At 50.0% G+C, this 106,871-nt stretch overlaps 2 protein-coding genes across 4 annotated transcripts; both read left to right on the plus strand.

The window, feature by feature from the left end:
* Positions 1-23,077: 23,077 nt before the first annotated feature.
* LOC140389543 (membrane-spanning 4-domains subfamily A member 4A-like) lies at positions 23,078-74,337 on the plus strand. Of its 2 annotated transcripts, none has more exons than XM_072473744.1 (7): positions 23,078-23,275; positions 35,808-36,017; positions 45,404-45,532; positions 58,693-58,749; positions 66,675-66,800; positions 66,897-67,013; positions 68,580-74,337. In XM_072473744.1, the coding sequence occupies exons 2-7, from the start codon at positions 35,823-35,825 to the stop codon at positions 68,691-68,693; spliced, it is 738 nt and encodes a 245-aa protein (XP_072329845.1). In that variant the 5' UTR covers positions 23,078-23,275; positions 35,808-35,822; the 3' UTR covers positions 68,694-74,337. The 2 variants fall into 2 exon arrangements, with proteins under 2 accessions (XP_072329845.1, XP_072329846.1); XM_072473745.1 differs by lacking the exon at positions 23,078-23,275 and adding an exon at positions 23,460-23,606.
* Positions 74,338-75,630: 1,293 nt separating this feature from the next.
* Positions 75,631-103,079, plus strand: LOC140389544 (membrane-spanning 4-domains subfamily A member 8-like). Of its 2 annotated transcripts, none has more exons than XM_072473746.1 (7): positions 75,631-75,800; positions 79,100-79,309; positions 80,785-80,910; positions 88,110-88,166; positions 98,996-99,115; positions 100,406-100,522; positions 101,926-103,079. In XM_072473746.1, the coding sequence occupies exons 2-7, from the start codon at positions 79,115-79,117 to the stop codon at positions 102,037-102,039; spliced, it is 729 nt and encodes a 242-aa protein (XP_072329847.1). In that variant the 5' UTR covers positions 75,631-75,800; positions 79,100-79,114; the 3' UTR covers positions 102,040-103,079. The 2 variants fall into 2 exon arrangements, with proteins under 2 accessions (XP_072329847.1, XP_072329848.1); XM_072473747.1 differs by lacking the exon at positions 75,631-75,800 and adding an exon at positions 76,231-76,580.
* Positions 103,080-106,871: the final 3,792 nt, after the last annotated feature.

Raw genomic sequence — 106,871 nt, forward strand, 5'->3', positions numbered from 1 at the left:
ATAGAGCCTTAGAGTTCCTGATTCTGGGTCTTCCAGATGGGATAATTACTGATTCTAACAAAAAGAGGCTGTGCAATATCTTGACCGTTGCCACTCCTAAGAATATCCTCTTTACCTGGATTAATGACCAATATCCTTCTATTCAAAACTGGCATAGGCTAATTGTGGAATTCATCCCTATGGAATTCCTACCCTCTGTGAACTGTTCTAAGTCTGATGCATTCAATCAGGTAAGGGACTACTATCTTAAATTCATAGGTTCCACCTAAACTGATTTTCTCCTGTTGGGATTTCTATGACCTATGTAGTTCATTTCAGTATGTGGCCTTGATATCGCAATGCATAAAGGCATGCTTCCTGAATTGAGCTGTTCTTCCTTTCCCTCGCTCAATTTGTTAATCTATTGGTGAATTAACTCGTAACATAACCTAGAGCCGCTGGTTCTTTGTACATACTGTTCGGAATTTATCTTGTCCTGCTTGTTCCTCTGTCTGCTCTAACTTGTTCTCTTCTGTACCTATTTTGCACACTGACATCTTTTTGTTACTTTTTTGCGTTGATTGTAAAAAATATGAAAATCGAATAAAAATATATGTTAAACCAAAGAGGTGCCTGACTCAAGTCTGCACCGGCCCTTGGAAAGAGCACCCTACCCAAGCTCGCACCTCCACCCTATCACCGTAACCCCGTAACACAGTAACCCCACCTAACCCTTTTGACCACTAAGGGCAATTTATCAAGGCCAATCCACCTCACCTGCACATCTTTGGGCTGTGGGAGGAAACCGGAGCACCCGGAGGAAACCCACGCACACACGGGGAGAACGTGCAGACTCCGCACAGACAGTGACCCAAGCTGGGAATCGAACCTGGGACCCTGGAGCTGTGAAGCAATTGTGCTAACCTCTGGGCTACCGTGCTTCCCCCACTAATGGTCCAAATGACCATTTTGCATTCACTTAGCAGGTTGGGCACCAGAATCTCCGGGCCTCCCTAATTCCCCAGTCCTATGGTCCGGGAATCGCATGGGCGGGGATTACTACAAGAATTACCAAATGTGAACCTGACGTGATGGAGCTCGTGGTGGGCGAAGGGGATAACTCATTAAGGGAGTTGCCCTCAAAGTCCATTCAAGGGCCACCCCCCACTCCCTCCCCCCCCCCCCCCCCACACAATGCATGACATGCCCACCCCTCCCATTAATAGACCCATCCTGCACTGTCACCCCTCCCAGAGACTCCCTAAAACAGGAAGCTCCTCCAGGGACCCCCTGAGAAAGGAAATCCCCCGCCCCCCCCCCAGGGACCCGCTAACCTATGGGACCACCCCAGACCCCCGAACTAAAGGGAACCCCCACAGGAACCCTCAAGTTACAGGGACCCCGCCCCCCACAGGGACCACTTAACTAAGGGGCCCCAACAGAGACCCCCAAAATAGGATGACCCCCACAAGGACGTCCGGGCAAAGCTAGAGAGCAGTCCAGACAGGGACAGTGAAAAAAGATTACAGTTATAGCACTCACCTGGAAGTACCAAATGCCCATTCCTGGAAAGACAACAGCTGTGACCAGTGTTTAAACCCCTCAGATCCTTTAGCTGCAAGCCATTCATTAATTTCTCTTAGTGGGCTGTGATTGACAGCTTCCACAAACCAGCTGCGAGCCTTGCTTCATTCACCTTCTTCATGAATGAGTAAGTCAAAGTTCTGGAATCACAATGTTAAGTTCTGTCAATTTCCAGCTCAGCATTTCAAACTTACTCAAGCTTGAAGGGGGCAGTTAGAATGCACTTAACTCTCTTTGATGTGGTTGATGTTAACGGCAATGTTGTGGTTACAGCACATAGAGGGATGAATTCTCCGCCAGTAGAAGAAACTAGAACCTGAGGGCACAGCCTCAGACTGAAAGGATGATCCTTTAAAACTGCGATGAGGAGGAATTTCTTCACGGTGGTGAATCTGTGGAACCCTTTGCTGCAGAAGGCCAAGGCACTGAGTGTCTTTAAGATAGAGACAGATAGGTTCTTGATTAATAAGGGGATCAGGGGTTATGGGGAGGAGGCAGTTACATGGTCTCTGGGGAGTCCATTTAGTTAAGGGGACTTGGAATGGGGTCCCTTCAGTTCGGGGGTGTCTCCCTATTTAGGGATCCGAGTGGGGGTCCATATTTAGGGAGTCCCTTGGTGGGGTCTACCCATGTGGTCCCTGGGGGAAGGTAGGGGTGGGGTCTTGTATGGGTGGGTTGGGCAGGTTGTGCATTGCGGGGGCAGAGGGTGGCCCTCATATGAATTTTGGGGGCAACTCCTTAAAGGAGTTACCCCTCGGTCCACCGCCAGGTCCACTACATGAAGTATACATTTAATAATACTTGCTGTGAATCCAGCCCACATAATTCCCGGCCCAGGAATCACGTGGAGTCAGACACTCTGGTGCCGGTAATGGGTCATTAGGACCCATTTGCATCCATTAGTGTCCACCCACTGGGCACGGGCGCGATAGCGGTCGATTTGGTGCCCAGCGTGGACCTCGATTTAGGCCAAGCGCTCAATTCTCCGCCCGATCGTGATTTGTTATTCCGACGTCGTGGGCGGAGGATCCCGGCCGCTGTATTTTACTTCCCTTGCTGGGCTGGATGGTCCGCCTTGCGCTGCCGGCAGCAGAGTCCTGATGTGGCGGAGAATCCAGCTTGGGGATAAACAGGATCAGCGCTCATTCCCGATGTTCCGAACCCAGCTGGTGTCGGGATCGAGGTTGGCGCCCCCGTCAGCGGCAGGATGCCAATGGGTCATTCACACCTATTTGCTTCCACTTGCTGGGCATCATATTCTCCGGTCGTCTGGGCCTGGAATCACCTGGGCAAGAATTGGTGCGGGTCTTGACAAAGGGTTCCCTGATGTGGTGGACCTTGCGGTGCGCCGAGTGGTAACTTTTTACCGGAGTTGCCCCCAAGGTCCATCAGAGTGCCACCCTCCCCCTCTCCTACAATGCAAGAACTGCCCACCCCACCCCCACCAGACAGCCCCACCATCCTCCCCTTTAGAGACCTCCTAATTAAAGAGACTCCCCCAGAGGCCCCCTAATTAAACAGACCACACCAGAGACCCCCTCGTTAAAGAGATCCCCCAAAGACCCCTAAATAAAAGGACTCCCACAGAGACCCCCAAATAAAGAGACCACCAGCAACCCCCTAAATAAATACACTCCCCACAGACACCTCCTAAATAAAGAGACATCCCACGGAGACCTACTAATTAAAGAGACCCCTCCCACCCAGAAGGGATACCCCTGTGTGGAAGCTAGAGAGCACAGAGGCAGTGAATATAGAGCACTGTTTTAAAACTCACCTGGGAAGTACACATGTTTGCTCAGACACAGGAAGCAACACCTGTCAATTTCTGGAAAGAGAAAACCAGTCGGCTGGGTTTAAAACCCCTCAGATATTTGATCTGCAAGACATTCATCCATTTCTCTTTGATATTGATTTTACTAGGCTGCGATTGACAGCTTCCACACACCCCCGGCTGTCAGCATTGTTCCATTCATCTCCCTTCACGGTTGAGTAACTTTGAAGTGGTCAACTGTGAAGCTAACTGCAGTGTTTATAAACATCAAGCATGAATTGACAGTTCCTGGACCACTTCAAACAGAGTTATGTGCTTCCTGTTAGTTTCACAGCTGACCATTTCAATGTCACTTAACCATGAAGGGAGATGAATGGAAAGTACTGAACTCTGTTAAGAGAGCAGGCCCCTGTTCACCGATGCCAACAGGATGTTAGATGCAGTGGACAAGAGGCGGGACACCCTCTTCCCCACAGTCCGGCGATGTCAACCAGACCTGGGTGGAGGTGGCAGAGGCGGTGAGTGCTGTCGGCTTCAATACTCAGACTGGCATGCAGTGCCGAAGAAAAATGAACAGCCTCCTTAGGTCAGTCTGGGTAAATGACCACCTCTGTGCCCCTGGTATCACACCAACCCCTCACACCTCCCCCTCCCCCTTCCTCACAGGCCAATCAAGCCAATCAAAACGCATCTGCCTGCAACCCCCTTACATCCCACCCTGCACCAAACCCCAACATCTGTATTGTCCTCTTTGACCAGGTGCCTTGCACACACAGGCCACCAGCTACAGACCCCCCCCCCCCCCCCCCCCCACCGTGTAACTCATATCCAAGCGTCTCACCATGTCCTTTATGTGACTCTGAGGAAAAGACAGCCCATAACCGCTGGGAGTGGGAGAAGACCGGAGGGGGACTGCCAGACTTAAGGGTTCTCACTGCCGCAGAGTAGAATGTGATGGAGCTAGTCAGGGGTGTTAGAAGAGAGGGCGCTCTCCCAGGCGGAGATCAGCATAGGACAGTCAATTGAGCCCCAAAAGCATAGTGATGTCCCTGCAGCAAGTGAGTCCACCCTCTCCCCCAGACTCCTTCCCGAGATCTCACCATGTGTCTTGTCTTTTGTCTTGCTGGACCACCAGCCGACTAGATGGGCTGAATAGCCTCCTTCTGCACTGTAAATTCTAAGATTCTATGATGAAGCGGGCTCGTCCCCAACCACAATCCCAGCGCATCCCAGAGGCCAGTCTGGGATGACTCCAACCTTTCAGCACTGCACTCACCTGCGACCCAGAGACTCTCACGTCAGTAGGTTATATTAGTGAAGAGGCTCCAGGGTCACCATCTGATGCGCCCATCACACACGTTGCAGCACGTCAGCTGGGGCTAGGAACTCCCAAGGGAGCGGCCAGTCGGAGGGCTGCCCAATCCCAAAATCAGACAGGTATTGACCTTCTGTAAAGAATGATCCCATCACTGGTGGAGATACAGACGCAGAACCATAGTCTACAGGAGGGGTTTCAGCAACCTTCCATTGTCTGCAGGTGCAGCTGGAGGAATTCAAACGCCTTCAGGCGCAGGAGACGGTGCCGACAATGCGTGGTACCCAGGCTAATATTGAACAGGTGGCGTCCGCAGTGGAATCCTTGGGTGAAAAAGTCACAGCGATGGGCCAAGTATTCAAGGCTTTGGCACACTGTGTGGTCAATGGCTGAGGCTCAGGACAGGGGAAGTCAGTCACAGGCAGACATGCACTGGGCCCACGTGGTCATTGCTGCCGTGATCCACAACCTGATTCAGTCACAAAGGGTCATGTTTCAGGGAGTCAAGAGCATTGGCCGTTCACATGTCTGACATGGGCCAGTCCCAGAGGGACATTACACAGTGCCAGAGGGGCATTGCACAGTGCCAAAGGGACATTGCACAGTGCCATAGGGACATGGCATATTGCACAGTGCCAGAGGGATATTGCAAAGTGCCAGAGGGGCATGCACATTGCAGTGTCAGAGGACATTGCACAGTGCCAGAGGGACATGGCATATTGGACAGTGCCAGAGGGACATTGCACGTTGCACAGTGCCAGAGGGATATTGCACATTGCACAGTGCCAGAGGGACATTGCACAGTGCCAGAGGGACATTGTACATTGCACAGTGCCAGAGGGACAGTGCACATTTCACAGTGCCAGAGGGAGAATGCACAGTGTCAGAGGGGCAATGCACAGTGCCAGACGGACATTGCAAATTGCTAGAGGAACATTGCAGATTGCACAGTGCCAGAGGGACATTGCACAGTGCCAGAGGGACATTGCACAGTGCCAGAGGGACATTGCACATTGCACAGTACCAGAGGGACATTGCACAGTGCCAGAGGGACATTGCACAATGCCCAGTACCAGAGGGACATTGCACAGTACCAGAGGAACATTGCACAGTGCCAAAGGGACTTTGCACATTGCACAGTGCCAGAGGGAGATTGCACATTGCACAGTGCAAGAGGGATACTGCACATTGCATAGTGTCAGAGGGACATTGCACATTGCACAGTGCCAGAGAGACATTGCATGTTGCACAGTGCCAGAGGGACATTGCACATTGCACAGTGCCAGAGAGAGATTGCACAGTGCCAGGGGGACATTGCACAGTGCCAGAGGGACATTGCACATTGCACAGTGCCAGAGGGTGATTGCACAGTGCTAGAGGGATATTGCACAGTGCCAGAGGGCCATTGCACATTGCACAGTGCCAGAGGGACATTGCACAGTGCCAGAGGGACATAGCACAGTGCCAGAGGGACACTGCACATTGCACAGTGCCAGAGGGACATTGCACAGTGCCAGAGGGACATTGCACATTGCACAGTGCCATCGAGAGATTACTCAGTGCCAGAGGGACATTGCACAGTGCCAGAGGGACATTGCACATTGCACAGTGCCAGCAAGAGAGTGCACAGTGCCAGAGGGACATTGCACAATGCCAGAGGGACATTGCACATTGCAGTGCCAGAGGGACATTGCACAGTGCCAGAGGGACATTGCACATTGCACAGTGCCAGAGAGAGAATGCACAGTGCCGGAGGGATAGTTCACAGTGCCAGAGGGACATTGCACATCGTACAGTGCCAGAGGGACATTGCACAGCGCCAGAGGGACATTGCACAGTGCGGGAGGGACATTGCACAGTGCCAGAGGGAGATTGCACATTGCACAGTGCCAGAGGGACATTGCACAGTGCCAGAGGGACATTGAAGAATGCACAGTGCCAGAGGGGCATTGCACAGTGCCAGAGGGAGAATGCACAGTGCCAGAGGTACTTTGTACATTGCACAGTGCCAGAGAGAGATTGCACAATGCCAGAGGGACATTGCACATTGCACAGTGCCAGAGGGGAATTGCACATTGCCAGAGGGACATTGCACAGTGCCAGAGGGGAATTGCACATTGCACAGTGCCAGAGGGACATTGCACAGTGCCAGAGGGACATTGCACAGTGCCAGAGGGAGATTGCACAGTGCCAGATGGACATTGCACATTGCACAGTGCCAGAGGGACATTGCACAATGCACCAGAGGGACATTGCACATTGCCAGAAGGACATTGCACATTGCACAGTGCCAGAAGGAGATTGCACAGTGCCAGAGGGACATTGCACATTGCACAGTGCCAGAGAGCGATTATAACATTGCACATTGCCAGAGGGACATTGCACAGTGCCAGAGGGACATTGCACATTGCACAGTGCCAGAAGGAGATTGCACAGTGCCAAAGGGACATTGCACATTGCACAGTGCCAGAGAGCGATTACAGAGTGTCAGAGGGACATTGCACATTGCACAGTGCCAGAGGGACATTGCACATTGCACAGTGCCAGATGGACAATGCACAGTGCCTGAGGGACATTGCACATTGCACAGTGCCAGAGGGCCATTGCACAGTGCCAGAGAGAGAGTGCACAGTGCCAGAGGGACATTGCACATTGCACAGTGCCAGAAGGAGATTGCACAGTGCCAAAGGGACATTGCACATTGCACAGTGCCAGAGAGCGATTACAGAGTGTCAGAGGGACATTGCACATTGCACAGTGCCAGAGGGACATTGCACATTGCACAGTGCCAGAGGGACAATGCACAGTGCCTGAGGGACATTGCAGATTGCACAGTGCCAGAGGGCCATTGCACAGTGCCAGAGAGAGATTGCACAGTGCTAGAGGGACATTGCACATTGCAGTGCCAGAGGGACATTGCACAGTGCCAGAGGGACATTGCACATTGCACAGTGCCAGAGAGAGATTGCACAGTGCCAGAGGGACATTTCACAGTGCCAGAGGGACATTGCACATCGTACAGTGCCAGAGGGACATTGCACAGTGCCAGAGGGACATTGCACATTGCACAGTGCTGGAGGGGCATTGCACAGTGCCAGAGGGAGATTGCACATTGCACAGTGCCAGAGGGACATTGCACAGTGCCAGAGGGACATTGAACAGTGCCAGAGGGGCATTGCACAGTGCCAGAGGGAGAATGCACAGTGCCAGAGGTACTTTGCACATTGCACAGTGCCAGAGAGAGATTGCACAATGCCAGAGGGACATTGCACATTGCACAGTGCCAGAGGGGAATTGCACATTGCCAGAGGGACATTGCACAGTTCCAGAGGGACATTGCACAGTGCCAGAGGGATATTGCACAGTGCCAGAGGGACATTGCTCGTTGCACAGTGCCAGAGGGGAATTGCAGATTGCACAGTGCCAGAGGGAGATTGCACAGTGCCAGAGGGACATTGCACATTGCACAGTGCCAGAGGACATTGCACAGTGCCAGATGGACATTGCACATTGCACAGTGCCAGAGGGACATTGCACAGTGCACCAGAGGGACATTGCACATTGCCAGAGGGACATTGCACAGTGCCAGAAGGAGATTGCACAGTGCCAGAGGGGAATTGCACATTGCCAGAGGGACATTGCACAGTGCCAGAGGGGAATTGCACATTGCACAGTGCCAGAGGGACATTGCACAGTGCCAGAGGGACATTGCACAGTGCCAGAGGGAGATTGCACAGTGCCAGATGGACATTGCACATTGCACAGTGCCAGAGGGACATTGCACAATGCACCAGAGGGACATTGCACATTGCCAGAAGGAGATTGCACAGTGCCAGAGGGACATTGCACATTGCACAGTGCCAGAGAGCGATTATAACATTGCACATTGCCAGAGGGACATTGCACAGTGCCAGAGGGACATTGCACATTGCACAGTGCCAGAAGGAGATTGCACAGTGCCAAAGGGACATTGCACATTGCACAGTGCCAGAGAGCGATTACAGAGTGTCAGAGGGACATTGCACATTGCACAGTGCCAGAGGGACATTGCACATTGCACAGTGCCAGAGGGACAATGCACAGTGCCTGAGGGACATTGCAGATTGCACAGTGCCAGAGGGCCATTGCACAGTGCCAGAGAGAGATTGCACAGTGCTAGAGGGACATTGCACATTGCAGTGCCAGAGGGACATTGCACAGTGCCAGAGGGACATTACACATTGCACAGTGCCAGAGAGAGATTGCACAGTGCCAGAGGGACATTTCACAGTGCCAGAGGGACATTGCACATCGTACAGTGCCAGAGGGACATTGCACAGCGCCAGAGGGACATTGCACATTGCACAGTGCTGGAGGGGCATTGCACAGTGCCAGAGGGAGATTGCACATTGCACAGTGCCAGAGGGACATTGCACAGTGCCAGAGGGACATTGAACAGTGCCAGAGGGGCATTGCACAGTGCCAGAGGGAGAATGCACAGTGCCAGAGGTACTTTGCACATTGCACAGTGCCAGAGAGAGATTGCACAATGCCAGAGGGACATTGCACATTGCACAGTGCCAGAGGGGAATTGCACATTGCCAGAGGGACATTGCACAGTGCCAGAGGGACATTGCACAGTGCCAGAGGGATATTGCACAGTGCCAGAGGGACATTGCTCGTTGCACAGTGCCAGAGGGGAATTGCAGATTGCACAGTGCCAGAGGGAGATTGCACAGTGCCAGAGGGACATTGCACATTGCACAGTGCCAGAGGACATTGCACAGTGCCAGATGGACATTGCACATTGCACAGTGCCAGAGGGACATTGCACAGTGCACCAGAGGGACATTGCACATTGCCAGAGGGACATTGCACAGTGCCAGAAAGAGATTGCACAGTGCCAGAGGGACATTGCACATTGCACAGTGCCAGAGAGCGATTACAGAGTGTCAGAGGGATATTGCACATTGCACATTGCCAGAGAGACATTGCACATTGCACAGTGCCAGATGGACAATGCACAGTGCCTGAGGGACATTGCAGATTGCACAGTGCCAGAGGGCCATTGCACAATGCCAGAGAGAGATTGCACAGTGCCAGAGGGACATTGCACATTGCACAGCCCCAGAGGTAGATTGCACAGTGCCAGAGGGACATTGTACATTGCACAGTGCCAGAGAGAGATTGCACAGTGCCAGAGGGACATTGCACAGCACCAGAGGGACATTGCACATTGCACAGTGCCAGAGAGATATTGCACAGTACCAGTGGGGCATGACCAAAGTGCAGTGGGGCATTACCAAGGCGCAGAGAGACATGGCTCACTCACTGAGGGACATGTGCCACTCTGTGCTCCATGGTTGGGGCATCGAGCCCCTGTTTGAGATAGAATACCTACAGTACAGAAGGAGGTCATTCAGCCCATTGAGTCGGCACCGATTCTCTGAACTAGTACCCTCCCTTGGCCCACTCTCCCCGTAAATGCATAACACCACCTAACCTTTGAACATTTAGTGACAATTTACCATGGCCACTCCACCTAACCCGCACATCTTTGGACTGTGGGAGGAGCCAGAACACCCAGAGGAAACCCACGCAGACACGGGGAGAGCATGCAGACTCCACACAGACAGTCGCCGGAGGCCAGATTTGAACCTGGGTCCCTGATGTTGTGAGACAGCAGTGCTAACCACTGTGAGACGGTGCCGCTCCCATGGTAGGCCATGTAAAATCAGGAAGTTAGACACCAGTTAAGTTGGCACGGGTGAGAGGAGCTGAAGGGAAAATGGGAAGAAGAGCTGGGAGAGGAGATTGAGGAGGGTCTGTGGGCTGATGCCCTAAGCAGGGTAAACTCCTCGTCTTCGTGTGCCAGGTTTAGCCTGATTCAATTTAAGGTTCTACACAGGGCACATATGACGGGAGCGAGGCTGAGCAGGTTCTTCGGAGTGGAGGACAGGTACGGGAGGTGGTTGGGAAGCCCGGCGAACCACACACCCATGTTCTGGTCGTGTCCGGCACTGGATGAGTACTGGAGGGGAGTGGCAAAGGTGATCTCAAAGGTGGTGAAGGTCCGGGTCAAGCCAGGCTGGGGGTTAGCTATATTTGGGGTAGCGGATGAGCCGGGAGTGCAGGAGGCGAAAGAGGCCGATATTCTGGCCTTTGCGTCCCTGGTAGCCCGGCGAAGGATCTTACTCATGTGGAAGGGAGCAAAACCCCCCGGCGTGGAGGCCTGGACAAACGATATGGCAGGGTTCATAAAACTGGAACGGATGAAGTTTGCGTTGAGAGGATCGGTTCAGGGGTTCTCCAGGCGGTGGCAACCGTTCCTTGACTATCTCGCGGAACGTTAAGGGGAAATAGTTCGTCAGCAGCAGCAGCCTGCGGGGGGGGGGGGGGAGCACTATTTTTTGTTACTTTGTTAGTTCACTATATTATTTAAATAATGTTATTTATCAGTTACTGTACTATTTTTATGTTGATTTGTAAAATGGAAAAATTCTGTTTGAAAACTTTAATAAAATAGATTTTTTTAAAAAAAGTTGGCACGGGTGCAGCACATAGTTTAGAGGTCGCGGTCAGGGCACAATAATGTAAATAGTCACAATTAAACACCTTTGCAGCAAAATTGCGACCTGCCTCAATCCTTTGTCTGTAGGGTGTGAGGGATGAGCTGGGAGGGGTGTAGAGGGTGTGCCGAGTGGGGGTGTGTGAGAGGTTGGTTGTGTGGCCTGTGTGTATGATGGAAACGGCCCGAGGTTGTGCCCCCAGGACAGTTGGACATTCCCCCGGGGTCACCCTCAGAGGTGGCAGGGAACGGGGCCTGAAATGTGAGGCCGCCTTGTAGGGGAAGCTTACCCAGTGACTGACCCATCACAGCTCACCATTTCCATAACTGCCCCCCCCCCCCCACCCCACCCCTCATGCAGTGTAAGGACCCGTGAGATGGAACGGCCATCACACAAGCAGCGATCACCTGGGTGAACAGTGGAATGTGATCCTGCAGGCAGGAGTCAGGCTTCATCGAACAATGAGGAGCACCAGAGCCCGTCATCCTCCATCCTGTGGACAAGACCCACTGATACTCCCAACTCTGAGCCGACACCTGGCAGTGATGCAGGTCGGACCCTCGGAGGGGAAGGGGGGCCTGGGTTGGAATGAAGGGAGGAGGGACATGGGTGGATATACAGAGATACATAGAAGATAGGAGCAGGAGGAGGCCTTTTGGCCCTTCGAGCCTGCTCCGCCATTCATCACGATCATGGCTGATCATCCAACTCAATAGCCTAATCCTGTTTTCTCCCCAGAACCTTGGATCCCATTCTCCCCAAGTGCTATATCCAGCCGCCTCTTGAATATATTCAATGTTTTTGCATCAACTACTTCCTGTGGTAATGAATTCCACAGGCTCACCACTCTTTGGGTGAAGAAATGTCTCCTCATCTCTGTCCGAAATGGTTTACCCTGAATCCTCAGACTGTGACCCCTGCTTCTGGACACACCCACCATTGGGAACATCTTCCCTGCATCTACCCTGTCTAGTCCTGTTAGAATTTTATAAGTCTCTATGAGATCCCCCCTCATTCTTCTGAACTTCAGCGAGAATAATCCTAACCTAGTCCATCTCTCCTCATATGACAGTCCTGCCTAGAATCAGTCTGGTAAACCTTCGCTGCACTCCCTTGAGAGCAAAAACATCCTTCCTCAGAAAAGGAGACCAAAACTGCACACAATACTCCAGGTGTGGCCTCACCAAGGCCCTGTATAATTGCAGCAACACATCCCTGCTTCTGTACTCGAAACCTCTTGCAATGAAGGCCAACAAGCTGCACACTCCCCTCTCCCAATTTACAACCGTTCAGGTAGTAATCTGCCTTCCCATTTTTGCTTCCAAAGTGAATAACCTCACACTTATCCAAATTATACTGCATCTGCCATTGATTTGCCCACTCGCCCAACTTGCCCAGATCATGCTGTAGGATCCCTGCATCCTCGTCGCAGTTCACGCTGCTACCCAACTTGGTATCATCTGCAAACTTTGAGATGTTACATTTTGTTCCCTCATCCAAATCATTAATATATACTGTGAATAGCTGGGGTCCCAGCACCGATCCCTGTGGCACCCCACTAGTTGCTGCCTGACAATTTGAAAAGGACCCATTAATCCCTACTCTTTGTTTCCTCTCTGTCAACCAGTTTTCTAATCACCTAAATACACTTCCCCCAATCCCAAGCGCTTTAATTTTGCACAATAATCTCTTATGCGGGACTTTGTCAAACGTCTTCTGAAAGTCCAAATATACCACATCGACTGGCTCCCCCTTCTCATCTGTACTTGTTACATCTTCAAAGAATTCCAACAGATTTGTCAAGAATGATTTCCCCTTCATAAATCCCTGCTGACTCTGACTGATCCTGCCACTGCTTTATAAATGTTCCTTAATGGATTCAAGCATTTTCCCCACTACCGATGTTCGGCTGATGGGAAAGGGGCACCAGTTAGAAGGGGTTGGGGGGGGGGGGGGAGAGTATGGAGAGATGGGACAAAGTGGCGCAGCAGCCAGTGGCCAGGCCTCTTAGTTGCAAAATCGGGAGTTGATGAGGTTGTCATGTGTTCGGCTGCACTGGAGCACACGTTAGGCAGCAGGCCTGGCCAGCTCGGCTTCCATGCCCTGTTTGTCTTGGCCATCCTCCTCATCAGATGTGGCCTGCCGTTCTTCTTTCTCCTCCAGCATGTCCCCCCTCTGCTGGACGGTGTTATGAAGGATGCAACAGACCAGCACGATGTGCGAGGTACTCCTAGGGCTATATCGGAGGGCCCCACCAGAGCGGTCCAGGCATCAGAATTGCATTTTTAGGACACCGATGTACAGCTCGATGACACTCCTGGTTGCTGCGTGGGCGTCGTTGTAGCGGTTCTCCACGGTTAGCCAAGACCTCAGCGGATAACCCTTGTCACCCAAGAGCCAACCCCTCACCCAAGAAAGCGCCTCGAAGGTGTCGGGACATATAGTCGTGCACGCTGTTCGGGTATTGGGTGCAGACGTACATGATGTGCAGGTCACACACCAATTGCACATTTAGAGAGTGGAAGCCCTCCTATTGATGAAGGGCAACCACTGATGAGCTGGTGTTTGTAGGGGGACACGTGTCCCATCTTTCACCCCCTGATTTTGGGGCATGCCAGCGATGGTGGCAAATCCAGCTGCCCCAGCTTCCTTAGGGGCTTGGTCCAGAGTGAAGTTGATATAGTCCACTGCCCGGGAAATTAGGGCATCTGTCACAGCACAGAATCACCTGTCTGCAGATATCTGAGAGATCCCAGGTCCCCACTTGGTGCCTGCAAAGACTTAGTGGCATAAATATTCAGAGTGACCATCACCTTGACGGCCACCAGGAGTGGGTGTCCTCCTCCGCGTTTCCAGGTACGCCCTCACCTGGCACAGATGGTACACAATCTCCCTGGTTAGCTTGAGTCTTTAGCAGCACACGCAATCCTACTCACTGTTCAGTGCTTTCTGTTAGTTCCACACCAGTCTCTTTGCACTTACTGATCTTGAGCCACCATTTTGAAGGTGCACCCCAATCCCTGCTTCCAGCGCAACCCCCCCCAAACATAAATGTTGACTCCCCACTGACAAGTGAAGCACCCCCCAATCTCTCATCAAGGAGGGGAATCCTCCCCTCCCCACAGCAATAACGGGTTACCTCTACACACCGGGCACGCAGGTTCTGGAGGTTCGGTGGGCTCGGGCTGGGATTAAGGTGTTGAACTAGGGACCCTCCCGCAGGATGGAGGTCCCATGTCTGAGCTGCCCCATCTATCCCTGGGTAACCTGAAGGTAACTCTTGGCATGGTGATGGTGAATTATCCGCCGGCAGGACTCTCCAATCCGCTGGCAGCCCACCCCCACATGAGTGTCCTGGCGGCATGGGGTGGCTACAACGGGAAATCCCATTGGCCAGCAGCAGGAACGGACAATCCTGCTGCCAGCGATGGTGCATCACCCTGAAACATGTGGCTGGAGAGGTGAAGAATTCACCCCCTGATCCTAGGCAGCCCCCCGATCGAAATCACCATCCGTGTCTGACCTGTTTAAACTCTGAAGTGGCCTTCTCACTCTGAACTGCTCTGACTGACCACTGCGAACCAGATCAGACACCTTATTGAAACCAGAGAGCCGCAGAGAATTTCCTCACATCTGCTCCCTCAGTCCTTTGCTTTTAAAACTGCTGCTTTTTGAAGCATCAGAGGTTTCTAAGAAAGCCCACAACACTTTAAAATCTTTGAAATCCTCAAAGATCCTTTGAAATGCCTTAAATTCATTCAATTTCACAGTGCAATACATTTAACCAGCCATTGATTGTTGCTTGATGGTTTAAACACAGCAAGCAGGAAATTTGTTTATTTCCCTTTCCCTTCAGGCTTTAATGCATCTGAATAACTCTTCATTGATCTTAACAGCAATGTTAATGAACATTGTTGTTCTTATTGACAGCTGTTGGCCACTTCAACAATGCTATGTGTTTTCACTGCCTAAAGTGAGGAGAGGGAGGCTGAGGGGCTCGGACAAGGGGGAAAGGCGGGTGATGTCCAGTGGGGGTGGGTGGGGGGTCGATGGTTGTTTGGCTCGGGACCTGGGTCAGGGTGGGTCCCCTGGGGGTGGGGAGGTGGGGTTGTGTTTGCATGGGTGTCCTGTGTGAGGCAGGTTCTGGTTCCAGTTACTCTGGAGTTAGATGAGTTTTCTTTCCTTTCCTCTTTCAGAGTAATGGGTAAGAGTGCAGAACCATCTGGGGCAGTTTTCTGGTGCAGCGTGCCCCCTGGATTCTCCATCTCACCAGCCGGCCAATGGGGTTTCCCATTTTGGGCTGCCCCACGCCGTCGTGAAACCCCCGGGCAGCCGGCACAACGGAGAATCCCGACAGCGGAGAAACCCAGCCCCTGAAGTTAACGATTTAAATTGCTTCTGTCAGATGGTTCCCTGCCCAGCCCAATTGTCCAGAGGAAGTTAGCAATTCCTGGGCAAACCAATACGTGGGAACATATTCCCCAGCGCATCATAGGGCTCTCCCCTAAATGCGACGCTCGGAAGCCCAGGAGTTATGGGCCAATGCGATAACTGGTGTTGTGCAGGATCAATTCCGGGGTCTTCGCTTTTCTTTCTAGTAATGACTCGGGTGAAGAAATAGAGAGTTGTATATCCAAGTTTGCCGATGGCAGTAGTTGAGGATGATCACTGAGTCCGATACCTATACATAATGTTAATTGAAGCAGGAAGTTGCAAAGGGACATGAGCAGCTTAAATGAATGAGCAAATCACTGGAAAATGGAACTCAATGTGGCGAAGTGTGAGTTCATTCACACGGAAAACAAGGAAGATAAATCGAGTATTTTCCTAAATGGTGAGGAACTGTGAACTGTAAACTGTAATTTACAAAGTGATTGTAAATTAAAATCTTTCTGAGTCACCATACACGTACAAACAAGCAACCAAAATGGCGAATGGAATGTTGATTTTTATCTCCAGGGCCTGGATTAAAAACGGGAGGAAATGATTGTTCAGCTGGACAGAGCCTTGGCCAGACATCAGCTGGAATAGAGCATTGTGGAATGGACTGCCTGCTGCGATAGTGGAGTCGACACTTTAGGAACTTTCAAGCGGTTATTGGATGGGCACATGGAGCACACCAGAATGACAGGGAGTGGGATAGCTTGATCTTGGTTTCGGACAATGCTCGGCACAACATCGAGGGCCGAAGGGCCTGTTCTGTACTGTACTGTTCTATGTCCTATGTTGTATGTTCAGTCTGGACACAGCACCGCAGGAATGATATATGAGCTTAGAAGGATCGTTGCACAGATTCACCAGAAAAATACTGGACTAAATTCTGAGGACAGGTTGCATAAGCATGGCTTTCATCCTCTTGCAGGTTGAAGAGGAATCCGATCAAGATAATAATAACCTTTTATTGTCACAAGTATGAAGTTACTGTGAAAAGCCCCTAGTCGCCCACATACTGGCGCCTGTTCGGGTACACGGAGGGAGAATTCAGAATTCTCAGCTGGTACGGGAATTGAACCCGCGCTGCCGGCCTTGTTCTGCATCACAAACCAGCTGTCTAGCCCACTGAGCTAAACCAGATGTTTATAATGTTTTGAGGATTTGAAAGGGTGGATATCGTGGTGATGAGGATCGAGATCAAAGCGATGCGTTGTCAAAATTAGAGCAAGAACATTCAACAGTTACAACTTTTTCATAAATGAGGAAATCCAGTTTCGGGATTATCTCGCCAGCTAAACTGTGGATGCTGGGTCAACTTGAGCTTTCAAGGTTGAATAGATAGATTACAATTGGCGAGAAAGCAGTGAGGGATATGGAGCAAAGATGGAAAATGGAATTGAGAGACAGATCAGACATCATCGATTTGATTGGTAGATCAGGCTCCAGAAGCTGAAATGTGTATTCATGTCCCGATGCCAGGTGAATGCTGAAAAGACCCCACACACTGTTCTCATCCGGAATTCACGGCCAGCGTTCCCAGTGAAGGCGATTGGACAGCAGTGACTGGACAGAATCCTGATTGATTCCTCCCTCAGCTCCTGGGTGTTGGTAACAAGGAAAAAGGCGACAGAAAATGCAGAGCGAATGGTAAAGAGCAAAGGATGGGGGCTGATTTGATAGTTCTTTCAAAGAGGCAGCATTGAGAAAAGGGGCTGAATGGTCTCATGTGAGCTGTATGATTCTGTGCAATTTATCACCTCAGCTATCAGCCCGACTGAGATCAGGAAGCTCAACCTATCACCAAAATAATAACTGGGATCCGTTCCCGTAATGCTAGGGGGGAGCAGTAGACTATCTGGCCGCTATTTCATTACAGTCATTGCATATTTAAACTTTGTTCCTGTTATTAGTTATTTTGTTCAACTTTCAAACCTGATGGCTATTACTGATTGAGCAGTCAAGGGGCCAAAGTTTCTGCAAATTTCATATGAATTATTGGTTGATTTACTTGTATTGGGACTGCGGGGTCTGTGGGGCTGGAATAGACCGAGCACTCGCCCAGGGTGTCATACCAATGGTGGGAATCGCAAAGGATTCCATCACGAATCCTGCTATTGGGCCGCAATGGGCAGCCTGATAGCGACGTCTATTGGCTGGCACTCTCTGCAACGCAATTCCTGTCCCCTTGACAAATCGGACATCCTTTCCTCCACCACATGAATCGCTGGGCCACCCTCCATCACAGAACGCCTGCACGTGGTTGACCTGACTCTCACCCACCAATCCCCCACCAGAGACCCCCTCAACGGAGACCCCCACCGGAGACCCTTATCAGACCCCTACATGAGACCCGCCACCAGAGACTTCTACCAGAGACCCCATCATAACAGGGAACCCCTCATATCAGAGAACCCCCCCCCCAGGACAGGGAACCCCCATAGCGGGCAACCCCCTGTAACTGGGAATACGGGTGGCGCATTGATGGACTCTGTTGCACAAGTTGCATGTGGCCAACTTGGCAGAGGGGGTGTCGGAAGAGGAGGAATGTTGTCCCGCCATCGCTGGCAGGGTGGGTTCAAACCGTGAAAATGATTATACTTCTTCAGGTTTTTATTTATTTTCCAGAATCTTTGGATTTTCCTGATTAAATCTTTTTTGGGCGGGTAATTAGGATAATTTCAGCCTTTGTATGGGCAGGTAAGGTGCCTCGGGTTCGGAGAGCAATTTTGCAGAGGGACAGGCAGTTGGGGAGGCTGGCATTGCCAAATTGGCTGAATGATTATTGGGCGGCAAATGTTGAGAAGGTTCAGAAACGGGTTGTGGAGGGTGGGTCGGTTTGGGGGCAGATGGAGGAGGCTTCGTGCATAGGGTCGAGCCGAGGAATCTGGTGATGGCTCTGATTCCATTCTTGCTGGCTCTATGAGTCCGGTGGTAACTGCCTTGCTGAAAGTTTGGTATCAGTTTAGGCAGATTTTAAGTTGGATGGCATGTCGCTGCAGATGCCGATTTGTGGAAATTGTAGCTTTATTCCAATGATGTTATATTCAACAGACAGGGTTTGGGAAGGGGTGGGAATAGAGAGGCTTAGGGACTTGTTTGTGGAGTGTAGATTTGCGGAGTTGGGGGATCTGGTAGAAAAGATTCAGCTTCTGAGATGGAATGGGTTCCGGTACTTGCAGATTAGGAATTTTGTGAGGAAGGTGCGAGCCACGTTTCTGCGGTTACCGCCCCCTTCGTTGCTAGAATAGATAGTGTCTGAGGATGAGAAAGGGGAGGGCAAGATTTCTGATAATTATGTGCAGTTAATTGAGAGGGAGATGGCTTTGCTGATAGCCCGGAGGAGGATCCTATTGGGGCCGCCAAGGGCAGCGGGGTGGGCAAGTGACGTGGCAGAATTTTACATTTGGAGAAGGTAAAGATAGGGACGGGCAATATAAATGCTGGCCTAACCAGCAATGCCTCTGTTCCATGAAGAATTTTTAGAAATTCCAGATATAATTGCGATCCAAGAGATAAACGGGAGGGAGGAGCTTAAAACAATTAAGTGATTCGCACTGTTGCTTCACAGTGCCAGGGCCCCAGGTTCGATTGGGTCACTGTCTGTGCGGAATCTGCACGTTCTCCCCGTGTCTGTGGGGGTTTCCTCCGGGTGCTCCGGTTTCCACCCACAGTCCAAAGATATGCAGGTTAGGTGGATTGGCCATACTAAATTTCCCCGAGGTAGCATTACAGCGATAGGAAGTAACATGCAATATGGATAATGGAGAACATGTGGATGTCCTACCGTCATAGAGTCATACCGTCATAGGGTTTTACAGCATGTAAACAGGCCCTTCGGCCCAACCTGTCCATGCCGCCCAGTTTCTATCACTAAGCTAGTCCCAATTGCCCGTATTTGGCCCACATCCCTCGACACCCATCTTACCCATATAACTGTCTAAATGCTCTTTAAAAGACAAAATTACATCTGCCTGTACTAATGCCTCTGGCAGCTCGTTCCAGACAGTCACCACCCTGTGTGTGAAACAATTGCCCCTCTGGACCTTTTGTATCTGTCCCCTCTCACCTTAAACCTATGCCTTCTAGTTCTAGACTCCCCTAACTTTGGGAAAAGATGTCGACTGTCTACCTTATCGATGCCCCTCATTATTTTATAGACCTCTATAAGATCACCCCTAAGCCTCCTATGCTCCTGGGAAAAAAGGGCCAGTCTATCCAGCCTCTCCTTATAACTCAAACCATCAAGTCTTAGTAGCATCCTGGTAAATCTTTTCTGCACTCTTTCTAGTTTAACAATATCCTTCCTATAATAGGGTGACCAGAACTGAACACAGTATTCCAAGTGTGGCCTTTCCAATGTCTTGTACAACTTCAGCAAGACGTCCCAAATCTTCTATTCAATATTCTGACCAATAAAACCTAGCATGCTGCATGCCTTCTTCACCACCCTGTCCACCTGCGACTCCACCTTCAAGGAGCTATGAACCTGTACCCCTAGATCTCTTTGTTCTATAACTCTCCCCAACGCCCTACCATTAACTGAGTAGGTCCTGCCCTGATTTGATCTACCAAAATGCATCTGCTCATATTTATCTAAATTTAATTCCATCTGCCATTCATCGGCCCACTGGCCCAATTGATCAAGATCCCGTTGCAGTCCTAGATAACCTTCTTCACTATCCACTATGCCACCAATCTTGGTGTCATCTGCAAACCTACTAACCATGCCTCCTACATTCTCATCCAAACCATTAATATAAATAACAAATAGCAGTGAACCCAGCACTGATCTCTGAGGCACACCGCTGGTCCCAGGCGTCCAGTTGGAAAAACAACCCTCTACTGTGGTGATGTGCCGATGGGCCATATCACAGTTGGATGGTGTGAGACATCCAACCAGCAGGTGGCGGTACAGACACCTCCATGCAGTCTCAAGACCAAGGTCATGTGACCGACGACCTGTATATAAAGAGAGGCATCTCCACTGATGGTGAACAGGTCACTAATGCTCCAGTAAGCAGAGGTGTGGAGATGCCGAGAGACATCTTCGGACACTTCACCACACAACAATGACCAGGAAGAGGCCGCGACAAAGAAAACAACCAAGAGATGCACTGGGGCACTTCACCGTGTCCAGAAAAAAACAAAAATAAAAGGAAGAGAAGGCTGGGAGAACCATCCTATCGTGAACCACCATATCCCACCGGCCTACCAGCGTCGGCAGCACTGGCAGGTAGCAAGCAACAACATGCCCGAAAATTAAAACAAAACGACTGATAATGCAATTATGGCAGTCGTGGACCCAGGCCTTTCAAAAACACAGGGCAAATCACAAGACAAGCAAGAAGCCAGCAAGTGAACCAGGCTCTGCAGAAGTGGACACTGATTTGAAGCACTGATTTCTGCACAGATTGCAAATGGACACTTTCTGTAAAACTTGCTCACTGTGTCAGTGATATGCCATAGCTCCATAATATGTAAAATGTAATGTTTCCTGTAAAGAGAATTTTATATTGATGTTTTCTGAGGAAGGTTGATGTGGCGATATGCCTCTGGGTCATGTCATAGTTGGATGGTGTGAGACCTCCAACCAGCAGGTGGCGGTACAGACACACCATGCGGACTCAAGACCAAGGTCATGTGACCGGGGACCGGTATATAAAGAGACGCTCATCTGGCCATCTCCAGAAGAACACGAGATAGAGGGTGATAAGACGCACATGTACCAGGTCAGCAGAAGTTGTAAGTTCCAGAGGAGTAGCAAGACTCCATGGTAACCTGCTCTGTATCAGATTGCCACCCTACTGCACAAGGCCCAATAAAAGGATCTTGGTTGGACAGCTCAAAGTGTTAGGTGAGTTCATCTTAAAACTACAAGGGTCAAAAACGACATTTACAACCACCCTTTAGCTTTGGTCGCCAAGCCAATTTTGTATCCAATTGGCTACCTCGCTCTGGATTTCTTGAGATTTAACTTTATGCAACAACCTACCATGCGGTACCTTGTCAAAGACCTTGCTCAAGTCCATGTAGACAACGTCGACCGCACTGCCCTCATCTACCTTCTTGGTTACCCCTTCAAAAAACTCAATCAAACTTGTGAGACATGATTTTCCACTCACAAAGTCATGCTGACTGTCCCTAATCAGTCTTTGCCTCTCTAATTGCCTGTAGATCCTGGACGGGATTCTCCGAGCCTCTGCCCCACAATCGTGCTCAGCGCGGGGGCGGCGAATCGGGCATCAGACCCATGATCTAGTCTGACACTTTCCAGCGATTCTCCGGGGAATCGCTGCCAGTCATGTGCGCGCGGTCGACGTGTCGGCGGTCGGGGGCCATCGAAAGAGGCCCCCGCGGCGATTCTTCGCCGGCAGCTGACCGCGTTCCCGCCGGCGTAGGTTCTCTCATGGTTCCACCTAGCAGGAGCTTGGAGTGGCAAATGCGGACCCAGTCCACGGCCGCCCTGGTGGCGGGGGGGGGGGGGGGGGAGCGGGGAGATCCATCACCGGGGGGGGGCCTCCAGGACGGCCAGGTTCGTGATCGGGTGTTACCGATCGGCGGGCCTGCGCAATCTTGGAGGGGGGACCTATATTGTTGGGGCCGGCGTGCTGTGTGGGTCCGCCATCTTGCGCGGACCCGCGGCCGGAAGTGCAGGGCCCCTAATCGGCAGCCGGAGCTGCGAGGAGCACTCCGGGGGCCTGAAAGCCCCTGTCAAAACAGGAAAGTCCAGAGTGATTCGCACCCGTTTTCCCATGGGCGTGGGGACATAGCCCCATTATCAGAGAATTGCGCCCACTGTCTCTCAGAATACCTTCTGACAACCTACCCACTACACACATTAGGCTCACCGGTCTGTCGTTCTGTTGTACTTAGATTCCCAAAAGACATTTGAGAAGGTGACACATCAAAGGTTACTACACAAATTAAGAGCACATGTGTAGGGGGTAATATATTAGCATGGATAGAGGTTTAGTTCACTAACAGGAACCAGAGAGGGGGAAGAAGGGGAAGCTGAGTGCCAGAGGCATCAGAGCTGGGGTCTCAGCTATTTACAATATATAGTCTTCTGACCACAGCAGATGTCATGAAGCGAAATCCCAGAGGAAAACATGCTCACCGGCAATAATCCTTTGAATTTTATTCTGAAAATGACAAGGAATTTACTGACCACAGCAGCATAGAATTCCACTAACACTTTCTAGATTTTAAAAATTGAAAGCTTTGTGAACAACAAGAGCAGTTACAGTAACATAGACTTATACACAGGACAGTTGGAGCTGGCCAGGCTGTGAGTTAGGAGGGAAAGAACAGGATGTGGATCAGTGTCACATATCTCATTGGTTGAAAAAGTAAACATCGACGATAGCCAATCAGCAATCAGTTTTGAAGCTTCCTGTGCAAGACATCAGCTGGCGTCTAACTTTGCCAAACTCCTTCCCTTCAGAACTCTCCTCCCACTGCTGACCCTGTGCATTCTGCCAAGTGAGTGTCTGGTTGCAGAATAACACGGACCATTAAAACTGTTGCTCTGGAAACCTGGCTGGATCCTGGAGTTGTTCAACTGCAGAGAAAGGAGAGAGCGAGTCGCTATCGCCTGTTTGAAAGTGTGGCAGAAAGTCCCCATCGACTCGGGAAGCAAAGGTTTGCTCAGTTTTACAAAGTGTCACAATCCGAGATATTATTAGAATTGTTTTGATCAAATGCAAAGTTCAACTCGGTTCTCTGAACAAGCTTTAAAAACGTGTCTTTGTTTTCTACATTTTTATTTTGCTCAGCCAAATCTCTGAGGACAAATCAGATGTGGGTCACATTCCTGTTAATGTCAGATTCAAACCAGTTGCTAAGTATTGGACTGAGCGATTGTAAATGTGAGCATTCCAATGCTGAACTCTCTCTTTTGCTCAATCTCACTGAACTGTGGGAAATTGGGAGCACGATCTGTTCCTGTGCCGTTTATCCCACATAATCCCAGGTAAGTATAACAAATTGCTGGTGTGAAGATGTAAAACTGAGGCTGAAAAACAATCATTGCCGCGGGGGGGGGAGATTGAGGGACTTATCCTTCATATTAACAGCTGATATTACAATAACATTGGGGGTTGTCACTCATCAATGTGAGTGTGACTCTTCCCAGAGTGAGATAGAATGAAGGTATATTTCTAAATCTTGCTGCTCGTTGAGAGTCCCCTCATCTCTTTTATAAAATAAATTTAAAGTACACAATTTTTTTTTTCCCAATTAAGGGGCAATCTCCGAACAGGCGCCAGAATGCGGCGACTAGGGGCTTTTCTCAGTAACTTCATTGAAGCCTACTTGTGACAATAAGCGATTTTCATTTAATTTCACTTTCATGTAGTGTGGCCAATCCACCCAACCTGCACATCTTTTGGATTGTGGGGGTGAGACCCACGCAGACACGGTGAGAATGTGAAACCCCACACGGACAGTGACCCAGGGCCGGGATTCGAACCCGGGTCCTCAGCGCCGTGAGGCACCAGTGCTAACTGCTATGCCACGTGCCGCCCGTGGGAGGGGGAGGGGAGGGGAGGGGGGGGGGGTCCAGGGATCCCCTCATCTCTTGAAGGTTTTTCTTCATCACTGGGGGGGGGGGGGGCGTCCTGGATAACTGGAAAAGGGAATTACATCAGCGTCTGAAAAGTAAAAAATGTTAAGCCCTCTGGGGAAAAGGCAGAGTGACTGCAGAGAGACAGCACAGATGCGGCTGACTGAGTGGCCTTCTCCTGAGCTCTAACCGTTCTGTGATCAAGAACCAGAATTAAGAATCACAGCGCTGGGACTTCCGGTGAGCACGTGTGAAAGCAGGTCGCACACAAGGTGGCTGCCGCTAAGGTCCCGGTATTTCGGTCCTCCCCCCCCCCCCCCCCCCCCCCCCCCCCCCCCCCATTTTGGTTGGGAAACTTTGGGTTCGAACCCAGTTGTTTGGTGTGGAGGTCGGGTAAGGTTGTTGGGGGTTGTCGAAATTTGTGTCAAAGAAGACTGGTGGAAAGGAATCCCAGGCTGGGAGCCCGACAAATGAATCTGGAGGAGATTAGATGGCAGAGGAGGACGCGGCTGCACCCATCCCATTGGAAAGCTTGGAGGGAGTGATGGTGCAAGAGTTGGGGAAAGTGGATGGCCAATTGGAGCAACAAGGCGAGGAACTAAAAGAATCATTTAAAGCCACTGTCAAGAAGGCGCTGGGCTCGATACAGGAGCAGCTTGGAAAATGGCCAAGGCCGAGAGGAAGCGGTGCGAGGCGTAGAAGGGCATGGAGGAGGCCTTGTCCAATCACGAGGTTCGCCTGGTCTCGTTAGAAGCTGAAATGCTGCTTATGGCTGACTGAAACAAGAGCTTAAAGGCCGAAGTGAGTGATATGGAGAACCGGTCGAGGCTGATGAACCGCAGAGTGCTGGCTCGCCGGAGGGAGTGGAGGGCTCGAGGCCGACCGAGTATTTCTTGGGAATGTTCTCTCGGCTGGTGGGCAGATGTGAGGTCTTCGCTCCGCCGGGGTTGGACAGAGAGCACCGGGCCTTGCGCCATAAGCCAAGGCTGAACGAGCCGGCGCGCGCGGTGATCGTGCGGATTCACAACTACCAGAGGAAGGAGTGGGTCCTCGAGTGGGCCAAGTGTTGGAATATCGACTGGGATGGAAATATGGTGCGCATATACCGAACTGGCGAAGCGGAGGGCAGCCTTTAATAGGGTGAAGGCGGTGCTGTTCGACAAGGGTGTGCAGTTCGAGTGGTGTTTGCAGCAAAGCTGAGAGTCACGATGGATTCAAAGGACCATGACTCCGACTCGCTGGAGCAGACCGAGGCCTTTGCCTCGGAACAAGGACTGGGAATGGTTTGAGGAGGGTTGCTGCACAGCTTTTTCCTGACTGTAAAAGTTGCATTGAATATTGTAATATTGTGGGTTATGTTTGTTAAGTTTGCGGCCTTGTCGTTCAACCTGAACAACCGGTGGGGACCTTTGTTTCTTTCTTTCGTTCTCTTCAGGAGATTAGGTCCATGGAGGATGATGGCTTTTGATCTGATAATTGGAGGGAAATAGAAACATGGGGTTGGATTCTCCGTCCCGCCATGCCAGATTTCTGGTTCAGCACGCCGGCGGGATGCTCCATTTCGTCGGCCGGTCAATGGGGTTTCCCATTGTGGGGCAGCCCCACTTCGCCGGGAACTCCCCGGGCGCCGGCAAAACGGAGCATCCCGGCAGCGGAGAACCCAACCCAATGGTGTCGTATTGGGACATGGATATGGGAAACGGAAACATGGACAGGGAGATATCACAGGCCTTTGTTCTGTTTGTTTTTGGGGTTGGACCTGGGGGTGGCGGGGGGGGCACATCTTGCTAGTGCGAGGAGTTAGGTTAGTTAACGGTTGTGGTGTGGTGGTGGGGCTGCGACCTGTTGTGCTCGTTAAGCGAGGCCTGATGGGTCTTGAGAGTGTGGGTGGGATGGGAGGGAAAGGGGGGTTACTGGAGGGCAGGGAGTCTGCCGATTTGGGAGTGCGGAGCTAGCAGTGATCAGATCCCCCCCCCCCCCCCCTCCCCCCCCCCCCCCCCCCAGAGTTCTCCCACACCCAGCGGCTGTGGGTCCTGCAGGGACAGACAGATAACACACTGTGTGAGACACTCGGACGTGGACAGCATTGTCGATCCTCAGCTGGTGGCCTGTGTGTGCAGGGCACCTGGTAATGGTGGGCAGTATGGGTGTTGGCATGTGGGGTGAGGTGGGGTGCGAGCGGACTGCTGGCGGATGGGGGTTCGGTCACCCTCTCGGGGGGGGGGGGGGGGGGGTGCCAGACTTGGAGCTGGTGACTCATGTTTTTATAAATGTTTTTTCATTCGGTTTTTGAACAAAGTACATTTACCGTTATGTACACAGAATAAGAAATATACGTATATATATATATACACATATATAGAAGAGAAGGGCACCCCCAAACATAACATAAAAAAAGTAATAATAAAAAATAAACTAGAATAACTGGTGGGGTATTGTGAACCAGCTCAACAGCAGCAACTTTGTACAACTGGCAAAATTATTTACAACACATAAGTAGGCAACTGTTTGTGGACGGGGTGGGGGGGGGGGGGGGTATTGGGGGGGGGGTATTACAGTGGGCAATACTCGAATGGGTTTGGTGTTGGTGTTGTCACTTGCTTCTCCCGGACGGATCTCGCTGCCGTTGTCGTCTCGCGCTCACCTCCGCTTCAGCCGTTCCTCCCGTCTTTCGCCTGGATTCTCCCTGTTCCCTGTTCCTGGAGATGCCAAGTTTGTTATCGTATCCCGTGGTCTCCTTCCGGCTGTCATTTCCCTGCCCCCCCCCCCCCCCCACCTCCCTGGCTCTCCTCTCTTGTTCCCTGTCCCTTCCCTCTCCAGCCCCTCCCCCTCTCCTGTGGTTCGCCTTTCTTTCCTCTTAGGCCTAGCTGTCCCCCCTCCCTCCGGGTCTATCTCTCCCTCTCCTGCTACTTTCCCCTGATTCTTGGCTATCTGGCTATTCTTCTGCTTGTTCGTTGGCCACAAACAGGTCCAGTGTTCTGTGGAAGCAGTCGTCTGACCCTCGGATGGCGAATTTGATTTTCTCCATTTGGAGAGATTCCGAGAGGTCGGACAGCCAGTCTGCAGCTTTGGGTGGTGCTGCTGACCGCCAGCCGAACAGGGTTCTACGGCGGGCGATCAGGGAGGCAAAGGCAAGGCGTCCGCCCTCCTCCCCAGAAATAGATCGCCACTTTCGGGCATGGCTCCACGCTCATCCCCACCACTTTGGACATTGCCTCGTAGAAGGCTGTCCAGTACCCCGCAAGTCTGGGGCAAGACCAGAACACGTGGGCGTGGATGGCCGGGCCTCCTTGGCAACGTTCGCATCTATCCTCCACCTCCGGGAAGAACCCACTCATACGGGTTCTTGTTACGTGGGCTCTCTGTACCACTTTTAGCTGCGTCAGGCTGAGCCTTGAGCCTTGCGTGGAGGTGGAGTTGACCCTATGCAATGCTTCGCTCCAGAGTCCCCACCCTATTTCAATCCCCAGGGTCCTCCTCCCATTTCTTTCTTGTTGCGTCCAGTATGGTGTCGGCCCTTTCTACCTTTCGGTCATACATGTCGTTACAGTTTTCTTTATCTAGTATGCTTGCGTCCAGTAACTCTTCCAGTAATGTCTGTCGTGGCGGTTGTGGCCCCCCCCCCCCCCCCCCCCCCCCCCCCATACGAATGCCATGATTAGTTTGTCCAGTGCTTTGAAAAGGCCTTGGGGATGTCGATCGGGATGGATCTAAGTAGGAAGAGGTACCTGGGCAGTATGTTCATTTTGATCGTCTGGACTCTCCCCGTGAGGGAGAGTGGGAGTGTGTTCCATCTTTGCAGGTTCTTTTTTACTTCCTCTGTCAGACTGGTCAGGTCCCATTTGTGGATCCCTTTCCAGTCATGGGCTATTTGGATCCCGAGGTAGCGGAATTTGTGTCGGGCTTGTTTAAGCGGCAGTCCCGTCAGTGCTGCCCCCCCCCCCGCCTCCCCCCTACTTGTGGATGTACCGGGAAGATCTCGCTTTTGCTCATGTTGAGTTTGTAGCCCGAGAAGGCGCTAAACTCTTTCAGGAGCGCGATGATTCCGTCCATGCTGCTCTGTGGATCCGAAATGTAGAGGAGCAGGTCATCAGCATAGAGTGAGACTCTGTGCTCTCTGCCATCCCTTCGGATCCTCCTCCAGCTTTTTGCTGCTCTGAGCGCGATTGCTAATTGTTCAATCGCTAGAGCGAACAGCAGCGGGACAGTGGGCATCCTTGTCTGGTGCCCCTGTGCAGCTGGAAGTATCGGGAGTTGGTGTTGTTGGTCCATACGCTCACCATGGGAGCGTTGTATAGGAGCTTTACCCAGGAGGTGAACCCTGTTCCAAGCTCGAACCGCTCCAGTACCTCTATGAAGTATTTCCATTCGACTCTGTCGAAGGCCTTTTCTGCATCTAGGGAGACGATCACCTCTGGTGTTCTCTCCCCAGAGGGGGTCATTATCACGTTCAGCAGGCACCTGATGTTCGAGGTAAGCTGTCTACCTTTGACAAAGCCCGTCTGGTCCTCTGCGACCACCTCTGGCACGCAGTCCTCCAGCCTTTTGGCTAGGATTTTGGCCAATATTTTGGCATCTGCGTTCAGCAGTGAAATGGGTCTGTATGACCCACATTCCATTGGGTCTTTGTCTTTCTTAGGTATCAGCGAGATTGAGGCCTGTGCTAGCGTGGGTGGCAGTGTGCCCTTAGCCAGAGAGTCTGTGAACATCTCCCGCAGGTGCGGGGCGAGTGCTGTCGCAAACGTTTTGTAGAAGTCTGTCGGATACCCATCCGGTCCCGGCGCCTTCCCCGCCTGCATGGAGCTAATGCTGTCCATGATCTCTCCCAGTGCTAGTGGTGCTTCCAGGCCCCGCTTTCTGCCCTCCCCCACGACTGGAATGTCCAGTCCATCAAGGAATCGTTTCATCCCGGACTCCCCCATTGGGGGCTCTGAGGTGTACAGCTCTCTGTAGAAGGCCTTGAAGGTTCTGTTGATCTTTTCTGTTTCTGTTTCTAATGTGCCTCTGGTATCCCCGACCTGTGCAATTTCTCTGGTGGCTGCCTGCTTTCTCAGCTGGTGTGCCAGCAGGCGGCTGGCTTTGTCTCCGTGTCCGTATAGGGTCCCACGTGCCTGGCGGAGTTGGTGCACTGCTTTCCTGGTGGAGAGCAGATCTAAGTTCCTTTGTAGCTCTTTCCTCTCCGCCAGGAGCTCTACGGTCGGGGCCTCGGAGTATTTACGGTCTACCTCCAGTATGGAGTCGACCAGCTGCTGCCTAGCCGCCCTTTCCTCCCTATCTCTTCGCGCTTTGAAAGCGATGATTTCCCTTCTTAGTATGGCCTTTAGCACTTCCCAGAACATGGAGGGTGAGACCTCCCCGTTCTGGTTGTTCTCCGTGTACTCTGCTATGGCCCGCGATATCTTTTCGTTGAAGGCCTTGTAAGCTAGTAGGGCAATGTCCAACCTCCATGTGGGGCGTTGGTCCCTGCCCGTCTCCAGCCTCACGACTATGTAGTGTGGAGCGTGGTCTGATATCACAATTGCGGAGTATTCCACTTTGTCTATCCCCGGAAGCACCGTTTTCCCCACCACAAAGAAGTCAATTCTGGTGTATACGTTATGCACTGGGGAGAAGAAGGAGAATTCCTTCTCCCCCGGGTGGGCTAGATCCCACCTCCAGGGGCCCACCGCACGCATCTGTTCCATAAAGTGACTGAGTTCCCTTGCCATGCTTGAGGTTTTCCCCGTTTTGGGGTTTGAACTCCCTGTCGTTGGATCCTGTACACAGTTGAAGTCCCCCCCATGATTAGTCGGTGCGTCGCTATGTCAGGGATTTCTGCCGTGGTCTTCTTGATGAAGTCCGTGTCCTCCCAGTTGGGTGCGTACAGGTTAACTAATACTACCGGTGCCCTATCCAGGGCCCCACTGACCATGACGTACCGTCCCCCTGGGTCCGTCACAGTTTTTGTCACCCGAAAAATCGTCCTCTTGTTGATCAGTATCGCCACCCCCCTGGCCCTTGTCCCATAGCAGGAATGGTAGGTTTGTCCCACCCGGCTCTTTCTTACCCGCAGTCGGTCCTGCTCTCTCAGGTGTGTCTCTTGGAGGAAAACTATGTCGGCCTTCAAATTTCTTAAGTGGGTGAGGACTTTTCACTGGGCCGTTGAGTCCCCTTACGTTCTGGGTGACTATCCTGGTGGGGGGCTTCTGCCCCCTCGCTCCTGTGGGATTGATTAACCAGACTTACCTGGTGGACATGCCCCTGCCCTCCGGGGTTTCCATTTGTTTGGGGACCGTCCAGAATGGCCGCTGTCACTGCTCTCTCCATGCGGTCGGGCCCCTGCACTCCAGGGTTTCCCTTTGTCCTGGGGGCACCCGACATGGCCGCCTACTGTGCGTCCGCCACGCGGGTAGTCCCCTGCACTCTAGGGGGTCTCCCTTCACCCAGAGACCGTACTGGGTGGATGCTTGCAGCGATTCCTTGTTTCGAGCCCTTGGTTGTGGCACTTTGTAGCCCTATTGCTATTCCTTTTCTAGCCTTATTTGTCACTCTCCCCCCGCCCCCCCGGTCTCTCCCTTTCCCCCCCCCCTTTTACCCCCCTCCCCTGTAAACCCCTCCTTTGTCCCTCTTTCCCCTGTTCCTATCCCCATTTGCTCTCCCGCCTCTGTTGAGTGGTTCCCCCCACCCCCTGCCTGGCTCATTCCCCCCTGTTGGGGGCGCGCTGCGGCCCTGCTTTGTTGCATGCCCCCGGCGCTAGCTTTCCTACTAGTGCAGTGGCCCCCCTCTCGGGAGTTACTGTCTCGCTTCTCCCCTGCCCGGCCTCTGTGGTTTTCTGCCCGCTCTTTCCCCCATCCTACCCTGCGCTCCCCTCGCTTGCTCTCCCTCCTCTACTACTCTCGTTCCCTCGTGCTGGGGCTCCTGGTCTCCCACCTGAAGCGGTCCCTTGGTCAGTGGTTTGCTTTTTGTTCAGGGTGCGCTCGCCGTGGCGGGGTTGGGGGCGGGGGGGCCTGGCATTGCCTCACCCCTCCCCGGTCGGCGTCTTGTTGCCCCTTGCCAGGGGCTCCTTATTTCTACCCTAGCTGCTGGTTTTCCAGCCCGTGATCCTCGACAAACTTGTTTGCTTTGGCGGGGGCTGCGAAGAAATACTCTCTTTCTTGGTATGTGACCCAGAGTTTTGCTGGGTACAGCATACCAAAACTCACTTCGTTCTTGTGAAGAGCTGCTATCGCTCGATTGAATTTGCCCGTCTCCTGGATAGGTCTGCCCCAATGTCCTCGTAAATTCTAATGAAGTGTCCTTCCCATTTGCAGGTTCTGTTTTTCCTGGCCCAGCGCAGGATTGTTTCCCTGTCTTGGTACCGGTGCAGTTTAGCTATAACTGCTCTCGGGTGGTCCGCTGCCTTGGTCTTCGGGCGCAGCGACCGGCGTGCTCTGTCCATTTCTGGTGGGTTTGGGGAAAGTTTTCCTCCCCACTAAGTTTCCCAGCATCTCGTATACCGTGGGGTTTCTATCCTCGATCCCCTCTGGCCCACTATCCTGACATTTTGCCTTCTCGAGCGGTTTTCCTGATCATCCACTCTGCCCTTCAGGCTCCCCTGTGTTGTGCCCAGTCTCGCCAACTCCTTCTCCAGGGTCGTGATCCAGTCGCTCATGTCCGTCCCGGCTTTCTCCAGCTCCTTAATGGTCGCCTCTTGGGCTTCCAGTTTCTCCTCTGCTCTGCCCAGGGCGTGCTGCCACTCCGCCAGGGCCTTGGCCATTGCTGCCTGCACTGCGGCCTCGATGTCTGCCCTAGCCTCCGCCTGGTTTTCCTGCTGATGCTCCCTCAGCATCTCGGCAAAGGCTGCCTTCCAGTTCCAGTTCCCCCCCTAGCCCAGGGGGAAAATGCCCCTGTCTGGTCAATTCTTTTTGATGCGGCGATACTTCCGTTCCGCCGCTTCGTGCGCTGATTGGCTTGTCTGAACGGGCTCGCACATTGCCCCGTCTGCTTTTGGTGCCCCTTCTCCCTCTGCTTTGGCTCCCTTCTGGCATTTCCCCCCCCCTTTTTTTCCTTTCTTTTCCCCCTTTCTCCCTTTTTTCCTCCTTTGTCTTTCCCCTCCCTTCTCTCCTTTACCACTTTAAAAAAAAAAAAAATTCTTTGCGCCCCTTAATACTGCCAACCCAGGGCCAACACCCGATGGTGCAGCTGGTGGGAAGCTCGGAGTTGGGTGGAGGTGCTTGGTGGGGGGGGATGAAGTGCAAGAAGTGGGGGTGCGGGGATGGGTATGAGGGCGCTGGACGGGGTGGTTGAACTCCTTCCTGGTGGCCAAGCCCTAGTTGGCGAAACTGGAGGCGATCAGGTGGCCCCATGCTCGACAGCCCTGGTGCAAAAATCATGCGGCCTCCTGTGCCTGCCCGCGCCACACGTCCTGACCATCCTGACTATCCTCCGCATCCTCCTCGCCGGAGGATGCCTAGCATTCCCCTTCCTCCCCCAGCATCTGGCCACTCTGCTGGCAATGTTGTGGAGGATGCAGCAGGCCACCACGATATGGGAGACCCTCCTGGGGCTATACCAGAGCGGCCCAGGCACCTGAACCATATCTTGAGGACGCTGATGCCGTGGTTACTGCGTGGCCATCATTGTAGCCGTTCTCCACATCGGTCTGGGGCCTCCAGATAGGTCATCAGCCACAACTGCAATGGGTAACCCCTGTCGACCAAGAACTGATCCCTCGTCCGCGAGGCTGCCTCGAAGGTATCGGACACCATTGAGTGCGGCAGGACAAAAGCGCCATGCACGCTGCCTGGGGATCGGGCGCAGACATGCACACACCAACTGCACATTGAGGGAGTGGGAGCTCTTGTTATTGATGAAGGGCACCCCCTCATGCGTCAGTGCTCTGACAAGGATATGTGCCCCATCTATCACCCCCTGGAACTGAGGCTTGCCTGTGATGGTGGTGAGTGTGGGCTCGGTCCGGACTGAGGTTGATGTATTGTTCCGCCCGGGTATATAGGGCATCCTGTGAACAGATGTCTGTGAGATTGAAACAGCTCGCCACTTTGGGCCAGGAAGGAACCCGTAGCAAAAGTTTTCGGGGCGACTGTCACCTGAACAGACACCGGGAATGGGTGTCCTCCCCCACACCCCCCTGGTTCCAGCTGCGCTATCATCTGGCACAGATGTTGCACAGTCTCCCTGCTCAGCCGCAGTCGTCGGTGGGTTCTCGAAGGGCAGGCGCTGCCGGTACACATGAAGCCTGATGTGTCGCCTCCTTCCCACCTCCCCCTCGGCCTGTTGGATGGCCGGCTCTCCATCGTCACCGGCTGTCTCCCAATCCTCCGGGGCAGGCTCCTGTTCTGCAGCGTCTTCTCAAGCAGCTCCCGCTCGTGCAGCTTCATTGTGTCGGCAAGGGCTGCGACGGCCAGGCAGATGCCAAACATTCCTGGCTAGACTCCGAAATTCATTGTCCGCGGGCGGGTGGGTGTGGGGGGGGTGGTTCCCACCATACTCATCCAGGGTCAATGGGTTACATGGTGGCCCTGCCCACCCGCATGTCCCCCTCCCACTTCCACACCCACCCGCTCCTTCCCCGAAACCCTGCCCTCTGCACCACCCCATTGGCCCCATCAGTGCCTGGCCGGACCTTGCACCCATATGCCCGGTGGCGTTCTGCACATTTCCGGGTCACGATGGGCAGTCAGTGGAGTGCACAGCCTAATGGCAGGTTTGACTGTGGTGATCCATACCTGGATACCCTGGCCCAGGCGCCCCTCCCAACCCCACTACTCCCCCCGGCCACTAAAGACAACAACAGTTTATACTGCATCATGGATGGCAGCTGCCCATCATCCAGCGGCACAACTCTATCCAGGTAGTGTGGAGGCGATGGTGTGGTATTGTCACAGGATAAGCTATCCAGGGACCCAGAGCGATCCTCTGGGAACTGGGTTCAAATCCACCATGAAATCAATAAAAATATGGAATTATATGTCTAATGATGATCATAAATGTGGGGGCAGCATGGTAGCATGGTGGTTAGCACAATTGCTTCACAGCTCCAGGGTCCCAGGTTCGATTCCGGCTTGGGTCACTGTCTGTGCGGAGTCTGCACATCCTCCCCGTGTGTGCGTGGGTTTCCTCCGGGTGCTCCGGTTTCCCCCCACAGTCCAAAGATGTGCGGGTTAGGTGGATTGGCCATGATAAATTGCCCTTAGTGTCCAAAATTGCCCTTAGTGTTGGGTGGGGTTACTGGGTTATGGGGATAGGGTGGCGGTGTTGACCTTGGGTAGGGTGCTCTTTCCAAGAGCCGGTGCAGACTCGATGGGCCGAATGGGCTCCTTCTGCTCTGTAAATTCTATGATAAAACCATTGTTGATTGTCATAAAAAAACATTTGGTGCAGTAATGTTTTACTATTTAAAAGCGGGTTTGATTTTAAACCAATTCCTGGCAGTTAAGAGTGGAGTTCTCTCGACATTCTCCATGCCAATGCTTTCACCAATCAGATTTCACCCGGCAAACCATCAATCCTCGCTTCTCATGCAGTATAAATATCGTTGTCTTTAATATTGGTTTAAATTACATAGCTGTCGACATGAGTGCAAGGCGAAATGTTTTGATAGGTCGCCCTCATCAGCAATATCTCTGAATATTCACTGTTCCACCCACCACCCCACTGGTTACCTCGTCCATGTTCTTTGATGCTCATACCGGGAAAGAAAATGCTTACATTTATTTTCTGTGGACACTCGCCTCGTAACTGTGTCCGTCACTCCTGACATCCTGAGATTAATAGAACAATTTTCCTGGACCTCATTACTCCAAAACAAATAGAAATATTCGTGTTTCTAGGAAACTGTGGGCAGGATACTCCGCGAACCGGCGGGGCGGGCAACTTTGGCGGGAAGGAGTGGCGGGAACCACTCCGGTGCCGGGCCGCCCCGAAGGTACGGAATCCTCTGCACCTTCAGGGGCTAGGCCGGCGCCGGAGTGGTTGGCGCTGCACCGGCCGGTGGGGAAGAGGCTTGGCGCATGCGTGGGAGCGCCAGCGTGTGCTGGTGTCATCCCAGCTCGTGCGCAGGGCGGTACATCTCCGCCCCGGCCATCGCGGACTGTTACAGTGGCAGACGCGGAGGAATAGAGTGCCCCCACAGCACAGGCCCGTCCGCGGATTGGTGGGCTCTGATCGCGGGCCAGGCCACCATGCGAGCACCCCCCCGGGGCCAGATCTCCCCGCACCCCCCCCCCCACCCCCGGAGGACCTCGGAGGCCGCCCGAGGAGCCGGGTCCCGCCGGTAAGTACCTACCTTAATGTACGCCGGCGGCACGGGCCTAAAATGGGCGGCCGCTCGGCCCATCGCGGGCCGGAGAATTCGGCCGGCCCCGGGGCCCATTGCTGCCGGCCTTCACCATTATCCGAGGCGGGCGGCACAATTCACGTCGAGGGGATTTTTTGGGGGGCCGGAGAATTAGGCGGCCGGCGGGGGCAGGATTCACGCCGACCCCCGGCGATTCTCCGACCCGGCTGGTGGTCGGAGAATCCCGCCCTGTATTTCATTCAGGATTGTGTAGTAGTTCACAAGTTGAGCTATGGAAATGAAGATTGGTTTACAAATCGGGAAAGACTAATTTACTCTATTATATCTTTCAGACGGTTGTGGTGGAAATGGCTGACATAGTGAAGAATGATGGAAATGTCTTTGCACCAAACCAACTCCCACCGGCACAACCACAGCCCAGCGGCCCACAGATGGTGCAACGCTTGGACAATGCTCCTCTGCACCAATCCATAGCTGCAATGTTCAATCAGAATAATGCTGGTGTCCAGGAGATGCTGAAAGGAAAACTCAAAGCCCTGGGTGTAAGTGCACTTCTCAAATGTGGGAAATATTGGTTATATTTTATCCCAGCCCCGATTAGAAAATCGAAGGTGCCATGTGCGACACAAAATGGCATTGTTGCGGAATACATTGCTTTGCTTTTGACCGAACTGCAGGAGATTACCCAATGGGGGAGGCTCACAGAATGATGATGTGGAAAGACTGAAGACCTGGAATCAGGAGTTAAATCCCGTTGTGGTCAATGGGGAAAGAAAATCCAAAAGATATACCTGGAATCAATGACAATAACCATCAAAATATTGGTTTGTCATAAATAAACAGTTGGTTCACCAATGTCCTTTAGGGAAGGAAATCCTTACCTGAAACAGAAACATAGAAAATAGGAGCATGTGGCCATTCGGCCCCTTCGAGCCTGCTCCACCATTCATTATGATCGTGGCTGATCATCCAACTCAATAGCCTCCTCCTGCTTTTCCCCTCATATTCTTTGACCCCCTTCGCCTGTGTTCAAGTGAAGGCAAGCATCCAGCAGAGGACAGCAGAGCGGAGCCGCTGATTGGCTGTTGCGGGGAATATTTGCATCAGTGCATAGCGGCACTGTATCCAGAAGGTGGGTTGTGGAGGAGTTGTTGTCAAGTGACAGTTAAACCCCAAACACTTCTTCAGTGTTTCCCTCCCTACCTCCTCCTCTAACCAAAAAAAAACAATCACTGTAAGGATCGCAGCTGAGTAAAGATCAAGAGGGAGACTCGAGGACAGGTAGAAGTAGAAAGAAGTTGAACCGTGATGTCACAGCCAGCAGGTAAGTGTTTGGCTGGTGACTGGTAAGTAGTTTTTCTTTTCCCTGAGGTGTGTTGATAAGGTAAGGTTTTTCTATTTCTATTTTTTTTTTAATCGTGTGATTGGTAACAATTTTTCTTTTTTTTTTCCTTTTTCATTTATCTATTATTTGATGTTATAGTTGGACTGAGTTAAGCTTAAGATTAAAAATGGCAGGAGATCTCAGACCCGTGTTATGCTCCTCTTGCTCAATGTGGGAGCTCAGGAACGTGGCTGATGTCCCTGGCTCCTTCACGTGCGGGAAGTGTGTCCAGTGGCAACTCTTGTTAGACCGCATGACAGCTCTGGAGCTGTGGATGGGCTCACTTTGGAGCATCCGTGATGCTGAGGAGATCGTGGATAGCACGTTTAGCGAATTGGTCAATCCACAGATTAGGATTGCTGAGGGGGAAAGGGAATGGGTGACCAAAAGGCAGAGAAAGAGCAGGAAGGCAGTGCAAGTGTCCCCTGCAGTCATCTCCCTCCAAAACAGGTATGCCGTTTTGGATACTGTTGGGGGAGATGGCTCACCAGGGTAAGGCAGCAGTAGCCAGGTTCATGGCAACGTGGCTGGCTCTGCTGTACAGAAGGGCAGGAAAAAGAGTGGAAGGCTATAGTCATAGGGGATTCAATTGTAAGGGGAGTAGATAGGCGGTTCTGTGGTCGAAAACGAGACTCCCGAATGGTATGTTGCCTCCCAGGTGCATGGGTCAGGGATGTCTCAGATGGGATGCAAAACATTCTGAAGGCGGAGGGTGAACAGCCAGTTGTCATGGTGCATATAGGCACCAATGATATAGGTAAAAACCGGGATGAGGTCCTACAAGCAGAATTTAGGGAGTTAGGAGCCAAGTTTAAAAAGTCGGACCTCAGAGGTAGTAATCTCAGGATTGCTACCAGTGCCACGTGGTTGTCAGAGTAGAAATGAAAGAATAGGCATGATGAATGCGTGGTTTGAGATATGGTGCAGGAGGGAGGGGTTCAGATTTTTGGGACATTGGAACTGGTTCTGGGGGAGGTGGGACTACTACAAATTGGACGGTCTACACCTGGGCTGGACTGGAACCAATGTCCTTGGGGGTGCTTTTGCTAATGCTGTTGGGGAGGGTTTAAACTAATGTGGCAGGGGGATGGGAACCAAATGAGGAGGTTAGTGGACAGTAAGGAGGTAGTAACTAAAGCCTGTAAGGAACTAGATCATGATGTCAGCGTGACTAAGGAGACGAGTAGGCAGGGAGCAGATGATGACGCAATGGAACTGGTGGTCTGAGGTGCATTTGTTTTAATGCAAGACGTGTAGTAGGTAAGGCAGATGAACTTAGGAGTTGGATTAGTACTTCGGAGTATGATGTTATTGCTATTACTGAGACTTGGTAAAGGGAAGGGCATGATTGGCAACTAAATATCCCAGGATATCGATGCTTCAGGCGGAATAGCGAGGGAGGTAAGAGGGGTGGAGGAGTTGCATTATTGGTCTGAGAGGATATTACAGCTGCGCCGAAGGAAGGCACTGTGGAGGACTCGGGCAGTGAGGCGATATGGGCAGAGCTCAGAAATAGGAAGGGTGCGGTAACAATGTTGGGGCTGTACTGCAGACCTCCCGACAGCGAGCGTGAGATAGAGGTATGAATATGTAAACAGATTATGGAAAGATGTAGGAGCAACAGGGTGGTGGTGATAGGAGATTTTAATTTTCCCAACATTGACTGGGATACACTTAGCGTCAGAGGTCTAGATGGAGCAGAATTTGTAAGGAGCATCCAGGAGAGTTTTTTTAGAGCAGTATGTAAATTGTCCAACTCGGGAAGGGGCCATACTGGACCTGGTGTTGGGGAGTGAGCCCGGCCAGGTGGTTGAAGTTTCAGTCGGGGATTACTTTGGGAATAGCAATCACAATTCCTTAAGATTTAGAATACTCATGGACAAAGATGAGAGTGGTCCGAAAGAAAGAGTGCTAAATTGGGGGAAGGCCAACTTACCAAAATTCGGCAGGAGCTGGGGAATGTGGATTGGGAGCAGCTGTTTGAAGGTAAATCCACATTTGATATGTGGGAGGCTTTTAAGAGAGGTTGATTAGAGTGCAGGACAGGCATGTCCCTGTGAAAATGAGGGATAGAAATGGCAAGATTAGGGAACCATGGATGACAGGTGAAATTGTGAGACTAGCAAAGAGGAAATGGAAGCATACATAAAGTCCAGGCGACTGAAGACAGACGAAGCTTTGGAAGAATATCGGGAATGTAGGACCAAACTGAAACGAGGAATCAAGAGAGCTAAAAGGGGTCATGAAATATCTTTAGCAAACAGGGTTAAGGAAAATCCCAAAGCCTTTCATTCATATATAAGGAGCAAGAGGGTAACTAGAGAAAGGGTTGGCTCACTCAAGGACAAAGGAGGAAAGTTATGCGTGGAGTCAGAGAAAATGAGTGAGATTCTTAATGAGAACTTTGCATTGGTATTCACCGAGGAGAGGGACATGACGGACGTTGAGGTTAGGGATAGATGTTTGATTACTCTAGGTCAAGTCGGCATAAGGAGGGTGGATGTGTTGGGTATTCTAAAAGGCATTAAGGTGGACAAGTCCCCAGGTCTGGATGGGATCTATCCCAGGTTACTGAGGGAAGTGAGAGAGGAAATAGCTGGGGCCTTAACAGATAACTTTGCAGCATCCTTGAACACAGGTGAGGTACCGGAGGACTGGAGAATTGCTAATGTTGTCCCCTTGTTTAAGAAGGGTAGTAGGGATAATTCAGATAATGATGGACCGGTGAGCCTGATATCAGTGGAAGGGAAGCTGCTGGAGAAGATACTGAGGGATAAGATCTATTCCCATTTGGAAGAAAATGGGCTTATCAGTGATAGGCAACATGGTTTTGTGCAGGGAAGGTCATGTCTTACCAACTTAATAGAATTTTTTGAGGAAGTGACAAAGTTGATTGATGAGGGAAGGACTATAGATGTCATATACATGGATTTCAGTAAGGCATTTGATAAGGTTCCCCATGGTAGGCTGTGGAGAAAGTGAAGTCTCATGGGTCCAGGGTGTACTAGCTAGATGGATACAGAACTGGCTGGGCAACAGGAAACAGAGTAGTAGTAGTGGAAGGGAGTTTCTCAAAATGGAGAACTGTGACCAGTGGTGTTCCACAGGGATCCATGCTGGGACCACTGTTGTTTGTGATATACATAAATGATCTGGAGGAAGGTATAGGTGGCCTGATTAGCAAGTTTGCAGATGATAACTAAGATTGGTGGAGTAGCAGATAGTGAAGGGGACTGTCAGAGAATACAGCAGAATATAGATAGATTGGAGAGTTGGGCGGGGAAATGGCAGATGGCGTTCAATCCGGGCAAATGCGAGGTGATGCATTTTGGAAGATCTAATTCAAGTGCGAACTATACGGTACAGAGAGATCTGGGTGCTCAGGTCCTTGTACCCTGAAGGTGGCTGTGCATGTCGATAGAGTGGTCAAGAAGGCATACGGCATGCTTTCCTTCATCGGAAGGGGTATTGAGCACAAGAGTTGGCAGTCATGTTACAGTTGAATAAGACTGGTTCGGCCACATTTGGAATACTGCGTACAGTTCTGGTAGCCACATTACCAAAAGGATGTGGATGCTTGGGAGAAGGTGCAGAGGAGGTTCACCAGGATGTTGCCTGGCATGGAGGGAGCTAGCTATGAAGAGAGGTTGAGTAAATTAGGATTATTTTCATTTAGAAAGACGGAGGTTGAGGGGGGACCTCATTGAGGTCTACAAAATGATGAGAGGTATAGACAGGTGGATAGCAAGAAGCTTTTTCCCAGAGTTGGGGACTCAATTACTAGGGGTCACGAGGTCAAGGTGCGAGGGGAAAAGTTTAAGGGAGATATGCGTGGAAAGTTCTTTACGCAGAGGGTGGTGGGTGCCTGGAATGCATTGCTGGCGGAGGTGGTAGAGGCGGGCACGATAGCCTCATTTAAGATGCATCTAGACAGATACATGAATGGGCAGGGAGCAGAGGGATACAGATCCTTAGAAAATAGGCAACAGTGTTAGATAGAGGATCTGGATCGGCGCAGGCTTGGAGGGCCGAAGGGCCTGTTCCTGTGCTGTAATTTTTCTTTGTTCTTGTGCTTTCTTTGAGTCAGACCGCCTCTGCGGTCACTATCAATTGATTGTCACTAGAGCCTCCTGCCTTGACCGGTACCCCCATATCGAAGATCTCTGCACAAAGCTGGCTGGAGGCCATACGTTTTCCAAACTGGGCACAAGCTGTGTGTACCTCGAGCTGGAGCTTGATATGGCATCCAGGAGGTTAGTCACCATCAACCCCGCAGAACACGACGGAATTTTAGTCATTCCTTGGCCTCCGTAATTGTTATGGTAAATTTATTCCCAACCTGGCCACCTTACTGGCACCCCTACACACGTTGCTAAAGAAAAACCAGAAGTGGTCGTGGCAGACGTCCCAGGACGAAGCGGTCACAAAAGTGAAACAACAGCAGCAGTCGTCCAACATCTTGGTGCACTCTGACCCCACATGGCCGCTGGTACTAACGTGCGATGGGCACTCTGCCTGTGTCCTCCAGGCAGATCCAGATATGGACCCAAAAACACGCCATGCAGGCGCAATTACGGCACGTGATCCTAAATGGCGGAATCCAAGGACAGCTTAAAGCGGAGCTGGTCCTTCCTATCTAAACGCCAATAATTCAGCGTGGAAGTTGGCATCATCCTGTGGGGAGTCCAAGTGTTTGTCCATTGCCCTGGCCAGCGCCTGATCTTGAAGGACCTCCACAGGAGTCACCCGGGAGTCCCCAAGGTGCTCACAAGAAGCTATATTTAGTGGCCCAGATTTGATTCCAACATTGAAACTTTGGTGAAATAGTACCTGTCATGTCCGCAGAATCAGAAGCTTCTCACAGGCCCATGGGAATGGCGAGGAGGGCCTTGGGTATGTGTACACGCGGAACTCACCGGGTCATTTAGGGTCAGTGATTTTGATTTTGGTCGATGAGCATTCTAAATGGATGGACATACATTGAACGTCCTCCGTGACCTCCAGCGCCACGATAGAAAAACTCCGGCAATTGTTTTTGCACTCCAGGTCCACGTGTCCGACAACGCAAACTCCTTTCATCAGTGGAGAATTCCAGGTATTTGCGAAGTCCAATAGGATGAAGGACATTTAGACGGCGCCCTCCTACCCGTCTTCTAATGGCTTAGCCGAGCAGACGATGTAAACGTTTAAAAATGGTATGAAGAAACAGACCACCAGCTCGCTCGAAGGGCTGAAGGGCCTCTTCTGCACTGTATAGTCTGTGACACCAAACTCCTCTTCAACTGCAGGATCACACCACATATGACAATGGAGGTTGCTCCAGTGGAACTGTTGATGGGTCAATGCTTCCAGACCAGACTCAGTCTATTGTCTCCCAACCTAGATGGGAATCAAAACCGGAGGCTCAGAAAAACAATTATGATGCCCCACGATGCTGCATGACTTTCAGGCTGGGAGATGCCGTCTACGTTCGCAGTTTCCCCTTGGATCCCGGGAGTGGTGGGTGAAGAGACTGAGACAGTGTCGTACAAGGCCAAGACCATGGAGAGAACTGTAAAATAAGCATGTGGATCATCTTCGGAGCAGGGAAACTTCGACTGAGTAGACTACTCCGGGTGGGGTGACTTGCCCAACGTTCTTAGAACCACCATTGGGCAGGGGACTCACCCCATGGTACACCCAAGAGTCGCCCCCCAGGAGGATGGAGACTCCAGCTCCTATATGGAGACTGAGGTGATGGACACGCAGCCAGAAATCGACGTTGGGGTAGAATCCCCATCAATGGCACTTTGTGCTCAGCGAGGAAGTGACGATTCCCTGTCATTTATTACCCCAGATCCGACTCCATTGACGATGGACTCAAGGCTCGATGCGAAGTAACGAAGGAGGCCTCATGGTCATGGGAGCGAGGGAGAGGTCCTGGATTGGAGGGTAGGGGAGAGATGTGATAATCCTCCCGAGGACCACAAGGGATCACTCATTGATCTCCTCTGGGGCTTGTGGATTACAGGTTTCTTTGTTTGCGGACCGGAGACCTGCCCCCCCCCTTATCGAGCTCTTTAAATCCCGTCCCAGACTAGGACTGGGAGTTCCCGTTAGTCCCGGGTGAGTTCCCGTTAGTCCCGGGGTGAGTTCCCGTTAGTCCCGGGGTGAGTTCCCGTTAGTCCCGGGGTGGGTTCCCATTAGTCCCGGGGTGAGTTCCCGTTAGTCCCGGGGCGAGTTCCTGTTAGTCCCGGGGCGAGTTCCCCTTAGTCCCGGGGTGAGTTCCTGTTAGTCCCGGGGTGAGTTCCCGTTAGTCCCAGGGTGAGTTCCTGTTAGTCCCGGGGCGAGTTCCCCTTAGTCCCGGGGTGAGTTCCCGTTAGTCCCGGGGCGAGTTCCCGTTAGTCCCGGGGTGGGTTCCCGTTAGTCCCAGGGTGAGTTCCTGTTAGTCCCGGGGCGAGTTCCCCTTAGTCCCGGGGTGAGTTCCCGTTAGTCCCGGGGTGAGTTCCCGTTAGTCCCGGGGCGAGTTCCCGTTAGTCCCGGGGTGGGTTCCCGTTAGTCCCGGGTGAGTTCCCGTTAGTCCCGGGGTGAGTTCCCGTTAGTCCCGGGGTGGGTTCCCGTTAGTCCCGGGGTGGGTTCCCGTTAGTCCCGGGGTGAGTTCCCGTTAGTCCCGGGGTGAGTTCCCGTTAGTCCCAGGGTGAGTTCCTGTTAGTCCCGGGGCGAGTTCCCCTTAGTCCCGGGGTGAGTTCCCGTTAGTCCCGGGGCGAGTTCCCGTTAGTCCCGGGGCGAGTTCCCGTTAGTCCCGGGGCGAGTTCCCGTTAGTCCCGGGGTGGGTTCCCGTTAGTCCCGGGGCGAGTTCCCGTTAGTCCCGGGGCGAGTTCCCGTTAGTCCCGGGTGAGTTCCCATTAGTCCCGGGGTGAGTTCCCGTTAGTCCCGGGGCGAGTTCCCGTTAGTCCCGGGGCGAGTTCCCGTTAGTCCCGGGTGAGTTCCCGTTAGTCCCAGGGTGAGTTCCCGTTAGTCCCGGGGTGGGTTCCCGTTAGTCCCGGGGTGGGTTCCCATTAGTCCCGGGGTGGGTTCCCGTTAGTCCCGGGGTGGGTTCCCGTTAGTCCCGGGGTGAGTTCCCGTTAGTCCCGGGGTGGGACACTCGTGTTATTTGCAGTGGGTGCAACTTTACTTTTGAGTTAAAATAAATTTGGTTGAACCTTTATCTTTGTGTCTCCTGGATTACCACAAGGATTATCAGGAAAATGTTGGTCGAATAGAATTAATTGGATAGCTCTTTCAAAGAGCTGGCATAGATATGGGGCTGGGTTCTCCGATTCTGTGGCTATGTCCCCACACCGGCGTGGGAACGGTGACGTTTCCCGCCAGAAATCGGGCACAAAACAGCCACCGATTCCCCGTGTTGCTGGGGGCAGGTTGGCAGCGTAGAGCACGCAGCTCTAGCTGCTGATCCGCCCCAAAGAATTGCCGGGTCCATGGCCGCGCACGGCGGCAGCCTGCAGTGGCCGTGCCGTGCAACGTGGCGGCGGCCGCCCGCAGACCCGGCCCGCGATCTCGTCTCCCCCTTCGGCTATCTCGCGCGCCCCAGTCGACCCCCTCCACAGTGCCCACGGCCCCAAATAATGTTCCCCTCTGCCTGCGGATCGGCCCTCCCCTGACCGTGGCGGTGCTGGGCTCAGTCTGCAGCTGCCACACCGAGGTCCCGACCGGTGGGACCATGAGAGACCCACGCCGTCGGGAACTCGGCCAGTCGGGGGCGGAGCATCGGTGGGGGGGGGGGGGGGGGGCCTCAGGCGATGTCCAGAGACCGTTGAGGCATGGCACAGCGTACTGCTAAAGTACGCTGCTTTGGAGGAGCGGAGCATCACGAAAGCGCCACCGCCCCCGATTTGGCCGGAAATTTGGATTCTCCAGCCGGCCGCCGAAAGCGATTTCGGCGCCGGCAACCAGAGAATCCAGCCCATGGAGGCTGAATGGTCTCCTGTGTGTTTCCTGATTCTGTAACAAAATTCAGAGAGGGGAAACTTTTCCTCATTCCTACCGGTGCATTGAACATTATCAGGAAAATGTGGTGAAGGAAATTGCACATTCCTTCCAGTCTCCATTAGATTGGATGGAGAATCAGACGGGTTCTGTTACTGACGTACTATCGTCCCCACCAGAATGTACTTCACACACACCACACACAAAATGATCTGCTGCAGTGTCATGGAATAATATTCATCCTTCTTTCAAAAGATGAGTCTCACCCACATATCCTAAAGTTATTTGTGATTGTGCTACAGTATTGACATTAAATCGTTAAATTAACTAGGAAGAAGAGTGGATTCTGTGAATTATTCTTTTTTCTTTTTCATGTTCTGCAATAAATCCTAAAAATCACCATTTCGAATTCCGGAATTCCAAGTGGCGAGTTAATTGGAGAAACTGCACAGAGTAGAAATCAATGTATGGGAAGGGTTGCTGATCTGCAGTGTCAATTTCACACCACGAACAAGTTAAAATTACGGACAAAAGGTTGTTTTTTTTTATCTCAATTTAACATTTTTCTGATTCTTGCAGATAACACAGATTGTGACCGGTCAGATCGCCATAATCATTGGAATTGTACAAATCAGGATGGTGCAAGGTCAATATCACATCAACAACTTTTCGGTAATAATTGGGACACCCTGGTGGACTGGTGCTTTGGTACGTACGACTGATGAATACAAGAATGTAAAACTGTCGGATTTCCTTGTAGCTGTAACTGCGATTCATTGGGTAATCATGCATTAGTAATTTGGGAGCATACATGTGCTTTTATTACTGTTTGCCAGGCCCTGCGGTAAAGAAACAAAGATTTTAATCGGTCCTTTTTTTTTCTTTTAATTGGGGCACAAAATGGAATTATTGCTGCAATGTCAGCATTTCTTGCACATCCCTAAATGTCCCAAATGAACCACCTTCTTGAATGCTGCTATTCACGGTGCTGTCAGGAAGAGTGCTACAGGATTATGCCCCAATGAATATGAAGGAAAACAATATTGCTGCAGGTAAAGACAATGTGTGACTTTGAGGAGGACTTGCAGCTGCCGCCCGGCCATTATTCATGGCAGAGGGCAGAGGATTGGAAAGTCCTCTCGAAGAAGACTTGGCGAGTTACTGCGGTGCATCTTGTAGATGGTACACACACTGCCACTGTGTGCCTGTGGTGGAGGGATTGAATGTTCATGGCGGTGGATGGCATGTTAGTCAAGTGGGCTGCTTTGACCTGGATGTGTCAAGCATTGTTGGAACTACATTCATCCAGGCATGAGGAGAGAGTATTCCATTGAAATCCTGACTTGTCCCTTGTAGACGGTGGATAGGCTTTGGGGAGTCGGGAGTGGGTTACTTGACACAGAATTGCCAGCAATCATACTATTCAGATGACCAGGTAATCTATGGTCAGTATTAAAACCTGGTGTTGATGGTGGGGCATTCTGTGGTAGTAATGCGATTGAATTTCATGGCAAACAGTTCGATTCTCTCTTGTTGGACATGATCCCTTAAGTGGTACAAATGTTACTTGTCACTTATCAACCCAAACAAGAACATTGTCTAATCTGACTGAATGTGGGCTTGAACCGCTTTGGTATCTGAGGAGATGTGAATGGTATTGGTACATTTCTGAGTGAACATCCCCAGTTCTGATCTTCTGTTGGAATCAAGATTGTCGAGGAAGCAGCTGAAGATGGTTGGGTCTAGGATACTACCCTGAAGAACTCATGCAGCAATGTCCTGGGGCTGAGGTGATCAACTACTAACAAACACAGCCATCTTCCATTGTGCGAGGTATGACTTCAACCATTGGCGAGGTTTCCCCCTGATTTCCACTGACTTCAATGACATAGAACATAGAACAGTACAGCACAGAACAGGCCCTTCGGCCCTCGATGTTATACCGAGCATTGTCCGAAACCAAGATCAAGCTATCCCACTCCCCGTCATTCTGGTGTGCTCCATGTGCCTATCCAATAACCGCTTGAAAGTTCCTAAAGTGTCCGACTCCACTATCACAGCAGGCAGTCCATTCCACACCCTAACCACTCTCTGAGTAAAGAATCTACCTCGGACACCCCTCCTATATCTCCCACCCTGAATCTTATAGTTATGCCCCCTTGTAACATCTACATCCACCCGAGGAAATAGTCTCTGAACGTCCATTTTATCTATCCCCCTCATTATCTTATAAACCTCTATTAAGTAGCCTCTCATCCTCCTCCGCTCCAAAGAGAAAAGCCCTAGCTTCCTCAACCTTTCCTCATAAGACCTATCCTGCAAACCAGGCAGCATCCTGGTAAATCTCCTTTGCACCCTTTCCAATGCTTCCACATCCTTCCTATAATGAGGTGACCAGAACTGCACACAATACTCCAAATGTGGTCTCACCAGGGTCATGTATAGTTGCAGCATAACCCCGCGGCTCTTAAACTCAAGCCCCCTGTTAATAAACGCTAATATATAAGCCGCCTTCACGGCTGTATCCACTTGAGTGGCAACCTTCAGAGATCTGTGGACATGAACCCCAAGGTCTCTCTGTTCCTCCACATTCCTCAGAACCCTGCCATTGACCCTGTAATCCGCATTCAAATTTTTTCTACCAAAATGAATCACCTCGCACTTATCAGGGTTAAACTCCATCTGCCATTTTCCGGCCCAGCTCTGCATCCTATCAATGTCTCTTTGCAGCCTACAACAGCCTCCACCTCATCCACTACTCCACCAATCTTGGTGTCACAGCAAATTTACTGACCCACCCTTCATCCCCCTCCTCCAAGTCATTGATAAAAATCACAAATAGCAGAGGACCCTGTGTACACCGCTGGTAACTGGTTCATGTCTGAAAATTTTCCATCCACCACCACCCTCTGTCTTCTATATGATAGCCAGTTACTTATCAAATTTTCCTCTATCCCACACTTCCTTACTTTCTTCATGAGCCGATCACGGGGAACCTTATCAAACGCCTTACTAAAATCCACATGTACGACAACAACTGCTCTACCTTCATCTACACACTTAGTTACCTCCTCAAAGAATTCAATCAAATTTGTGAGGCAAGACCTACCCTTCACGAATCCGTGTTGACTATCCCGGATTAAGCTGCATCTTTCCAAATGGTCATAAATCCTATCCTTCAGGACCTTTTCCATTATCTTCTCGACCACCTAAGTAAGACTAAATGGCCTATAATTACCAGGGTCATTCCTATTCCCTTTCTTGAACAGAGGAACAACATTCGCCACTCTCCAGTCCTCTGGCACTATCCCCGTGGACAGCGAGGACCCAAAGATCAAAGCCAAAGGCTCTGCAATCTCATCCCTTGTCTCCCAAAGAATCCTTGGGTATATCCCATCTGGCCCAGGGGACTTGTCGACCCTCAGGTTTTTCAAAATTGCTAATACATCCTTCCTCAGAACATCTACGTCCTCCAGTCTACCTGCCTGAATCACACACTCATCCTCAAAAACAAGGCCCCTCTCCTTTGTGAACACAGAAGAAAAGTATTCATTCAACGCCTCTCCTATTTCTTCTGACTCCATGCACAAGTTCCCACTACTGTCCTTGACCAGCCCTACCCTCACCCTGGTCATTCTTTTATTTCTCACGTAGGAGTAAAAAGCCTTGGGGTTTTCCTTGATCCGACCCGCCAAGGACTTCTCATGCCCCCTCCTAGCTCTCCTAAGCCCTTTTTTCAGCTCATTCCTTGCTACCTTGTAACCCTCAAGCGACCCTACTGAACCTTGTTTTCTCATCCTTACATACTCTTCCTTTTTCCTCTTGACAAGACATTCAACCTCTTTTGTGAACCATGGTTCCTTCACACGGCCATTTCCTCCCTGCCTGACAGGAACATGCCTATCAAGGACACGCAGTATTTGGTCCTTGAACAAGCTCCACTTTTCATTTGTGCCTTTCCATGACAGTTTCTGTTCCCATCTTATGCTCCCTAATTCTTCCCTAATCACATCATAATTACCCCACCCCCAATTATGCCCTGCCGTATGGCCCTATCCCTCTCCATTGCAATAGTGAAAGACACCGAATTGTGGTCATTATCTCCAAAGTGCTCTCCCACAAACAAATCTAACACTTGGCCCGGTTCATTACCCAGTACCAAACCCAATGTGGCCCCCCCCCTTGTCGGCCTACCCACATATTGTGTCAGGAAGCCCTCCTGCACACACTGGACAAAAACTGCCCCATCCGAACTGTTCGAGGTTCCAATCTGTAGAGGTTCCAATCAATATTTGGAAAGTTAAAGTCACCCATGACAACTACCCTGAGACCTCCACACCTATCCATAATCTGTTTTGCAATTTCTTCCTCTGCATCTCCATTACATTTGGGGGCCTATAGAAAATTCCTAACAATCTGACCGCTCCTTTCCTATTTCTAACTTCGGCCCATATTACCTCAGTAGGCAGATCCCCTTCAAACTGCCTTTCTGCAGCCGTTAAACTATCCTTGATTAACAATGCTACTCCTCCACCTCTTTTACCACCTTCCCTACTCTTACTGAAAATCTATACCCCGGAACTTCGAACAACCATTCCTGTCCCTGTTCTAACCATGTCTCCATAATGGTCACAACATCGTAGTCCCAGGTACCAATCCACGCTCCAAATTCACCTACCTTATTCCGGAGATGCTCCTTGCATTGAACTAGACACACTTCAACCCACCTTTCTGTCTGCCGTTTACTCCTGCAACCTTGATACCCTCCTCAGTACCTCACTACTCTCGACACTGGCTTCTGGACTACAGCTCGTTTTCCCAGCCCCCTGACAAATTAGTTTAAACCCCCCGAAGAGCCGTAGCATATTTTCCTCCCAGGATATTGGTGCTCCTCTGGTTCAGGTGCAAACCGTCCTGTCTGTACAGGTCCCACCTTCCCCAGAATGTGCACCAATCATCCACGTACCTGAAACCCTCCCTCCTACACCATCCCTGCAGCCATGTATTTATCTGCACTCTCTCCCTGTTCCTCACCTCACTAGCACGTGGCACTGGCAACAAACCAGAGATGACAACATGGTTTGTCCTGGCTCTCAGCTTCCACCCGAGCTCCCTAAATTCCTGTTTTAAATCACCGTCCCTTCTCCTACCTATGTCGTTGGTACCGATGTGCACCACGACTTGTGACTGCTCCCCTTCTCCTTTAAGGATTCTGAAAACATGGTCCGAGACGTCACGGACCCTGGCACCCGGGAGGCAACATACCATCCGTGAGTCTCTTTCGCTGCCACAGAACCGTCTATCTGTCCCTCTAACTATCGAGTCCCCAATAACTATTGCTCTCCTGTTCTCCCTCCTTCCCTTCTGAGCCACAGGGACGGACTCAGTGCTGGAGATCCGTTCACTGCGGCTTACCCCTGGTAGGTCGTCCCCCTCAATAGTATCCAAAGCGGTATACTTGTTACTGAGGGGAACGACCACAAGAGGATCCCTGCACTGACTGCTTCCTCCCAGCCCCTCTCACCGTCACCCATCTACCTTGATTCTTCGGAGTAACTACATCCCTGAAGCTACTATCTATGACCACCTGTGCCTCCCGAATGATCCAAAGTTCATCCAGCTCCAGCTCCAGTTCCCTAACGCGGTTTCTGAGGAGCTGGAGATGGGTGCACTTCCCACAGGGGAAATCAGCAGGGACACTGACGGCGTCCCTCACCTCAAACATTCTGCAGGAGGAATATTGCACTGCCTTCCCTGCCATCCCCTCTAGATAAAAAAGAAAAAGAAAGAAAGAGCTTACCTGTTATTCACTCTACCCCTTAGGTTAAAGGAGGTAGAAAGGTGGGGGACACTACAGGTGTAGTGTCTAGTGTTTAGAAACTGCCCAACTTAAATACAGGTAAAATAAAACATTTAACCACAACCACTGCGCCCCACACGAGAGCAGCAATCAGCTGTTATGGGCCTGCGCAAACAATTTAAATCTTTACTACTTACCCAGCAGTCACTCTGTCCTCACTCTGACCGGATTCAGCTGGAAACTCCCAACAGTAAGTTTAAAAAAGAATTTACTCCCCTTCTCAGCAAGCACTCACTCAGTAACCACTGTGCCCCGCACAATATAACACCTCAGGGAAAAGAAAAACTACTTACCAGTCACCAGCCAATCACTTACCTGCAGGCTGTGACGTCACGGTTCAACTTCTTTCTACTTCTACCTGTCCTCGAGTTTCCCTCTTGATCTATATTCAGCTGGGATCCTTACAGTGATTGTCTTTTTTTTGGTCAGAGGAGGATGTAGGGAGGGAAACACTGAAGAAGTGTTTGGGGTTTAACTGTCACTTGACAACAGCCCCTCCACAAACCACCTTCCAGATACGGTGACCGCAATGCACTGATGCAAATTTTCCCTGCAACAGCCAATCAGCAGCTCCGCTCTACTGCCCTCTGCTGTATGACTGCGGAATGTTAATGCTATACTCAGTCAAATGCATGTTTGATGACAGGACAGTGACTCTCACCTCACCTTTAAGATTCAGCTCTTTTGCCTCTGTTTGGCCCTTGACTGTAATGAGATCTGAAGCGGACTGACCCTGGCTGAATCAGCGGGTTTTTGCTGAGTAAGAGCTGTGGGACTGCACTGTCAATTCCAACTTCCATCACTTTGTTAATAGTTCAGAGTACATTCAAAAGCACAAAATAGGAACAGGTCCCCCCCATTCTGTCCCCCGAGATTGCTCCGCCAGTCAGTAGGTTCATAGTTGATCTATTTGAGTTTCGAGTTCCACATTCCCATCTACCCCTGATAATCTTTGATTCCTTGCCGAGCAAGAATCTATCTAACTCCACCTAAAAAAATTATTTAATGACCCCCCCCCGCCCTGCCCCACCCCCCCTGCCCCACCCAACCTCCGTCACTTTCGAAGACAGAGATCCAAAATCACACAACCCTCTGAAAGAAATTTTCACCTCTGATTTTGGTCCTTGACATGTGTCTCCTACTTTTAAAACAATGCCCTCTAGTTTTCGACTTACCCACAAGAGAACATATCAATTCCGCATCCACCTTGTCAGTACTGTTCAGGATCTTGTATACTTCAATCAAGTCACCCCTCACTCTTCTAAACCCCAGTGAAAACAAACCTAGCCTGTCCAACCTTTCCTTATAAGGCAACCTGTCCATTCCAGGTATCAGTCCTTAATCCTCCTCTGACCCACCTCCAACCCATTTCCATCCTTCCTGAAAGAAGCAGACCAGCATAGTGTTCAAGAAGCCTTCGCTGGCAGCTGGATTCTCTGGTCCCATTGGCGGTGCACCCCCTGCCCGTGGGTTGCCCGGTGGCGTGAGGTGGCTTCAATGGGAAATTGGCAGGAGCAGAGAAACCCGCCACCTGCAAACGGCGCTCGTCTCTCGCTGCTGAGAAACACGCGTCTGGCAGGCGGCAGAATTCAACATGTGATCTCACCAGTGTGAAAAATGAAATGAAAATGGCTTATTGTCACATCCGGCGCCTGTTCGGGGAGGCTGGTACGGGAAGTGAACCGTGCTGCTGGCCTGCCTTGGTCTGCTTTCAAAGCCAGCGATTTAGCCCAGTGTGCTAAACCAGCATAATGTAAGCATAATATCCTTATTTCTATGTTCATTCCTCTTGCAATAAGGATAGCATTCCATTAGCCTTCTGAATTACCTTCTGTACCTACATTCTAACTTCTTGTGACTCAGGCATGAGGACAATTAGTTCCCTTGGCACCTCAGAATCTTACAGTCATTCTCCGTTAAAGTAACACTCCGCTTTTTCATTCTTCTTGCTAAAGTGAACAACTTTCCACTTTCCCACATAGTACTCCATCTGCCAGAGTTTTGCCCACTCACTCAGTCCATCAACATCTGTCTGCAATCCCCTTATGTCCTCTTCACAACATACTTTCCTACTTATTTTTGTGTCATCTGTAAACTTGGCTACCATGCACTCACTCCCCTCATCTAAGTCATTGATGTAAATTGTAAAGGTTTGAGGCTCCAGCAATGACCACTGTGGGACTCCAATCGCCACACCTTGCCAATAAGAAAAAGAAGCATTAATACTCTCCTTTTGCTGCCAGCCAGCTATTCTGCTACCAATGCATTACCCCTACCATGAGCTTTTATTTTCTGCAATAATCTATCATGTGACGCCTTATCCATCAAAGCATAGTGGTTAGCACAATTGCTTCACAGCTCCAGGGTCCCAGGTTCGATTCCCGGCTTGGGTCACTGTCTGTGCGGAGTCTGCACGTTCTCCCCGTGTCTGCGTGGGTTTCCTCCGGGTGCTCCGGTTTCCTCCCACAGTCCAAAGATGTGCAGGTTAGGTGGATTGGCCATGCTAAATTGCCCTTAGTGTCCAAAATTGCCCTTAGTGTTGGGTGGGGTTACTGGGTTATGGGGATAGGGTGGGGGTGTGGGCTTGGGTAGGGTGCTCTTTCCGAGAGCTGGTGTAGACTTGATGGGCCGAATGGCCTCCTTCTGCACTGTAAATTCTATAATGGTCAGAAGTAGGGATGTTTGCTGATGACTGCACAATGTTTAGCACCATTCGCAACTTCTCTCAGATACTGAAGCAACCCATGTCCAAATGCAGCAAGACCTTGATATATCTGGACTTGGGCTGACAAGTGGCAAGTAACATGCGTGTTACACAAGTGCTAGGCAATGACCATCTCCAACAAGAGAGAATCTAACCATAGCCCCATGACATTCAACAACATTACCATCACTGAATCCCCCACTATTAACATCATGGGGGTTACTATTGACCAGAAACTGAATTGGACTAGCCATATAAATACTGTGGCTACAAGAGCAAGTCAGAGCCTAGAAATCATGCAGCAAGTAACTCCCCTCCTGACTCTACAAAGCCTGTCCACCGTCTACAAGGCACAAGTCAGGAGTGTAATGGAATACTCTCCACTTGCCTGGGTGAGTGCAGCTCCAACAACATTCAAGAAGCTCGACACCATCCAGGACAAAGCAGCCCACTTGATTGGCACCCCTTCCACAGATATTCGCTCCCTCAACAACCGTGTGGGTTTCCTCCGGGTGCTCCGGTTCCCCCCCACAGTCCAAAGATGTGCAGGTGAGGTGGATTGGACATGCTAAATTGCCTTTAGTGTCCAAAAACATTAGGTGGGGTTGCGGCGATCGGTTGGGAAGAGTGGGCTTAAATGGGGCGCTCTTTCCAAGGGCCAGTGCAGATTCGATGGGCCGAATGGCCCCCTTCTGTACTGTAAATTCTATAATATGATAGACGCACAGTGGCAGCCATGTGTACCATCTATAAGATGCACTGGAGAAACCCATCAATGCTCCTTAGGCAGCACCACCCAAACCCACAACTGATATCATCTCGAAGGACAAGGGCAGCAGATACCTGGGAACGCAACCACCTGGATGCTCCCCTCCAAGTTACTCACTACACTGACTTGGAAATATATCGCCGTTCCTTCATTGTCAATGGGGCAAAACCCTGGACCTTCCTCACTAACAGCACAGGGACTGCAGCAGTTCATGAAGGCATTTTGCCATCGCCATCTCAAGGGTAATTAGGGAGGGCCAATACATTTTAGCCTTGCAGCAATGCCCTCATCCTGTAAAAAAGATCTCAACAGAACCCTTCAGGAAATTCAAGTACTGGTTTCCCTTTATCCACAGTGAATGTTACATCAAAGAACTCCAATATTTGGTTACACATAGACCATGGGCGGGATTCTCCACCCCCACGCCGAAGTGGCCGCGCCGTCGTGAACACCGTCGAGGTTCACGACGGCGCGGAACGGCCCCGGTCCCGACCGATTCAGGCCCTGACAATGGGCCAGTATCGGGGCCGCGTCATCTACCCGCGCCAGGCCTTGTCGCCCACGCAAAAGCGGCGCCGCATCAATGATGCGGCCGGCGCCGCATAACGGACGTCAACCGCGCATGCGTGGTTGCCGTCCGCTGTAAGTCCGCCCCGCAAAAAGATGGCGGACGGATTCTTGCGGGCCGGGGAAGGAAGGAGGTCCTCCTTCAGAGAGGACGGGCCGACAATCGGTGGGCACCGATCGCGGGCCACTCCACTTTTAAGGTACCCCCCGGTGCAGGATCCGCCCCCGCCCCCCACAGGCCGCCCCCCCCCCCCCCCAGCGTTCACGCACCGCCCACGACTGTAGCAACCAGATGTGGATGGCGCTGGGGGGAACCCGCCGTTTTGGCCTGGCCGCTCGGCCCATCCGGGCCTCAGAATAGCGGGGGTGCCGGAGAATCGCCATTTTGGGTGTCTCCGGCGATTCTCCGGCCTGCGGCCTGCGAAACTCAACCGGGCCGTTCCCGCCGCTTGGGAGAATCGCGGGAGGGTGTCGGACGGGCATCCCCGGAACTTTTGGCGGCCCAGGCGATTCTCCCAACCGGCGTGGGAGTGGAGAATCGCGCCCCATGAGTCTGTTCCACCATTCAATCATGGCTGATATTTTCTCATCCCCATTCTCCTGCCGTCTCCCCATAACCCCTGATCCCCTTATCAATCAAGAACCTATCTAACTCTGTCTTAAAGATATTCAGTGATTTGGCCTCCACAACCTTCTGCGGCAAACAGTTCCACAGATTCACCACCCTCTGGCTGAAGAAATTCCTCCTCATATTTGTTTTAAAGGATCGTCCCTTCCGTCTGAGGCTGTGCCCTTGGGTTCTAATTTTTCCTACAAGTGGGAACATCGTCTCCACGTCCACTCTATCCAGGCCTCGCAGGAGCCTGTAAGTTTCAATAAGATCCCCCCCTCATCCTTCTAGTCTCAAATGACTACAGACCCAGAGTCCTCAACTGCTCTTCATTCCAGAGATCATTTTTGTGAACCTCCTCTGGACCCTTTCCAAGGCCAGCACATCCTCCCTTAGATACGGGGCCCAAAACTGCTCACAATACTCCAAATGGGGTCTGACAAGAGCCTTATACAGCGACAGAAATACATCCGTGCTCTTGTATTCTAGTCCTCTCGACATGAATGCTAACATTGCATTTTCCTTCTTAACTGATTTCCCTTTCGCATAAACAGACTCTGGTTTAGCACAGTGGGCTAAATATCTGGCTTGCAATGCAGAACAAGGCCAGCAGCGCGGGTGTAATTCCTGTACCGGTCTCCCCGAACAGGCGCCGGAATGTGGCGACTAGGGGCTTTTCACAGTAACTTCATTGAAACTTACTTGTGACAATATGCGATTATCATTGTTATTATATTATTACATTCTGACTCTTTCAAATTACACTGAGCTATAACCTCTTTAACGTTCAATTCTAGCACCTTCCCCACGACAAGCTAACTGGCCGATAGTTTTCTGGTTTCTGCTCCCCACTCCCTGTTGAATAGACGGTTTGTGTTTGCTACTTTCTGGTATGATGGAACCTTTCCAGAATCTAGCGAATTTTGGAAAACTAACCCCAATGCAACGCTACATCATTTGCACCTCTTTTCGACCCTAGGATGAAGTCCATTAGGACCCAGAGAGTTGTCAACTGCAGCTTCAGTCGTTTGCTCAGTACCGCTTCCCCAGTGATTGTAATTTCACCAATTTCCACTCTTCCTTCCACCTCCTGATTTAGAGCTATTACTGGAATGTTTTTTTTCTGCAGTCAAGGCAGAAAGAAAATATCTGCTCATTTGATCGGCCACTTCCTTATTATGCACAATTAACTCCCCTCTGGAGGATTAGCAGTCAATTTACTTACTCTCTTCCTTTTCAAATCCCAAAAGCTCTTATTATCCACCTACACATTTCTAGCTAGCTTCCGCTCATACTCTAATTTCATTCTTCTGATTTACCCTCCAGTTATTCTCTGCTGTTCTTTATATTCTGACCAAACATCTGGGGCTGGATTCTCCACACCCCGACGCCAAAATCGCGTTCGGCGACGGGGCGGAGAATCCGTTTTAGCGCACAAAATCAGGAGTGGCGCCGGTTCTTCGATTCTCCGCCCCCCCCCCCCCCCCAAGAATTGGTGTACTCCACGGGTATGCCGCGCCGAGTATCCACTGCCTCAGGCCATTGCCTGAGGCCCGCCCCGCTATTCTCCGCCCTCGACTGGCCAAATTCCTGTGGACCTCACCATCGTCCGGGATCCTCGTGTGGTGGATTCGGACTTAGTCCGGGGCCACCACAGTCGGGGGAGGGACGATCGGAGGGCTTCATTCAGGACTGGGGGCTATGTGTGCGGGTGGTCCGGGGAGCGCGAGTGGCCGATGCGGGGCACTAATTTGCCGCTCCAGGTCTGCGGGCTGAGTCCGCCATGCAACACGGCATGGCTGCTGGAGGCCGACGCCGTGCGCATGCACGGCCTCTGACCCAGAAGTGCGGGGGGGGGGGGGGGCGTATCGGCAGGTGGAGCTGCGAGCTTCACGATAGCTGCCTGCTAGCCCCCTGCAAGATGGTGAATCTGTGCCCTTTTGACGCCAGCTTTCCTGGCGTAAAAGATCACAGTTTTCACAACGGTATGGTGACTTAGTCCCAAAAACAGAGAATCCAGCCCCTGACCAGCCACTCACCTTTGCACAGTTCGATGGTATTTCCTTAATTTTGATACTTCTCTTTTCTTTTTTAGTTAAATAGAATGATGGTGGAGTAATTTCCGGGTTGGATACTTGTTCTCCCTTTTCGGGCAGGAAAACGCATGGGAATTTTGTGAAATGTTCAGGGAGTTGCTGATGTTGTCGCTGTATTGGAACAGTTTATGGGGCGGCACCTAGAAATCTTCAGCAGTAATGTAGTCAAAGCCTATTTGCATCCAGTGGCTTCAGCTATTTCTTGTGTCTGTGATATGGGACCTCTGGAGGAGGCTGAGATTGATCATCCTCCTTCAGTTCATCATTCATTGATTCCAGCTGGAAAAATATTCAAGTGCCTCCGGGTCAGTCCCTAACAGGTTGATAACCAGCCTGCTCATCCCTCCAACACTTCCATTCTGATTCCTCAAAGTGTGTGTGGTGAATGTATTGCTACTGCAATTCACCACTGTATTGTACTGTACTCTGTTGATGCCCCTGTGGGCTCCGCCTGTGGCTCCGCCCCCTCAGGGGTGGTGTATAAACCTGCAGCCTGTAGGCGGCACTCAGTACAGAGCAGTCGCAGGCAGGCACAGATCTAGCTTATTAAAACCACTGTTCACTTCTACTAATCGTCTCGTGTGAATTAGAACATAGAAAAATACAGTACGAAGTCTTACAACACCAGGTTAAAGTCCAACAGGTTTGTTTCGATGTCACTAGCTTTCGAAACAAACCTGTTGGACTTTAACCTGGTGTTGTAAGACTTCGTACTGTGCTCACCCCAGTCCAACGCCGGCATCTCCACATCATAGAAAAATACAGCACAGAACAGGCCCTTCGGCCCACGATGTTGTGCCGAACCTTTGTCCTAGATTAATCATAGATTATCATTGAATTTACAATGCAGAAGGAGGCCATTCGGCCCATTGAGTCTGCACCAGCTCTTGGAAAGAGCACCCCACCCAAAGTCAACACCTCCACCCAACACTAAGGGCAATTTTGGACACTAAGGGCAATTTATCACGGCCAATCCACCTAATTGATGGTCGCATCAGTGTGTTAAGCTATGAAACAAACAAATAAGTGTCAGTCTGAGCTGTGACACTTACCACATTGAACTTCCTTCATTCACTCTCTGTCCAGCTTCAGACAGGAAGAATCCCATCTGAGTGAGGAGTCACACACAGGCAGGGAGTTTATGGAGCCAATGTCTAACTTAAGGCTCTAGCTTGAAAGGGGAAGAATTTAGGAAAACGCCATATTTTAATGTTATTCAATTCTTCTAAGTTTTCTCTCTGACGTGAAATATGTTTTTAAAGTTTATTGTTGCAGGAGCTCTTGCTATAGCTGTTGAGAGGGAACCGACTCATTCTATGGTGAGTACTTGCTCAAATAATGATTTTGACATGGTTGATTTGCAACAATAAGTAATTCAGCTCAAGGTGGCAACCATGGTGGCACTCCCAGCACCAGGGACCCGGGTTCGATTCCCACCTCTGGTGACTGTCTGTGAGGGGTTTGCACATTTTCCTCGTGTCTATGTGAGTTTCCTGCGGGTGCTCCGGTTTCCTCCCCGTTATGGGCCAGGGTTTAGAGAACCCCAAAGTGTATCATGGAGTTCACCTGACCCACAACTTTTAATAGATTGTGGTACGGGGAGCACACGGCCCACTCTACAGGTGTGGTACAGCAGAAATGGAAAAGTATTTTTTAAAGCAAAACAATGTTTATTCTCTGAACTCAAATTAACCTTTTTAAAACATACAGTGAACATCTTAGCAACCATTAATTCAAATACAACCCCCAAAGAATACATCACTAAGTAATCCTTAATAACTTCCCAAACAACATCCAGAAGACAGAAGAAACACCTTTCAGCAGAAGCACATCAGGTTTACATTCACTACCGAAAACATTTATAATTCTGAATTCACCAAATGATCAAGAGATAGTCTTTTCATGGCAGAGAGATCAACAGTACACCCTGCAGCAGACGGCCTAAAACAAAAGTAAAAAGCTGACAGACAGCCCAGCTCCACCCACACTCTGACATCACTGCAGTAATATGAACAGCCAAACATTTCTTAAAGCGATATTCTCATGACATCCCACAGTCCAAAGATGTGCAGGTTAAATGGATTGGCCATTCTAAATTGCCCTTAGTGTCCAAAAAGGTTAGGAGGGGTTATTGGGTTAGCGGGGTAGGGTGGAAGTGAGGGCTTAAGTGGGTCGGTGCAGACTCGATGGGCCGAATGGCCTCCTTCTGCACTATATGTTCTGTGTTCTTTTCTGTGTTCTATGTGCTTGATGCTGTGGTGGTAGAGGTATTACGGCACCTGGTATGCTGGAGCACCATTGGCGGAAACTGTATGTTTTCTATTGGTTAAGATGTATGGTAGCTCCACCCTGCTAGGTGGGGTATAAGAGTCCATGCCGCCCCAGCAGCCTTCATTCTGTACCTGAGCTGCTGGGGGAAACATCTAGCTTATTAAAGCCTTCAGTTGGACTACAACCTCGTTTTAGTGGTCATTGATCGTGCATCAGATGCCCCTATCCTGGATGGGACAATTGCACGCCTGAAATACTAATCTCTGATTTCTCGGCAGTCTAACTCCCTCCCCTGAATGAGGACAAAATTCCACACGAGTGTGTGAGCTGTTGAACGAAAAAAGTTTCAATTGAGATACACGGCATGAAGTCGAATCACTCGCAGATTGGTGCATTCTGCCTCTACTAAGGGGAAAGTTTTTGTTTCCTTTCTACCCTATCTGTGTCCTTCATTATTTTGTACATCTCAATCAGATCCCCCCCTCAGCTTCCTCTGCTCCAGGGAAAACAATCCCAGCCTATCCAGTTTCTCTTCACAGCTGAAACGCTCCAGCCCAGTCAACATCCTGGTGAATCACCCTCCCCAGTGAAATCACATCTCTCCGATAGTGTGGTGACCAGAACGACACACAATACTCTAGCTGTGGCCCAATGAGCGTTTTATACAGCTCCATCATAACCTCCCCGCTCTTATATTCTATGCTTCGGCTAATAAAAGCAAGTTTCCATAAGCCTTCTTGCCCACCTGTCCTGCTATATTCAGGGATGTATGTATATGCACCACATGGTCCCCCCTGGTTCTCTGTACTTCCTAGCATTCTATTTTGCATTGTGTGTTCTCTCACCTTGTCTGTCCTCCCAAAATGCATCACCTCCCACTTTTCAGGGTTAAATTCCATTTGCCTCTGTTCCCATGCGCCCGTCGATATTACTCTGTAATCGCTATTTACTCGACCATCAATTTTTGTGTCATCTGCGAACTTACTGATCATACACCCCACATTCCCGTGTAGATCATTAATGTACACTACAAACAGCAAGGGACCCAGCATCGAACCCTGCGGAACAACACTGGACACAAGCTCCCAGTCACAAAGCAACCTTCGACCAACACCCTCTGCCTCCTTCTACTCAGCACATTTTGGTTTCAGCTTGTGGAACAAATTATATACTTGCAATAGACAGAGTGCAAAGGTTCACCAGATTGATCTCTGGGATGTCGGGATTATCTTATCAGGAGAGATTGGGTTGACTAGAAATAGAGAAACCAGAAGCAGAATAAGGTCATTCGTCCCTTCGAATCTGCTCCGCTATTCAATGTGACCAAGGCTGATCCTCTAACTCACACCCTCTCTCATATTTATTGACATCTTTAGAGTCTAGAAATCTATATATTCAAAGAGCCCAAAGGTGTACAGGTTAGGTGGATTGGCCATGCTAAATTGCCCCTTAGTGTCCTACGATGTGCAGGTTGGATGGGGTTATGGGGATAGAGTGCGGGAGTTGGCCTAAATAGTGTGCTCTTTCGGTGGGGGGGGGGGGGGGGGAGTGGGGGGGGTCAGTGCAGTCTTGATGGGCCAAATGGCCTTCCTTCTGTACTGTAAGGATTCTATGGAAATCCCTTCTCATTCTTTTAAACTCCTGTGGATACAGGTCAGCGTACAAAATTAAAGCGCCTGGGTTTGGGGGTAATAGAGTATCCTGGACTGAGAATTGGTTAGCAGGCAGGAACAGAGAGTAGGAATAAATGGGTCTGTTTCGAAGTGGCAGGCAGTGAGTAGTGCAGTCCCGCAGGAATCAGTGATTGGGCACCACCAATTCACAATGCACATCACTGGGCGGCAATGTGGCACAGTGGTTAGCACTACTGCCTCATGGTGCCAAGGACCCGGGTTCGATCCCGGCTCCGGGTCACTGTCCGTGTGGAGTTTGCACATTCTCCCCGTGTCTGCGTGGGTCTCGCCCCCACAACCCAAAAAGATATGCAGGGTAGGTGGATTGCCCCTTAATTGAAAAAAAAAGAATTGGGTACCCTAAATTTATAGAAAAGAAAAAAACCCAGCACACATCAATGATTTGGATGAAGGAACCAAAAGTAATATTTCCACGTTTGCTGACGACACAAAACTTGGTGGGAATGTGGGTGATCAGGAATGGCTTTGAGGTGACATACACAAGTTAAATGAGTGGGCAAATACATGGCAGATGCAGCATATTGTGGATGTTCAGATGGAAAAACAGACTAGCAGACTATTATTTAAATGGTGATAGATTGGAAAATGTTGATGTGAACAGGGACCTGGGTGTCTTTGTACTTAGTCACTGAGCAAGCCGCAGATAAGCAGTATGGAAGGCAAGTGGTATATTGGTCTTCATTCCTAGAGGATTGGCGTCTCAGAGCAAAGACATCTTCCTGCAGCTGTATAGGGCCTGGGTGAGACCACACCTGGAGGATTGTGTGCAGTTTTGGTCTCCTGCTGTAAGAAAGGATATATGTGCCATAGAGCGAAGGTTCACCAGACGGAGTCCTGAGATGGCAGGGTTGTCATTTGAGGAGAGATTGAGTCAACTCGGCCTGTATTCACCAGAGTTTAAAAGAATGAGAGGGGATTTCATTGATATGTACAAAATTCAGCCAGGGCCGGACAGACTGGATACACGGGTGATGTTTGCTGTGAAACAAAATCAGAAAATGCTGGTAAAGCTCAGAAAGACTGATCGCATCCATGAAGAGAGAAACAGAGGTAACATTTTGAGTCCGCATGACTTCTTCAAAAGAGATTCCTCTGGCTGCAGAGGGGGTGGGGGGGGGGGGGGGGGACGTCTAGATAGAGCAAGGAGTTTCCATCTTACGATACGGGGTTGGACTTGGATGAAGAGAAATGTCTTCACGCCATGGATGGTGAAACCTGTGGAATTCTGTACCACTGAATAAATTTAAAAAGGAAATAGAGAGATTTCTGGACTCTAAAGGTGTTAAGGGGTATGAGGGGGCGGGGGGGAGAGTGAGTGTATAACATTGAGGTAGAGGACCAGTCGTGATCATATTGATGGGACAGCAGATTCGAAGGGCCGAATGTCCTCCTGTTCCCATTTTCTATGTTTCTCTGTGGTGGTGTTCCCAATTCTCACCTTTATTGTTTTAATTATTTCTCATTCTAGAATTGACTTGGGTGCCATCTGAATTTTTCATTCCACCTCGAGTACTATCTACATCAGTTTTATCAATTACATGATCTGTAAAACTTCATCAGTTCACCTGAAATGCTATTGATTTTTAAATGCATGGTAGATTTCAAATAGTCTGGAGAAGAATTGGACTTGATGGGCTGAATGACCCTTTCATATTTTACAAGTTCTTGTGTTGTATACGGTGTTTGTCTGGGGGTCAGAAGCTGTCAGGGAACTAAAACCATCAGTGCCATTTCCCCCTTCCCAGCTGTATTTATCATAGAACTTACAGTGCAGAAGGAGGCCATTTGGCCCATCGCGTCTGCACCGGCTCTTGGAAAGAGCACCCTAGCCAAGGTCAACACCTCCACCCTATCCCCATAACTCAGTAACCCCACCCAACACCAAGGTCAATTTTGGACACTAAGGGCAATTTATCATGGCCAATCCACCTAACCTACACATCCTTGGACTGTGGGAGGAAGCCGGAGCACCCGGAGGAAACCCACGAACACACTGGGAGAACGTGCAGACTCCGCACAGACAGTGACCCAAGCCGGAATCGAACCTGGGACCCTGGAGTTGTGAAGCAATTGTGCTTTCCACAATGCTACCGTGCTGCCCAATAATGTAGAATCTAAACATGGCAGTGGGACACACCTTAAACATTCCTTATGCCTTAAATATCTGATATTGGAATCAGCATCGTGCAGACCTGTCAGGGACACGGAGCTACACATAAATGCTGCACTTGGAAAATAAAACTCTCATATCCGTGATCTGTGCTATGACTGTAGAAATATAACATACATGGAAACATGCGTAGAAAATAGAAGCAGGAGGAGGCCATTCAGCCCTTCGAACCTGCTCTGCCATTCATTATGATCATGGCCGATCATCAAATTCAATACCCTGATCCCGCCTCCCCTCAACTACTTTCTGTGGGAGTGAATTCCACAGATTCACCACTCTCTGGGTGAAGAAATTGCTCCTCACCTCAATCCCTTATCCTCAAACTATGACCCCTAGTTCTGGACTCACTCGCCCCTTTCTGAATCTACCTTGTCTAATCCTGTTGGAATTTTATAAGTTTCTGTGAGACCCCTCTCACTCTTCTAAACTCCAATGAATATAATCCTAACCGATGTAGTCTCTCGTCATATGACAGTCCTGCCATCCCAGGAATCAGCCTGGTAAACCTTTGCTGCTCTCCCTCCACAGCAAGAACATCCTTCCTCAGATAGGGACACAGAAACTGCCCACAATACTCCAGACTTGGCCTCACCAATGCCCTAAACAATTGCAGTAAAATATCCCTACTCTTATATTCAAATCCTTTCGCTATGAAGGCCAAAGTACCATTTGCCTTCTTTACTGCCGGCTGTACCTGCACGCTTACTTTCAGCGACTGATGCACGAGGACACCAAGGTCTCGCTGAGTATCCACCTCTCTCAATATTCACCCATTCATACAATAATCTGCTTTCCTATTTTTTCTACTGAAGTGGATGACCTCACACTTATCCACATTATACTGCATCTGTCATGCATTTGCCCACTCACTCAGCCTGTCCAAATCTCGCTGAAGCATCTCTGCATCCTCCTCACAGCTCACCCTCCCACCCAGCTTTGTATCATCTGCAAATTTGGAGATAATACATTTAGTTCCCTCGTCCAAATCATTCATATATAATGTGAACAGTTGATGTCCGAGCGCAGACCCCTGCGGTACCCCACTAGTCACTGCCTGCCAATCAGAAAAATACCATTTATTCCAACTCTTTACTTTGTGTCTGCTAACCAGCTTCCTATTCATCACAAGACACTACTTGAAATCCCATGTGCTTGAACTTTAGTAATTTGCTATGAGATCTTATCGAAAGCCTTCTGAAAGTCTAAATAAACCATATCCACCGGGTCTCCCAGATCAACTCTACTAGTTAGATCTTCAAAGAATTCCAGTAGGTTTGTCAAGCATGGTTTTCCTTTTGTAAATCCATGCTGACTTTGTCTGATTGAACCACTGCTTTCCAAATGCTGTGCTATGAAAGCCTTGATAATGGACTCTAGCAACTGTCCTACTACCGATGTTAGGCTCACTGGTCTATAGTTCCCTGTGTTCTCTCGCCCTCCCTTTTTGAATAACGGGCTTTTATTAGCTACCCTCCAATCATTAGGAATCATTCCAGGGTCCAAAGAATCTTGGAAAATGACCACCAATGGAGCTCCTGTTTCTAGGGCCACTTCCTTAAGTACTCTGTGATGAAGATAATCAGGCCCTGGAGATTTATCTGCCTTCAATTTATTAATTTCACCAAAATGATTTGTCTACGAATACTGGGCGGGATTCTCCGGCATCCGGCGGGCGGGCCGTACCTGCGCCAAAGAGTGGCGTGAACCACTCCGGCGTCGGGACGTCCGGAAGGTGCAGAATCCTTCGGGGGCGAGGCCGGCGCTGGAGTGGTTGGCGCCGCGCCGAAGGGCCTCTGCCGGCCGGTGTGCGTTGGCGCATGCGCAAGAGCGCCAGCATGTTCCCAGAACCGCTGCCGTGATTCCTGCACATGCGCAGTGGGTTTCTTCTCCGCGCCGGCCATGGCGGAGATTTGCAGCGGCCGGTGCGGAGGGAAAGAGTGCCCCCACGGCACAGGCCCGCCCGCAGATCGCTAGGCCTCCGATTGTGGGCCAGGCCACCGTGCCCGGGGCCAGATCCCCCCGCGCCGTCCCCCCCCCCACCCCCCGAGGGTTCCGTAGGCCGCCCACAGAGCCGGGTCCCGCTGGTAAGAACCTTGTGTAATTTACACCGGCGGGACTGGACGAAAGCGGGCGGCCGCTCGGCCCATCGCGGAGCGGAGAATCGCCACTGCCAACGGCCCCTGACCGGCGCGGCGCGATTCCCGCCCCCGCCAAAAAAGCTGCGCCGGAGAATTCGGCAGCCGGTGTCAGGGCAGGATTCACGCCGCCCCCCCCTGGCGATTCTCCGGCCTGCCGGGGGGGGGGGTTCGGAGAATCCCGCCCACTGACTTCCTTCAGCTCCTCACCGAAACTTGTGTTTCAGAACTTCCGGTCCATTATTCATGTCTTCCTTTTTGAGGACACAAGGAAAGTACAAATTTAGTTCCTCAGCCATTTCTTTGTTCCCCATTATGAATTCCCCCGTTTCTGACTGTAAGGGGTCTACATTTCTTGTTGCCAATCTTTTTCTCTATACACACCTACAGAAACGCTTGCAGTCAGTTTTTATGGTCAAGTACTTTCATGGATGTCGCCAAAAAGAAAATTAAATGTCATGTTGGGAGGGTGAATACATTGGATCAATTAATTTACATGGTCTCAGTTATTACGATGTCAGACCAGATCCCAACAGTGGCTAGGATCCTGGACAAAAAAAAACAGTATTTTATTTTAATTTTGTAAGACTGAGGGAAAAGGATACCTCACTCCAGGAGTGACTTCACAAAGAAATAGGGGTTTGCTCTATTAAATCAAAACTTTATGAAGAACACAGAATTAAAATCTTAAACATCACACCTAAAAATAACTTACAACTACCTCTTAAACAATACTACTCAATACGGGGAGTACAATACCAATTGATGTCTTTATTCTAGTAAATCTCTGCTGAATCCTTTCCAAAACCTTGACATCCTTCCTAAAGTGTGACATTGAATGGGTTTGTGTGGATTCAATGAGATGGGTACATTTCAAATAGACTGGAATAGGAATAAATAGACTTGATCAGCCAATTGGTGTTTTCCTCCTTCCATGTTTTCTCATATGTTCTTTAATGTTAATCTACTTCCAGATCAGAGGTTGCTTAGGAATGAACATCATCAGTGCCATTTCCTGCGTGCCAGCAATTGTAGCATATACTTTAAACATTAGTATTCCATATCATTGTTATCATGTAGATTACACCTCTTATTGTATGGTGAGTGTTAAACTACATTGATTGAAAGCCATTTGAAAGCAATATTTTAAAATGTTTTCTGCCCAACATAATTTATTTTTGTCTAACCCATGACAGGGTCTAATTGCATGTGTGGCCATCCTTCTACTACTGACCCTGCTCAATGCAGGAATATCCATTGCAGTTTCAAGTTTCAACTGTAAAGCTATGAGCTGCTGCTGTGCAAAACCAGTGGTAAGTCACGTAATGGATTGATTACGTCTGTGTATTTACTGGTGTATATTCGCTCTCTTTCCCCATTTTAGAAAACCATGCATGTATCAATGATAACTGCTGGATACCAGCAGGTCACTTGGGCAGCACGGTAGCATTGTGGATAGCACAATTGCTTCACAGCTCCAGGGTCCCAGGTTTGATTCCGGCTTGGGTCACTGTCTGTGCGGAGTCTGCACATCCTCCCCGAGTGCGTGGGTTTCCTCCGGGTGCTCCGGTTTCCTCCCACAGTCCAAAGATGTGCAGGTTAGGTGGATTGGCCATGATAAATTGCCCTTAGTGTCCAAAATTGCCCTTAGTGTTGGGTGGGGTTACTGGGTTATGGGGATAGGGTGGAGATGTTGACCTTGGGTAGGGTGCTCTTTCCAAGAGCCGGTGCAGACTCGATGGGCTGAATGGCCTCCTTCTGCACTGTAAATTCTATGATAATCTATGAATCACTTACATTAGATTGCACACTAGTTTGTATTCAGTAGAGGTCATGGGGTCCACACTCTGACCCCTGTGGGGGCTGTAACACAAAATGTTCTGCAGAAGGGTCATATGGACTGGAAGTGTTAACTCTGCTTCTGTCTGCTGTCAGACCTCCACAGATGGTGTCATTCAGCATTTCCTGTTTTTATTAAACACTCTTGAAGTGTAGTTCCTGCTGTGCTGTAATAAACACAGCAGCCCAATTTGCATACAAGTGGTTCCTACAAACAGCAATGTGATAATGACCTGAATGTTTTTAGTCACATTGGTTAAGGAATAAATCTTCCTGAGCCTTTCTGGTTGGTAGGTAGCAGGAGTTTCGGTGATTTGAAATATTTAAGCGGGGTCACTTGTGAAGCTGTCTTTAGATCCGGTATCACCTTTCCCGTCCCTGCTTTATTTGTGTTTATTTGAACAAATTGGACAAGAGCAGTGATTCCCTGCCAGTTGGTCGACAGTAGGATTCTCGATACCAGGGAAATGTTGGGTGATGGCTTTTAACTAAAGTATTTTTGTTTAATTTTTCTTGAATGTTTAACAAGTCTTCCCCGAAATATGATTACCTCTCACTCCTCGCCACCTTGTGTTCTCTACCAGAATAAATACTTAATAAACAGTTTTGAATTATTTATTAACTTGCGAGACCCTATCTTAAATACAACTCTCCATCATAAATTGAGCTCCAAAATGAGGTCCATCTTATTCAGTCAGATTTTGAATGTGGGAGAATGCTCTATTAATAAAATGCACAGTTACTAATGAAACACCTTCAGCTCTTCCACTACAGATAAACTATTTCCAACAATTCAGGGGAGAGATTTCCTCACCTGAGCATGTGCAGGAAGTGCTCCCCCTAGTGTTGTGGCACCAATAGACACAGCCTTGTAGATTGCTCTGGCAGAGAGCTGCACAAACATTAATGTCCAAGTGGGGAAAGTGGCAATGGGACGGGTGCAATGTTTGGGAGAGGCGGGCGAGCCATGAGGAACTGACTGGCTCATTCTGCTCTGAAACCTTTCACAATCTATTCACTCGTGTTGTTTTGTTTTTCAGCCGGTGATTGTGGTGTTCAACAGCACATCTGAACAACTGGTTCCTCAACAGCAGTTTCATGACAACCCTCCACCCTACCATGTGACAGCGATGGAAAATGTATCTGTTGGATAAGAACGAGTTACAGTTGAAACTCTGCTTCGCACAAGTTAATTAATCTTACAGAGCTGGATGCAATATTATTTAGAATGTATTCAAATGAGCTATGCGTTATCTGCCAAGGCCACGGGATATATTCTCCAATTTTGAGGCTATGTCCAGAGGATCCGTGGCGTTTTACGTGGGAAATTTTGCCACTGCCCCAGAACCGATCCTCCAACGGGTGAAGGGCTAGCAGCCGTGCCACGTAAAATGCCCGGCCTCCACAAAATAAACAGCCGGAGAATTGCTGTGCCGTGGGCACACATGCACACGGCGATGACCTGTAGCGGTCGCGCTGTGCGTGGACCCGACCTGCCAGATAGCCCCCCCTGGACAACCCCTCGCCACTCCCTGGCAACCCCCCACCAGTCCTGCCAGCCCTCGCTGAAGCCCCCCCCCCCCGGCCAAACAGGCGCAGCCCCCGATTCGGTCGTAAAAATGGATTCTCCGCCCGATCGACGATTACGAAATCAGCGTCTGGAAATGGAGAATCTCACCCCACATGTATCAGAGGGCATTAAGAGTCACGCGCTTACAGTGCACCAGGCCTCCCATTGGACCATGCAAACTGTGTGCTTGTGTTTTACAGGGGTTAGCACTGCTGCCTCACAGCGCCAAGGTCCTGGGTTTAATTCCGGCCTATGGAGGTGGGGGGGGCGGGGGGTTGGGATTCTATGATTTTAAGAACATATAAATGAGATCAGAGCGCAAGCCTCCTCTTCAAATAACTGCATCTGTGGTATGGATAGTCGGGGTTATCCAATAATGTTGTGCTGCTCTGAAATCAAATGGCCGGAATTCTACGGCCGTTGGGGTTCTCTGTTCCGGCTGGCAGCACCCCCCCCCCCCCCCCCCCCGGATAAAAGGCGGGAGTATAGAATCCCACCGCCAACGAACGCCGCGCTAATAAAATGTTCATTTGTTGAATCTTGAAAGTACTGAAAGAAATAGCAGACTCTCAGCAAGTGATGCGAGATGATTGATTGTATTTGAATACAAGGGGACACACGTCACTGTGCTGTTATCCATGTCCCTGCACTGAAAGAAATGCCCGCTGATTGTCCCGGTCCCTTTATTATATTTGTCCATTTCTTTATTCTCCGAAATGTTTGTTCCCTCATTTCAATCTTAGGCAGTTTCACCATCTGGAATCTATTGAAGATTCCCATCTCCTGCTGCTCTCCACAGCTATTTCCTCGATTACATGTGTAACCTCAGTCAAGATGTTACTGTCACCAGGAGGGGGTGTGACATTATTCATGAAGCTGTCCTTTAGTGAAGACATCAATCCCAGATCATTTCCATCTGTTCTGGTGACTCAGCTCAGAACTAACAGCTCAAATAGGCTCATTTGATCCAATGGGTCTATTGTGACGTTTGTCTTTCGCAAGGCTCCTCCCATCTAACTTCACCCAACCCTGTTTGTAAGCATTAAAGATCACATCGTAATCATGGATTATAAACTCCATCTTAATTGATTCATCCAGAGAGATTCTAACATTCCACATTGTAGTTTCTTCAATTATTCCAGCTTCTTTTTGCATCCACTGGCATTTATCTGAAAGTTTAATTTTCTTCATTTGTTTCTGGGATGTGGCTGTCACTGGCTAGACCATATTTGCCCTTGAAAAGGTGGTAGTGAGCTGCCTTCTTGAACCGCTGCTGTCCATGTGTTGTCGGTACACCCACCGTGCTGTTAGGCAGAGAGTTCCATGATTTGGACCCAGCAACAGTGAAGGAAAATGGCAATATAGAACATAGAACATTACAGTGCAGTGCAGGCCCTTCGGCCCTCGATGTTGCGCCGACCTGTGAAACCACTCTAAAGCCCATCTACACTATTCCCTTATCGTCCATATGTCTATCCAATGACCATTTGAATGCCCTTAGTGTTGGCGAGTCCACTACTGTTGCAGGCAGGGCATTCCACGCCCTTACTACTCTCTGAGTAAAGAACCTACCTCTGACATCTGTCTTATATCTATCTCCCCTCAATTTAAAGCTATGTCTCCTCGTGCTAGACATCACCATCCGAGGAAAAAGGCTCTCACTGTCCACCCTATCCAATCCTCTGATCATCTTGTATGCCTCAATTAAGTCACCTCTTAACCTTCTCTCTAACGAAAACAGCCTCAGGTCGCTCAGCCTTTTCTCATAAGATCTTCCCTCCATACCAGGCAACATTCTGGTAAATCTCCTCTGCACCCTTTCCAATGCTTCCACATCCTTCCTATAATGCGGCGACCAGAATTGCACGCAATACTCCAAATGCGGCCGCACCAGAGTTTTGTATAGCTGCAACATGGCCTCATGGCTCCGAAACTCAATCCCTCTACCAATAAAAGCTAACACACTGTACGCCTTCTTAACAACCCTCTCAACCTGAGTGGCAACTTTTAGGGATCTATGAATATGGACACCGAGATCTCTCTGCTCATCCACACTGCCAAGAATCTTACCTTAGCCCAGTACTCTGTCTTTTTATTCCTTCCAAAATGAATCACCTCACACTTTTCTGCATTAAACTCCATTTGCCACCTCTCAGCCCAGCGCTGCAGCTTATCTATGTCCCTCTGTAACTTGTAACATCCTTCCGCACTGTCCACAGCTCCACCGACTTTAGTGTCATCTGCAAATTTACTCACCCATCCTTCTACGCCCTCCTCCAGGTCATTTATAAAAATGACAAACAGCAGTGGCCCCAAAACAGATCCTTGTGGTACACCACTAGTAACTGGACTCCAGTCTGAACACTTCCCATCAACCACCACTTCTTCCAGCTAGCCAATTTCTGATCCAAACTGCTAAATCACCCTGAATCCCATGCTTCCGTATTTTCTACAGTAGCCTACCGTGGGGAACCTTATCAAACGCTTTACTGAAATCCATATACACCACATCAACTGCTTTACCCTCATCCACCTGTTTGGTCACCTTCTCAAAGAACTCAATAAGGTTTGTGAGGCACGACCTACCCTTCACAAAACCGTGTTGACTATGTCTGATCAAATTATTCCTTTCCAGATGATTATACACCCTATCTCTTATAAACCTTTCCAAGATTTTGCCCACAACAGAAGTAAGGCTCACTGGTCTATAGTTACCGGGGTTGTCTCTACTCCCCTTCTTGAACAAGGGGCTTGGAGGGTGGTTGGGTTCCCAGGTATCTGCTGATCTTGAGCTTCTAGATGGTAGTGGTTGTGGGTTTGGGTGCTGCCTAAGGAGCCTTGGTGAGGTCCTACAGTGCATCTTGAAGATGGTACACACAGCTGCTACTGTTCATCGGTGGTGGAGCGTTGGAATGTTTGTGTAAGGGGGAGCAATCAAGTGGGCTGCTTTGTCCTGGCTGGTGTCGAGCTTCTTGAGTGTTGTTGGAGCTGCACTCATCCAGGCAAGTGGAGGGTATTCCATTACACTCCTGCCTTTTGCCTTGTCGATGATGGACAGATTTTGGGGGGGGGTGAGGAGGTGAGTTACTCGCTGCAAGTGTCTGAGCCTTTGAGCTGCCCTGGTAGCCTCAGTATTAATATGGCAAATCCAGTTCAGGTTTTGTTCAATGGTAACCCACAGGATGTTGATAGTGGGGGATCCAGCGATGGTAATGCCACTGGATGTTTAGGGGCGATGGTTAGATCCTCTCTTGTTGGAGATAATCATTGCCTGACACTTGTTTGGCTCAAATGTAATTTGCCACTTGTCAGCCCCAAGCCTGGACATAGACTGCTTCATTATCTGGGGAGTCGTGAATGGTGCTGAACATTGCGCTATCATCTGCAAACATCTGCACCTCTGACCTTATGATGGAAGGGAGGTCATTGATGAAGCAGCTGAAGATGGTTGGGCCGAGGACTCTACCCTGAGGAACTCCTGCAGTGATGTCCTGGAGCTAGGATGATTGACCTCCAACCACCACAACCATCTTCTTTCGGGTCAGGTTTGACTCCAACCAGCGGAGAGTTTCCCCCCTGATTCCCATTGACTCCAGTTTAGCTCGGGCTCCTTGATGCCACACTCGGTCAAATGCTGCCTTGATGTCAAGGCCCGTCACTCAGTCGTTCTCGATGGTAATAATTGTGGGTTTGGAAGGTGCTTCCCGAGGAGCCTTGGTGAGGTCTTGTAGTACATCTTTGAGATGATGTGTACTTCTGCTCCTGGATATCAACGTTGGAGGGAGTGAATATTTGTGGAAGTGATACCAATCAAGCGGGCCGCTTTCCCCTGGATCGTGACAAGCTTATTTTAGTAACTTGAGGAAGCAAGCAAAAATTGAGCATTAATTTATTTTAACTATTTACAAAGTCCTGCCTAAAGCATCATCTGGCTGCCAGTACAATCCCTGCTCAGCAGACTACTCTGTCTGGGGCCCTGCTATGGGCCGGCTTTTATTAAGTACATAAGGAGGCCAAGGAATGTGGCCTCTGCCCCCTATCTGAGAAGCTCGTACTTCATGAGTCCTGCGGGAAGATCAGTGATGGTTTCCCCATGGTCCTCGTGGGGGTTATGACACCCCCCCCCCCCTCCCCAAAAGCTCGAAAGTCCCCCTTCAGCCGTCAAAGGTGGGGGCCCTCTGTGCCGCTTTGCCCATTGCTGCGTTTCCGCCTGAGGAGGCTCTGGGGCCAGCTGAGGTGCAGTGGGTTCGCCGATCCTGACCGACGGCGAAGAGTGACTGTTGGGGGTCTCAGTCCGCGACACGCCGCCTTCTGATGGAATGGATTCCTCTGCCTCCACGTCAGACTTGGAGTCGCCATCCCCCTGCTGGATCGGGCAATGCAGCCCGAATGGCTGCAACCCCAGTACTGAGTAGGAAAGATGGCAGCACGGTGGCATAGTGGTTAGCACAATTGCTTCACAGCTCCAGGGTGCCAGGTTCGATTCCCGGTTTGGGTCACTGACTGTGCGGAGTCTGCACGTTCTCCCCGTGTCTGCGTGGGTTTCCTCCGGGTGCTCTGGTTTCCTCCCACAGTCCAAACGTGTGAAGGTTAGGTGGATTGGCCATGCTAAATTGCCCTTAGTGTCTAAAATTGCCCTTAATGTTGCGTGGGGTTACTGTGTTATGGGGATAGGGTGGGGGTGTGGTCTTGGGTAGGGTGCTCTTTCAAAGAGCCGGTGCAGACCCGATGGGCCGAATGGCCTCCTTCTGCACTGTAAATTCTATGTAAATGGCCAACATTGTGCTGTGAGGCATGATGGTAAAAGAGGCCAACAGATTTGTCTGCCACTCTGCAGTATTAATTTTGTGGGAGCACACTGAACGGCAGCTCCCAACTGAACATTTTGCTGGTAACTCTTTGTTTTGGAACAGCGAGAGCAAGGCTCTCTCGATTAAGGCCTGTGGGCAGCTGGATTGGTTATGTGAATGAACTATAAACTACAAGCTAAACCATTGTAAAATAGCAGCAGCTTGCGAGATTCAAAGACAAGAACTCCAGGATCAACATTCGCAAGGCGAGACCTGAGTTTGGAAGCTCACAGCCGCACCCTCCAGAGCGGGCCGAGCCACGTTCTCTCCAGCGAGTAGTACTTTTGTTTAAGTTGTGAGTCTTGAAACTTATGTAACTGTTAAAATAAACACACAACTGAAGTCTTACATGAGTTAAATAAACGTTGTATTAAATCACGTAGTTGTGGAGTATAATTTGTCTGTACTGTCAGTTGCCACCAGCAGAGTGCAGCAACCGATTGGCACCCCAGGTGGGACACGTCTAACTTAGAGCAGTCAGCCCCGTTCGGAGTTAAACATCTCAATGCCCAGCCTGAGCCTGCATTAAGAGGGTAGTGGCCCCACGTGACGGTCAGGGATTAAGTGGGTAAAAGGAGCATAATAACAAAGGACTGGGTGGCCGCTTAGTTCTGAGGGCGTGTTCATACTAATGACAATGCAGACACATTGTTAGAGCAACAAATTAGAGCGACTAACAGTTGACCGCAAAAGTAACATCCAATAATCCTCCTTAAGAGGTAACACGGTAGCACAGTGGTTAGCACTGTTGCTTCACAGCTCCCGGCTTGGGTCACTGTCTGTGTGGAGTCTGCACGTTCTCCCTGTGTGTGCGTGGGTTTCCTCCGAGTGCCGGTCCGGTTTCCTCCCACAGTCCAAAGATGTGCAGGTTAGGTGGATTGGCCATGATAAATTGCTCTTCGTGTCCAAAAAGGTTGGATGGGGTTACTGAGTTACGGGAATAGGGTGATGGTGTGGGCTTGAGTGGGGTGATCTTTCCAAGAGCCAGTGCAGACTCGATGGGCCGAATGGCCTCCTTCAGCACTAAATTCTATGATTCTGTGATAATCAGTCTTGAGGGATGTTCAGCAACCCTCAAGTGCGTAAACCAGGAGAGACCGGTAGCGACAAAGGTATCTGGGAAGGAGTTTAAAAGGATTAAGGAGCGACATTCTCTTCTCTTGCTCTCTGCGGATATCGGCGCCATACCCCAAACGCGGTCAATTGCTGCGTTGATTATCTGAGTTCTGAGGAATGGCTGAGTCTGGGCTAGAATAAGAGCACTCAGGACAGTGAGCAGCACTATGATAGGTGGCAGTGCCGTCCTGGTGGGTTACAGTCAGGAGAGACAGTAGCTGAAGCCGGGAGGCCAGACCTCTGAATAAATTGCATGTAAACAAGTTGATAAGAACCGCGCAGGTATAAAAACCAAACTGCGAAGAGACATAGATAGAAGGCCACCAGGAAAAGAGAAAGAGAGAGCCATGAACTTTGATTGGGAAGCTGAGGGCTCCATCGCAAGATTTACAGCAGAACAGCAGGTGTAGATTCGATGGGCTGAATGGCCTCCTTCTGCACTGCAGAGATTCTACGTTTCTATAACGTGAAAGCTTCCTGTGCCATACATCAGCTGGTGTCTAACTTTGCCAAGCCCCTTCCCTTCAGAACTCTCCTCCCACTGCTGACCCTGTGCATTCTGCCAAGTGAGTGTCTGGTTGCAGAATAACACGGACCATTAAAACCGTTGCTCTGGAAACCTGGCTGGATCCTGGAGTTGTTCAACTGCAGAGAAACGAGAGAGCGAGTCGTTATCGCCTGTTTGAAAGTGTGGCAGAAAGTTCCCATCGCCTCGGGAAGCAAAGGTTTGCTCAGTTTTACAAAGTGTCACAATCCGAGATATTATTAGAATTGTTTTGATCAAATGCAAAGTTCAACTCGGTTCTCTGAACAAGCTTTAAAAACGTGTCTTTGTTTTCTACATTTTTATTTTGCTCAGCCAAATCTCTGAGGACAAATCAGATGTGAGTCACATTCCTGCTAATGTCAGATTCAAACCAGTTGCTAAGTATTGGACTGAGCGATTGTAAATGTGAGCATTCCAGTGCTGAACTCTCTCTCTTGCTCAGTCTCACTGAACTGTCATTTAGACCAAATACAGCAGCGACTTTAATCTGAGGTTAAAACTGGAACTTCAACCCCCAGATTGGTTAGAATGAATCTGCCTCTGTTTACATGTCACTGGATCTCGTTGAGTTTCTCCCCTGAACGTTAAGTTGTTGGGGGACAGTTTACTTTGAAGCTACAGGTTTCATATCCGTTTTCATGGTTCTGTTTTCCGAGCAACATCCACAGTCGACACATCATTTCGGGGAAATGACGGGGTTATAAAGTCTGTCCAGCCAATTGGCTCTCTTCCTGTGCTGTTTATTACTCAGATTTCCAAGGAATTTCCACAACATTTTCCAAGTGGAGGAAGTGGCTGGAGTCAGGAACAAATCTTAAATTAAAAGCTGAGACTCGGCAACACTCACCGCCAAACAGGGTGGAGATTGTGAGATTTCTATTAACAATCACATTCGGGGTTCGTCACCTCACTTTGATTTGGGTGAAACGGACTCTTCGCACAGTGAGGGAAGATTAAGGTGATATTTCTAACTCCTCTTGTTCTTTGCGGGTTTGATCATCTGCAAGTTTTCTTCATCACTGATGTGAATCCCACTGGATAACTGGGAAAGGGAATTGTATCAGTCACTGAATAGGCTGCTATGGGGAAGAGGGAGAGTAACACAAGGAGAATTACTCTCAGCATCTAAACGACGGGCCGAGTGGCCATTCTCGCATTCTCTGATTTGGCAATAAGTAAAGAACCAGAATTAATCATTTGACAGTGTGGGATCAGCGGGCAAGTCTTGACCATAACAGAAAAGGAGTTTGACATTAAGTTGGAGAGGGGGAAAGATCATTTTCAGACACCACTGTCTGTGTCACAGGTGGTGGTTGGAGGAGGAGGGGGTGTGGAAGGGGGGGTGTGGGGGTGCGGGGGGTTGGGATGTGGGGTAGGGGCTTTTCCTCCACTTCGGGCAGTCTTGGGCCAGGGATTCCCAAGTGTCAGTGGGGATGTTGTAACTTTTCAAGGAGGCTTCGAGGGTGTCCTTGACGCATTTCCTCCCCCATCCTGGGGCTGGTTTGTCGTGGGAAGCTTTGAGTAAAGGAATTGATGACAGGGTGTTACAATGGTTAGCAGAGCCAGGGACCCGGGTTCGATTGCGACCTTTGATGGACAGTGTGGAGTTTTGGCCCTCCTTGAGTGCGTTAGGGAGGATATCGGGCATCGCTTCGGGGGCTTCTGAGAACACGGTCTTTAAAAATGGCGTTCTGACTTCTCGCTACACTGGAGAGTTCCGGTGAGCGGCGCTCTCCAGTGTATAAAAGAGGGCGTTGTGCGGCCTTAACCTTGCATCCCCATTCAGGACACTTATACAACCCCCGTCTCGTTGTATAGCCATGTATTTCACAGAACTGCGAACACCGGGAAATACGTGGCCAACACGCTCACTAGAGGACTTTATTCCCTTTGGGAGAATCACGCCCAGAGTCTGGGTTATGGAGGGATTGTGGTGAATGTATTATTGTAATAATACACCATGTGCATATCTGTACTACGTTGTTGCCCTTGAGGGCTCCACCTATGGACCATTGTATGGTATTACCCATAATGTAACATGTTGGGGCCTGTGTGGGGTCCGCCCCTGGCTCCACCCCTTGAGGAGAGGTATAAAGAGCAGTCGACCTGTAGGCGGCTCACACTAACAGATCAGTCCCAGGCAGGCACTGTTCTAGTTGATTAAAGCCACAGTTTTCTTCTACTCCCGTTTCGTGTGAATTGATGGTCACATCAGGGAAACAAAGTGCTCCTTCCAGGAGGCACTGACCGCCTCTCTGTTCTTGATGAGCATTTCTCCATTACTGGCCAGCAGAGGGGTGGGGCTGTGGGTGTTCGGGCTGTAGGTAGTCTTGACAGCGCTGAAGAAACCTCATGTGCCACGCAAGCTAACCTCTGGATCTCCTGTGCTTTCTCTACCCACTGTGTTCTTTAGGCTGTGGTTTTTACTGGGCATCAGCCTCCAGCCCTCTGTGGAGCTGCTCTCTTACTCTCGAGTTGCGTTTGCTGTTTCAGGTTGGGAAAAGCCTCTCGCTGCCGCCTTCTCATTAGTCACTGCCTGCCATTCGGAAAAAGACCCAATTATGCCAACTCTCTGCTTCCTGGCTGCTAACCAGCTTTTTATCCATCTCAAGGCATTACCCACAATTCCATGCGCTATGCATTGTAATCTTGCTGCTTGAGACCTTGTCGAAGGCCTTCTTAAAGTCTAAATAAACCACATCCACTGATTCTCCCTGGTCAACCCCACTAGTAACATCCTCCAAAGAATTCCAGTAGATTTGTCAAGCTCTGGGCGCGATTCTCCGAGCCCCGCGGCGGGCCTCCGATGGGGTCTGGCCCACGATCAGGGCCCACCAGGTTCGATTCACAGTTTGGGTCACTGTTTGTGCAGAGTCTGCACATTTCCCCCGTGTCTGCATGGGTTTCCTCCGGGTGCTCCGGTTTCCTCACACAAGTCCCGAAAGTCATGCTGTGAGGCGAATTGGATATTCTGAATTCTCCCTCAGTGTGCCCGAACAGGCGCCGGAATGTGGCGATGAGGGGATTTTCACAGTAACTTCATTGCAGTGTTAATGTAAGTCTACTTGCACAAGGCTGAAATGGACAGGCTTTTAATAAGGGAATCAAGGGTTATGAAAAGATTTGATCGTACATCTCCCTTTTTAGCAATGGTGCTGAATATTTTCTGTTCCACCTCCCCACTGGTAACAGCTTTAATGTGTTATGAAGCTCATATTGGAAAGAAAAATGTTGCTTCAAATTATTTTCTGTGGACACCCCCATCCCGTAACAGTGTCTGCCACTTCTGCAATTCTGAAACAAACAGAATAATTTTCCTGGACAAAATTTCTCGAAAACAAAGAGCGATATTTGTGTTTCAATGTTACTGTACATCAATCAGAATTGTGCCGTACTTAACAAATGCAAAGCGAGATATATAATAGAAGATTGGTTTACAAATCGGAAAAGGCTGATTTACTCTATTATATCTTTCAGACGGTTGCGGTGGAAATGGCTGACATGGTGAAGAACGATGGAAATGTCTTTGCACCAAACCAACTCCCACCGGCACAACCACAGCCCAGCGGCCCACAGATGGTGCAACACTTGGACAATGCTCCTCTGCACCAATCCATAGCTGCAATGTTCAATCAGAATAATGCTGGTGTCCAGGAGATGCTGAAAGGAAAACTCAAAGCCCTGGGTGTAAGTGCACTTCTCAAATGTGAGAAAGGCGGGCAGCAAGGTGGCGCAGTGGTTAGCACTGCTGCCTCACGGCGCCGAGGTCCCAGGTTCGATCCCGGCTCTGGGTCACTGTCCGTGTGGAGTTTGCACATTCTCCCCGTGTTTGCGTGGGTTTCGCCCCCACAACCCAAAGATGTGCAGGGTAGGTGGATTGGCCACGCTAAATTGCCCCTTAATTAGAAAAAATGAATTGGATACTCTAAATTTTTTTTTTAAATGTGGGAAATATTGGTTATATTTTAGCCCAATGGGGATCAGGACAAAAACAAAAGTGTGTAATGTAGCAATATAAAATGGTATTGGTGTGGTTTGTCTACTTTTGTTTTTGACAAAACTGCAGGAGATTACCCAATGGGGAATGGAAGTGTAATGAGCGTGTCACCAGATTAGTGATCCATTGGCCTGGATTGAAGATCGGGAAATAGGAGTTTAAATTCCACTATGGTCACGGGGGAAATAAAATATAATTAAATATATCTGGAAACAATAATGATTACCACGAATTTACTGGATTTTCATTAAAACCCAACGAGTTCACTCATGTCCTTCAAGGAAGGAAATTTGCCATCTTTATCTTGACTGGTCCGTATGTGACACCAGACCCATTGCTACGTGATTGACTTTTAACAGATCTCTCAAATTGCCTGCCAAGCTATAAAGTTATATTAACCCAGGCCTACAGTGCTGAGGAGCCGTGTTCGAATCCCGGCCCTGGGCCACTGTGCGTGTGGCGTTTGCACATTCTCCCCATGTCTGCGTGGGTTTCACCCCCACAACCTAAAGATGTGCAGATTAGGTGGATTGGCCACGCTAAATTGCCCCTGAATTGGAAAAAAAAATAATTGGGTACTCTAAATTTATTTTTAAAAAGTTGTATTAACCCCTTATGGTCTCCCCATGGGCTCGCAGTGGGCGGGCCCTCCATGCTGTGTGGAGGAATCTTCCGGCAACAATGGCTTCCACAATGGCTAAGGTAATCGAGACAAACATCCGGCTCTGTACTGAGGGAAAATACTGCCCCAGTGTCCGACTGACTGTCAGAGTGGGGTCACCTCCTCCTCCCTGTCAGGGAATGGACTTTACTACTCCTGGAAAATTCAATCTATTCACTCTATCTCTGAGCACAGATATTGCTCTGGCTGCTGGGTATTCCCACATTCTCTGTTGTTATTTCAGATTCCCAACATTGGTTGGTTGCTCCGGTTTCCACCCGCATGCGGTTCACAGATGTGCAGGTTAGGTGGATAGACCAATGCCAAATTGCCCCTTAGTGTCCAAACGGTTAGGTGGGGTTACGGGGATAGGGCGGAGGCGTGGGCTTAAACAGGGGGTGCTCTTTCCAAGGGACAGTACAGGCTCGATGGGCCAAACGGCCTCCTTCTGCACTGTAAATTCTATGATTCTGAGATTTTAACATAGTTTTCTTGTCCTTGCAGATAACGCAGATTGTGACAGGTATAATTGTCATAATCATTGCAATTGTAGGAATCAGCATTGTGCAAGTCCCATATTACATGATGCTTTCGCTGGAATTTGGGACACCCTGGTGGACTGGTGTTCTGGTAAGTACGAGTAATGTATTCAAAAATGTTAAATTCTGGGCTTTCTATATCTCGCTCCTATTCAGTAGACACATCTGGCATCAATCATTCATTGACCACTTGTTGACATATGCCTGTTTCCAATGCCCTACAATAGAGAAGCAAATATTTTCATGGATTCCTTTCTCTTTTAGTGTGTTCACGGGGTGTTGTTGGCAAGGTCAGTGCTTTTTGCCTATCCCTAAGTGGCCTTGAAATGTGGTGGTGAGACATCTTCTTGAACTGCCATAGTCCACGTGAGGTCAATTTTATTCTATTCTACAATGATTTCAGTCATACAAGGTCCCTTTAAACACAGTAGTTGATTGTAGTCAAATACCATCTCCATTCGGAACCCGAGCGAATGTCCGTGGATTTCTCCTAGAAATCCCTCCAGAAGATTGTCACGTGAGAGTTTCCAAACTCCTCTGATAAATGTGTCGAAATTTGTTACATATATATTGGATTACATGTGATGCAGCTATGGTTTTAAAAGCCTGGGTTAGGATGTGTATGTATCTGCTGCAGTACTACTTAAAATAATCCGAGTTTGAAAGACAGCCAGGCTTTGTGGCTACAGAAAGGGCAAGTGAGATCTTGTGAACATGAGATCGTCCTTTTTTATTCTTCTTTATGTTTACAAGGTGGCTTAATGGGATTTTCTGATGATTTCTGGGGACTGCCAGGGGAGTAGATAATTCGATACATTGGGCGGAATTGACTGTAGCATGACTCCAAAATCGGGACGGCCGAACGGGCGGAGAATGGTTACCGACGCCGGAATCAGGTCAGGTGCCGGTTTGACGGAAGTTCACGATGTTCCGCCTCCTGCAAATTGGAGTCATCGAGACGTGCGGTCACAATGCCATTAGCGCGTCATGAGACGGGCCACCCACGAAGCTCCGCCTCCAAGTTCATGACGGCGCGGGCCATGTGTGGTCGTGTGGCTCGCGTGCCGCCGTGCAGACCCTGTCCAGCGCCACGATACTCGGCTGCCGGGGGGGGGGCTTCTGCTAGGGCTGGGGGGGAAGTGGTGGGGGGTGGCCAGAGGGTGGGCTGTGGGGCCGAGGAATGCGAGTATGCAGTCCAGCACGTTCGGCGTCAAGTTTTCCGGCATGACCGGTGCGTGTGTGGGGGCTGTCGGAATGCGCGGCTGCAGCTTGTCAGCCCTGCGCATGCGCGGCCCGGGACCCGGCGATTCTCTGGCCGTTTTCCGTCCGATCCGCAAGTGTGTCACGTGGCGCTGTTGTTAGCCCATCACCGGTACTGGAATCGGTGAGGGTTATGTGCCGATTTTCCACTCGTGAAACACCGCGGATCCTCTGTCGGAGCCGGCACTTAACTTCAGGAATAGAGAATCCAGCCCATTGTGTTCAAAACGTAAGTACTCAGATAATGGGATTTGAGTGGTATAAAGATGATGTAATTAATGGGAGGGGCCAGGTCTGAAGCAGCCAGTTTTGAGTTTAGTCTGTATAGATTTGGCTGTGAGCTTAATAGGAGCTTTTGGAAAAGGCTGACAGGCTAAACAGTAGTCTGACACAGTCAAGAATATGCAGGCTATTTCCTGAAAGGATCTCTCTCTCTCTTCAGGATCTCTCTCTCTCTTCAAGCAAGTCTTAGGGAATCTATATCCAATGTTTGGCAAGTAACCCAGTCTTTGCTACCTCTATTTAAAAGTGTTTTTTGTTACGTCGCTGAGGACCCAGGTTTGCTTCCAGACCCAGGTCACTGTCCATGTGGAGTTTACACATTCACCCGCGTCTCCATGGTTCTCATCCCCACAACCCAAAAATGTGCAGTGTAGGTGGACTGGCCATGCAAAATTGCCCTTTAATTAAAAAAAGGGTATGACTGAGATCATTGTAGAATAGAATAAAATAGACCTCACATTTTTGACCTTTGATGGGTTTTGCTTGATTGGAAATAATAAACAAATCAGTTAGAAGTTAGTGTTTCCTTTTATTGTGAAGCATTGTTTAACTGGTAATTATAAACTATATGTTTGTGCTGTTACTTTAATACTGTGTCTGTTTTTATGTGCCATATCCCTATTTTTGCGTGGAACGCTCCGAGAGCGAAGTATCCATTCCTCACTGTTTTACAAATAATTAAGAGAGCCTTTGGGTTTCATAGAATTTACAGTGCAGAAGCAGGCCATTCGGCCCATCGGGTCTGCACCGACTCTTGGAAAGAGAACCCTTCCCAAGCCCACACGTCCACCCTACCCCCATAACCCTATCCCCATAACCCAGTAACCCCACCCAACACTAAGGGCAATTTTGGACACTAAGGGCAATTTAGCATGGCCAATCCACCTGCACATCTTTGGACTGTGGGAGGAAACCGGAGCACCCGGAGGAAACCCACGCTGACACTGGGAGAACGTGCAGACTCCGCACAGTGACCCAAACCGGGAATTGAACCTGGGACCCCGGAGCTGTGAAGCAATTATGCTAACCACTATGCTACCGTGCTGCCCGGTAACCTAGCAAATTTTGGGGTCTGGTTCAGAATTGTAAAACTCCATTCCCCAAAAACATGCTCTAAAATTGTCTTTTACAACAATGCTTTCCTTCAGCCGTTTGCCTTCCAAAATCCAATCCAGGTTTTCCAAACAAAGCACCCGCGTCATTTTAACCAAGAATTGGGCTTTCAGGTTTTACAAATCCCCTGTCTTTACTGTTGTACAAACTGTTCAGAATTACTTTTAACTATCGATTCCCGTACTCCATTGAAATGTAATTAAAGTTTTCATTTACTCTGAATCCTGCTTTTCCACTTTATCACTGGTTACTGTCGCTGTCTCTTTCACTCACAGCAGTTTGTCTATTTCTCCCTTGAATTCTCCTTAACGATACCTTTGTCTCTGTTCTCTTAAGTTCAGTCATGTTAAGACATTCTTTGTGTCCCAATTCCTGTTTATCTGGACTGTATCTGTTTCTTTGGGAAGTCTTTGCCGCTCCCATTTCCTGTCCAGCTTGGCAGAGTTGACAGATATTCGCTCTCCTGTGACCTATCTTCAACTGCAAACAAATTCAGCAAAAATTAAATTCAAAAAGCCTTTCTGCTTTAAAAAAGGCCCCCAGTTGCTGAGCAACGGTCACATGCTACTGCTAACTTATTTACTTTTCACACTTTAAACCTCTCTAAGCAGAAGAGAAGCACAGTTTGAATTGAGCAAACCACCACATATACAAACACCATTGTCCATCATGAATCTAACTATAGGTTTTACCCTTCTAGGCACTTTAACTCACTTAAACTAAACTCACTTAAAACTATATCCGTCATCTAACATTTACCAATACAAATATAAATCACTTAAACCTACCTTTGTTTTCTGAACAGGAATCAGAGAGAGGCAGAGAGTTTATGGAGTTAACATCTAACTTACATGTCATCGGCAGGTCTTAGAAACTCCAAAGTGTATTATGAAGTTCAGCTGGCCTATAACTTTTATGTTGTTTGGCTAAGATGAGCACAAGAGTCTTCGCTTCAAAGAACAAAGAACAAAGAAATGTACAGCACAGGAACAGGCCCTTCGGCCCTCCAAGCCCGTGCCGACCATGCTGCCCGACTAAACTACAATCTTCTACACTTCCTGGGTCCGTATCCCTCTATTCCCATCCTATTCATGTATTTGTCAAGATGCCCCTTAAACGTCACTATCGTCCCTGCTTCCACCACCCCCTCGGTAGCGAGTTCCAGGCACTCACTACCCTCTGTGTAAAAAAACCTGCCTCGTACATCTCCTCTAAACCTTGCCCCTCGCACCGTAAACCTATGCCCCCTAGTAATTGACCCCTCTACCCTGGGAAAAAGCCTCTGACTATCCACTCTGTCTATGGCCCTCATAATTTTGTAGACCTCTATCAGGTCGCCCCTCAACCTCCGTCGTTCCAGTGAGAACAAACCGAGTTTATTCAACCGCTCCTCATAGCTAATGCCCTCCAAACCAGGCAACATCCTGGTAAATCTCTTCTGCACCCTCTCTAAAGCCTCCACATCCTTCTGGTAGTGTGGCGACCAGAATTGAACACTATACTCCAAGCGTGGCCTAACTAAGGTTCTATACAGCTGCAACATGACTTGCCAATTCTTATACTCAAAGTCCCGGCCAATGAAGGCAAGCATGCCGTATGCCTTCTTGACTACCTTCTCCACCTGTGTTACCCCTTTCAGTGACCTGTGGATCTGTACACCTAGATCTCTCTGACTTTCAATACTCTTGAGTGTTCTACCATTCACTGTATATTCCCTACCTGCATTAGACCTTCCAAAATGCATTACCTCACATTTGTCCGGATTAAACTCCATCTGCCATCTCTCCGCCCAAGTCTCCAAACAATCTAAATCCTTCTGTATCCTCTGACAGTCCTCATCGCTATCCGCAATTCCACTAACCTTTGTGTCGTCTGCAAACTTACTAATCAGACCAGTTACATTTTCCTCCAAATCAGCAAAGGTCCCAGCACTGATCCCTGCGGAACACCACTGGTCACAACCCTCCAATTAGAAAAGCATCCTTCCATTGCTACTCTCTGCCTTCTATGACCTAGCCAGTTCTGTATCCACCTTGCCAGCTCACCCCTGATCCCGTGTGACTTCACCTTTTGTACTAGTCTACCATGAGGGACCTTGTCAAAGGCCTTACTGAAGTCCATATAGACAACATCCACTGCCCTACCTGCATCAATCATCTTTGTGACCTCCTCGAAAAACACTATCAAGTTAGTGAGACACGACCTCCCCTTCACACAACTATGCTGCCTCTCACTAATACGTCCATTTGCTTCCAAATGGGAGTAGATCCTGTCACGAAGAATTCTCTCCAGTAATTTCCCTACCACTGAAGTAAGGCTCATTGGCCTGTAGTTCCCTGAATTATCCTTGCTACCCTTCTTAAACAGAGGAACAACATTGGCTATTCTCCAGTCCTCCGGGACATCATCTGAAGACAGTGAGGATCCAAAGATTTCTGTCAAGGCCTCAGCAATTTCCTCTCCAGCCTCCTTCAGTATTCTGGGGTAGATCCCACCAGGCCCTGGGGACTTATCTACCTTAATATTTTTTAAGACGCCCAACACCTCGTCTTTTTGGATCTCAATGTGACCCAGGCTATCTACACCCCCTTCTCCAGACTCAACATCGACCAATTCCTTCTCTTTGGTGAATACTGATGCAGAGTATTCATTTAGTACCTCGCCCATTTCCTGTGGCACCACACATAGATTCCCTTGCCTATCCTTCAGTGGGCCAACCCTTTCCCTGGCTACCCTATTGCTTTTTATGTACGTGTAAAAAGCCTTGGGATTTTCCTTAACCATATTTGCCAATTACTTTTCGTGGCCCCTTCTAGTCCTCCTGACTCCTTGCTTAAGTTCCTTCCTACTTTCCTTATATTCCACACAGGCTTTGTCTGTTCCCAGCCTTTTAGCCCTGACAAATGCCTCCTTTTTCTTTTTGACGAGGCCGACAATATCTCTCGTTATCCAAGGTTCCCGAAAATTGCCGTATTTATCCTTCTTCCTCACAGGAACATGCCGGTCCTGAATTCCTTTCAACTGACACTTGAAAGCCTCCCACATGTCAGATGTTGATTTGCCCTCAAACATCCGCCCCCAATCTAGGTTCTTCAGTTCCCGCCTAATATTGTTATAATTAGCCTTCCCCCAATTTAGCACATTCGCCCTAGGACCACTCTTATCCTTGTCCACCAGCACTTTAAAACCTACTGAATTGTGGTCACTGTTCCCAAAATGCTCCCCTACTGAAACTTCTACCACCTGGCCGGGCTCATTCCCCAACACCAGGTCCAGTACCGCCCCTTCCCTAGTTGGACTGTCTACATATTGTTTTAAGAAGCCCTCCTGGATGCTCCTTACAAACTCTGCCCCGTCTAAGCCCCTGGCACTAAGTGAGTCCCAGTCAATATTGGGGAAGTTGAAGTCTCCCATCACCACAACCCTGTTGTTTTTACTCTTTTCCAAAATCTGTCTACCTATCTGCTCCTCTATCTCCCGGCTGGCTGTTGGGAGGCCTGTAGTAAACCCCCAACATTGTGACTGCACCCTTCTTATTCCTGATCTCTACCCATATAGCCTCACTGCCTCTGAGATGTCCTCTCGCAGTACAGCTGTGATATCCTCCCTAACCAGTAGCGCAACTCCGCCACCCCTTTTACATCCCCCTCTATCCCGCCTGAAACATCTAAATCCTGGAACGTTTAGCTGCCAATCCTGCCCTTCCCTCAACCGGGTCTCTGTAATGGCAACAACATCATAGTTCCAAGTACTAATCCAAGCTCTAAGTTCATCTGCCTTACCCGTAATACTTCTTGCATTAAAACATATGCACTTCAGGCCACCGGCCCCGCTGTGTTCAGCAACTTCTCCCTGTCTGCTCTGCCTCAGAGCCACACTGTCCCTATTCCCTAGTTCTCCCTCAATGCTCTCACCTTCTGACCTATTGCTCCCGTACCCACCCCCCTGCCATACTCGTTGAAACCCTGGTGTGATTCATCAGACTTCCGAGGAACTTTTATCAAAACAATGTTTGTTATAAGAATGTAGTTAACATATATAAAACAAGAATTTGGTATCAATTACACACATGAAGAAAACATAACAGCTACAGTAATCTATGGATATAACTCTTGATGAATCCCCCTTCGTAGCTGTTCCAATTCAATAACAAAATCCAATAAACCAAAACCCCTTTCAAGGGCGTGGCCCAGCACATTGTAATCTCACTTGAATGGGACTAGTCCTTTCCCTGAGATTCTGATCCAGTTCCAACCCAGCAGATTCAAAACTTCTGCCAGAACGCATCTCTATTTATAAAGTTACCCAGGCACTTTGCCACATCTAATGTGTTTTCAGTTCCCTGGAACAGCTTTAAAATGAAAACAGGGAAACATTGCTTCTCTTCTGCAGACCGACGCGACAAGCAAAACTAAACCCCAACACTAAACTCCCTCTCACCTGACAGCCACAGCCCAGCTCCACCCACAAATGACATCACTGAAGCCATGCTACAAGTCATGTGGTAAGACTAAACCTTTCTTAAAGGGGCACTCACAATAAACTTGTGGCGGGAAGAACTTATAAAACCCTTATTATTGAATTGCTATTCAGTTCTTCCAAATTTACTGTCTGATGTGAAGTATGTTTTTAAAGTTTATTGTTGCAGGGGCTCTTGCTGTAGCTGTTGAGAAGGAACCAACTTATTGTATGGTAAGTACTTGCTCAAAAATGGTCGATATGGTTGATTTACTATGTGTCTCAGCCCAAATAACAACCAGCAAGATTTTCTGGTCAGTGGTAACCCCCAGGATATTCATAGTGGGAGAGTCAGCGATGACAATGCCATTGAATGTCAGTGGGTGAAGTTTAGATTCTCTCTTGTCGGAGATGGTCATTGCTTAGCACCCGTGTGACGTGAATGTTACTTGTCCCTTGTCAGCCCAAGCCTGGATATTCTCCCAGCCTTCCCTCTGGGAGGCTTGTCGACAACCAGAAGATCCCACCAACGCCCATTGGCGAGCCGCCCTCCGCCACAACAGAGCGGGAGATAAATCCCACCCCGCATCTGTCCAACACACTGGAGCAGAAGTATAGATGTTATAGTGAATGAATACTGTGGAATTTTGTTTGACAGCCATTGGATACAAGAGATTATGGATAAAGATCATTGTCTAGAATCTCAGAATGATCCAGCACAGAAGGAGGCCATTCTGCCCTTTGTGCTATTGCTAACTCTTTGTTAGAGCTATCCAATTAATCTCACTACCTGCTTTTTCCTGTAAATGCTTCTCTTCAATTAATTTTCATTTGAATTTCCTTCATGATTCCAACATCCTTCCAAACAGTGCGTTCTAGATCACTGCAACTGAGTCTGAAATCGGACATTTCTGCATATCACCTCTGCTTCTTTTCCGTATCACCGTCCATCTTTGCCATGCTTCCTAAAGTGTGATATTGAATGGGTTTGTCTGGATTCAATGAGATGGGTATGTTTCCTTTTGACTGGAATAGGAGGAGGCTTAATCAGCCAATTGACACTTTCCTCCTTCCAAATTGTCTCATAGTTTTTATTAACTATTCATGGTTCCTGGATTTTGCAGGCTCGGCCAGCATTTATTGCCCATCTCAAATTTCCCTGAAGAACGTAGTGATGCGTTGCCTTCTTGAACCGCTGCAGTCCGTGTGGCGTAGGCAAACCCACAGCGCTGTTAGGGAGGTTGTTCCAGGATTTTGACCTAATGACAGTGAAGGATTGGCGGTTATATTTCCAAGTCAGAATGGTGAGAGGCTTGGGGGGGAACCTCCATGTGATTTTCCCATGTGTCTGCTGCCCTTGTCCTTACAGATGGTAGCGATTATGAGTTTGGAAGCTGCTGCCGAAGGAGACTTTGTAAGTTCATGCAGTGCATCTTATGTTTTTGTTATAACCTGCCTGCTTACCATTGGCTGGGGACTAATGACAATCCCACAATCCTGTGGGAGTATGAGCTTCCCCAATGAGGAGGGCGGAGAAACCACTAGTAAACTCCTAGTATAAATAAAGCTGGCCAGTTCAGGAACCAGCAGGAAGGAGTATGTAGCAAGGGAAGTTACTGCTACTGTTATGTATATATGTTATAGTAAATAAATGTTATTACTTTGTATCCTTAAAACTCGTGCTGGATTCTTCGTGGCCCTTACAAAACTGGCGAAGAGGGTTAAAGTGAATAGCTGTCTACACTGCTGAAGCCACCTCCCTGGATTTTTGTTGGATACAGGTTGGAAGTTGTTTTCTATTGTACCATGCCTCTCTACGGATGTTTGGATGTTTTTGATGCTGCGCTGGAAAGCTGGAACCAGTACACACAACGGATGCGTTACTATTTCCGGGCAAACAATATCACCGAAAACGAGCGCCAGGTGGTCATATTGCTCACCGCCTGCGGCCCGCATACGTTTGGGGTGATTAGGAGCCTTACGTACCCAGCTGCGCCGGACACCAAAACGTTTGATGAACTTGTGAATATAGTGGGGCAACATTTTAACCCAACCCCGTCCACGATAGTCCAGCGTTACCGGTTTAATACCGCTGAGAGGACCCCTGGAGAATCCCTTGCCGATTTTCTATCCAGGCTACGCAGGATTGCGGAGTACTGTGACTATGGTGAGACCTTGTCAGAAATGTTACGCGACTGTTTGGTTTGCGGTATTAACAATGCGGCCACCCAAAGAAAGTTGTTAGCGGAGCCAACATTGACTTTTCAACAGGCCATCCAAATAGTTTTGTCCCGAGAGAGCGCAGAACGTGGAGTACAGGAGCTACAGGGAATGGAAGTGCATGCCTTGGGGCGCAACCCCTTCCGTCCGAAAACGTCCCCCCACACTCCTGCGGTACCTTGGGCGAGGCAACGTCCGGACCGACGCCAGTGGCCGTCGGACATTCTTCCCCGAAGGGAGCCTTCTCCAGAGCCAATGGATGAGGAGCCATGTCCGTGTCAGACTTGGAGGCGCCGACCCCGTCGCGGACGGCGGTCCTGGGGGCGCCAGAGGCGCCGTCGTTCCGACCAAAACTGGGACCGGCCCAGGGGCCGTAACTGGGACCAGCCCAGAGGCCGTACCTTCCATGTGGATGAACCTGCGGCGGCTACTCCTGAGGACGTGGAGACGGAGGACGACTGCCTGCAGCTGCATTGTGTGGCAGCTCCCCGTGTGGCCCCCATTAAGGTGACAGTACGGGTCAATGGCCACCCGCTTGAGATGGAGTTGGATATTGGCGCAGCCGTCTCCGTGATCGCCCAGAGGACATTCGACCGCATCAAGCAGGGTATACAGACCCTTACATTAACCGACTCACAGGCCAGGTTGGCCACCTACACGGGGAACCACTGGACATTGCAGGAACTACAATGAACCCTGTTGTTTATGGACACCAGGAGGGGCGTTTCCCACTTGTCGTGGTGCGCGGCCATGGGCCCAGCCTTTTGGGTCGGGACTGGTTGCGCCATTTGCGGTTGCAATGGTAGCACATCCTCCAAACAGTTTCTGAAGGGTTGACTGAGGTGCTAGGACGATATCCAGATGTATTCCAGCCTGGTTTGGGGAAAATAAAAGGGGCCGTAGCCCGTATCCAAGTCGAACCAGGAGCCAAGCCGCGCTATTTCCGGGCGCGCCCAGTGCCTTACGCCTTGCTCGAGAAGGTAGAAGGGGAGCTCACTCGTTTGGAGAGTTTGGGTATTATCAGGCCCGTCCGTTTTGCTGACTGGGCAGCACCAATTGTACCTGTAATGAAGCCAGATGCCACAGTTCGCTTGTGTGGCGACTATAAACTTACAGTGAATACGGTTTCCCGACTCGACCGATATCCAATGCCTCGCATAGAGGCTCTCTACGCGAAACTTGCAGGTGGACTCTCGTTCACAAAATTAGATATGTGTCACGCCTACCTGCAGTTGGAGCTGGACCCTGCCTCCCGACCATATGTAATGATTAATACACACCGGGGCCTGTATGAATATACACGGTTGCCCTTTGGAGTATCCTCTGCCTGCGCAATTTTTCAACGTGTTATGGAGGGCATTTTGAGAGGTTTACCACGTGTGGCTGTCTACCTAGTGTAGCGTACAAAGACTCACGAGAGACGAATAGAGATGAAGTCGATGAGGCTTTATTAAGCGTGACTTGTTCCCCGCAGTTCAGTAGCAGACTGGCCTGCGGGGGAGAACTCCTGGTTCTTATACTCCGCCTTCAGGGTGGAGCTAGAGGTCAACAGCCAACCAGGACCCGGGATCTGTCAGCCAATGACATCACGGCTTCACAGTCCCACATGACCCCTAATGCATACTACCACATTCACCCCTTGTTAAAAATGAACCCGGCGGGGTGGTGCTTCGTATGGTGGTAGGGGTTTACAAGGCTGGTCCTGGGAGGGAAACTTTTGCATGTCATCACAGTATGTACAGAGGTTTTTTTTTTTGTTTTGAACTATTTACAGTAAAAGGGGGAAAAAGAAAGAGTTCTCGTTAAAGTCCACAACATTGTAGTGTTACGTCGATGCCACGAGTCGGTCGGGCGGTCTGGTCGTCCTCGTCGATCGCCTCGGCCCCGGTGGTGGTGCTTGTTCCAGTGTTGTCGTCTCCGGGAGCCTTACGGTTTCTGCTTCAGATTCACTTCTGGTCGGACCTGGGAGGAGGACCGATCCTCCCGGGAAGGGGGCGCTCGCGGGGTGCGCCGGTGGCAGGGAGGGGGTGATTGGTGTCGGGGGGGGTGTGCGTGTTGCCGGCGGGCGCCAGATCTCGCAGGGAGACCGTGTCCTGTCGGCCGTCGGGGTACTCCACGTAAGCGTACTGCGGGTTCGCGTGGAGGAGGCGAACCCTCTCGACCAACGGGTCCGACTTGTGCACCCGCACATGTTTTCGGAGCAAGATGGGTCCTGGGACCGCCAGCCAGGTCGGCAGCGACGTTCCAGAGGAGGACGTCCTGGGGAAGACAAGGAGGCGCTCATGAGGCGTTTGGTTAGTGCTAGTACACAGTAGCGACCGGATGGAGTGGAGAGCGTCCGGGAGGACCTCCTGCCACCGTGAAACTGGGAGGTCCCTGGACCGTAGGGCCAGTAGGACGGTCTTCCAGACCGTGCCGTTCTCCCTCTCTACTTGCCCGTTCCCCCGGGGGTTGTAGCTGGTCGTCCTGCTCGAGGCTATACCGTTGCTGAGCAGGAACTGGCGCAGCTCGTCAATCATGAAGGAGTGACCCCCTCCCGTCGCTGTGGACGTATGCGGGGCAACCGAACAGTGTGAATATGGTGTTAAGGGCTTTAATGACTGTGGCCGCTGTCATGTCAGGGCAGGGGATGGCGAAGGGGAAACGGGAGTACTCGTCCACGACATTCAGGAAGTATGTGTTGCGGTCGGTGGAGGGGAGGGGCCCTTTGAAATCCAGACTAAGGCGTTCAAAGGGACGGGAAGCCTTGATCAGGTGCGCACCATCCGGCCTGAAAAAGTGCGGTTTGCACTCTGCGCAGATGTGGCAGTTCCTTGTGACTGTACGGACCTCCTCCACAGAGTAGGGGAGGTTGCGGGACTTTATAAAGTGGTAGAACCGAGTGACCCCCGGGTGGCAGAGGTCCTCGTGGAGGGTTTGGAGGCGGTTAATTTGTGCGTTGGCACATGTGCCGCGGGATAGGGCATCGGACGGCTCGTTCAGCTTTCCGGGACGGTACAGGATCTCATAGTTGAAGGTGGAGAGCTCGATCCTCCACCTTAAGATCTTGTCGTTTTTAATTTTGCCCCGCTGTGCATTATCGAACATGAAGGCTACCGACCGTTGGCCCGTGAGGAGAGTGAATCTCCTGCCGGTCAGGTAATGCCTCCAATGTCGCACAGCTTCCATTATGGCTTGGGCTTCCTTTTCCACTGAGGAGTGGCGGATTTCTGAAGCGTGGAGGGTTCGGGAGAAAAAGGCCACGGGCCTGCCCGCTTGGTTAAGGGTGGCCGCTAGAGCTACATCGGTGGCGTCGCTCTCGACCTGGAAGGGGAGGGACTCGTCGATGGCGTGCATCGTGGCCTTTGCGATATCCGCTTTGATGCGGCTGAAGGCCTGGCAAGCCTCTGTCGACAGAGGGAAGGTCGTGGTCTGTATTAGGGGGCGGGCCTTGTCTGCGTACTGGGGGACCCACTGGGCGTAATATGAAAAGAACCCCAGGCAGCGTTTTAGGGCTTTTGAGCAGTGCGGGAGGGGAAATTCTATGAGGGGGCGCATGCGTTCGGGATCGGGGCCTATTATCCCATTGCGCACTACATATCCCAAGATGGCTAGCCGGTTTGTGCTAAAAACGCAGTTGTCCTCGTTGTATGTGAGGTTCAAGGCTTTAGCGGTCTGGAGGAATCTTTGGAGGTTGGCGTCGTGGTCCTGCTGATCGTGGCCGCAGATGGTTACGTTGTCGAGGTACGGGAACGTGGCCTGCAACCCGTGTTGATCAACCATTCGGTCCATCTCTCGTTGGAAGACCGAGACCCCGTTTGTGACGCCAAATGGGACCCTTAGGAAGTGGTATAATCGCCCGTCTGCCTCGAAGGCTGTGTACTTGCGGTCACTTGGGCGGATGGGGAGCTGATGGTAGGCGGACTTGAGGTCCACGGTGGAGAAGACCTAATATTGGGCAATCCGATTGACATTTTGGATATGCGGGGGAGAGGGTACGCATCTAGCTGTGTGTACCTGTTGATGGTCTGGCTATAGTCTATGACCATCCTTTGCTTCTCCCCTGTCTTTACTACTACCACCTGTGCTCTCCAGGGACTGTTGCTGGCCTGGATTATGCCTTCCTTCAGTAGCCGCTGGACTTCGGACCGAATGAATGTCCGGTCCTGGGCGATGTACCGTCTGCTCCTAGTGGCGACGGGTTTGCAATCCGGGGTGAGGTTTGCAAACAAGGATGGGGGCTCAACCTTGAGGGTTGCGAGGCCGCAGATAGTGAGTGGGGGTATTGGGCCGCCGAATTGAAACGTTAGGCTCTGCAGGTTGCACTGGAAATCTAATCCCAGTAATGTGGGTGCGCAGAGTTGGGGAAGGACGTAGAGCCTGTAGTTTTTAAACTCCCTCCCTTGCACCGTTAGGGTCACTATGCAGAACCCTTTGATCTCTACGGAGTGGGATCCTGCAGCTAGGGAAATCTTTTGCGCACTGGGATGGATGGTCAAAAAACAGCGTCTTACCGTGTCGGCGTGGATGAAGCTTTCCGTGCTCCTGGAGTCGACCAGGCATGGTGTCTCGTGCCCGTTTATCAGCACCGTTGTTGTCGTCGTCTGGAGCGTCCGGGGCCATGCTTGGTCCAGCGTCATTGAGGCCAGACGTGATCGTAGTGCTTGAGCGTCTTCCTCGAACCCCGTGGAGCTGTCGACACTGGGGTCCGTTGTTGCCGTCCAAGATGGCGGCGGGGGTGAACAAAATGGCCGCCCCCATGCATCGCACATGGCTGGGGGGTCACAAGATGGCGGCGGGGGTGGACAAAATGGCCGTCCCCATGCGTCGCACAGGTCTGGGGGGTCCCAAGATGGCGGCGCCGCTCCTCCCCTCGTGGTGGCCGGGACCCAAAATGGCGGCGCCTGCGGGTCGCACATGGGGCGCTGGGGGGGTTGGGGAGCGTCAGAAACGCGCAGGTCACCTTGTTCTCCGGGGACAGCGGTGGCCGGGACCCAAACTGGTTGCGCCTGCGGGTCGTACATGGGGCGCTGGACAGCGGTGGCCGGGACCCAAACTGGTTGCGCCTGCGGGTCATACATGGGGCGCTGGGGGGGGGTTGGGGAGCGTTAGAAGCGCGCAGGACTCCTTTTTCTCCGGGGACAGCGGCGACCTCCCGGGACCGGCACACAGCCGCGAAATGGCCCTTTTTCCCGCAGCTCTTACAAATCGATGCGCGGGCCGGGCAGCGCTGCCGTGGGTGTTTCGCCTGGCCGCAGAAATAGCAGCGGGCTCCCCCGGGACGACTTGGCGTCTGAACCGCGCAAGCCTGTGGGGTGGGGGGGAGGGGGGGGTTTGTCGCGACGGGGGGGTTTGTTGCGACGGGGGTCCACGGAGCCCAAGGGGCTGCCGCGCGGTCAGGGCCGTAGGCGCGGGCATTTCGCGCGGCCACATCCAGGGAGGCTGCAAAGGCCCGTGCCTCTGAGAGTCCTAGCGACTCTTTTTCTGAAAGTCTTTGGCGGATTTGGGAAGAGTTCATACCAGCCACAAAAGCATCACGCATTAACATGTCCGTGTGTTCCATCGCGTTTACCGGCGGGCAGCTGCAGGCCCGTCCCAAAATTAGTCGCGCGGCGTAGAATTCATCTATCGATTCTCCGGGACTTTGCCGTCTCGTTGCGAGTTGGTAGCGTGCGTAGATCTGGTTCACTGGGCGAACATAGATGCTCTTTAGTGCTGCGAACGCCGTCTGGAAATCCTCTGCGTCTTCGATGAGAGGGAAAATTTCCGGGCTTACCCTCGAGTGCAGGACCTGTAGTTTCTGGTCTTCTGTGACCCGGCCGGGGGCCGTTCTGAGGTAGGCCTCGAAACAAGTCTGCCAGTGTTTGAAAACTGCTGCTGAGTTCACTGCGTTGGGGCTGATCCTCAGGCATTCCGGGATGATCCTGAGCTCCACAGTCCTTTAAGCACGCTTAATAAATTGTAGCGCACAAAGACTCACGAGAGACGAATAGAGATGAAGTCGATGAGGCTTTATTAAGCGTGACTTGTTCCCCGCAGTTCAGTAGCAGACTGGCCTGCGGGGGAGAACTCCTGGTTCTTATACTCCGTCTTCAGGGCGGAGCTAGAGGTCAACAGCCAACCAGGACCCGGGATCTGTCAGCCAATGACATCACGGCTTCACAGTCCCACATGACCCCCTAATGCATACTACCACACCTAGATGATGTTTTGATTACAGGGACGTCGGAGCAGGAACATTTGGAAAATCTGGAGGCTGTCCTTAGACGCCTTTCGGAGGCTGGAGTCCGTTTACGTCGCACAAAGTGCGTATTTCAGTCAAAGGAAGTAGTCTACCTAGGTTATCGGATGGACCGCGAAGGTTTGCACCCCGTTGCAGAGAAGGTGCGTGCAATTCAACATGCCCCCGCCCTGACTGACACTTCGCATCTTTGTTCTTTTCTCGGTCTCGTAAACTATTACGGGAAGTTCCTCCCCAATCTGGCAACTACGCTGGCCCCTTTGCACCTTCTGCTAAAGAAAAATCACACCTGGGTTTGGGGTCAGCCGCAAGAAACCGCTTTCCGGCGGGTAAAGCAACAATTGTCGTCGCTGGGTTACTAACCCACTGTGATCCTGGAAAGGCTTTGCTCGTCACATGTGATGCATCCCCGTATGGTATTGGGGCCGTCCTGTCCCACAAGATGGAGAACGGGGCCGAGCGACCGATAGCTTTCGCCTCCCGCACATTGACTGCAGCGGAGAAAAAGTACACGCAGATCGAGAAGGAGGGCCTGGCAGTGGTTTTTGCGGTGAAACGCTTCCACCAGTACGTGTACGGCCGCCATTTCACTATCGTGACTGATCATAAGCCCCTGCTGGGACTTTTCAGAGAGGATAAGCCAATACCGCCCATTGCTTCTGCACGGATCCAGCGCTGGGCTTTGTTGCTTGCTGCATACGAGTATTCTCTGGAGCACAAACCAGGTACGCAGATAGCAAATGCCGATGCACTGAGCCGATTGCCTTTATCGACCGGCCCCATGTCGACCCCCACGACTGGTGAGGTGGTTGCAACCCTAAATTTTATGGACACCTTGCCTGTCACGGCATCACAGATCCGTGAGTGGACCCAGATGGAGCCAGTCCTGTCAAAGGTTCGGCACATAGTCCTGTATGATGGGCAGCATAGACAGCTCCCAGGCGAGTTGCGGGCATTTTCCTCAAAGCTGTCAGAATTCAGCATGGAAGACAGCATCCTCTTGTGGGGGACGCGTGTGATTGTCCCGGAAAAAGGCCAGGAGCTGATACTAACAGACTTGCACAATGGGCATCCAGGCGTGACCAAAATGAAAATGTTGGCCCGGAGTTATGTCTGGTGGCCAGGCCTCGACACCGACATTGAGAAGGTGGCCCAAAACTGCTCCATTTGCCAGGAGCATCAGAAGCTTCCGCCGGCCATGCCCCTACATCACTGGGAATGGCCAGGGCGGCCTTGGGCACGCTTGCATGCAGTTTTCACAGGCCCTTTTCAAGCATCCATGTTCCTTCTACTAATTGACGCCCAGTCTAAATGGCTAGAGGTGCATAAGATGCAGGGGACAACGTCCTGCGCAACAATTGAAAAGATGCGTTTATCGTTTAGTACGCATGGCCTCCCCGAGGTGCTGGTCACGGATAACGGCACTCCATTCACGAGTGAGGAGTTTGCGAGGTTCACGAAGATGAACGGCATCCGCCATATCCGCACTGCCCCTTACCACCCGGCTTCAAATGGGTTGGCAGAGCGCGCAGTGCAGACATTCAAAAGAGGCCTAAAGAAGCACTCTTCCGGATCAATGGACACGAGACTGGCTCGCTTTTTGTTTACGTATAGGACCACCCCCCATGCAGTGACTGGGGTAGCTCCCGCAGATCTCCTAACGGGCCGGAGACTTCGCACCCGCCTTAGTATGGTTTTCCCGGACATTGGCGCAAAAGTACGCCGCACACAAGAACGGCAGGGACAGGGATTTTCTCGGCATCGGCCGATTCGGCAGTTTGCGCCCAGTGACCCAGTGTTCGTTCGGAATTTTGCTGGCGGTGCCCAATGGGTTCCTGGTGTAATCTTTCGCCAAACGGGCCCTATATCTTACCAGGTGCAAGCCCAGGGTCATCTCCAGCGCAAACATGTAGACCATATTCGGTCCAGAAGACTATCCCCTCAAAAGATTCCCCGCCCCCGGAGCTCATTTCTACAGCCGCAGAGACCAGAGACAAGGGAAGGTAGTCCTCACAATCTTCCACTGGTGCCTCACTCGAAGCCTGCGCAGGTCGTTACGGAACCAAATGGAGATAGAGACGCTGACATGACGGAGGCAGCAGACTCTGACTCTGAGATGGAGACACAGGATGCATCAGAGTGGGAATCCTCGGGTCCACGGGCCGTGGATGTCCAACCGTTGCACCGTTCATCACGGAAGCGCCGGTCTCCGTCTCGTTACACGCCGCCTGATCCAGCGCCACGTGCAAATGGTGTTCGGCCTGCGGCCAAACGAGTCCGACGCCCTCCTTCGCCAGGGTCTTCGGTGGATTCCTTGGACTTTGTGGGGGGAGGGATGTTATAAGCTGCCTACTTACCATTGGCTGGGGACTAATGACAATCCCACAATCCTGTGGGAGTATGAGCTTCCCCAATGAGCGGGGCGGAGAAACCATTAGTAAACTCCAAGTATAAATAAAGCTGGCCAGTTCAGGAACCAGCAGGAAGGAGTATGTAGCAAGGGAAGTTACTGTTATGTATATATGTTATAGTAAATAAATGTTATTACTTTGTATCCTTAAAACTCGTGCTAGATTCTTCGTGGCCCTTACAAAAGTTTTTAATGTCATTTTTTAACTTTCAGATCAGAGGCTGCTTATCCACGAACATCATCAGTGCCATTGCCTGCTTACCAGCAGTAATAATATATTCTGTAAACCTTGACGTGAATTGTCGTTATACGTATGACTGTTCTCGTCCTGATGTGAGTGTTCAATTATATTGAGACTGAGCATTTATAAGAAATATTTTGAAAAGTCTTCTGTCCAGCCTAATTTATTTATGTTTAACACATCACAGGGTCTAATTCCACGTTTAGCCATACATTGTCTGCTTAGCAACAGTAATTAGATATTCTGTAAAGTTTGACATGCGACTGTGGGCTGGATTCTCCGTTTTCGAGTCGAATTGCTGATGGCAACGGAGAATCCGTGGACTTCCACGTCAGCAAAACCGGCTCGAAACCCGCACCGATTATGCACTGGCGCCATGCGGAACACCACTGAAACCCACATAAATTGGTGCAGGAATACATGATGGACACTCGCAGGTCTGACAATCTGCACCCCCCACCACACACACAGATCAGGGCCGAAAAGATGGGACAGGTTGTGCTGGAGCGCCCGTGCGGCTGATGGGTCGGCTGGGGCCAGAGGGCACTCAAGGGGGTGCCCGGGGGTTTGGGGGTCACCCATACCACCCAGGTTTAAAGCCGGCAGTCAGCGGCTTGAATCGCTGCCTTGCTGACTGCGGGGATGTTGTTGCGTACCCGTCCACCCCGATCCCAGAGCCCACCTCCTGCACACGCCCATCGCCACTACCCTCCCCAGCCCTGGCCACAATCACAGGCTGAAAACAAAACAACACGAGTGAATAGATTGTGAAATGTTTTAGAGCAGAATGAGCCAGTCAGTCCCTCATGGCTCGCCCGCCTGTCCCAAACATTGGTCCCGTTATTGCTTCTTCCTCATTAGGACAATAATGCTTGTGCCAGCTCTCTGCTTGTGTTTATTGGTGGAAATAGTGAAGGAATGGCGGCACAGCTGTCGGTGAAGAATGGCGGTACTGGACACTGTCCGCACGCCCGCTCTCTGGCTCAGCAGCCTCCACTCCAGCTTCACGATTGTGAAAGCACACCTGGAGCGCGGCGTTGGGAACTCGGCCCATCGGAGGCGGAGTATCGCGGGTGGGCCTGCTGACGGTACGCAAACGCTGTTTCAATTACCCGCGGCGTGCGCCACATTGACGCCAATTTCCTGGAGGCGGGGAATCGCGATTCGGCATCAAAATGGCGCCAGCCGTGATTTCGGTGTCGGGGGCTATCCTCTGGCCGATCAAACAGCCCGATTTCGGCGTCGGCAAACGGAAAATCCCGCCACGTATTATTGTGATTCGGATTACTGCTCTCATTCTGATGTAAGTGTTAAATCATATTGTTTCTGAGCCTTTCTAAGAAATATTTTTCCATCCAACATTTGTATTTAACACATCACAGGATCTGATTGCATGTGTGGCTATACTTCTCCTGCTGACCCTGCTCAACGCAGCAATATCCATTGCAGTTTCAAGCTTCAACTGTAAAGCTATGAATAACTGCTGTGCAACACCAATGGTGAGTTATATAATAGATTGATTTAAGACTCTATGGCATCTGTGAATTTACTGTATATAAACTCTCTTTCCCATTTTATAAAATCCTGCCTGTATCAATGATAACTGCTGGGTACCAACCCTTGCATTACACCCCACACTACAGAGCTCAATGGAACAGCAGGTCAGGCAGGGTGAAAACAAGCAGCCAGTGTGTTTCTGCCACTTCTCACCCAACAGGAACAATTAAACTTGAATTCACACAATTTCTATTGTCCCTCAAGGTAACAGTGGAGTGAAAACAATGCTGTGAACGACAGCAAGATTATACCAGCCAAAGCTTGAATCATAAAATATTACCCACACAGAAACAGGTGATTTGGCCTCTCAAATCTGAAGCACTTTCTCCTGTTGCATTCTCTCTTGTGATTTCTGATTTTTTTCCCCCACTTATTCAAATCGGTCCTGACATCACTGCAATATTTCCGGTTTCCAAGCAGCAGTCTGATTAGCTTTTAGTTAGGGCTCAGTGGGCGGCACTTTGTGTTCTGTGTTAAAGTTGTTGGATCAAAGTCCATTGCAGAGATTTGACCTGAATATTTTACTGCTTTTGGTTCAGGAATAAATGTTCCCGACCCTTTTTGGTTATTTGGGACGCTGGATTTACAATGATTTGAAATATTTGTGGGACTGTCTTTAGATCCGGTATCACCTTTCTGCTTTGTTAAAAGTCTATGTTTATTTGAACAAGTTGGACAGGTTTCAGGGATTTCCCGCACAGCCTGACTATCTCAGCTGGGACTATATGGGGACAATATTGGGACTCTTGATCCCAGGGAAATGTTTTAATCCCGACACCGAGCTTTTTCCTTAAACATTCCAAGACTTTGAAAATATTTTTCAGTAATGTTCAACAGGTGAATGGGTATTAATAATTACCTCTCACTCCTCGTCATCTTGTATTCTCTGCTAAAGTAACTATTTGAAAAACAGTGTTGCTTTATGTAAACTTTACTTTATCTTTAAGACAACTCTTCATCATAAATTGAGCTCCAAAATGAAACCCGTCATAGTCAGTCAGATTTTGAACGTGGGAGAATGCTGTATTAATAAAATGCACAGTTGCAAATGAAACACATTCAGCTTCTTCCACTGAAGATAAACTATTTCCAACAATTCAGGGGAGAGATTTCCTCACCTGAGCATGTGCAGGAAGTGCTCCCCCTAGTGTTGTGGCACCAATAGACACAGCCTTGTAGATTGCTCTGGCAGAGAGCTGCACAAACATTATTGTCCCAGTGGGGAAAGTGGCAATGGGACGGGTCCAATGTTTGGGAGAGGCGGCCAAAGCCATGAGGAACTGACTGGCTCATTCTGCTCTGAAACCTTTCACAATCTATTCACTCGTGTTGTTTTGTTTTTCAGCCGGTGATTGTGGTGTACAACAGCACATCTGAACAACTGGTTCCTCAACAGCAGTTTCTTGACAACCCTCCACCCTACAATGTGACAGCGATGGAAAATGTATCTGTTGGATAAGAACGAGTTTCAGTTGAAACTCTGCTTCGCACAAGTTAATTAATCTTACAGAGCTTGAAGCAATATTATTTAGAATGTATTCAAATGAGCTTCACGTGATTCTCCCCCGCAGTGTCCAAAAGTGAGGTGGGTTGCTGGATTACGGGGATAGGGTGGAGGTGTGAGTTTAGGTAGGGTGCTTTTTCAGGGGCCGCTGTAGACTCGACGGGCCGAATGGCCTCATTCTGCACTGTAAATTCTACGATTCTGTGATTGTCTAAACGCTCATTACCTTGAGAAGGCAGCAGCCAGCTTTCAGGTCTAGGCTGCTTCAGAGGGCATTAAGAGTCACCAACTTACAGTGCACCAGGCCTCCCATTGGGCCATGCAAACTGTGTGTGTGTGTGTGTTTTACTGGGTTAGTGATGGTGTTAATGCCACTTTTATATCATATAAGAACATATAAATGGGATCATAGCGCAAGACCCCTCTTCAAATGACTGCTTCTGTGGTATAGATAGTCAGGGTTTTCCGATGATGTTGTTTGCTCTGAAATATAATCCCATTCACAAACCATGGGAGTGGCAAATCCCACTACCAACAAACACCCCACTTGAAGAAGGCGACTGCAAGACCAGAGAATCCCGCCCAGTAAATCTTCTCAAATATAAAATGTTCATTTGTTGAATCTTGAAAGTACTGAAAGAAATAGCAGACTCTCAGCAAGTGATGAAACATGATTGATTAGCTTTCAATACATGGGGACATACTTCACATGGTATTCAAGAAGTGGCCTCACTAATGCCCTGTCAAACTGAAGTATAACATCCTTACTTTTATATTCAATTGGGCTGGTTTAGCACATTGGGCTAATTTGCAGGCTTTTAAAGTCAGACTAAGGCAGGCCAGCAGCACGGTTCAATTCCCGTACCAGCCTCCCCGAACAGGTGCCGGAATGTGGTGACTAGGGGCTTTTCACAGTAACTTAATTGAAGCCTCCTTGTGACAATAAGCCATTTTCATTTTCATTTCCTCTCATAATAAAGGACAGTTTCAATTAACCTTCTTGATTACTTGCTGTACCTGCATAATATTTTTTTTGTGACTCATGCACTGGAACACCCAGATCCTTCTGCATCTCAGAATTCTGCTTCCACGCTGAGCATGACAAGATGCTAAATTTTGTTGCTCAAAATTGTGGTGAAAAAGATCGATGAACTAATTGGTGCATCTGGCTGGAATCTCACTGACTTCAGGCCCTGTGTTGGATAGTCTAACTGGAGTAAACTTAGTCCTTAAAATATACACCCAAGCTCAAAACTTTTAAATGGTTAAATAATTGAACGCAAAGAAAAGGCAGCTGTTGGAGATCTGAAGCAAACCCGGAAAATGCACTAAACACCAAACATGTTCGGCAGCATCTGTGGAAAGAAGAGCTTAGAGCATGGACGGGATTGTCCCACTTCCCAGGCACCTATTCTTGACAGGGCGTTGATCACTGGTGTCGGGATTCTCCACTTCTTGTCAATCAGAATTCCCATTGAAGCCACCCTGTGCCGCCGGGAAAACCATGGGGTGGGGGGGGCTGCTTGCGAGAGAGGAGAATTCCACCGCCAGCCGTCAGCCAATGTCAGACTTTCCAGCCAATGTTTCAGGTGCACACCCTTTCAAAGATCTCAAACATTTTCAGTTTTTATTTTAGATAAAGAACACGTAAATTAGGAGCAAGAATAGGCCCTTCGAGCCTGCTCCGCCATTCAATAAAACCATGGCTGATCTAATATTAAACTCAACTTCACATTCCCGCCTTGCCCCAGAACTTTTCATCCCCTTTCATGTCAAGAATCTACTTTTGCCTGAAAAGTATTCAAAAACTCCGCCTCTACCACCTTTTGAGGAAGAGAAATCTGAAGTCTCGCAAACCTCACAGAATATCTGTTTCTCCATCACTGTGGAAGACCGGGGGCGGGATTCTCCGTTTCTGCGGCTAAGTGCCGATGCCATTGTGGGACCCGTGATGTTTCACGACCAGCAAATCGGCGCAACCTCCTCACCAATTCCGGTACCGGTGAGGGGCTTGCACTGGCGCTCTGTGAATTGCCCGCCGATCACGCCGGGAATGGCCGGGTCCCAGGCCACCCAAGCGCACGGCTGGCGACCTGCACCGGACACGCCGTATACCATGCTGCCGGCCGTGCGCGGAGCCTAACCCACAAACCACGACCCCACAGCTCACATCCTGGCCATCCCCCATCAGTACCCCCAGCCCGAGCAGAAGCCCCCCCCCCCCCCCCGCTCCGGCCAGCGACATGGATCCTGGCCGAGTGTCGCGACGCTGGACGCAGACCGCAGCTGGCACGTCGGCTCAGACCACATGTGTCCCGCGACGTAAGGAACTCGGTCCATCAGGGGTGGAGCATCGCAGGTGGGCCGGCCGATGATGCGCCAATGGTGCTGAAGCAGCACGCGGCACATGCCACGATGTTGGCATTTTGGAGAATTTCGGTGTCGGATTCCAATCCCCGCCTGATGGGCGAACACGATTTTAGCGTTGGGCTACGGAAAGCCCCACCCCATATTTAAGTGAGACTTTATATGAGAAGATCGGGATGCCAAATTAAAGGCTATCCCAGCGCAAAGGAGTTCACCTGGAGCCCCCACCCCCCAACCTGTCCACCCTATTACCCCCTCCCCCCACTGCCCTTGGGCACTGGACAGGCACTGCCCCCTGCAAGAGACTCAGTAATGGTAATGTAATGTAATGTCAAGGGGTAAGGGTTAGATTCTCTTTGTTGGAGATTTTCATTGTCTGGCACTTGTGTGACGTGAATGGTACTTTCCACTTGTCAGTCCAATCCTGGACATTGTCGAGGACTTGCTGCATTTGCACATGGACTGCTTCAGTATCTGAGAATTCGGAAATGGTGCTGAACATTGTGCAATCATCAGCGAATGTGCTCAGATCTGACTTTATAATGGAACACAGTAAGAAGTCTTACAACATCAGCTTAAAGTCCAACAGGTTTGTTTCAAACACTAGCTTTCGGAGCACTGCTCCTTCCTCAGGTGAATGAAGAGGTATGTTCCAGAAACATATATATAGACAAAGTCAAAGATGCAAGTGTTGCTAACTTTGCCTGTTTGACTTTTAATTTGGCTCTGTTTAATTACGTTTGCTCAAGAATCACCAGGTATCTTTTGACACCGCCACAAGGTTCAGAACCGAATACTGATCACAGACTCGATACACCAGTTAGTAAGTTCAAAAGCAATGCTCATTAATTTACACACAGGCAAATCTACTCATGTATAAACTCTACAAACTAAACTATCACTATTGCTAAAGCCTATACTTAGCTTCGGGTGCCCACTCAGTCAGAGGAATAATGGCCGTTGCTCGGTTCTGAGGCTGCTGGGTTGAGCTGTTTACAGGATAACAACTGGGAGTGTCTATCTCGTAGCGTGCGTTGACTTGGAACTTACTTGGTCTGATGCAGCAACTCGGCGGGTCTCTCTTCGCCAAGGCCAAAGAAGAAAGATTCTCCCTTGGGGAATACCTTTTATACTAAAAAGGGCTTTGCGCGCTTCTGGGCGGGCTTGAACTTGGCCTCAATTAATTGGGCTTTTCCCAATCATTCGTATCGATCTTCCTCCAATAGAGGGGTGGGTTCCCTGATTGCTGGGCGTGTCCTAGGTGACCGTTGGTCTGCTTTGTTTTAGTCTCTTCTGGCGCCGGAGTGTCTGCCTTAACATTGTGCATCTAAATGTTTCCCTTTTGTCCCCGGATATGGCTCATTAGTATGTAGATTGCTTCGCAGTTTCTGTCCTGTCTGAGAGCTTAAGGTTCTAATCAACAGACAGATCTTGCACCTGCTTGTTTCTTAGTATTGTCCAATTTTCCCTGCATTCTTTGCGAGTGTCCATTTTGTAACGGGGATGTGGCCATCCCAGATGGCTACACTTCCTCCTTGCGATCCTCAATGCGAAGCGTGAAGGATCACACTACTACGTCGTCTTCATCTTCTGACCAACCGGGGCACCCATACTTAGGCTCTACACTGTCCTATCCTCTGCAACACAATTTTACCTAAACCATTTTAAATACATTCATTATCATAAAACTCTACGGGGCGCTATGACAGTAATACATGCATTACAGAAAAATAAAAAAACTGGAACCTCTAACTATTCTCAATAAACTATCCTTATTCAAACAATCCCAAAAATCTATACATCTTAACCTGTACAAAATAGCTGCACACAAATTTCCCTGGCCTGGCAGTCAGACACAGAGGTTTACATCTCTTTATTCCACAGAATACATAAAGAAAAATAGATGCTCTTTAATCCATCCCAATGGGTTCGGGGGTCTGATGAAATCCGAAAATGGGGGACCTAAACCTGTATACTGGGGTGCGAGAGTGATATTTCCTAACTCTAAACGTTTGCACGACACTGCACAGTATTGCCAGCACTAAGAGTGCTTCGACTACATATGAGAGTGAGTACCAGGCGATAAACTTATCACACCAGGTCGGGGTATTGCTAGCTGTCGCGGGGCTAGTTATCTCGGGGTTCCTTGTATTACAAGGGTGGGAATCATTTACGGTTTGTGTGGTAGGGGTCAGGGGGGGTAGCGTCCGCGCGCAACTGAAGGGATTCCGCTAAGATCCAGGTGAACACAAAGGCTGTCTTCATCTTTGTCGGTCTACTTCTTTGTCTTCCTCTGGGGTTCCTGAGGTTCCGGAGTTCTGTGAACAGAAGCATAATTTCTGTTATTATCTTGCTTAAGATCTCGTATGTCTGTCTGTCTGTCCTTTGCTGCCAATTTCCCTTTATAATTGGTCACCATC

The sequence above is a fragment of the Scyliorhinus torazame genome, chromosome 14 (genome assembly GCF_047496885.1).
Source record: "Scyliorhinus torazame isolate Kashiwa2021f chromosome 14, sScyTor2.1, whole genome shotgun sequence".
Lineage (NCBI taxonomy): Eukaryota > Metazoa > Chordata > Chondrichthyes > Carcharhiniformes > Scyliorhinidae > Scyliorhinus > Scyliorhinus torazame.

What these genes read in the sequence shown, in the direction of transcription:
- LOC140389543 (XM_072473744.1), top strand. Translation starts at nt 35,823, where the DNA reads ATGGCTGACATAGTGAAGAATGATGGAAATGTCTTTGCACCAAACCAA. An exon ending in GGGAACCGACTCATTCTATG is followed by an intron (nt 58,750 to 66,674) that starts GTGAGTACTTGC and finishes ATCTACTTCCAG; the next exon opens with ATCAGAGGTTGCTTAGGAAT. An exon ending in GCTGCTGTGCAAAACCAGTG is followed by an intron (nt 67,014 to 68,579) that starts GTAAGTCACGTA and finishes TTTGTTTTTCAG; the next exon opens with CCGGTGATTGTGGTGTTCAA.
- LOC140389544 (XM_072473746.1), top strand. Translation starts at nt 79,115, where the DNA reads ATGGCTGACATGGTGAAGAACGATGGAAATGTCTTTGCACCAAACCAA. An exon ending in GAAAACTCAAAGCCCTGGGT is followed by an intron (nt 79,310 to 80,784) that starts GTAAGTGCACTT and finishes TTGTCCTTGCAG; the next exon opens with ATAACGCAGATTGTGACAGG. An exon ending in ATGACTGTTCTCGTCCTGAT is followed by an intron (nt 99,116 to 100,405) that starts GTGAGTGTTCAA and finishes AACACATCACAG; the next exon opens with GATCTGATTGCATGTGTGGC.